Source organism: Mytilus edulis, chromosome 11 (assembly GCF_963676685.1).
Source record: "Mytilus edulis chromosome 11, xbMytEdul2.2, whole genome shotgun sequence".
Taxonomy (NCBI): domain Eukaryota; kingdom Metazoa; phylum Mollusca; class Bivalvia; order Mytilida; family Mytilidae; genus Mytilus; species Mytilus edulis.
Genome location: NC_092354.1, coordinates 22,776,898 through 22,921,076, shown reverse-complemented (window position 1 = coordinate 22,921,076; position 144,179 = coordinate 22,776,898). Strand labels below are relative to the sequence as shown.

The following is a 144,179-nucleotide window of genomic DNA, read 5'->3' as shown; positions in this document are numbered from 1 at the left end:
TCTTGAAGATCACCTTACAAGGAGCAGGTGAAATGTACATGGTTGGCATCAAGCTTATCCATAATTTCATCTTTTTTTCAAGTTTCGTAATGGATTTAAGTTGCCATTTTTCAATTTTTCTAGGGTTAAGGAAGATGAAGCCAATCTGCATCTGTCATCCAAGTCGAGTACTTTTGCATTAAAACAGTGCACCAAGTTTGTTAAATCGTCAGCTTTCACACCACACATGCAGGGATAATGTCCTCCATGTTGTTGGCCGCTTTCAAATTGCCTAGCCTGCCCATCTCCACTAAATAGTCTTAGACAGTCGTAAACTTCAATGTTTTCATGATGTATTGGGGAAGTTATATTTCTCAGATCATCAACTCTACTTTTCATGTATGCTGCTTGTTCTTCAACACTACTTGCTAAAAGTTAACCATATTTTTTTTTAAATTGTTGCTACCCTTAAAGAAAGTACATGCATGTTAAGTGAGTAATCGTTTATGTTCTAAGGGTTAACAACACATTTAGTTGCATATTTTAAACACAAATAAACAAAGCTAGACAAGAATAAGATTTAAAAAGAATTGTAGCCAATTTATGTATCGCTCATAAAACTCTATTCTCTGAAAGTTGCAAGGTTACAAAACTTCAGTAAAATTTGATAGATAATTATGATCCATATTTTATTAGCCATTAGTTTTTATTTCCAGAACTTTATGATTTTTTGCATCGTTGAATTTGTACTCTTGATATCGCATTGGCTATTGCTTTTCAGATTTAAAGGATTGAAAAAAATTATCCCATAGGATAGGCCGACAGATTAATTATGGTGGACCTGATTTGTTTTTTAATTGTACATGCCAGTTAAAGAATCCAGAACTTTAGGTGAGTATGGTTGTTAACTTTATTTTGCATCTTAGAATTTCAAAAAGTATTATCATTTTGTTTTGTTGAATTTTGCAAGAATCGTGATTTTTGTCATTGTTGAAGATGTATTTTTTTTTGTACCAGTTGATTTATGTAGGATACCATTCCTTATTTGTGTCTTTTATTTCAGGTGTGTTTCTTGGAGAGTGAAGATGACTTTATAGAGTTTCAGAAATAACATGTGTGATGAAGTTGATAAAGCATATTGATATTGAAGTATAAGTTAACATTAGTAAGAAATTCATTATAATTTTAATTTTTAACTGTTTTTTTGACGATTTATGCAATTATAACTTATTCCTTCTCAGAATGACGGATTTTGCTCTTTATTTTTAAAAATTTTCCTTTTACAACGATTCCTTCTTGTATACTAAGTTCGTCTCACCATTAAAAAAAACGGTAAAAATTGATGACGCCATAAGAATTGTTTGACGTAGGAAGGAGCAGCACCCTGTGTAAATACGACGCGTTCAAAATGCGTCCCTATATGCTATTCTAGTTGCCTGTGGATACTGTGTGATCGACTCTTAATAAAAATGTACTTCCTTATTTATAAGGAGAAAGTGATTCAACCCCTTTGTTTGATATTCTTTGTTGAGATGCATAGAATGAACGTTCTGGCAAAATTTTGACGAATTCATCATTACATGCAATTATAAAAGATGTGTTTGAGTGAATTCAAACTTAATAAAGATTTTAAATAACATGGTTTTTTTCAAAGGCAATGAAGAACAACTGACAGGTTTAGGTAATGCTGCTGTAAAAGAAATTGTTCAAAAAAATCCCGAGAAAAGCTATGGGGAAATTATTCAATGTTTGTTGGACCATAGCAGTACCTCAAATTCAAATAAAACATCTACAAAAAGGGAAAGAAAAGTTACTGCCAAAATAAAGGAATATGTCGCAGAAACAGAAAATCTGAAGTCCAAGAAAAAAGAAAAGGAGGGAAAAAAATGGTAAATCGTATGCAATTGATAAAAATAAAGTGAGCGAGAACAGTTTGATATTGCAGTATCATAAATCAGACCTGGGATTCCGATTTGAAGACCGTGATACAACAGAAGAATACAAAATTGATTTATCAATAACAGGCCGAAAAGTTCGGGAGCTTCTAACATTATTGAAAACAAAAGATGTAGAAGTGGACTTTTCTATGTCAAGACCAAATAGAATTCCAGGTAAAATTATTGTGTTAGCTATTGTGTTGTGTACACAACATATTTACTATTATATAACTAATGTCTTTAAAAGACCTAACAAGTTATATTATCAAGCTTTATTTACCTCCTTGTTTGCTTTAGTTGTTCTATGGTCAACGATTTGTAACAGGTACATGATTGACAGGATGGTGAAGGCATAGAAAGGCTGTGGTCTTATCTAAGGGGATGCAGACCCTCAAGATTTATTTACCTCCTTGTTTGCCTCTCTTTACGTAGTCACAACAACACATTTTCATATGACCAATTGGTCAAGCAAAATAGAATGAAATGGACCAATTTTATCACCTTTTTGTTTCACATGCAAGTATGAAGTATTTTGAGTACTTTGTTTTCGGAAATGAATCCTGGGCTTGCGCCTTTACTATTTTTTATTATAGAAAACAGGAACAGCGGTTCCAGATAACGATAGTTTTATAAGTGCAATCTCATTTACAAAATAAAACAGCATGCGTGTTTCATAATCGATTGTAATGAATAGATACTATTGATAAGAATATTTTTGTGAGATTTGTGTAATTTCAATAAAAAAAAATTCGAAGTTAATTTTCCTCAAGTATTATCTTTGTGTTGCTAGATATGAATATTTCTACGGCCATCATCATGACGTTGTTGAAAGACATAGTGAGTATTCTTAATATTATAAGATGCTCGCATAAGGCAGCTTAACTGCCTCAAAAGTAAAATTCAAAACAAAGTCATCGGAACTGCATAATGTTTACCTTGGAGATGATTATAAAATGGCTATCAAGCCTGTTTGCAATGTCGACGATCACACTTGCCTTGCAAACATTTTGCTGCAGTATTTGATATTTTTTATGAGATCGAAGATTTTCACATCAAATCCCATGCTCACAGTTGATCTCCTCTCTTCACACGAAAGAGGAAGATCTGATCACAGCGCCAACAACAACTTACAAGGATAATATTATAACCGAGGAAGAGGCAAATGATACAGAAAATAGCAAAACTGAGGGCCTGAAACCTAAAACACAAGAGTTACAAAAATCATCAAAAAGAGTAAGAAGTTTTATAAAAAATAAAGACTTTGACTTATCTGGTCGAGTCGGAAGATTTATTAGAAAATACATTTATATAGAGTCAAACATTGCACTAGAACAATGTGATATCGGTTTGTCTGCAGAATATAGGAACGACTTTTTTAAAATGTAGCAGAACAACTGTTTGCAATAGGTCTTCAACTGAAACCTTAGGTTTGTGCTTGACATAATCAATAACATATTACATGTAAATACAAACAAATAATATCTTTGTAACAGGGGTAGTTATTTTCGGGTACTGTAACGTAGCGTCAAATTTGTGTCTTTTGAAATTTTATCTTTGTTTAAATATAAATGTTTTTTTACTTGTTTTACAAACATTGCCGTATTTAAATACTTTATGCTTGATTGTTGGTTACTTAACGTCCAGTGGCAAATATTTCGTGCATGTTCAGGACGAAAACAAGTTAACGATAAATACAATAGGTAGGTCTTGCCATCAAAGAGGACATCCGGGGTGATGGTCAGGGAAACTAGGACTGTCACTGGAAAATGAGGGTATATTGGATAGGACAGAAATTATACCTTGCAACCGGCCACATACGGACCTCTCGAAGAATTGTTGCAAGGGTTCTTGACGTTCAGAGAGTGTAGCATTCTCATTAAACGAGGCATCGGATTTTACGTCCCAATTCTGACGTGACTGTGAACTCTATACATCCCGCACAGATAAACGAACGCCCCACTTCGGCAAGCGGTTACTGTCGGTCGGGAGAAGATTGATTGATTGTTGGTTGCTTAACGTCCAGTGGCAAATATTTCATGCATATTCAGGACGAGAACAAGTTCACAATAAATACAATAGGTAGGTTGTTGTAATAGAGGCCATCTAGGATGATGGTCGGGGAAATTTGGACTGCTACTGGAAAATGAGGGTATATTGGATAGGGACAGAAATTTTGCCTTGCAACAGGCCACCTACGGACCCCTGAAAGAGTTGTTGCAAGGGTTCTTAACGTGCAAAAAGCGTGGCACTCTCTTTACACGAGGCATCGGATTTAACGTCCCCTTCTGACGGACGTGACTGCGAACTTGATACATCCCGCACAGCCAAACGGACGCCCCACTTCGGCAAGCGTTTTACTGCCGGTCGGAAGAAGACCAAGTGACCATATTTCTATACCCCAGTCACCCTTGAGGTCAATACTTTATTGTATGTATGTATACATACTGTTGAAATACTATTTGCCTACATGCATTACCATATTTTGATATATATTACATCTGCAACTTGTGCTTATAAACTGATAAACTCTAACATACTTAAATTATTGCAAATAGAACATATTTTTGTCAAAATCCGTCCCGTTCTGATCTTTAAAATAGAAAACCAGTGTTACAAGTCGTGTAATTGTTATCTTCATACTGTGAACAGGTTTAATCAACATTGTACAGTGTGCGTCAACTTTTACTTTTTTTAATGTTCAATTTTATTAGAATGAACAATGACAGGATTCATTGAACTACTTTGTAATCATGGAATGTGCATATTTGAGTAAACCGACTGTGTGACTTAGGCGAATGTTTCTCCAATATAGGAGTACCTAAATGGGTAATAGTTCACAAAAGAAAAAATAGCTATAAAGTAAAATGTATTTTGATGGTTAAATAAAGACCTGTTGAAATGTGAACAATATATTTAAGTGTTTTAAGTTAAGTTATTCTATAATGGTGGCATACATACTTTATATGATAATGTCAGGGGCAGTTTCAGCCATTTAAAAAAAGGGGGGAGGGTCCAATTATATGTCCCCAGCCATATGCTTTGATTGGCCAAAAAAAGGACATTCCAACCCTTGGAATCCTCCTCCTAGATCTGCCACTGTATATAGTGTTTGGTTGGCAGTAAAATTTTGACAATGAGTATAAAATAATGAATGAATCAAAAGTGATTAATAATTATTGCTAATATTTAAGTTAGTGTCTTCTAATCTAGTGAGGATATATGCCTTCTAATCTACATAAATCATCTTAATGTGACCACAAGGGACCAATGACCAGGTGTGTGATACGGGACAAAAACATAATATAGTGATGATATGCCTTCTATCTTCATCACACTTTCCACCCCCTCCTTCTTTAAATGTTTCTAAGAAAAATGTATCCTTAAAATATACCTTAGACGACAACTGGGATGTACACATGTTCTGGAAGGTGGCATTGATAATCTAAAAAAATATCTAAATTATCTTTCGATGAAACTTGCTTTGTTAAAATAAAGAAATGAAATCTGAAGATATATCATGGTCCATGATAATGAGGCTCCGGAGGAATATGATAAATATCTAACATTCTTGGACTTTCGTGGATTGTCCAAATGCAAAAAACTTTTCAGCATACAGTACATATACAGAGTTAATAGTTCAGGTGTTTGAGGTTGCGATGACCTTCAAATGCGCATGATCACTAAACCTTTGGTCAAACTCTATATGGCGTGAAGTAGCATTATCTTTCAAATGAAGACTTTGGCCGATTCTTAAAGTAATTTTTTGCCACAAAAATATCACATCAAAGGATTTGAATATCCTGTTTCATATTCCGTCGAAGCCCATCTATTGGCGAAAATTATCCGACCCCGGACATTTTTTTTAAAATAATTTTTCTTTTTAGCATTTATTAACTATAAAACCTTTATTATATGCATTTCTTCAATATTGATTGAAATAAATACAATAAGTATATAAATGCACTGTATATACATACTCTCAACACACAACACTGCAAACTGGAATGAAACATTTAATTTTCATTAATATTTGCTCTAAAAAACCAATCCCTTCCCAAACTATTAAAAACTTCACCCAACCCAATTTGTTTCTTGATTACTCTACCTTAAATACGAATGTTTACATAATAACTAGTTTCTAAAAGCCAATAATTGTCCGAATATAAACAATGGTAAAAATTGAAGTCTATGGCATATACTCTTCTTCTAAGACAAAATTGATTGTTTCTTCTGTTTCTTTGTCCACTACTAGTCTGCTATCTTCTGTAGTTTGAACTTCTTTCTCTATCTTCACAACTCTCCTTGTCTGGATGTCAGCAATTCAGACACAGAAGAGGCAATGGACGGCATGGTCAAACAGGAGGAAGAGCAGATATTAAATGCTGCCATGTTGTACAGATCAATATTTTGAAACTTCTTGTGTTGCACATTCTTGAAGAATGTGTAACACGAGAATATTTAGAAGTAAGACTTCATGCATAAATCTTGACCAGTATAAATTGATTAAAAACATCATGTACATGTATTTAAAAGTCTTGACACTAATTGAAAATAAATTATTTGCCCATATATGAAAGTATAAAAGTAACAAGTTAAATAAAATAACTTTTTAAATGTTTATAAAAAATATATATGTATAACAAAATTAAATAGAACATCATGATTATTAATATTGCCTTTAACATTTGGCAAATACATTCATGTGGTCACAAAAAGTCTAACTGGGTGAAGCATGATGACACGATTAACACAACTATGTAAATGATTAAGATGTTATGGGTGTCTTTCTCCATCTTGGATTGTAAAAAACATATCTATAAAAAGTAAAATCTAATCGAAAAGTCCGTAATCACATGGCAAAATCAAATGCCAAAACACATAAAAAACGAATGAACAAGAACTGTCATATTCCTGACTTGGTACAGACATTTTCAAATGTAGAAAATGGCTGATTAAACCTGGTTTTATAGCGCTAAACCTCTCCTCCCTTTGATGAGTCTTATCCGAAACATCCCAGCAAACCATGGTTTGATGACGCTTGTGATCAAGCCATAGGTGACCGTATAAAATCTGAAAGACGGTTCAATCAACAACCAACGACGGAAAACTTGAGTAATTTCCGTATTTTTCGCGCTAAGGCACGGCGGACTTGTAGGCAAGCCCGACGAACATCCTGGAAAAAATTTGTCTCGGGGATTACATCTCGCACTCCGATGACAAAAGTTTGGAATATGGTATATAAAATAAAAGATAAAAATTCTAAAGCAACGGTAAAACATTTGAAAGACGGCAATGATTTATTAACATCTGAAAAGGATATTGCCAACAAACTTGGTGAAACTTTTGTGAAATCTTCTTCTTGTAACAACTACAGGGAAGACTTAAAAAAAGTTAAAAAAAGAAAAAATTAAATTAAACTTTAAATCAAAAAAATGGTGAAAATTAAAACTAAAAACATCTCTGTCAAAAGCCCATGATACAGCTTGTGGGCCTGATAATATTCACTACCAACTCTTAAAACACTTGCCAGATTCCCAGCTAGAAGCTCTCTTGCAGCTCATGAATACCATCTGGGATTCTGGTGATTAACCATCAATCTGGAAGCTTGCAACCGTCGTGGCTATTCCAAAACCAAGTAAAGATCACACGGATTCTATTAACTATCGACCAATTGCTCTTACCAGTTGTGTCTGTAAAACACTCGAACGTATGGTCGATGATCACCTTGTTTGGTTCTTGGAATCCAATGCGCTATTAGCCAATATCCACTGTGGATTCCGACAGGGCCGCAGTACTCTTGATCATCTTGTTAGATTCGAATCATTTGTCCGTAATGGTTTTGCGAAAAATGAACATGTGGTGTCGGTCTTTTTCGACCTTGAGAAGGCCTATGATACTGCATGGAAATATGGTATTTTAAAAGATCTTTTTGATATGGGGTTGAAAGTCAATATGCCTAATTTTATTTTTAATTTTCTCTCTAACAGACAATTTAATGTTAGATTGAATTCGACCATGTCTGATCTGTATGACCAAATGATGGGTGTCCCTCAGGGCAGTATTTGATCTGTTACATTATTTAGTCTTAAAATCAACAGCCTTGTTGAAGTTTTAAAAAGTAATATTGAAGGTTCATTGTACGTTGGTGATTTTTTAATATGTTACAGAGGCAAACATATGAATAACATACAAAGACAATTACAATTATGTCTTGGAAGAATTGAAAAATGGGCCCAGGAAAATGGTTTTAAATTTTCCAAGTCAAAAACGGTCGGGATGCATTTTTGTAATAAAAGGAAATTGAATCTTGATCCAGAACTTACTGTGTACGGCAACACAATTAAAATGGTAGATGAAATTTCTTGGGTTAATTTTCGATAAAAAGTTAACCTTTCTACCCCATATCAAAATGTTAAAATCCAGATGTTTAAAAGCTTTAGATATTTTAAAAGTTGTCGGCAGCACTGACTGGGGTGCTGATCGCAACATTTTACTTAATTTATATAGATCTCTAGTTAGATCTAAACTAGATTATGGCTGTATAGTGTATGGCTCTGCAAGGAAATCCTACATACAGATTATCGATGCTGTGCATCACCAGGGTTTGCGTCTCTGTCTTGGCGCATTTAAAACCTCACCGGCCAGGGGTTAAGAAATCCACTAGCCCGACGCCCGGGACATCAACATTTAGACCTCGGGCAACCAAGACTTGTTACCAAAAAAGCCCGACGGACTAGTAACAAAAAATTCTTGGCGTTTCTAAAATTGAAAGGGGAAAATCCCCTTATCACTTTTCTATCTTATCCAATAAGATTCAACTACGTCATCCGGGATTCCCAGAATTTGAACTGATTTTGTACAAGTTTTAAAATAGAACAAATAACTCTGGGTGGATCTTGTACTTTCAATATCGATGTGTCAGTACAAGGGGTGGTATTGTACATTGCTAATGCAACCTGATTTTACCTCCTTCTGATTAATTTATTTTAATATAAATGTGAATCCCTTTTGACAGCATAAACCTGACTTTTATCAGATAAAAATTTGAAACATGTGCTGATAATTCTTTTACACAAACGTGATGATGCTATTGTATCTGATAAAACCCCCTCCGATCCTTTACATACCCACGTTTAGCAGTGATCAAGACTTGTATCATCCCCGGATTTGGTCAACTCATTATATCAGAATTATCAGTGAATATTCAATTATCGATTAATTGAATATATATATGCTAATGGAATATTTTTTGCTAATATAAGTTTTGAATATTCAATTTGCAAAAATCTACTATACAATGCCGTGAATGGATAAAAATTGTTAAGTTTATAGAGTTCATTGTTATTGCAGCAAACTCTGAATTTGTAAGGCATACTAGGGCTAGCAGGTCAGTTTTGTTGGGCTAGTAGTTCTTCCAACAGGGCTAGTAAAATCTTGCAACCAATTAGCCCTGAGCTAGTGAGCTATAACAAAATTTCTTAACCCCTGCCGACACCAGTTAAGAGTCTGTATGTAGAAGATATTCGGAATGAAAATGAAATACAGATCATGGGCAAACTGAATTTAGTTCAAATTACTTCCACAAAAAATGTCTCCAATGCCACAAAGTGTTTGATACTGAGTATTTGCAAAGTCAACAATTCACCATGACAATAAGATGCCAGAACTGTAAGAGCAAACAGAGAGTTGCAGATTTAGCAACAAAGAGACTTGCAAAAATTAAATTAACTGATCTTAATGACCAGATCCATAACATCCTAATTTTCCATGATGTGCTAACAAATTACTGTCAGACAGATGCCATTGAAAACAAGACAGATGATGAACTAGAAGACTTCATGTAAGAATTGAATTCAATCCCTCTAAGAATGTCAAGTGACGCATCAGAAGTCAGACGCATCCTCTAAAGAAATATCAACTTGCAAAGTACAGTTATAAAAGTTTACATTTTCCATAATTGCATGTCTTCAGTCAAGACAAAACAAACGTTTTTTTTTTCCATCTAAACTTTGTATTTCTATTTTTTTGTGATGCATATTTTATTGTCATTACAGTTAAAGAAGAGACTGTACTGTAGTAATTTTAGTTGTAGTAGAGAAAAACTTAATACAAAATTAAAGAATATACTCACCAAATATTCCACAAATTGATCATACTGTTCGATCAACATATACATTTTTTACCCTTGTTTAAAAGAACCTCACATATATGTTTTAGAATGTACTTCCATTATATAAAACAAGACCAATCTTTTTTTATGTCAAATTGTTTGTAAAAATGTTGACTGATCAATTTCTTTATTAACACAGTAATTGCTTTTATAGCAGTAAAACCTTAGGTAAGATGAATAACTTGATTTCCAATTGTAAACTCATGAACTACATGTCATGTATATTTAAAAAGAAAGCTTATCAACCATAACAACTGTGCTTATTAGTTACAATTTTAAAGTAAACATGTATGCAATGTAGCATTTTATATTTTTGTTTTCCTTTTCAATTAAAACAAACCAAATGTGGTTTTTTTAACCATTTAAACCTTGCGTTTTTATTTTTGTGATACATATTCAATCCTACACATGGCCATATATTCATCGCTCAGTCTGCGCTCTTTTTAACTTGAAAGTTATTGGGGATATCAGGTTCCAATAATGAGGCTGTGTGTATGACTTCATTGTCATTTCAGTTACAGAAGAGACTGTACTGTAATAATTTTAGTTGTAGTAGTGAAACACTTTAAACAATATTAAAGAATATGCTCACCAAATATTCCACAAATTGATCATACTGTTCGATCAACAGATAAATGTTTTACCCTTGTTTAAAAAAACCTCAAGATATATTTTAGAATGTACTTCCATTTTATAAAACATGACCAATTGTTTCTTTATTTCCAAATTATAAAAAAAAAATGTCAACTGATCAATTGTTTTAAACAGTAATTGCTTTTGTAGCAGTAAAATCTTAGCAAAATTAATAACTTGATTTCCAAATGTAAATAAAGGCAACAGTAGTATACCGCTGTTCAAACTCATAAATCCATGGACAAAAAACAAAATCGGGGTAACAAACTAAAACTGAGTTAACAGCTAATAAAAAAATATTTTCAACACAGAGCAAAACATTTTATTTATCTTAAAGTGACAGTGAGGCCTTCAACAAAGAGCTAAAAATCTTATTTATCTTTAAGTGCCAGTGAGGCCTTCAACAAAGAGCTAAAAATCTTATTTATCTTAAAGTGACAGTGAGGCCTTCAACAAAGGGAAATTTTGTTTCTTTGACATAAACATAGCTAGAAAGGAAAACTGTTGCATCATTAGAAGGTTTTAATTTTTTGCATAAAGACAGATTTTGTTCATATCAATCAAAGAAAGAAGTCTCCAACAAAATACTCAAGCGTAAAAAACATGGTGGCGTTGGAATGAATATAGGAAACAATCAACAGTGCTGTCCGCTAACATTTGACTCGTTGAACATGGAATTCTTCACAAACGTGAAACAGATTCATGGGGCTCCATATTGCCGACTGGGACAAGTGTTATCAGTGAATTGTATTATAATAGTAAAACATTATCACCACTTTATTATAACATTGTATCAAAAAAGGCAATTTTTGACGTAAACACATGAACAACATGTCATGTATGGTTATCTTTTTGCCAAACTTAAAAAAGCCTATCAACCATAACAACTGTGCTTATTAGTTACACACCATTCTGTGAAAAATGACAATACTAATTACAAATTGACTTTTAACATTTATTTTTGAAGTGCATTCTGTATCCCATTGAAAACTAAAAACACATTTTACACACTAACTTTTGAATTTTTCTTAACCAAACCATTGAAAGTGTTGGACATGGATGTATTCCATCTTTATACAAGTCTTTAAACATAAAGACATATTTTGAACGTCGTCCTTTATTTACTTTTGTATTTTTTATCAAATCCAATGAAAAATTAGGTCCCGGAAAGTTTGTGTCCAAATCAACTATTTTGTCGTTAAAATCTTGAATTTTGTCTTGTAAAATGGAGTCATCGTGGTGAAACGACTCACTGTCGGGATGGTGATGATATTTATTGTAATGTTCAATCGAATAAACTGAATATAACAAATTAAATAACTGGCACAAATTAAATGATCATCTACTACAATTTGGAATGTTTTTTTATCAACAAAAGTTTTCCATACCACTTTGCTCATTTTTAATCCATGCTTATTGTTGAGGATTATCTGAAGGGCTCGACATGACCAGTCGATTGATCGAACCGGGTCCGACCATCCGACCTCCCGTTTAGATGATATCGGAGCTAAAGTAGCTTATTGAACTATAGTCTCGTCCATCTGGGTATTTTCTGACCCTACGGAGTCTGGCTATAGCACCCATCCACAATGATCTTGTCAACCATCGACACGGGCAAAGTTGTAAGTGAAGTTTGAAAAGGTTTACCATATGGCAATGCCCTATATTTCAGACCAGACTCCTCAAAAAACCTACACCAACTGATATTGGATTCACTCCAAAGGGATGCTTTGACAGTGCATATAAATTTTGTTGAATTTCTTCTGGTTTGCCTTTGCATTTAGCTATCAAGTAGTTGAAGCATTTAATCAGGTAGTTGATAACTTTTTGAGAGAGATAGGAATGTTTTTTTTTAAATCATATAAACTGGAACTGAAAGTTTTTTTAATGTGGTTGCTGTCTGAGAGTTTCTTTACTCTTGGGTCAACTTTAGCCCTAAGTCTTGGAATGGTGGTGGTATCTTCGTCTCCAATAATGGCTGTGATTTTTGTCCCATTTTTCTATACGGTGACCATTTCTTCCACCATGTCCGGTTCCATGGCCTTTGCACTCCAAGTAAAGTTCTTTTTGCATGTATGTTTTTTATTACTATCTTACCTTCATATTCAGCTTTCTGGCATATTCTACAGGACTTTGATCTCCACTTGTAACCCAAAATCTTCCCTGTTTTGGAACCTATCATAGAGCCTGTTAAATAAATATGAATGTCTCTATGAACACAGATGCCTCAGCTGATGAAAAAGAAAAGGGACATAACTTAAGAAGGTGAAAGTGATACCACTGAACTCCAAGCTTGTCTTAAATGCCTGATTATTTTTATAAGTTGATGTTGGCTCTGAATTAGCTGTGAGTTCTTTCAGATCAGTATTTAAGGTTCTTTTGTTTACACGAAGCATCGGAGTTAACGTCCCCTTTCTGACCGGACGTGACTGCGAACTTGATACATCCCGCACAGCCAAACGGACGCCCCACTTCGGCAAGCGTTTTACTGCCGGTCGGGAGAAGACCAAGTGACCATATTTCTATACCCCAGTCACCCTTGGGGTCAGAATAGAAATGGACAATATTAATAAATAAATAATTTGTTTATTAAAGTGTCACATATTGATTGCAATAAAAATAATTCATACACAATATACATACATAATAAAACAACCAATATCCAGCCAAAAACTGTCTTACGAGACAACAATTATCGAATGTTCGGTATACACAAATAATGGCTGAATAATTTTTCAAAATATTTTGCATATAAAGAATCTAAAATACAAAATATCAGTCTGATTGGAATATTTTGGATTTGGACCATTTTGCATGGTTTTATCACAGACTGGCTCTTAAGATAATTGTATAGAATGAAACCCCAAACCTGCCATCGGTTTATTTATAATATTTTACACATTTCACTGTAAATTTACCACTTTTTAGCTCACCTCGCCCTTCGGGCCAAGTGAGCTTTTCCCATCACTTTGCGTCCGGCGTCCGTCGTCGTTTACTTTTACAAATATAGTCTCTGAAACCACTGGGCAAATTGAACGAAACTTGGCCACAATCATCATTGGGGTATCTAGTTTAAAAAATGTGTCCGGTGACCCGGCCAACCAACCAAGTAGGCCGCCATGGCTAAAAATAGAACATAGGGTTAAATTGCAGTTTTTGGCTTATAACTCAAAAACCAAAGCATTTAGTGCAAGGAGAGTGCCACGCTCTTTGGTTTGGTTGGTTTCCTTGCTTTGTTAGTATAAATGTTTATTCAAGCTTTGTAATTAAGATTGACATCCTCATTTATAGGTATGTAAACCTGTATATACGATATTTAAATTCAATTGAACGGTATCAAAATTTCAAAGAGCTGAATAGCTCTGAGGGGAAAGACGGCCCTTGTTTCTATTTCATTTTTTTGGAGGGGGGAAAGGGAGGGGGGTTGTATCGTTTGATAGTTTTCATATAAAGAATGAAAAAAAAGAACAGCTAGAAACATGTAGAAAGGTTGACAATATTGAAATCAATTGTTGTTTAATGTAATTTCGTTTTTTTAGTTTAGGATTCAATTTAGACCAATGGAAGAGATCTGCATCTTCTAAATCTAAACATTCAATTAAAGTTGATAGTTAATTATTTAATTTGGTCATTTAACAACAACTACAATATTTTTTGAAATCTTAATAGTGTACGACTGAACTGCAGGCTATGGCCATTTTCCATTTTTTTGTGACAGTACTCTTAAGATTTTTATTTTTTTTCTTAAGAAAGTTAGGACTGAAAAATCTATTCAGTTTTAAATTTCCAGTGATAAAGTTCCCAGTTAAAACTCTCATCACACGGGTACAGGTACTAATAAAAACAAAATATGATTAATGTAAACTGTGTGAAGCTTGTTTCCAAATACTACATTTTAAAATATTTGTAAAATTTCATGAATAAATAGGTTTAAACAACAAAATGCAACATTTGGAATTTAATTTTTTCTTGTTACCATTACAATGATTATGTTGGTACACACAATAAAGTTTTAATCATTAATGGAAGACTATATATAGCTACTTATCATATACTAAATGTTACATTTTAAGTGTTTATTTTAGTGGATAATTACTCATGAATTGAGGTGCTCCTGATTTGGAGGAAGATTCTCAAACAAAGTTTTGCAGAAAAAAATGAAAAAAATCGTTTCTCTCCCCAATCTCATGTAGCCCTCAGACTTTGTTTACTTTGTAAGTTGATTACCTACAAATTAAAGTATTGCATATTGATGTTTGAATTATCTATAGCAAACATAATTATGTTTAAATTAAACAAATACGATTTTTTAATTAGTGCACAATATTTGAGAATGTTTGTCATGTCTGAGACATGTGACAGAGTTGTCAAGTCACAACTCAACTGGAGATTTTTTATCAACATTTTTATCGACGTACACAATGGTTTTTTGGTGTTTAAACTGCATATTTTCCTTTTTTGTTAATGATTCTATAACTTTATAGCCATTTTTACTTGATAGAAAAAGAAGATCAGGGTTTTTTAAATATTTATTTATTATATATAAAGTTCAAGATAGAGTGATTAGCCATCATGTATAGTTGGTAAAAAGTATCTCTGCTTAAGCTACATCGTCAATTTTGGTACCACTAACTGAACAGTGGTGTTGACTTGATAGAGTTGTGAGCTTTCTGGTGGGTTTGCTGTATCCATATGTTTCGTCAAGTCATTAGGGTCATCATAGTCAGCTTTGCAACAAGTGTAGTAGGCATACATATCATATTTGAGATCATTTATAAGACATTTGTCTTGAGGTTAAGAAATATAACTGTTCAATGTTTTTAACAGTACACTAAAAAGTCGTTGTTTATACAACATTAATTAATCCATTGTCAGTATTTCACTTTTAATCATCCAGACATGTGTCCTAAACTTGCTAGTTGATCACCAAGTAATTGCCAATACTCTTTTATTGCTGTTTATACAGTCTAATCCTCAACACCTTGATAGATAACTCGAGGCTATTTACCTTTTGACATCAAAAGATTTAAAGGAAACTTCCGTTTTTCTCGGACTTTTCCGATATGAATTTTGAGTTTCTCGGACTTTTTCCCTGTCAGTATGAATTTTGTAAACAAAAATTTCTACTGAAGATTTTTCCAGGTTGACATTCTCAAAAAGCGGAAGATTTCAAATTTTGACGGGAGGGACGGAAGAGGGTCTTAAAAGCGGGAGATTTGGACTCCCGCCGGAAGAATCACATGTAATCATTCAATGATTTAAATAACCAGTGAAGGATATCCCTGCTTCAACGTAGTGTGGCATTCCAACAATGACGTCACTATAAAATATAATGTAGGTTAGATATATTTAGAATATCTCATCATACTGATTTTTCCGGATTGTAAAAGAAACGTAAATAGTGTAAAGGAGAGCTCAATATACGATAATTTCAAGAGAAACAGAAGGGAAATGTGTAAAAAAGTGTTTACAGTCAATCTATTCATTTGTGTCTCCCCTTCTCATCAATCTCAGTAAGATTTGTTGGGGGGTTTTCCACACTATAAAAACAAAATGAATGATGTGAGGGAATGTCACTCTGGTCAATCCCATTGGGGATTGACGGCTTGAAGCCGTCTTCCCCAATAATATACAAAATATACAAACAAAGCAAGCAACCTAACCAAAGTGCTGATCTACATACAATTAGCTGTAAGCTTCAGTGAGATAATGTGAAATGATTATCATTTCTACTTAAGACAATTTAAAATGAAACAAATGACAATGATACTTTGTCATAATTTTATAAGATTTTGTCAAATAGTCAAATAAGCAGTGTAAATACATTTTAACTTCATTGCAAAATCGTACATTATTTCTCAAGAATCATTCAGACATCAGTTACATGCATACGTTTTTGAAAAATTGATATTAAAATTGGAAGGATCATACCATAAGGAAATGTGTACTAAGTTTTAAGTTGAAAGGACTTGGATTTCAACTTCATCAAAAACATACCTGGACCAAAAACTTAACCAAAAGTTTTAACCTGAAGCGGGACAGACGGGCGAACGGACGCACAGACCAGAAAACATAATGCCCATAAATAGGACGCAAACCTTTGCATTATAACGCAAATATCTTTATTTCAATTATTCATTAAGTTTTGTATATATGTCCGTCTGTCATTCATTTCGGATGTGATTTACTAGTAGATAAAAAAAAGAAACATACATACAAGGCCAAATCATTATAATAAATATGCATAGGAATAATTGAATAACTGAAGTGCAATTATACATAAATTAAGACTGATTTGTGCATCAGAAAAGTATATAATTTAACAAGAAAATAGATATAGTTTAGTATATAGTCATATTAAAATTGAAAGATCAAAAATAATGTCATACAATTGTGAAACCTCCAAGTCAAACATTTGTCAAATAGACAAAATGATCCTTCTGCTTTAAAATGAATTATTAATAAGGAAACATTTTTTTTAAATCTCAGAATATGATCAAGATTCTTTGATAGAAAGTCATTGAATTTTCATTTCAACATAATGAAGTATTTTTAAGATGCTTGGGTAGCAATTTGAATAGAGAGAACATAATTTTATTAATAAAACATCTTCATTCTATACATTTATTGCCAAAGGGTAGCTTGTTTGAATGTAACCTACTTTACACAGTTCTCAAACGGAGCTTACTTTGGAAGTTTATTTATATTCGGTTATAGTTATATTAGCAGGGTTGATTTTTTTCTTAGGTATAACCTCAATTAACTCAATTTTCTTTGTAATATATATATATACTAGTAGTAACTTGGATATCGTTTTTGGGGACCTTTATAGTTTGTTGTTTAGTGTGAGCCAATGCTCCGTGTTGAAGACCGTAATTCGGCCTAGTATGATGGTTTACTTTTACGAATAGTGACTTAGATGGAGAGTTTTCTCATTGGCACTCATACCACATCTTCTTATATTATTCTGCTCATTATTAGTCATTGATATGATCTAATTATTCCAGCAGTTTACTTTGCAATTACTACAAAGGTGATACATTTTATTATATACAGCCTCCTCCATTAATAACTACTGTTCCCTTTGAATCTTAAGTAAGAAATAAGATAAAAGAAATGTTTGCGTTATAACGCAAAGGTTTACGTTTTAACGCAAAGGTTTGCGTTATAATAACGCAAAAGGTTTGCATAACCTTTGCGTTATAACGCAAACATAGGAAGAAAAATAAAAAGAAAATGTGTGGCGCTAATACGCTTCCGTAAAAGCAGTTCACTTTAACATTTCTTTTTACATTTGAACACACTATATTTTGGTAGCATTCCTTACAATGACTTTTAATTTATGATAGATTCTGCCAGATTTGCAATTGCATAATTAACTAATTATAAATTATAGTAATTAAATTCTAAAGGTCACGTTTGGTACCCAAAGAACTAAAACTTCAATAGATAAACCACTAAATTGAAGTTCAACCTGCATAGGTATTACAACATCGTGAACGGAGAATTTGTATGTAAAAAAAGATGTTGTATGATAGCCAATGGGACGAATACTTTTATCTGCCAGGTACCAAAGCATGCATGATACAAGTTAAAGATTGTAAAATCTGAAATGTGCCTTGATATATTCATAGACACAGAGGCTTGTCACTTTTTTTGTTTTATCTTTTTATTGGAAAATATTCTTTAATATATCAACTTATTTAGAGTTTTAAACATTTATCAATGCGATTTCACTATAACGATAGTTTATGTATTTTGCCCCTCTTTTCTTTTTTCCCGCCTGTATGGAAAGCAAGTACAATGATATATGTTTCCGACTCCACTGTTAAGGACAAATGATACATGTAGTTATTTTAAGACTTTGCGTAAAATATGTCCAAGAAAGAAGTGCAAGATATTGCTTTGTTCAAACACGAATCATATACATTTCCGCTAAAACTATAAGTCTAGACTTCGTCTTGTTGTACAGGGTACAATTGCCTTATATCTTTTAAAGATATGTTTTCCATGGTGTTCTTTTAAGATAGGTTTTTGTACCTTCTGTTTGAGTAAGTTACATGTACTTGTATTGTGACTGTCATTTGTTTTTGTGTTGTGTGTATAGTTTATGTTGTGTAAACCTGTAGGTTTTTGAGATGCTGATCCAAGCCTAAAAGATGTTTTACATACTTTTCTTTTGTTTGAAATTTGCCAGAGAGAGATTCAAAAGATTGAAGAGTAATTGTAATATGTATTTGTCGTTTACAAATCTTCTTGAATTATGTTAAAACAAAATGACTTTGTGACATCGATTCTTGTTTCAATGTTATTTCAATTAAAAAGTGTGCAAAGTATAATAAATGTAATTATTGCAGAAAAAATTAAAAAAATTAAAACTTATTTGATCATGACAGAAAAAATACGATTCCTGTCAAAGTACATATGGAAGCTGTAAAATTTTAGGATGGAATAGGCGATAAATGAGATATCGAATGACTGATAGTTCGATAACTTATTTTAGTTTTGCGTATTTAAAAACAACACAATCAAATGACAACGGGAGCATTGTTTTAAGACAATGTATGATGTTATTAATCATAAAGAAATGATAATTGTTTGTGCCTTATATTGATGGATATTGATACAAGCGGTGGTCTTCTATTGATCTTTTCGGACCAGATCTTTCTGTGAAAGGTGATAATTGTCACATTTAACTGTTGATAAACCCCGTTGATCGGAGGAAGGGCGACATCTCGTCGATGGAATGATATTATCTATCAATTTTGTTTGATTTCGTTGGTAAATTGTGTGTCAATTATGACACGTGACTCACTGGTTCTTTGTTTGTAGTGTTTAACTTTCATTCTCACACACAAGAAAGTTTTTGCAGAGAGAGCTTCATAAAGCACACGGAGTTCAACATCTCGTGACTGGACTTAACGGATAAGGAAAACAAATATTACAAAACTGAAATATTCGTCAATAGATTTAACGTTTAAGTATGTGTGCAAACTAGCCGATTCTTAAAAAAAACATTCTCTCAAGATGTGTTTTGTGTCAAATATTATGTGACAACTATTCTACCGATGAAGGAATATTTCTATTTCAGAAACTTGGACATAATATATATATATATATATATATATATATAGTACAACTCGTCTTAAACATCAACCCAACAATGTTAGATCTGTAAATTTGCCTTTGCAATTTCAGATGTACTTATATATATATAGTATATATGTCTCTGCAGTAACATAAATAATACATATTGTAGTATATGTCTCTTTAAAAAAAATTATATGTTTTATAAACAGAGTGAATTATGACTCGTGCAATTCCAGAAGTTTCAAAGCGATACTCGAAGGAAACGATCGTTTTATGCGAATGAACCATCATAACTTACCGAGAAACAAGATTTTGATGGATAAAGTAATTTACGCAGTACACCAAACAGAGCTCGAGAAATTATTAAAATACATGTATTATAAATGATATTACTAATATGCCAAAACCAATCCCAAAGCAGCTATATTTGTCATATCATAGCTTGACCACTAATGCTATGGAAATATTTGTAAATATAATCTGCACCTTTCAAATATAGTAGCAAATTAAAAGCAAATATATCTATTTACCATACATTTCTAGCTGTCTGAAATATCTTTCTTTATCATTTCTTTGCATATGTATTCAAAGTTACATATGCCCAATATATTTACACATACATTTCTAGCTGTCTCAAATATCTTTCTTTATCATTTCTTTGCATATGTATTCAAAGTTACATATGCCCAATATATTTACACATACACTTCTAGCTGTCTGAAATATCTTTCTTTATCATTTCTTTGCATATGTATTTAAAGTTACATATGCCCAATATATTTACACATGTCATTGATATTATCATTTGACCACATTTCTCAGTTTAACAAATTGTCTGCAAATCTATGTATTTACCATACATTTCGGAATAGGTTCAAAGGCTTTTGATATGTTCTGATTTGACATACATTTCAGCCGACAATAAAGACTAACACAATTATTCCTTTACAATACATTTGACAGGTCTCTGTAGATTAAAGGAAATGATACTTTACACCCCTCTATAAAGTTCTCGTTTTGAATTGGTTTACATACCAGGAAAATGTAGATGCACCTTACACTTTATAACCCATATACAATCATTTGAATGATGATGCTTTACTACCTAGACAAAGAAACACATTTGTGGATAAATTTACATCATAGAAAAATACATGACAAAGATTTCCATTTGCAGAGGTATACAAATACATAAGTTTGCAAAAGTTTTGCGACGGTCATAAATATATATAAATTCTTAACTGCAAAATGGTTTGATTAGGTGTTAAGATATTTTATAAACCGCGGTCTCTCATAACCGCCCATAGGAGGGTATAGCACAATAAATATTAATATTTACAACATGTAAAGTCAAGATAAACTAAATGCAGTGGTTTGTAAATATATGTAAATGTCGGTCTCTGAATACATTTACATAACTCTATAAATCCGGGATTTCGTGTAGTGTAACCCACTCTTATAGAAGTGTGAGTATATCTGCCGCTGTTGTTTCATCGTTACTAACCATTGCATTTTCTATAATAGCATTTACGTTAGGATTTAAAGAACGATATTATAATTTTAAATTTAAATTATAAGTTTACCTTTCCTTCTTGTCGCCGGTGTTCATGATTATGTATAAAAGAATCACAAAAGGGCATAGAGGCCAAGCATTGACAAAAAGAAGTATGTATGCTTAATTCTTTTTATTAGTTTTGAGATTCTTTACCTTATAATGTTGAAAAATTCAATAAATTGTCAACTTATGAGTTACGAAATCTAGATTGCAGCTTAATAATAGATATGAAAACACCTTTAAATTTGTCTGTTATACTCTTAAAGACGGCTAAAACATCAAAAATATGTTGACTTAAAGCGGTAAAGTTATAATTTCGTATACATTTTTCTGCCCTTTTTGCAGAGTTATCTCCCTCTATCAATGTAAATTTTAAATTGTATTTTTTAGTCTTCCTCAGGTTGGATTTTAAGGGTCTTTTGCTGTGTACATGTCGGTTTAAATGTTAGGATTAAAACTAAAAAATCTTCTTACTTCTAGGTTAAGGTCAAATTGATGCTAGATTAAATGTACATTATGTTACAGGATTTCTGACCTGTGATATTTTGTCAAGGACAGAATCAATTCTAGCATAACATATTCTGCCTTCTAATTATGATGCCGACATTCATCAAAAACTAATGTATAAATGCTATTTTCCAGATATCTTAATATGAGGCAGGAATTACCTGTGAATGGGGACGAAGTCTATGATTATTTTTAAATCAACAATGTTTAAAAGAGAAACGGAAATACCGTAATGTTTCCGATTTTGGTTCTGTTGTTAGGGATTTTAGTTGTGACGTTATTTAAAATATGACGTCATATTCAATGTAAACAAAGAAACGCTGTCATCAGGAAACGTTTTTAATAACAAACATTTTTTTTAAATGAATTAGTATAAGTTTCTTTCTAAGACTGATTAATATACATGTTATTCAAAGTCTCATGTAAACAAGACCGGAAACGGAAGTAGATTTATGCGCCGATCCAGAAATTCAAAAACGCGACAAAAAAAAATTGAACGATTTTGAGTTCATTAGTACAATGAAAAATTCGGGGAATTTTCCCGATTTTTTAATTTTTTTTATTGAATTTTCTACTGTAATAGGAGACTTCGTCCCCATGTTATAGGTCTTATTAACCCCAAGATGGCATCTACTTTCATTAACACCTATTTCGGTTTGTTCTTTTTGAATAATGAGTTTTAATGTTTTCTCATGGTTTTTTTTTGTCAACCTATAAATAAAACATTGTTTTTAATTTCAAATTTCCACTCGGCATTGTAGGAACCTCTTACACGGTATCTGCTACTTGACTGCTTTCTCAAACAACTCATCCGAGGCTTCTATGCTGTTCCGTTTTCTCCACTCTCAGACACAGCATCAATGAGATCAACAGATTTCCGATCCATTAATACGGCTAAAAATGGTCCTTGGCCAACTTCCAAGCCCCTTCTAATCTATTGGTACATCAATGCACAATCTCATCAGTCTCTTCGTTCACATACTTCTGCTTGAATGTGGTTTTGTGAACCACAGTAAAATGATCACAACCTATTTGATTGAGAGTTAAGGTATGATGCCCACGAGTCGGAATAGATACGGGATCCTGGCTTCACATGTATCAGAGGAATGAGAGTATTGGCAGATCTGTTATCGACAAGGTACATTACCAGTTCATTGATAGCTCTTAATAAGATACAAATTATAGTCCCTTATGGCTTCCCCCGGTTGTACTTTACCTTTCGTCCAAAACTTTCCACCTCACCTTCCAGGACAGTACTGCTGTACTCACAGTACACATGCTTACAAAACATTTCACGAATGTAACTGGCCCAATTCACGGCAGTGTTTTCATAGTCCATGTTAGTTGTTTTGCACTCATTGACAAACTATGGCCTTCTAAATAGTATTTCACGAATAATATGAGGACATTAAATGATGATCTTTAAAAAAATACTTTTTAATGCCAAACTCGTGACCATTTTTACATCGAAATGTCAATCCATCTGGTTTGTTGCTTCGGCATATTGGGAACAAACTTAATATTCAAGATCGTCAACCAATAGCCCCCTCTTACGTAACCATTCGAATACAACAGGATTGGATGAGCGAATTAAATTGGTAAAACTCCAAATATTGCCAATGATATAGGTCGTCAATTTTTTAAGAAATGTCTAGGCGTATTTCCTTTCGGCAGACATGTAATGATTCCTTGATTTTGCGTAACAGATAGTTCAACAATCCCAGTACTGTAGTTCAAGGAGTCTACGACAAAAAATTTCAAATCTTTCCAAAAAAAATTAAAGAACTCTGTAGATCATAGAATTATAGTAATGAGAAATAATGGCATAACAATTACATCAGAAATATTGGCCCAAATACCATACATGAGAAATAAAATGTCCCTGGTGTCGGATATGATTGATTTTTCCCCTTGTGAATTGAATGACATGGACAATGTTGATGTCAGGTATCAAGGTCAGCCACATGAGTCGCAAGACTATGAGACAGATACACATGTAAAATCACACGTCGGAGGGGCATCAAATTTTGAGTATACACCGTTTACCCCTGGTACTATTAGACGGGAAATTGCTCATTTCCAGGAATTTAAGACCGATACACAGAGGTGGATAGACCAACACGGTTCCACAGATGCACCTGTTCAGGGGGGTGAAAAAACCTACTTTGAACCAACCGGTATTTTCTGACTCAGAGATTGCCATGGATACAGTGTGGAACTCGCAGGTTTACCGCACGTCGATAATATCCATGCCCTCATGCATTGAAGAAAATGAATATCCAACCCAGGAAATGGACCGTTGTAGAATTTTAGACGATAATCTGTCTTGTAGTGAGGAATCACTACTTCCAAGCCGAACATTACAACCAGAAATAATTGGCACTGGATACGGATCACATCATGTCGAATATGAACCATCAGATAAGCCATATCCGCCAAGTCTAGATCAGGCTGTTAGGTGTCAAGAAAACAATCAGTCTTGGTATTCAGCATGATAATAGCGACACTATGATATAAGTTCGATTGAACCAGCAACCAAGGTTAGTGGGTGAAAATTGTGCAGCGTACGAGTCGTCAACTGCTATGAAAGAGCAAGATTTGGCAGTCTAAATTTCTTCGACCATCTACCCAGATGGCCTCTATTGTGAACTTGTTCTCGTCCTGAATATGCATGAAATTTGCCACTGAACATTAGGCAACCAACAATCAATCAATCTTCTGCTTCAAAAAAACATCATGTCTCCTGGCAATAAAGGTAAAAACCATAAGACTCTATCGACTTTTTAGACAATAACTTACAATTACCAGAAGTACTTTACTAGTCGTTCAATGGACATCTGCTATGACTTATTTTTGGCCCGTAAATGAATAAAATAAGATTAGTGTCTGGCTACTGTCTTATTTAAAGACATACTGATTCATATTTGAGACGAAACATTAGACATGTATGCAAGTACCCTTTTTTACGATAACAATTTTTTCAACATAATCATCAAAATAACTTTTTCTCCAAATAAGAAAAAAACTCGGTTGTTGCTAAAATGCGAAATAAGAAAATGGAACGGAAATATCAAACGGGAAAAGAAATGTTTCTTTTTTATGGACAGCCTTTCAAATAATTGATTACATATACATGTATCTAGTTACCTATCTACGAACATACAACAAAAAACGTGTTGATACGGAATCAGTCAGTATGAACATTTATTCCCATTCCAGTTTTTAAAATCCATTCCGTTTTCCGATTCAATCTTTTAGTAACCCCCAACAATTTCATGTCGTAAAAATATCAAAATCAGTATATTGCAGAATATTTCCAGCTAAGTATGTTTTTATTGTTGCAGGTTATGTTCAACTATTTGTAAAAGTACAGACAGTAGAATTACATTTAAAGCCCTAAAAGAGAAATTTGAAAAACCTTCATCTGATACATCTATCATATCTGATGTCCCAAATCGTTTTTAGATGACTTCCAAAAAAAAATAACTGGAGGTAGGTCAGGCGCAGACAGATTTCTTATGTCTTATGATTATATATGTATGACTTTCTTGGAAAGAAAACAGAGATACGAGCTTGGTAAGTCCTTTGAGCATTCAGTGTCATCTGAAGTACCAAAGCATGTTGTTTGAAAAGAGGGACGAAAGATACCAAAGGGACAGTCAAACTCATAAATCGAAAATAAACTGACAACGCTACTGCTTGAAATGAAAAAGACAAACAATAGTCAACACAACATAAAAAAAACTAAAGAATAAACAACACGAACCCAATTAAAAAAATTAGGTTTATCTTGTGTGCTCCGGAACGGTAAGCAGATCCTGTACTACATGTGGCACCCGTCGTGTGGCTTATGTTATAACAAACATAAGCCAGAAGTTGAACAAACTCTTACATCTGTAATTGTTTCATGATGTCAGATACTATTTGCATAACGAATTATAAGCAAGTTCAGCAAATGTTTTATTAAGATTTTGATCGTTTTTATCAGAGTACCAAAAAATTATATTCAGTAACGTTGGAAATTGTAACCGTATTGTTAATGTATTATTGATTGTTGACGCCAAGCGAATGAAGACTAGGGAATCGTTTCTAAATTCTTTTAAACTGTTCCGAACCATATATTTATTAAATGCATATTAGGTACAATGCATCTCCGCTTCACCATCGGTACATTTAAATTGAATTTTCTTTAATCCCAGGCCTGCTTTTTGCAGCGCCACTTTTTATGCAGTTTTTGGTGGTTTTTGTTGCTTTTCTATCGGTCAAACAAAAAAATTGGACAATCCAAGTTCTTGTATTTTTATTCCGTGTGCGTGGTCCTCCCCTTGATGGTCTAAAGATTTGCATTACTGATATAAGAAAGGTTACATTTTTAAATGTTATACTTAATAATTATTACTACAGTATAACGTATAGTGATAGATAAACAGTATAGTGATAGATAAACAGTATAGTGATAGATAAACAATATAGTGATAGACAAGCAGTATAGTAATAGACAACCAGTATAGTGATAGATAAGCAGTATAGTAATAGACAACCAGTATAGTGATAGATAAGCAGTATAGTGATAGATAAACATTATAGTGATAGATAAACAGTATAGTGATAGATAAACAACTATTAATGCAGCTAGATTTGGACATGCTAGTTGCAACAAGAACAGCTCTAAATCATAGCTGGGTGAATCCTGCAGAACGTTACATGTCCTCATTAAATCTTACCCTTCAACATGTAGCTTTAGAAAGAAACATTATGGATGAGAAATTTGAAAAAGCTGTCAAAAAAAAAATCTTCACTAACAGCTGTTCGTAATCTAGCCGAAAAATGTTTAAGGCCAAATAAAAAACGAAGTTGAAGAGCATTGAAGGTAAATTCCTAAAAGTTATGCCAAATACAGCTAAGGTAATTACCAACAGATTAATAAACAACGTCATTGAATAATTAGAAGAAGATAAAAGACATCAGCATTACTAGTTCCGTTCATCCTCTTTTAATGTGCAGAAGAGGCAGAAAGAGTGGCAAAACATTTGGAAACTACCAAATTCGTCAACTCAACAAATTAGTTTGTAAAAGTCATGGAGAATCTTTTACTCAAAATTTTCTACTTTGTGTTTCAAAAATTTTATCTGACGATAAATCCGGAGATCCTGGCTTTTCACATCATTTTTTAGAAATGGTTTGAATTTCTCATACATCGATAAGGAAACAGATTCAACACCTATTTCTACAATGCAGCTGGAAATACAAATATTTAACTTCATCTAAAATTCGGCCGAATATGCTTCAAAATTCCATCATCCATTATATTAGAAATACTGTGATACTTTCTATATGCCAAGCAATTGCTTGTGTATGTCAATATATAACAACATCTTATTTTCATCAAGCTGCTTCAACACCAACAGCCTTGCAGACGTCTTCCGTCTACAGACAACTTATAACAGGTCTTGAACGATTTTCTGGAAAAACCTCAACTTATTTTTGATAAAAAATTACAAACACTTTCATTACAACATATCGAGACCCAGAAAAAAACAGTAAAACTACTAATCAGGACATGTTTTAGAAGCCGTAAAACTGATTTATTGTAATTTATTAACATAAAACAAAACACTCTTCAACGAATTTTTAGATGGTGTCATATATTCAAATTTGTCAGTGTTATTGATTCTATGTTCAAAATCATGTTCGACCAATTACATAACCTTGGAAAGACAAATGGCTCAAATAGATTGGCAAAATACCATTGAATCAAAAACAAGCACTTCCGCAATTATGTGACGATTGAATTACAAACATTGACCTTGTACATGGCATTGAGCACTCACCAAGGCAAAATAATGAACACAAGATATGTCAATATTGTGTGTAGTGTAAAGGATAACAACATCTATGCCAATGGGACAACTGAAAAATTGTAATGCAAAATTTAAGGATGCTATGCATGTGCTTGAAAAACATGTTTGAATAAACTCTGGATAATAAAACTGTTTGCTTGAGTATGAAAAAGATGTGGTATGATTGCCAATGTACTGTAAACCTACAGATACACATCAGTACCTTTCTCCCCAAAGATGTCATTCCAAACACTGTACAAAAAGTATCCCGTACAGTCAAGCTCTCAGCGTAAAGTGGATTTGCTCCTCTGAGGAGGCTGTCACTCAGCCGTTACAGGAACTTCGCGGATTTTTTTAATCAAACGAGGTTTAAGCTGCATTCCAAGCCCGAGCTTTTAAGGTGTAAGAAGAATGCGAGGAAACTGGAAACATTTAGAAAATAAAATTGGAATGCTGATTTTTTTAAATTAAAGAAGGTTTAGTCTGGTCTGCCGAAACAAATAAATTGCATGGTTCCATAGATTTTGAAACTGCAGAGGGGGATGAAATAGCAACCAATATCATACATTATTTTCAGACTTTGCTTACCCCTGTGCATACTTAGCTGTAAAAAGCTTGACTGGAGCTCAAGTATATAATGCCTTCTGGGAAGGGATTTACTTGTTGCATCGCTTTGGATTCACAATTTTATTGTCAATCTGTGATGAATAGAAATTTCTTAAAATATTGTACCGAATCATTTCCAGGTTACCCACAAGTTCAACATTTGTGCATAAATCCTGTGAATGGCGGACCTATTTTTTCATGTCTGATCCACTACATCTTATTAAACAATTGCGTAATAATATTTATTCAAGTGGTCATACAGAATGCCACAAAAACAGTAAAACTAGAAGGCAAAGAAATCATTTGAGAACATTTTGTATCTGTATCTAAAAGAGAATGTAAAAAGAGTTTTACTAATTACAAAGTTAAATGCAGATGCCATTTACCTCAACAACTTTTCAAAAATGAGAGTTAACCTAACCTAGCTGTACACACATTAAGTAATGCTGTTGTCAAAGAAATGGAAGAAAATGAAAATGAGGTTACGAATTCGAAAGCCACTCAAAAATATATAAAAGTCTCTTCAAGAATATTTGAAATTCTAAATATCGAATAGCCAGTGAAAGAAAAAACTGATCCCCGAATAACTGAACTTGTACAAATAAATGAATAGTTTTTTCAATGGTCTACAGAATTGGAACATGAATTAATATTGCCTTCAGAAATACAAAAGCATAATATTTCTTGGCAATAATTATCAAAGGTACCAGAATTATAATTTAGTACGCCAGACGCGCGTTTCGTCTACATAACACTCATCAGTGACGCTCATTTCAAAATATTCATAAAGCCAAACAAGTACTAAGTTGAAGAGCATTAGGGATCCAAAATTCTTACATAAAGTATATTCAAGCAAAAAACACTTGTTAAAAGAGTAAAACATTCATGCATAGGATTCTCCCCTCCGTCATGCTTCAATGCAATAGGACGAAATACGGTTATGTCGAGTAAAGTCATTTTATTGGAAATCTTTAATATACGACATATTTTGACCTTAAAACAAAAATACTTTTCAAATCTTTCCCTCGAATGTGACCTACTCAACTAGACATAAAAGCGGGTTTGTACTTACATTTACAACACGACAATGTGGAGAAAAAATCTCCTTACCCTTAGAAGCACATGCTATCATTTTATATTTTTGATGGGGTGCGTGTTGCTCACGTGTCTTGTGTCTGTGATTTTAAGTACTGTTATTTTAAATGCAGAAATGTATAAAATATTATAAGACGACCCTAGACAAACCGAGGTTTAAGGAACATATTCTTTCTGCTTTTATGGTCAAGAATTATTTGAGTAAATTGTGTCTCGAACATGTTCATTTAGGGTACATACTGGCAAGTATAATTTTTCTTGTTTTGACAATTCGTGCAGCAGAGTAAGACGTAACATGAGCAATCCACACTATACTTAATAGTTTGGTATACTATCAGTGCATTGAAGAAATAATGAGCAAAGGCAAATAAAGCATGGTTTAGTAGAAGAAATGTTACATACACTAAGACAACGTTCAAACCTATATTAGATTTAAATGAGTACTCTACTGATGAGGATGATATCCGAAACTATTCTTCCCTCCAAATCATTTAAAAAGAAAAACCAACAGAAAGAAACCAATTGCAAAGAGTGGGAAAGGGAAAAGAAGGTTATAAAACCCGTATGGCAAATCTGCTTACAGAAACGAACATTTTTATACCCAAAATTTGCATCAGTTGGATCGTATTTTATAGCAACATTTTGTTATATTAGTTATAATTCCTTGCATGTAAAACCCATGGAGTGGAATCAGTGGAATAATTCTGCTTTTATGGTCAAGAATTATTTGAGTAAATTGTGTCTCGAACATGTTCATTCAGGGTACATACTGGCAAGTATAATTTTTCTTGTTTTGACAATTCTCTAATATGTATTCACAATTTGTATTAGAAGAACACTTGAACCAATAACTGCTTTTTCTAAAAATTGGATCATTTTTCAGTTAATTTTATCGCTCTTTTTGTATACATTTAGATGTCACCTATAATGATCATTTTTCACTGTCATGATGTAATGTATAGCTTACTACATGTTTTGCTCATAGTTGATAAGCATACGATGATCTATAGTTGCTAACATCTATTTCAATTTGGTCTTTGATGGATATACAGAGCTGTCTCATTGGCAATCATACAACATCTTCTTAATTTTGTATTGATGCATAGTGGTTTAACAGCTCTAGATCTTTTGAAATTACACTGCTACAAACGAAATTAAAGTTACTCAATTTTATTACAGCACAATATACACACAAGACAAACTAATAAATTTTACAGCACAGAATAAACACTCTACTATACCACTGACAGTCACATATAACATATAAAGTTTATGTTAATGAGCAAATATAGCGTCAAGACAAAAGAAATAATAAATATAATCATCCAAACAGATAGAATAAACATATGAGCTAGCCACAGTATAAACAAGCACATCTTATAAATAAGTACATAGAATACAATAAAATTCATAACTTGCACAGTTGTATGCGGTGGGTGGGAGAGTAAATAATTTCAACAATAAATTTCAAATGTACAGTGAATCCCGAAACAAAGAAATATATAAGAGCGTCCTAAATCTAGGTAAAAATTAACCAATCAAAATAAGGAATACTCGGAACAATTTCTTCCGAGTAAAAGTAAACAGTGATTCATGTGGTAATTATCCATTTTTCTAAAAATCAAAAATTATGCCACTTTTTTCTCTATCACATCTCTAAAGGAGTCTTCAATTAAACATCAATTACAGTCGACTTAAACTCAAATATTACATAATATAAATCATTTAACTAGGGCAGAATAATCTTGCTTTTCTTAGTGTTTATTATCAGTTGAATATATCATGGAAATTATCTCCTTTTCTTAAAATATAAATATTAAACTAAGATTTTTTAAACAAAAAGGGGGAGAAAATGTCCTACATACATCTCCTGTTGATATTTAATTCAAATCAGAATACTCTTTAAATTGTTTTTTTCTCTCTTTAACTGTGTATGAGGGTTCGATTCCCTCCCTAGGCAAATACATACATGTATGTAAATAATTCTTTGCTGGTGCAAAGTGGGCAGATAGCCTAGTGGCCCCACACAGTCTAAAAACTTTCATTCTTTCTAACATATATTTCAATAGTATAATTTAAAAATCAAACTGTACATAAAATTTGTAATAAAAAAAATACAAAAAGACTATGGATTTGTCCATTAATAACAAAGGGAGATAATAAAAGTAATTACCTCCCTTTCAATAGTATTGCTTAGTGTGCAAAAAAATTAAAAAGGAATAATTTAGTTAAATGAAATAAATTACAAAAATAATTTACATTTGTTCCTGCATATATCACATGTATATATATTGTCCAAATATTTTTTAATAAAATAAATATTGATCTGACTGTGTTAGCCTCTACACATATTTCAAAGTACAAAATAGAATCAAATAACAAAGTACATTTTACTTACTACTTTTTTTATTCAATTGAATTTACACATATTATTTTTTGCTACAACAAATACAAAAATTAAGTAATCTTTAAACATACAAAATAAACAAACAATGGAGGACATAACATAATTGCAAGGTCATCTGAGCAGTTGAACATTTTAGCTAATATGTGATAAAATTAAGAAAAATGAATTTTTCATTAATTGTGTAATTACGCAAAAGTGATCTTGGCAAGGTCAACTAAAGAACCAGAAACTTTAAAATGGTGGAATGATCAACCAAATAAAGAAAACAAAATCCTAGTCCATGTTCCAAATCACAGCCAAAACATCAATGTCAGAGCAAGATATGAAAATTACCATGCTTTTATGCATAGCTATCCAAAGATGCATATTCCACTCCAAGAATGTAAATCCCGTATCCCAAGATTGCAAAACTACTTAAGTAATGCCAAGTACTGGAAAAACAATAATAAAACAGGAGAAAAAAGTATATTTCTTGAAAAGCACAATTTGCTTAATTGGTGCAAGCTGTCTGAAGCAGAAAAAAAACGCCATAAAAAATAAAATTGTGAAAAATGCACGTCCGAAATCTTTTATGCTTCACTGCACAAATATACGACACCTTCTACAATAGAAGTAAGCAATCTGTGTGAAGAACTCACAAAAAAAGTCTGTGAAAACTCAAAAGCCAAAAAATGTAACAAAAGCAACAAAGATCTTGCATACTCTTGAACCATTCATAGAGCACAAACTTGACATGAACATAAAAGAAACAGCATGCAAATTATATGACTTGACAAAAAAGTTAACATCAGATGAAAAACAAAAGAGAATCCACACTATTGTCTCCAAAAGTACGGAGAGAATAGCAAAAATTTTGAACAAAGAAAATGAAAAAATAAACTTTTTAGCTTCAAATAAATCTTATAATGAATATGAGAGGGAAAGGCTCCACACCTTTTTTGAGTCAAAATCAAAGGCCAAAAAAAATCTAGCTAAGCGATTTAAAGATGAGTCGGAAAGGAAACTAAAAAAAAGATCTAGCGTTGGAAACTTGTCAAAGTATACATTCAACAAAGAGGAATTCCTTAATGAATTAAAAGATCATCCTAAAACTGTCCCAATTAACTGGAATGAATGGTCTAGGAAATATAAAGTAAAAAATGTACAGGGTATTCAACCTGCAAATGGTGGACAGGTCCTCATAGAATTTGCCATGTCACAAGGCATAGATGTTTTCAACAGAAATATAAAACAGAAAATTGAAAATTTTGAATTGGACATTGGTGTTGCCATTGCTCCCAAAGTATTCGACCAAAACAAAATCACTCAAGATGGCAAACTAGAAACAAATACAGTTAAAATATATGGACGTATGATTCCAATGAAACAAATTTCAGAGGAATTCACAAAAGAACAAGACAATATGGATGTTTTCAGGGTAAATACAAATAAAAACAAAGTGTACCGCCATTTGAAATTCTGGCATGACCAGTCAGACATTCTGAACAGAACCTACTTTTTTGTTATGGTTCAATGCTTATATGATAAAGATTTATATTTAATAAATGAGGAGTATGCAGAAAAAATTCCTGAGAGAAAATCTGTTGATGTCCAAGGTTTGGTAGAAAAACCAAAAATGTATATCTTTGGACAATCAAAAAGTAAAGACATTGGCCAGTTATCATACAACAAAACAAGAGCAGATGATCTACAGTCCTTGGAAACACCAACAATAAGTAATTGTAAAACAGAAATACATGATATTCTTAGAGTTTTTATTGGAGACAATCCCGTTAGACAATTTGAAGCTGGCCATAAAAGAGGGGGAAATTATACATGTCTGTGTGGTATTATGGCCAAAAACCACATGAGCATTGACGGCTGCTTAAGAAAGCAAACGCCATCAATACAAGAACGTATGACAATATTAAAAAATGGGGTAGTTTGGAAAGATTTTGATATGGAAACTAACATAAATCCATTTAACGAATTAAAAAAAGAAGAATTGAACCGAATTAGACACAAGGAGGATAGATATTGACCATATAAAAATGAACAAAAAAGATCTACAGGACTTACTTTCTGAAACTTTACAGGGAATACAGAGACCGCCTGCTTTAATATGCCCTTCCTTTCATTCAAACTCCTACAAACTTGTTGAAAATTATGAAGTATCAAACTGTGAACCATTACATGACATAACCAACGTTGTTCAAAATTTATTAACAGAACTTCCCTGCCATCTTCAACCAGCTGTACTCCAAAAAGAATACCAAATGATTTTTGAAGTAACAATAGGGGACAAAAATTAATTAAAAGGAAGTGATGCCCGATTGTATGCTGTTAAACTTACTCATTTCACACAGACCAAGCATGAAAATGGACTGGTTAATGCTGACCTTGTTGCAATATGTAATAGCCTAGTGGAAATCATCAGCATATGTTACAGTTCAGCAAGTCAAAGATCTCCAAGACAGGTACTTCGCTTATATAACCAGTGCTTTCTTTTTGGTGTACTGGTAATATATGTCATAGGAAATCCAAAAAAAAATGTCAAGCAGAAAATTTTATGGTTCACATTTCCATAGCCTTGTGGTTCATTTCCCAGAAATGTATCGAATATTTTGTCTGCGTTCCTTGATACCAGAAGCTGAAGAGAGAACATTCGGTGATTTGAGGAATACATCTTTAAGGACCACTAACAGACAGGCAAAATATATTGTAGACAACTGTATGCTGTTGATCAGTCATTTATATTAAATATGCATTTTTATGTCAGATATATAACTTGATTATTTATTCAAATCGTAAAAAATAATAGTTTGTAATTTCTGTTTTTTTTTAGCCATTTAATTATAAAAATAGAGTCATAATTTGTCTTTTATATTATATTTTAACTAGTGCATGTCCTCACTTCTATATTAAATGATAGTTGTTTTACAGCTCTTAATGTTGAAATGTATATTTACAGTATCCATATATGCTTTATATTTCTTGAAAATGTGCATCTACTTACTACTTAATTTTGTTTTATATGACCGGATTTCATGATTGGTTTTGGTCAGAGGGTTGCTGATGACTTCATCAAGACAGCAATTGGAGACAGCCTAACCCTTGCTGAACCTCAAGGTTTTTTACGATTTTGATTTTAAAGTCTTATTACTTGTTTTAAAAGTTGATATGTTGGATAGTCAAGTTTTATGGCTGTTTCATGATATAGATTTGTTTTAGGGAGTGGGATTGGGGGTAGATACACCACTTTTGAATTTACTTAGATATTTTTTTAATTCTTAAGACTTAATCGTGTGATATCAGTCATGACAGTAATATAACTATTTTTAACTATATATGCTTCAGAAATTGATTATGAAGAGTTTAGTCAACCAGTTTTTATTTTGTTGTTTTGGACTTTTAATAAGGTCTGAATTCATTATTTGGGAAAATAGGTCTCTTACAGTAATATTGTTTTACCTGTTTTTTTTAGCATTACAGACATTAGATACAACCAACATTAATGCTCACAATATAAGAAAAATCATGACAGATATTGTTGCTACTAATGGTATGTTTCTATTTTTTAGTTTAACATTTTCATGATTCATGAAGTAATCTTAATTTTGTTGTAATTTTCATTTTGCATTTTATTCTCCTGCGCCCTTACTGAAAAAATCAGCCTCCTGCAAACATTTGCTGCAAGTCTGCTGCGAACTTGCTGCAGACTTGCACCGAACACAGAGTCCATGTTTGCGGCGTGTTTGCTGCAAGTACGCTGCAAACAATTTACCATGCAAATGAGTGTTTGCTGCAGACCTGCTGCAAACATTTATATGCAAATGAGTGTTTGCTGCAAACATATTTATGCAAATTAATCTTTCTCCTTCGTGTTTGCTGCAGACCTGCGGCAAACATTTTTATTCAAATCAATCTGTTATGCAATTAACCAATGTCATATGTTGTGTACACATCATTTTATCTATATTACACAGCATATTCTAAAAAAGTTATGTTACATCCATTTATAAAATATTTTAATTACTCTATCATTTGAAAAACTATCATAGCATAGGTTTATACCGTTTAACATGTTTAATAAGTTAAATTAATTCCAAGTACGTTCTCAAATGAATTACATGCATGAATCTAAAGTTAAAAAGATTTATTTGAAATTTACTTTGCGCATATATATAATTATATCCAACTATAGTTAAACTAAAATTGTCACAAAATTCAACTAGACTTACATATATTTGGAAGTTATAATCTCTAAGCATATAATGGAGTACATGTATATTGCATGGTTACATATTTGAAAATGTATTTTTATAACCTTCATGCAGATATCTGTGGATGGAAGGAATTTTATAAGTTAACATTCTACGATGAATATGTACTTACAAATAATGCCTTTAAAAACTCATCTGTTAATTTCAAATCTTTAATATCTTCCAGGAAGTTACCAATAGGCATGCTCAGTCGTTTTATGTAGTTTCTTGCAATGCTCTTGCAAACATATAAAATTTTCAAAGATTCCTGCAATCTAGCTGCGAACATCCCTTATATTCTAGTTTTTCCTGCAATCTTACTGCAAACATATTTGTTTCTGCAAACTTGCCGCAAGCTTGAAGCAAAAAGCTGCAATGTTTGCAGGAGGTTTGCAGCTAGCTGCAAACATTATTCAGAGGGTTCCTACAAGCTTTTTGTTTGCAGCAGACCTGCAGCGAGTTTGCAGCAGATCTGCTGCAAACATTTCAGGTCTGTAAGGGGCATGCTTAAGGGGGAACGCACAGGTCCTAAATCTGCCTTTGACATGTACCATAATATGTCATACACACCACCTTTACGTGTACAAACATCCTACCAAACATGAATACTGCAGCTCCAAATCTGTAGGAGAGAACAGCCGGACAAGACATGCACCCCAATCTGGACAGATTTACAAGACGGATCACACTATTTCATCCGGGGGGGGGGGGGGGGGCATAAAAATCTATATCTTATCAAACATTGTTGGCAGGACATAAAAATACCAACCGCTAATTCCTGGTACTGAATGGTTGACTGTGGATAACGCCACAACTTCGTCATCTGTTAGCAGCATAACAACTGGTGTTTGCTGAGAGAAAACGAAAGCTATTTAAAACACTTGCCGAAGTGGGGCGTCCGTTGGGCTGTGCGGGAGGTTTGTAGTCACGTCAGGTCAGAATGGGGACGTTAAATCCAATGTCTCGTGTAAAGAGAGTGCCACGCTCTTTGCACGTTAAGAACCCTTGCAACAACTCTTTGAGTGCCCGTGGGTGGCCTGTTGCAAGACAAAATTTCTGTCCTTATCCAATATGCTCTCATTTTCCAGTGGCATTCCAAATTTCCCCGACCATCATCCCAAATGGCCTCTATTATGACAAGACCTACCTATTGTATTTATTGTGAACTTGTTCTCGTCCTGAATATGCATGAAATATTTGTCACTGGACGTTAAGCAACAAACAATCAATCTGAATGGTTGGCTGTGGATAACGCTGAACTTCGTCATCTGTTAGCAGCATAATACTGGTGTTTCCTGAGAGAAAATGAAAGCTATCTTGATCTATTTCTACTCAACTCTCAGCCAGTTCAAATCTCAGATTGGCCTTCTCTCTATGGGAAAATCTGAGAGAAAATGAAAAGTAATCTTGATCTATTTCCACTCCATCCTCAGCCAGTACAAATCTCAGAAAATCTTTCTCGACCTAAATAAAGTATCTCGTTATTGGTCAATTGGGTTCCAACTAGATTGTCAACTTAGTATATCTTTTGTGATTGGTATAGTAGTTGCTTTTTAAATAGTTGTTGATTTGAAAATTGTGAAATATTTTATTGTTGATTTGAAAATTGTGAAATATTTTATTATGTTGTATGTTTTTATTACATAGGTTTTACTTCGGGTTTTATTTTTACAGTGTTGAAAGGTGGATTGAATAATAATGTCTTGCGCAATAGAGCCTGAATCATTAATAGGACTAAACTTGTAAAACATTGTTGAAAAGAGCATCAGATTTCCAAAGCAGTCGGATATATATTTACAAGCCCCTGACATCTAGGACGGTGTACTGTTATTAAAAAAAAAATCCCATTTAATAAATATGAATTCTGATTGGCCTCTCAACCTAATCCCTGGAGAGAGAAAAAAAACACTGGGGGTATCTGTATACAATTGTGACTTTTTTGGTAAATTAAGGGGGTGGTAGGGTCACCCTCAACTTAAATAGTTCCGGTACTTGACCCACCTAGGCCTTGGGTTAAGGCAACCTTATGCAAGTGCCTATCATTTGTACCTAGTGGAGACAAAAGCTTTGTCGTAGGGATTTTTTTAAGAATTAAATAAGGGAGATGGTAGGGTCACCCTACCCCAACTTTGGACCTCAATTTAAAAGTCCCGTAACTTTACCCACCTAGGTCTTTGGGTCCAGGCAACCTTAGGCAAGTGCCTATCAAATTTCTGGGTAAACTTTGTGTTGGTCCTTCCTCAGAACCGCCCTTCATTTACATTAAAACCAACCATACCTTGTCAGAACTAAATTTTCTAAGAAAACTTTTGTGTCGGTACCATCTCGGAACCAACCTTTATTTACATTACAAACAACCATACCTTGTCAGAACTAAACTTTCTGAGTAAACTGAATGCTGTAGCTCCTCACACCCAACCTTAATTAACAGTTAAAGCAACCATACTTTGTCCAAACTAACTTTTCTAAGTAATCTGAGTGTCAGTACCTCCTCAGAACTAACCGTTACTTACAGTAAAAACGACCATACCGTGTTAGAACTAAATTTTGTAAGAAAACTTTGTGTTAGTACCTTCTCAAAACCAACCTTTATTTATGGTTAAGGTGGTATGGGAGTCTAAAATAAAAATGATAGAATTTGTTCATACTTTGCCAAAACGTTGTATCTATTGATACATGTTGAAAAATATAATAAAAATGATAGGTCACCGCGCATTTTCTCAAGCTACAGGACGTGACAAAATGACACATTTTATATGGATTATACAGGAAAAAACACCATTTTGTGATTAGAAACTAAACAAAATGATAGAATTGTTAAATACTTCAGGAAAAGATAGCTTTCAGCCACTGCTTTGAGAATATCAAAAGAAAAGATAGGGTCACCGTACATTTTTTCCAGCTAAAATACAAAATAGGAAAATTCCATACAGAATCCTTCAGAAAATGCACTTTTTTAGAGTTACCTCCCCTTAAAATGCCAATTTAAAAAAAAAATAAAAATAACCAAAAATAATTAACATTTGCATAAATATCAATATTTAGAAGTTATATTCTTATAAATTGGTACTTTTAAATGAAAATGTACATTAAACATCTGCATTCCTGCATCAAATTTTGCTAACTTGATGGAAAATCTGGACCTTTGATTCTCTGTTTTTTACTATCCAAGATGGAGGAAGACACCCATACCACCTTAAACAACCATACCTTGTCAGAACTAAATTGTCTTCAATTGAAGCAAAAGGTAATTTCTGTATTGAACACTGTCTCAGCTTCTTTTAAACTAAAAAAATACTCTTCATCATAACTGTCTATACTATATTGATATGGCTGTCTCTTGGTATTGAGAGTTTGAGTTATTTACGTGTCTATCTTCTTGTGATTTGTCTATTTGTACATCTATATTGATTATCATTTTTGCCATTTATAATATTGATCTTAGCCATTTTAAAAAGTAGTGTTTGAAAAAAAACCATATAAATTATAAAAAAAATCTAAAAAAGCAATAGCTCTAAATAGTTATCAAAGGTACCAGGCTTATAATTTAGTACGCCAGACGCGCGTTTCGTTTACATCAGACTCATCAGTGACGCTCATATCAAAATAAAATTCATAAAATTCAAAGTTTTGTAAACAACGAAAATGGCTGGTAGTTTGGTCTGATGGTATTCCATACTTGTTTGGGATGCGACTCCAGCAATATGTTTACGTCTGCTCTGCATGTGAAGAGTTAGTTGATACGAGAAAGGAATCTCTAGATGACCATACAGCTAAACATAACCATGATGATAGTATTAACTTTCATAGAGCTTTTTCTGATTTTATATTTAGACCTGGACCTTAATATGGCAAAGTGTCTTCTTAACTTTTGTTGGCCTATTCTTTTACCAATGGTGTCTGCTCTTGGTTTTAGGACGAAAAAAGCTCTTGATGTCGTGAAGCGCGGAACTGATCATCACCGCTGAAAACATATCACTTTATTTGATGCTTTAGCACGGGAACTTTTGGTAACTCATGTAAGAAATTCTTTAGAATCTGGCACGCCAGTTTCTCTTGAATCGTTCAACAACTGGGTAAGAGACAGTGTAGTTGAGCCTAATTACCTCTACTTGTTTGACATGTGCTTTACATTTCTTCTTGCGTTCAAAATGTACAACGAGGGCATTCGAAAGAACAATCACGAAGTTGTCATGGCAGCCAGAATATTCTTTGCGCCCCTTTTCTTTGCAGGAAATCATCCCAAGTACCAAGAACTTCATTTGCGAGATCTATGTGATCGAGTACAATACCCCCCAGAGCTGGCTTCAGAAATGAAAAATACGGAATCCTTTTCCGTAAGCGGAGAATTTAATAAGGGACAGGGGGCAGACTTTGTTCACGAAGAAACAAACAAGTTCATTAAGTCATTCCTGCCCCCTGGGGTTCCTAATGCTGAAATATGGCAAAGAGTTTGTCGTAAGTCTGAAATGCTTAAAAATTTGAAAGATAAGTGTTGTAGTGACCTTAGTCAGTCTTCCCGATATAGACTTCCACGCATGGACAACGAACAGTTAATGATGCAAAGACAGGTTAGGTCTTATCTAGCTGGACCCTGTACACCAAAGCCGCATGTATCACTGAGCGGAGAGGTACTTGACAAACATTTGTATTCTTTCAAGTCGACAGGGAAGAGAAATTATGAAGCATATAAATCAAATCTTGCTACTAGTGATACGTACAAAGGTGCTGAACTTGAGCAAGAGTTCACCCTGAAAGAAAGTAGGGTTGAATATGAAAAAATTGATAACAAAACAAAATCAGAAATATTGCAACAAATTAACAACCTAGTTGATGTGATGCCAGACAATGATTGCCAACAAACACTTCGCGCTAAATTAGGTACTCTTAAAATAATGTCAAGAAAGTCGAACTGATCGAACTCTACTACGAGATGTGTTCTGAGTTAGAGGATCAGTTAGCTGATGAAACTGTTCCAGAAATTGAAACTGACAATATTGACACTGTATGAAGATAAACAAGCAAAATTCTGAGTACAAACCATTGATTCGGGGCCATGTTTCTCATTTGTTTTTCGTTTTTCGTTTTCAATGTTTAGTGTAGTGTAGTTAATACTAACGTTTGTCAATTTCTTGCTTAAATTTGAAATGATTTTGTGTTCGATTTTGGGACTCGTGTTAAAATTAAAATATTTTGGTTGATGGTCCGAAATTTGTTAACAAATATAGGAAGATGTAGTATGAGTGCCAATGAGACAAATCTCCATCCAAAAAACAATTGTAGAAGAGGGACGAAAGATACCATAAGACAGTCAAACTCATAAATCGAAAATGAACTTACAACGCTATGGCTAAAAATGAAGAAAAAAAACCCAGACAAAACAATAGTACACATGACACAATATAGAAAACTAAAGAATAAGCAACACGAACCCCACCAAAACCTAGGGGTGATCTCAGGTGCTCCAGAGGTGTAAGCAGATCCTGATCCACATGTGTCAAGGTACGGCCTTCAACACGGAGCCATTGCTTTTAGAATATAAACACATGGTATCAACACAGACAACCTTAAGCTTCTCGAAATTATAAAATGTAACATTGCTACTTCTCACTATTCACCTAGAAATGTAACAATGACATATTCTGGTCTCCACCATGTTTTTCCTTAGATGGCGCTCCGGTTGTAAACACTTCTTTCTTGTCAGTGAATATATAAGCCAAAGAAGAGAAGACAACTTTTTACAAATTTAAACCTTTTTAATGCTTTAACAACTATTAAAATTTAAACAAAACAAATTAAAAATTAAAACAGTAATATATTAAAAACAAACAGTAATCTAACAATATATATGCATAAATGACTCAAACTTTAACAATATGTTTTGGGCAAAAAATTCTGTCTTTTGCCCACTTGTTCAATGCTTTCAGTCCAGCTGCAGTTGTTGGGTAATAAATACACAGACATCTACAATGTACCCACCAACTGCAGCTTTTATGAGAGCATTAAACCCAGTGCCTCAAGAAATCTGCATCTGAATTGTATACAATTGAACAGATGCCACATTTGTCCTTTTTAGCGGCCTGAGTGACTGTGTTTGTGTTCACCTCTGCTAATGGCAGAGGCTACTTAATGGGGATTGCAGTAATTGCATCTGCTTGCTGTCCTGGCCCAGCTTCAGTCTCCTGTGTATGGTCATCAACTGCCACCAGTTCAGGAAAGTTTGTTGATTCAAATGCCTGAAAGTTTAACATAGTAAATGAAGCCTGTGTGACTGTCAGTAAGACAGGGTTGAAAACCAAAGCGTTATATAAATAGAAAGGTACTCAATGACAAAAGACAACTCAGGAACTGATCAGACACACAAAAGCAAACAATAACATTTAATATTGAAATCTAATTTTCGCAAATTGGCAAGTTAAAAGTGAACATGCAAAGCAAAAATAACACGCTACACAGTATTCTGTATCCAACGCATTAGTCGCAGTATTCAGAACTTGACAACATCATGATATCTGTTAAAGTATTTTGTTTGAAAGTAATATCTTAATGGTGTGAAGTATTCAAGCTCCTCTGTATGTATATGTTCGGGTTGTTTGTATCATTACAGATTTAATATGGCTTAATTAAGTTGAAGATAATAATATATACACATTCAAAATAAGATGATTATTTCTTAATCAAATCACCTTGGATTTCCCATTGTGCCAGGTGGGGATAACTATCACCTTCACATGGGCCCCAGTTGAGGTGTGCAATTCTGATGCTTTCTTCAGCAATGTCTTGGTCCTAATGTAGTAAGCATCACCTCGGCTCCTACCCTCCCTTGTCACTGTTGTTTCAAACTTTCCTTTCTCTGTAAAGTTGCATTTTTGGTATTTTGTAGTTCTACTTGTTGCCATATCTACAAATTTACATATTCTGTTAGGGACTATATTCTTTTGATTGTTGATTGTTTCAACAAGAACCGATGGTTTTCAATATGTTCCTGGACCCCACCCCCCTTTTTTAAATTTCAACCTTTTTATCTAAAGATTATAGGATATACACATAAGAGACATTAATTTGCACTTGGACATAACTAATCATTACATATAAATATAATTTTTCTTTTTTGAACAACCAATACACCAACGTATCCCCAAAAGGCCCAACAAATTGTGGTGCTCCATAAAAGGAGGATGTGTTTTACAAGAGTGTATCTATTTTGAAATGATGAAGCATGGTGACATAATCTGAGACTTGTCTTTTGAATATTGTTATTAAGTCAGAATAATTTTACAGTAGTATTTGAATCTCAATTTTTTGTTTATGCTTCGATGGATTTTGAAAAGTTTCGGTAGAATTTTTCAGCAGTATATGAACTTTCGATAAATAACAACTCACTTTGTTTTTGATGCTGACACTTTGTTATTGAATGAAAAGAAAGAGCGCGTCCTTGAAATCGTTAGTTTTACCGATGCTTGGTCGTTAAAATTACCGATCTCGTTAAAATTACCGATCTCGTTAAAAGTACCGACCCGTCCTGACTGGTATGGTTGCCTATAATTGCTAACATTCATTTCATTTGACCTTTGATGAATAGTTGTTTCATGGCAATCATACCACATCTCCTCGTTTTATACTAAACAGGAAAGCCAAATTGCAGGAATTTTTTATTTGTTGAATGAATTAGAAATTTGTAAAGCTTACACTAAAATAGCTCAACCCAAATCTAAGGGGTATGATACAAAAAAACACAAGACTTACCTTCAAATACATAAACACGGATCGTCTGCCTTCTGGCACAACAACAGGTGGTTTAATTTTTCTTTGAACGTTAACGTTTCTTTGTTACCTCCACATGCTGGGTCCGCTTTATTTGGCAATGACTTCGTTTATATATATTTTTGAGTGGCTTTAGTAACCTCATTTTCATTTCTTCCATTTCTTTGGCAACAGCATTACTTAATGTGTGTTCAGCTAGGTTAGGTTTACTCTCATTTTTGTAAATGGCATCTGCATTTTACTTTGTAATTAGTAAAACTCTTTTTACATTCCTTTTTAGATACAGATACAAAATGTTCCCAAATGATTTCTTTGCCTTCTAGTTTTACTGTTTTTTGTGGCATTCTGTATGACCACTTGAATGAATATTATTACGCAATTTTTTAATAAGATGTAGTGGATCAGACATGAAAAAATAGGTCCGCCATTCACAGGATTTATGCACAAATGTTGAGCTTGTGGGTAACCTGGAAATGATTCGGTACAATATTTTAAGAAATTTCTATTCATCAGAGATTAACAATAAAATTGTGAATCCAAAGCGATGCAACAAGTAAATCCCTTCCCAGAAAGGCATTATATACTTGAGCTCCAGTCAAGTTTTTTACAGCTAAGTATGCACAGGGGTAAGCAAAGTCTGAAAATAAGCTCTTGAAGAAAAAACTGTATGATATTGGTTGCTATTTCATCCCCCTCTGCAGTTTCAAAATCTGTGAGACCATGCAATTTATTTGTTTCGGCAGACCAGACTAAACCTTCTTTAATTTTAAAAAATCAGCATTCCAATTTTATTTTCTAAATGTTTCCAGTTTCCTCGCATTCTTCTTACACCTTAAAAGCCCGGGCTTGGCATGCAGCTTATAACCTCGTTTGATTAAAAAATCCGCGAAGTTCCCGTAACGGCTGAGTGGCAGCCTCCTCAGAGGAGCAAATCCACTTTACGCTGAGAGCTTGACTGTACGGGATACTTTTTGTACAGTGTTTGGAATGACATCTTTGGGAAAGGAACTGATGTTTATCTGTAGGGTTACAGTAGAAGTCTGTTGATATGATACCGTCCTTCATAGATGTAGTTGTGTCTAAGAAATATCTTAGAGTCGGACATTTCATATGTAAATTTAATTGACTGGTGGGCGTCGTTTGCATGTCTGATAAAAGCATCCAATTTTTGTTGGGATTCAATCCATTTCATGTCAACCATATCCAGAAATCAACGCCACTTTGCTTATTTGAATATTATACTAAAGAAATCGGATACGGGTCACGGAAATTGCATTAAAATGATGGGGAATTTTGAAAAAATGTCTTCTAATTTTAATTTAAGTGATAGACAGGTTGCCGGGGCAGAAAATGAATATACACAACAATATACACCATTTAAACGAAACATAATGACTGTTGTTGCAAAAATACATGTTCCTGAGCTATTTTAAAAATCGAAGCGAGAGGCTTTTAACATTGCAGTGTAAAATACAGGCTAAAATGGCTGAAACGTCAAATTTGCAAACTTCGTGTTGAAAATTGGCTACTAAGGTCATTACAAAAACAGGTTCCCGAGGTGAAATTTGAAACTTGAACTTCCAAAGAATAAGCAAGTCCAAACCTTGTATGTGTAGTCGTTGAACTCTAGGTTCCCACGTAAAGTTAAAATGTCACTATTTCAAGAAGAATAAACTCACGAAAGCACGAACAATTCACTAAATTCGCGTTCATTGTTTTGATTTTGACCGCCTGACAACTTTACTGAAATATCAAAGTGATTGTAAATAAGGACTCTGTGACGGGCAACTTATAATATCCGTGTTTTAAAGATTTTAATGATATTAAGCCAGTCCAGTTCAAACTACTATCACGTGGTACAATTCTCATTTACATATTATGAATATTAATTAGCAAAACCACTATTAATTTCTGGCTATGCATCATCGATGAAACGGAACCAAGACAGGGGTTTGGATAAAGATGTTGAAATAGTTTGTTTCTCTAATTTGCCCATGAAAATATGTGCATAAGACGGTGCCATTTTCGTCCCCATCGCTGTCCCGTTTATTTGAAGGTAATTCTCACCATTAAAGGTAAAAGTAAGAGTAAGCAGCTGGACTCAACATTCGGTAGGAGGTTCTAAAGTGTTGCGCGAGTCCCATATTTACCTACACGATTGTATTCCGTCATCAGGCGGTATGTTGGTATACAATGAGGTGACATCTAAAGTGACAAGGAGGGTTTCCAGAGGAAGAGGATTCATGGATTTCATTTTGCGAAAATAATCTGTAGTGTCTTGAATGTGAGAAGGAAGATTTTCTACATTAGATCTTAAATGAAAGTCTACAAATTCCGAGATTTTCTCAGTCGGGTGGCCGTTATCGGATACAATGGGTCTACCAGGGTTGTTAACCTTGTGTATTTTAGGAAGAAGTCACAATCAATCAGGCTTGGCGTTCTCTGGTTTTCCAATTGTATCCTTATCTATGTGACCGTCAATGTGCATGGTTTGTAACGCAGTAATAATTTTTGAACTAAACTCGGAAGTAGGGTCATAGTCAAGTTTCTTATAAAATCTCTCATCAGAGAGCTGACGCTCTGCTTCCGCGATGTAGTTGGCTTTGTCCATTATCACAACGGCACTTCCCTTGTCTGCTGGTTTTATAACAATATCATCTCGGTTTCTCAGTGATTGTATTGCGTTTTTCTCGTCAGAAGAGGTGTTATAAAACGACGAGTACTTGTTGCTGGCTAGATGTACAACATCCGATTTGATTTTGTCAATAACATTTACCAGTGTAGCAGATTTGCTGAGCTTTGGAATCCATGAACTCTTATTTTTGAAATGCGGAATTATGATTTCGTCCTCCGAGTTCGACGTAATTGTGTCTTCCTCATTATCCTCCTCACCAAAGTATTCTTTAATTCTGAGGGTTCTGGCAAAGTTATTGATGGCATCCTCCAGTTTCATATTATCTATGTTACTTGGAGTAGGGCAAAAATTCAAACCCTTAGATAATACTTCGATTTATACTCAGTTAAATAGACTGTTGACAAATTGACAACTGTGTTGTTGGGATTGGCCGTTTTATGAATTTTTCTTCTTAATCTACGGTTGCGACGCTTTTTACTAGATTGTTTTGAAGGACTGTTTAAAGGGTAGGTAACTTTCAAACCATCACGTTTAAATTTGTTTATCTGCTTGACGTGAAGTTATTGAATTGGTTACGAGATCGGCAGTGCAAGTTATCACCAAGTTTGTATAAATTATTATCTGGATGAATTGCTTCTTGACGTAAAAGATCCATCAGGCTAAAGGAATTGTTGTATAGAATATTGTTCCATCTATGTAAAAATCTGTTTGACTTCTCGCATGTTGTAAGTGGCGAAGCTTTTAAAACTAACCCTTTTGGAATAATTCCTTGATCAATGAACGTTTCTAAATTTGAAATATGATGTTCTGTTTTGATAATTTTGATAGTAAAAGATCTTAATTTCTTAAAATCAAATTGCAAATGCATGATGGAATAAGCAGTAAGAATATAAGCAAATTTACAGATCTAACGAAAGCAAATTTTTTGTTCTTCCCTCGCCGGGATTCAAACCCATGCTACTGTGATATCGTGACACCAAATTGCCTGCACTGCAGCCGCCCCGATACCACACGACCTCAGACGTACTTATATATATATACACAACTCGTCGAAACATCAACATATTCACATATTCTAAAATAAGACCTACCAATAGAAAGCGCATATGGGCTCAAATAAATATTACCTACTGCCTGCTTAATGGAAATATTCTAAAAATTAATGTTATTTTCATTAACTTACCCAATAGTTTGTAGAATGTCTGAATCAATGTTTTTCAGTGGATCTACTAACGAAACACAAGTCCTCGCATCAAACACCTTAAATAAAAAATGTACATTTAGAATAGACAAATTAGAAGTCGTAACAAAATCGTAACAATTTAAGACTGCAAGTATAGCAAGGATACACTTTGCTATAAGACATGAGACGCAATAAGAAGCCAGGAAAAAATACATTTAAAGTTTATTAGTTTAATAAATGGAATATTTAGAAATTTATTTATACAATTAAGACAAACTATTTTGCTTTTATTTTTACCTAGGAAAAGAAATGCATGACTGTTTTTTTGTCCAGCCCTTACAGCTAGATAATTAACAAACCAACATATAACAAAGAACTCAATAATGTTTATACTAAACTTTACATTAAAAGGTGCCGTTATTTATAAATGAGAGTCGACTTCTGCCTAGTAAATATCTTTAATTATAAGGATGACTGATACCTGAAATGTATACATAAACAGTACATTAGTAGATGATATATACAAGGAATCACAATCTAAATGTTGTGTATAGACATCTTACAGCAGTTAGATTGGGATTTGTCAGAAGATGATATGTGCAGTTTAATGGTATAACTTAGCTTCTGAATTTTTCCTTACCTTGTACTGTGGAAAGAAATCTCCCTCATGTATATTGCTGCACTGCAACCCAGCTTTTTTGTACCAGTGTTTCTTTTATTCTGTGCAGCTTGTTTATAGACGTGGTCATTTTCATTTTCCTAAAAGAATCTTAAAAAGCTTAAAACATTCATTTTTCAAAAGACTGTTAATAAAATTATTGATATGTAATCATTACTGAATTGAACTTTACTATATAATTTTTTAATTAAATCATTTAAAAAAAATATTACCTTTCCAATTTTATTTTGCCTATAATTTGGCCCTTGGTGACATTCCATCAAACGGTGACCAGCTATAAAACATGGGGTGTCCTAGACAGGAATGTGGGAACCATGGGTGACAGCACCATCATCTTCCCAGCGAACAAAATGCTGGACTGAGCATGGTTCTTAAATCAAAGGCAAACCAAGCAATGAAAGCATTATTCTGATTCTAAAGAATTGTAAACATTAGGAAACAAAATGTAAATTGACAAAAACATCAATTAAATAAATGTCCATCAGTTTTGGGATGGGGTCCCGTTTTTGCATAATATAGGTGATTGGATTTCTTTTTTCTCCAGTGTCATTTTCTCAAATTTGTTATTTCTTTTGACTTGAACCCTCTTGATTGACCTTTCAATTTTCTCTTCCTTTCTCTTTAGTTACAAACGAAGGAACAATACATGTAAACATCACAAAACTATTGTTAGCTTACATAATAAATTACAGCAGTGGATCGTGTGACCAAAATTTATGGATAGAGGATGTCAACCTGGTCAAGACATATCAGATAAAAAGAATGTGTCCCTTGTATACAGATGCCCCATCAGCACTATCATTTTCTATTTTCAGTTGACCATTCAAATTGGGTAAAAACTATAATTTGATATTAAAATTAGAAATATCATATCAAAGGAAATATGTGTACTAAGTTTAAATGTCCTTGCCAAAAACTTTAACCTGAAGCCTGACTGACAGACAGACCAGAATACATAATGCCCATAAATGGGGAATTATATAAGAAAAGGCAGAAAACATAATAAAATTGAGAATGGAAATGGGGAATGTGCCAAAGAGACAACAACCCGACCATAGAAAAAAAACAACAGCAGAAGGTCACCAACAGGTTTCGTGAAATTCTGTTGTGTGGTTTGAGAGGAGTTGCGATGACAAACTGTTTCAGTAGTACATTAAAGTAAATAAGTTCAAAGGGGCGTAACTCCTAGAAAAAAAAATTGAATCGCAATTTCCCGTCGATATGCACAACTACATAGTATGTCCTTATTATCTGAAAAGGTTTCGTGAAATTCTGTTGTGTGGTTTGAGAGGAGTTGCGATGACAAACTGTTGCAGTAGTACATTAAAGTAAATAAGTTCAAAGGGGCGTAACTCCTAGAAAAAAAATTGAATCGCAATTTCCCGTCGATATGCACAACTACATAGTATGTCCTTATTATCTGAAAAGGTTTCGTGAAATTCTGTTGTGTGGTTTGAGAGGAGTTGCGATGACAAGAAACAGGACTGACGGACGGACGGACGGACGGGTCAAAACATTATACCCTCCGCAACCCGTTGCGTGGGGTATAATTACCTGTGTAACTAACCAGAACACTATGCAAAAACTTATTGAATGTCTATGGAATAGATTTAATACCAGAATAACCACATCCGTCAATGGCGTGGCTTAAAAGTGACATGTGTATACTGAACTAAAATTACTGTAGTGTATTCATACCCAGAATTTGTATAGTTAAGAGCAAGTCTGCCATAAAACCATACAAAATCTCAAATTTCGTCCAAATTGGTAGTTATAACTTGGCAACATTATATATCTTTTCAAAATCTTTAGATATTTAGGAGTTAGGATAAAAGTTTTTTTTTTGTAAATTCACACTATTTTTCATGTAAACCAATTAGAATAGAAAGTTTCACAATAACTTTGAAGCCCGTCTTTGATTGCTGATTAAATATATTTTAATAATTTCGAAAGATGTTTTTTTGCAAAACTGCATACCAATTCATCACTTGGGGAAATAGTTTTTTCTTCTGCACAAGTAGTTTTACAGGAATCAGATCAGATACCTCATCCATATACTATACATTTCTCCTTCTTTTTAAGTGTCTTGGGATCGCAGCTGTTCTTGATGACCAATTTGTCTTTAAAGGGCAATTACTCCTTAAGGGTCGATTGACAATTTTTGTCATATTGTTGTTAACTTTTTAGTAGATCTTACTTTGCTGAACATTATTGTTGTTTACAGCTTATATCTATTTATAATGATACTCGAAATAATAACAACAAACTGCAAAATTTTGTTTAAACTACCAATTCAGTGGCAGCAACCAGACAATAGGTTTTTGAATCGTATGAAAATTTCAGGACGGATAGATCTTGACCAATTGAACAATTTTACTTCATGTCAGATTTGTTTTTAAAGCTTAAGTTTGTGATGTAAGTGATTTTAGTCCTGTTATCCAGAAGCCTGCAGAACGAATTGAACCTTCGGTTATGTGACGGCCTTGATGATGACCAAGTTCATGATAATGTCTGACAATAAGTAGTGCAATGTGATTGCGACCAGAAAGGAGTATAGTGTTTTTTGATGTTTTCCTTATCAAGGAAAGGCGTAAGACTGACTACACAGGATTTTGCAAGAGGTTTTCGAATGGAAAGTCACTTAATTTCGTCGCTAAAAATATCTTCCTGAGTTTCTCGTAAAGCTAATTTTATTGCGTCATTAATGACATTTACAGATGCTGATTCTGATCGGATAAGCCATCATGTACATGATGATTTGCTAGAAAAAGACTGGGCTACATGTTTCAAATATGCAATTAGCCTTAGTAAGGTTTTTCCAAAGAGAGAATAGGCTTATGATGCACTGTATATTGTGTATCATTTTTGGAAATATCTGTGGAACAATTGTCAGAGAATCATTTTCATTTTAGCAGTGTGATCAGGGTTTAAAGTAATGACACTCTTTATGTCTAAAGGGATATACAAATAGTTAATTTTACAAACAATATATCTCAATGTGTGTTCACATAATATTATTATTAGATATTTATTATTCAGCGAAAAATAAGGTTGATCACATCTGGAATGCAGACTTCGCTAGGTACTGTTTCCTGGCCAAAGTGTACAAGACTGAAATAAAATCGGAGGAAATCTCTGAAGCATAATTATAACACTCAGCAAAAGAGCGTATTAAATCTTTTCAGATATGACACTGAACTTAGGAAAGGGGTACAACTATACTAGCCACAAAAAAAAAAACGATACCCAGATTTTATCAAAAATATCTACTTTATTTTTCAACAATATTATTTTAGTTTTGTATTTTATGAAACAAGAACATAAAAGCATGCAAACTTAATAAAGATAATAAATGACAATTAATTTTCCTTAACCTATAAAGATCATGTATTACAACTTTTATTTACTTAACAATATTAAACTAATAACAAAATTTAATAACCACAAAGGAGATAATTATTCTTTATCTTATAAAGAAATTGTTACATTCCTCCCCCCCCCCCCCCCCCTAAGAATCGATTCATATGAAAAATATACATTATTCTTGATTAACATATATATCTAATTTTCAACAATTTAGCTAATATTATATATATCTAATTTTCAACAATTTAGCTAATATTTAAACATATGAAATTTACTAATTGCATGTAATTAACAGCTTTCCTTATATATATATATTTTTTTTAATTTTATTTGTTTTTTTTTTTAGTCTAAACAAATTGCAAATTGTCCAAAATAATAACAGTCCAAAATGTCTTTAATCATCCGGGTTTCTTTTTTAACTGCAATACCTGCCCTCCCTTCATATTCGGCATCTTGAAAATATGTGCTTCATGGTCTATTGGAACGATTACAGCTCCATGTAAATTCGGAAATAATTCCATTCTATTTATTTTCTCACTAAGAATGCGTCTTTCTTTCTTAGTTGCCTGTACATTTACCTTTGGTTTTAAAACACATTTTATTGTCTTGCCGGGGTCAATAAAATGCATATAATCTATCAGATGAGGAATGGTATTCAGCACTTCTTCTGTTCGGGCTTTAATATTAAGCTTATGGAAGTCCCTCAAATGCTGGAGAAGGTAACATCTTCTTCCTAATTTCCGTTGACAGAGACGGCATATAATGATTGATGTTTTCTTGGTATGGAAGCGGAGCCAGTGTTTACAGTACATGCCATTGCTTTTTATAACGGGGGTTTCACACCCCTTTACTTCACAAGACATTCCTTCATCCGGCGAATACTCTGGAATTTCTTCCTCTGAGGACCAGGCTCATTATGAATTTTGCTGACAACATCCTCCACTTTGCACCAAGCGTTCAACCTGGCCATTTTTGCCTCATGTTCAGGAGCTGGTCTACAGTCATATCATTGATGTCATTCTCAGATAGTCCGTGATACTTTATTATAATAGTTATATTTAAGGGCAGTGCCATCAGCCAATGCATCACCTGAAATAATGAAAAAAGTTTGATATTCAATGTACATGTATGTCTGAATTTAAACTTTTACGCTTGCATTGCTCATTGTTATCCCGCCTGTATTTAAAGGAGGAACTTTATAACCAAGCAGCTCAAAGTTGGGACCAATGTTTTTTACATTTGTTATAAAGCTTTCAGCTTATCAAATTTGGAAAATTTACCGGTAATAGTGAAACCTAGTCTATTACCTAAGACATATCTGTCTACTGACCAAGTATCATTAACCTAAAGTGTCTATGCGGTATGGGCTTTGCTCATTTTTGAAGGCCGTACGGTGACCTTAAGTTGTTAATGTTTGTGTCATTTTGGTCTTTTGTGGATAGTTGTTTCATTGGCAATCCTACCACATCTTCTTTTTTTTTATATTAGTAGCTCAAAATTAAACTAAACAAAAAACAACCAAGATGTGGATTTATGGTGTAGAGACAGCCGGCTTTGTATTTTGTGATTGGGGTTTACAATTTCAAATTTTTTTCATAACATTACTTTGTACACTTTAAGCTTTTAAATATCAATGTATAGTTTTGTTCCGCTTTCTTAAAGTACTAACCAATGTATGCGTTCTCACGGTCTTAGAAAATATCGCAATAAAAGAAAATTTTGGACCAATCCTACCAATATTTCGGACATAATTTCTATTTCAGAAATCCCCCAGGATGACTGGGGTATAGAAATATGGTCACTTGGTCTTCTCCCGACCGGCAGTAAAACGTTGCCGAAGTGAAGCGTCCGTTTGGTTGTGCGGGATGTATCAAGTTTACAGTCACGTCCGGTCAGAAGGGGGACGTTAAATCCGATGCCTCGTGTAAAGAAGAGTGCCACGCTCTTTGCACGTTAAGAACCCTTGCAACAACTCTTTGAGGGGTCCGTACGTGGCCTGTTGCAAGGCAACATTTTTGTCCCTATCCAATATACCCTCCTTTTCCTGTGGCAGTCCAAATTTCTCCGACCATCATCCCAGATGGCCTCTATTGTATCAACCTACCTATTTATTGTGAACTTGTTCTCGTCCTGAATACCTGGAGGCTATGTGAGTCTCCTTACACCCAATAAGCCAGGCAGCACACATAGCAATAAGGGTTTTCCCCATCATCGGCTCTCCATACAGTATAGGGATGTTGAAGTGTCTGGTATTAGCACTAAGCCATTGGTACTGGTGCAGGCCATAAAAGGAAGCCCAGGCCAACAGTGCCGGACCAATGTTGGACCCCAAAATGTCATCAGCAACATCGAACAAATTCCTCAGGGGTTGCAAGTTTGGTGCTATAGTGCAGATGGACCTGCAGAGCTCTTCTTTTGGTAGTCCAGAGATGTTAATGTTGGTTAACCATACATAAGAGCATGTATCTGGATCAACCTGAAATAGTAATTTAATGAGTAAAACTATCGATTACCTGGAAATGCATAACTGAAACTTATTTTACAAATGTTTTTAAAAAAAAATGGACCTTATAATACCTTATTCCTATGGTGATATCAGTAATTGTCAATCTTGTAATTGGTTGTTTGTTAAAAAGAAATTGGATATAAAGCATTTAATTCCTGGCATATCCTATTACAAGGTTTCGTCGGCCCTATCAGATACCCAATAGTCCTTTATCACACACGGTTTCTAGTATATTATACAAATTTAGTCTTTGTATGAGGTCTATACAAGGATATATTGACTTATTAGCTGTATATTGACTGAGGACAAAGTCTGGGGTCAGTATACTTCTTAGGTCGCTATATCATATTTTGACCTCATACAAAGGCTATGACTGTTTCAATATTAATATCTGACCATATCTGTATCAAATTTATTTGATCATTGATTTTGTTGGAATTCTATAGAAATCGTATTTGTCTCCTATCCTAGATGGCCTCTATTACAACAACCTACCTATTGTATTTATTGTGAACTTGTTCTCGTCCTGAATATGCATGAAATATTTCCCACTGGACGTTAAGCAACCAACAATCAATCAATCAATCAATCTCCTAACCAATACCAACATATTTGTTGATTTTTCATATTTGTTGTTATTTCATTGTAATTTTCTATTTTTTTTTTTATTTCTTGTACATTTTATGTATTGGAAGTTTTTAGTAGAATAGGCATAAAAACAGATTGGTAACTGCAATCAAAATTATTCAAACCAGTGATATTGTTTGCCTTAAATTAGTGGAGAATAAAGGCTTTTTTCCGCTGGAGATGAATCCCAATTTGAAAGATAATTGACCAAAAATTATTCCTAGAAATACAACTTTTTCCCAGAACAGGGCAGTCTGACTCAGTAGTAATTGTGCATGAATATAAACTGAAAAACTCATTTCAACAATTTGCTTGCCTAAAATTACTATATGTGCACATTTGAGGGTCTATTTATGTATCATCACTGACAAAATAGGGTCTCATTTTAAAGCAGGGTTTTGACTCTTGAAAATGGGTTGGTAAATTTGAGTTTCAGTCAAATTCATGGTTTATTTTCAATTTCCCAACTTGATGAAAATGATGCATATTTTCGAAAATAAAAAGGGCAGAGGCAGTTTTGATAAAAGCAAACAATATCACTGCAAGCTATTGTACTAGAAAAGTAATTGTTACATACCATCTTCCCTGTTGACACATCAATGATGCACTTTGGGCTTAAGAAGCACAATGTTGTGCCTGGTTGCAATCCAGCATTGGTAATGTGGTTTCTGGAAAACACGTAGCCACTGTGGTCAGCCTGCTCTGTCTGGCGTTTCACCTTAGCCAGCTCACTAACGAGGTCACATGACTCCCTTTTGGCTAAAAGGCACATCAAACCACCCCAATGGAAGGATGCATTTAATGCATGCTCAAATTTTTTTAGTGCTATGGCAGTCTCTTGCAGTGAAGTGGGCAGTACTAAATTTTTTTTATCAAATTAGATATGTTTCATAGACCCTGGTTCAAAGAAAAAGTTTGATATACTAAATTATAAACCTATGATTAAGACTAACTGCCTGTTACTACATATGTTCATCAAGAAAACAGACCTTATTGTTGAGCATGGGACTTTAGTTGCTGATATGTATTGATTCTTGAATTTTGAGCGTACTTGAGAGTATAACAAACAACTCTTTAAAGGAGTTTTCATACCTTTTATCAAGCTATAATCTAGATCACATTATTTTTTCAAAATGGTCACACTTCTTTATATTTGCAATTTCTTCAATAAAAAAAAATGCACGGAAAAAAAACTACCCACCCATAACACTTTGGAATTGTACATTTCATGAGCAGATTATATAATTTGTCATATACAAACAAATAACCCCATCAAAGTATCATACTGTCCATACATTTCACGAAAATCGACCAAAAAAAGACCCCCAAAAAAGACTAATTTCTGTGGAGTTATCTCCCCTTCCTATGTTAATTTCCATACAGAATAAAAAATGCTGATTTTGAGTTTTCCTCAACTTAGATTTTATGAGATATTTTTCTGTGCTTATAAAGGGCATGATGCTACAGATATGAACTAAAACATTTTCTGTTGCAATTAGTTTCAGGTTAAATCTTAGTTTGACTAGATAAATGCTTCATACTTTGTATATAGATGCCTCATCTTAGGGACGACATCAAAAGTTCAATAAGGATAAAAAAAACTTCATTCACATTGTTTTTTTTCACTGACCCCCACCCCCCCCCCCTTTTCTTAACTTAATTTGGGAAAATTTGATTGACCAATAGGAATAAATGTAAAATCGATTTTGGATTAACAAAACTTGCAGCAATGCTGACCCCCCACCCCCAAACTTCTTAAACGTTTCTTAAACGTATACTATACTTCGGCTCTTGCACATACAAGGAGAACACATACCACTAATATTGAATTATGGGAAATTACTTAATAAAATAAAAAACCTATATGGCCGAACTTATTAGACGGGCATAAATTTGCGCATGGCCAAACAAATTAAAATATAACACAGATTTGAGATCTTATCTTTTTTATAACGGACACAGATTTGCGAATGACGTCGCGATTGAAAAACGGACACAGATTTGAGACCGAATCTTTTTTAACGGACATAGATTAGCGATTGACGTCACGATGGAGCATAGATTTGAAAAAACGGACACAGATTTGAGGTCGTACACAGATCTGAGTTTTACATGTCCGGGTAACGTGCCAATTTTCTTGTTGACCTTTAACAAAAATCATAACATTATCTTGGCCTGAAACAGTGGAAAAGCAATAAATTGGAATAAATGTACTTGTACCATAGGTATCCTTGACGTATTATGCTCGTTCAGCAACAATAGTCGTCTTTTATCTATATTTTGGATGATAAATAATTTTTGGCATTTATCTTTCATTACAAATTTTACTTTTTACCTTTAGAAGTTGTTACTTTATCATACAGTACAAAAATCATTAAAAAAATCAATTCGTGTTGGCCCAAGATGACTTGAAAAATTCAGATATCACTGAAAAAGCTCCAAATTATCTACCTTAGGTGCAAATATGTCATTTTTTTGGCATTAAAATTGAAAATCTCTTTCAACTCATATTAACTCGATATTACCTCTATTTTTCATATAAGTTCAACAGAAAAAAGGTATCTTTAAAAAAATGCATCTTTCTTTCGAAGACAGATTGTGAGCGCAGGGACTTTCTATTCTAAATATAAGTAAAAAAAGTCCGAAATGAATGGTGATGTAAAAAAGATGTGGTATGATGGCCAATGAGACAACTGTCCACAAGAGACCAAAATGACACAGACATTAACAACTATAGGTATCGTACTACCTTCAACAATGAGCAAAGCCCATACCGCATAGTCAGCTATAAAAGGCCCCATAAAGACAATGTAAAGCAATTCAAACGAAAAACTAACGGCCTTTTTTTTTTTAAATAAACAAAAAATGAACGAAAAAACAAATCTGTAAAACATAAACAAACGACAACCACAGACTTACAGGCTCCTGACTTGGGACAGGCACATACATAGATAATGTGCGGGGTTAAACATATAAGCGGAATCCCAACCCTCCCCTAACCTTGGACAGTGGTGTAACAGTACAACATAAGAACGAACTATAAAAATCAGTTGAAAAGGGCTCAACTCATCAGATGGACTAAAATACAAGTGGACGTGGCCGGGTACTTATACATCCAGACACAAAAAGATCCCTTTTTGTATTTTATTTTTCTATTAAATATCAGATAAAAGTTCATTTATAGAAATATATAGCGAAATCCTATCTTATAATAAAAAAAAAAAATGATTTCGACCCGCAATCCTCCTTACATTGTAAAAATAAAATACATTTAAAACTAATATAAATGTCTGAATAAAAAAATCAATATTCAATTCTTAATACCATGAAAGACTTGGCATTAAATACTAAGTTTTTATATTGCAGCCATACAACATTTCAAGGTTTTATATGCCTTTCTTGTACACTGTAAGTGAAATTCTAACTTGATTTTACAATTATTTTTAAATATGTTTGTCTTGGTAAAAATCAGATAAGTGCATGCCCTCTATGATTTTTTTTAATTAATTTTTTCTGGTACTATAATCAAGACCTTATTTGTATAGAAGATAAATGGTAACATATTTCTTGTAGCAAAGCTGTGTTTTTATCACAACAATCACAATGGAAAGTAGTAATACTATTGCATGCTGCTGCTGGTGTTCCCTTGGCAATGGTATATCTGCCATATTTTGGCCAAACAAATCATTTAGCGAATTTTCTTCTTCGCTATCTTCAAACATTTTTAATATATATATCAAAATCAAAATTTTACAATGCATTTTTTTATAATTGATATTTACAAAATATTAGTTTTAATTAAGTACAAACAATCATGAATATCTTATTCCCCTTCCCCCATTTCCTAAATTAAAACTAAAAAAGTGTATTTTTTGCTGAATAACAAACTGTTACAAATACAACTATAATGATAATTTGCAAAATTTCTAATTCCAAACAATTTCCGAAAAGAGCTTATTTACACTCTTACCTGATAGTTTGACATTTTAGTTATTTTGATTTTAATTTGTATATTAAAAGGGGGACTCTAACTAAGAATGCAATATAATCTTATTTTTTGTGAAATTCAGAACAAAAATCAAGGCAAAGACGTCACCCAGGACACGGAGTACGAGCAATATTTGAAGAGTCTTATGAAAGCAATGATTATTTTAAAAAAACACAGTAACACTCACCAATGTTAAAGAAAAGCACAGTAGGCACATATATGCATCGATGAAAATAATAGGTAACACTGAAAAAAGCACATTAACGAGATTCCAATTAGACAGTGGAGCAACTAAAGGCAACAGTATTATACCGCTGTTCAAAACTCATAAATCCATGGACAAAAAACAAAATCGAGGTAACAAACTAAAACCGAGGGAAACGCATTAAATATAAGAGGAGAACAACGACATAACACTAAAATGTAACACACATAGACAAAATCCCACGAGAATAACAAATATAACATATATATATAACATCAAAACCAAATACATGAATTTGGGATAGACAAGTACTGTGACACGTCTTATCGCAATATGAATTTACACTAAACAAGAATGTGTCCCCAGTACACGGATGCCCCATCCGCACTATCATTTTCTATGTTCAGTGGACCATGAAAATGGGGTTAAATCTCTAATTTGGAATTAAAATTAGAAATATCATATCATACAGAACATATATACTAAGTTTCAAGTTGATTAGACTTCAACTTCATCAAAAACTACCTCGACCAAAAACTTTAACCTGAAGCGGGACAGACGGACGAACAAACGAACGAACAGACGGACGGACGCACAGACCAGAAAACATAATGCCCATAAATGGGGCATAAAAATCATATCCAGAAATCAACGCCACTTTGCTTATTTGAATATTATACTAAAAAAATCGGATACGGGTCACGGAAATTACATTAAAATGATAGGGAATTTTAAAAAAATGTCTGTTTTAATTTTAATTTAAGTGATAGACAGGTTGCCGGGGCAGAAAATGAATATACACAACAACATACACCATTTAAACGAAACACAATGACTGTTGATGCAAAAATACAGGTTCCTGAGCTATTTTAAAAATCGAAGCGAGAGGCTTTTAACATTGCAGTATAAAATACAGGCTAAAATGGCTGAAACGTCAAATTTGCAAACTTCGTGTTGAAAATTGGCTTACAAGGTCATTACAAAAACAGGTTGCCGGGGTGAAATATGAAACTTGAATTTCCGAAGAATAAGCAAGTCCAAACCTTGTATGTGTAGTCGTTGAACTCTAGGTTCCCACGTAAAATTAAAATGTCACTATTTCAAGAAGAATAAACTCACGAAAGCACGAAAAATTCACTAAATTCGCGTTTATTGTTTTGATTTGACCGCCTGACAACTTTACGGAAATATCAAAGTGATTGTAAATAAGGACTCTGTGACGGGCAACTTATAATATCCGTGTTTTAAAGATTTTAATGATATCAAGCCTATCAAGCCAGTCCAGTTCAAAGTACTATCACGTGGTACAATTCTCATTTACATATCATGAATATTAATTAGCAAAACCACTACTAATTTCTGGCTATGTAAGAGAAAACAAACGACACAACGTTATAATGTAATACACACAGAAACGAACTATAATATAACAATGGCCATATTCCTGACTTGGTACAGGGCATTTTTAAAGGAAAAAATGGTGGGTTGAACCTGGTTTTGTGGCATGCCAAACCTCGCACTTTTATGGCCATGTGAAATATAACATCAAAATGACAACACAGGACTACAATATAAATAAATTGGAGAACACAATTGACAAAGAATCACACGAACAACAGCCAACAAAAGGCAACAAGTTCAAAATTTTAATACTCCAGAAGTGTATTTTGTCCACACAAGACCTACGTGTGACGCCCAGATACAAAAGTTTGAAAGCCGAAACGAGTACAAAGTTGAACATGCAATATAATCACTGCAAGAACATTGAAATAGCTTGATATTAATCATTTACAAACAAAACAAGTCAAATACTAACAATATACAACAATACCACAATAAAACCGATAGGAACATGCATTCTAAAATTGAATCTGAAGTTGATCTTAATCATGTAAGTCTTTTATTTAATTTTGATCTTAACCAATTAGTCCTTTTGATATGTTAATAAGTTACATAATATATTTCTGTATTTTATTTAGATATCTATAATTTTATTTGTTGTAAAGTGGAAAGCATTGAATAGAATTGCAAACAAAATATCACAATTTTAACAATAAATATATTTATTATATGTTTAGTAGTAAATACAGTAGTTTTGCATATGTGATAAATAGCCTGCTGTTTAATCCATATCGCGCAACTTTGATGCGCACCCTTTATCGTATACCGTTTATCACACCCCTACCCTTTATCACACCCCTACCTTTATCACACCCCTACTTGGTATGTGACGTCACGAACGTCGAGTTTTCATATTGTATGTGACGTCACGAACGTCAAGTTTTCATATTTTTTGGCATACTAAATGCAACTATGAAAAATACAAAACACACAAATTAATACAATAATAAACAAAATATTTTAATACAACAGCCCGCAAATTGTAAGGTAACCCAGGTGCTTCGGATAAGTAATTGAGCAGTTCTTTTAAGGCCTTTAAAACAAGACATAAGTAGAACTGAAGGTAACCCAGTGCCATGGATCAGAAGACAGTTCATACAATATAATACTCTTCTGTAGAAATATATGATAATTGTATAATACATGGCAAAATCCGTATCACATGTCGTATCACCCTCGACCAATATCATCCCTCGGGCCTAACGGCCCTTGGGCTGATATTGATGTCTCGGGATGATACGACATATGATACGGATTTTGCCATGTATTATTCTCTATGTATATATACACACGTAAACACAAATATGAGGTAGAAGTTGAAATCTCTTCAAATAGCACCAATCTCTTGACACTAAAAAAAATGACATAAAAAAACCATATATGTTTAAATTCAAAGGAAAAAGGTTGACATGTCATGTATCATACATTGTATGTGAAGATGAGTGTTTAAAATGTTGCAACATTGTCAAAATGAATGTCACTTTGAAATTGTTACTTCAAACTATGAGACATCATTCTTTATGGTAATACAATGTTTAATAAAAATGAACACTATTCAACTACAATGTAGCACCAAAACAGTAGCACTATTCAAACTGAATGACATGAAAATTAAACAGTATATATTCACTGCAGACATTTTGTAAACACCCATTTTGGTAATATAATAATAAACATGATTAGGTGTTATAAAAGATTTAGAAAACTCATTTACATATTCGTGATACAAACTAACTCAAATACATGTCTGAGACAGAAAACCCACATACACTGAAGTGATCAAATATTTGATCGCAACTAGCACATATACTTGTATGTTTGACAATATAAAATGTAAAAAAGAGGTAGAAAAACACATACACACACTCATGATCATGGTGATATGGAAACAAATCATTCAAAACCATATCTTACAGTTTGCTTCCTTACTCTGTTAGACCTTCTGAGTTGTTGTAGATTATTAGGATTTTGAATTACGAGTCCTCTTTCATTTGCATTAACATCATGATTTGGAATGTTCCTATTTTGTTCAGGATTTTGGTGAACTTGTTCATTTGGATTCTGAATTATACCCACTTGTTGGTTTTGATTACGCATTTGTTGTCCTATTGGAGGCTGTTGGTTGATTGCTGGCATGGGATTCTGAACTATTTGCACTTGTTGATTTTGATTCATGATTGGTTCTTGGTTTATAGCTGGGATAGGTAAATTATGTTGTAAATTATGAGGCACTTGTTGATTTTGATTCATGATTGGTCCTTGGTTTATAGCTGGTAAATTCTGAGGCACTGGAAGATTTATATGAACTTGTTGGTGTGCTGGACGATTTTGATTGGCTGCTGGTGGAATTGGTAGAAGGTGTCTTTGATTTAATAATTGGTGTTGGTTGTGGAGTTGAAGGTTTGGTAGGATTGGAATTCTTAGTTGTATTCCTAATTGTCTCATGATCCAATACAGGAATTGATCTTTAAACAAAAATAGAACAAAAATTAAAAAAACATCAAAATCTTAAATTTCTCCCATTTCAAGTTCATCATTCATATCATTTCCTATACTAAATTGGAATGGTGGTATTATAGGAGATGGTGTGGTCTGTCTACACAACAAAGGCAACATTTAAAGCATCTAACATGCAATTTAAAACACAATTTCTTCCTCTGGTTGATCCACGGCATAGAATTAAAATGCCTCAGAATTTACCAGCTATAAACCAAGGACCAATCATGAATCAAAATCAACAAGTGCCTCATAATTTACAACATAATTCACCTATCCCAGCTATAAACCAAGAACCAATCATGAATCAAAATCAACAAGTGCAAATAGTTCAGAATCCCATGCCAGCAATCAACCAACAGCCTCCAATAGGACAACAAATGCGTAATCAAAACCAACAAGTGGGTATAATTCAGAATCCAAATGAACAAGTTCACCAAAATCCTGAACAAAATAGGAACATTCCAAATCATGATGTTAATGCAAATGAAAGAGGACTCGTAATTCAAAATCCTAATAATCTACAACAACTCAGAAGGTCTAACAGAGTAAGGAAGCAAACTGTAAGATATGGTTTTGAATGATTTGTTTCCATATCACCATGATCATGAGTGTGTGTATGTGTTTTTCTACCTCTTTTTTACATTTTATATTGTCAAACATACAAGTATATGTGCTAGTTGCGATCAAATATTTGATCACTTCAGTGTATGTGGGTTTTCTGTCTCAGACATGTATTTGAGTTAGTTTGTATCACGAATATGTAAATGAGTTTTCTAAATCTTTTATAACACCTAATCATGTTTATTATTATATTACCAAAATGGGTGTTTACAAAATGTCTGCAGTGAATATATACTGTTTAATTTTCATGTCATTCAGTTTGAATAGTGCTGCTGTTTTGGTGCTACATTGTAGTTGAATAGTGTTCATTTTTATTAAACATTGTATTACCATAAAGAATGATGTCTCATAGTTTGAAGTAACAATTTCAAAGTGACATTCATTTTGACAATGTTGCAACATTTTAAACACTCATTTCACATACAATGTATGATACATGACATGTCAACCTTTTTCCTTTGAATTTAAACATATATGGTTTTTTTATGTCATTTTTTTTAGTGTCAAGAGATTGGTGCTATTTGAAGAGATTTCAACTTCTACCTCATATTTGTGTTTACTTGTGTATATATACATAGAGAATAATACATGGCAAAATCCGTATCATATGTCGTATCATGAAACCTTCTCCTCTGAAACTACTGGGCCATATCAAACCAAACTTGGCCACAATCATCATTGGGGTATCTAGTTTAAAAAATGTGTGGCGTGACCCGGTCAACCAACCAAGATGGCCGCCACGGCTAAAAATAGAACATAGGGGTAAAATGCAGTTTTTGGCTTATAACTATGAAACCAAAGCATTTAGAGCAAATCTGACAAGAAGTTAAATTGTTAATCAAGTCAATATCTATCTGCCCTGAAATTTTCAGTTGAATCAGTCAACCCGTTGTTGGGTTGCTGCCCCTGAATTGGTAATTTTGAGGAAATTTTGCTGTTTTTGGTTATTATCTTGAATATTATTATAGATAGAGATAAACTGTAAACAGCAATAATGTTCATCAAAGTAAGATCTACAAAAAGGTCAACATGACGAAAATGGTCAGTTGACCCGTTTAGGAGTTATTGCCCTTTATAGTAAATTTTTAACCATTTTTCGTAAATTGAAGTAATCTTTTACAAAAATCTTCTCCTCTGAAACTACTGGGCCAAACTAATCCAAACTTGGCCACAATCATCTTTGGGGTATCTAGTTTAAAAAATGTGTGGCATGACTTGGTCAACCAACTAAGATCGCCGCCACAGCTAAAAATAAAACATAGGGGTAAAATGCAGTTTTTGGCTTATAACTATGAAACCAAAGCATTTAGAGCAAATCTGACAAGAAGTTAATTTGTTAATCAAGTCAATATCTATTTTTCAGATGAATTGGACAACTGGTTGTTGGGTTGCTGCCCTCCAAATGGTAATTTTTAAAGAAATTTTGCCGTTTTTGGTTATCTTGAATACTATTATAGATAGCGATAAACTGTAAACAGCAATAATGTTCAGCAAAGTAAGATCTACAAATAAGTCAACATGACCTTAATGGTCAATTGACCCCTAAAGGAGTTATTGCCCTTTATAGTCAATTTTTAACAATTTTCATTAATTTGGTAAATTTATGTAAATTTTTTAGTTTGTTATCCCGATTTTGTTTTTTGTCCATGGATTTATGAGTTTTGAACAGCGGTATACTACTGTTGCCTTTATTTACCAAATATAGTTCTCTGTTACTAATGGGCAAAGTTCATTATAGATAATATTGTTAGAAGCAAAATCGTTCAGAAAGTAAGAACTTCAAACACATCACCATCACCAAAATACAATTTTGTCATGAATCCATTTGTGTCCTTTGTTTAATATGCACATAGACCAAGGTGAGCGACACAGGCTCTTTAGAGCCTCTAGTTTTATATAGGAATTAAATAATCGACTTTCAGTTCATTCCCAGTAAAAGTAATAAAAATAACGTAAGAAAAAAATGACTTACCATGTATTTGCCATGACTTCTATAAAGTTTACTGGTCACAGCATCACAGAAGTATGTGATAATCCATATTTTAGGAATAGATTGAATGTATATTGCTTTGTTATTCTAAGTCCACTGATCACATAGACACATTTCCGAATTGACAAATGATGCACACACATTGATCATCGAAATCAGTGTAACAAATAGTTAACACTCGGCTTATACTGGGTTTTTTTTTGATGATGTCAGTATTTTCACAGTTTAGATCAGAAACAAATACCATACTAGACTGTCCGAAGAATGTAGGCTGTAGCTCAGTTTGACATTCCACAATTGTGTAACGCACTGTGTAGTCTCCATGTACCCTGTGTTTTGTATGATTTTCACAAATTCGAAATACAAACGTGTTTCCTACTGTATACTATAGGCTAGCTAGTACTACCAACTACGCCGACACTTTTCTAAACAAACCATTTTCATTCAATATTACAGTTTTGTCCTTCTGTGTACAACCGTTTTACACCAAGAAATCATAAGTGTGTGACGTCATAATAATTTTAGGAATTTCCCTGTTAATATCATGACATTCATGTGTCTAAATTGTTACAATGGCTTGCACCTACGTTTTTTTCGCTAATAGGTGGCGTATTGTTCCATCAGTTATACTTTCGGAACTCCTCGTGATCTATCAAAAAAGCGCCATATTGTTGTCAACGTAAACACCGCGAATTTTAAAGATTAAAGAAGATGCCACAGTATTGTAGTGTTCCTGGATGTACGAATTCTGGTGGTCACAAGTTTCCTGAAGAAAGAGAATTGCAACTTAGATGGAGAGTGGCTATTAAAAGAAGAGACTCTACCACAAAAGGTCTCTGGAAGCCAGGGAAACATGACGTTGTTTGTGCCGCCCATTTCAAGGAGGCTGACTACAGAGTTTCGGGACTATTAGGTTAGATAACTTTCAAAATGAATAACATTAATATTTATTGAATTTTTTAAAGTGTAGTGATACTTCCAAGAACAAGTCATATACCTTTCACAAGTGGATGTCAATTTTAAGCGCAGATAATGGCAAATATAATATGATTATGAATATAAATCAGTTTTTAAGTGCACTTTGGCAGCACATTTTCCTTGTTTATTTTTTAAAATATGTATCAATTATATTTTATCATGTTTATTGTACTGTAGCAACAGGTTTTTGTATTTTTTTTAGCAGCTTGGGCTTGTTTACTTGTTTGAAGAATCACTACATATATATATATTCATTGTTCATCATGTTTATAAACCAATTTCTACAAATGCAATTTTGTGTCAAATGAGTTTTTTCATTCAACTTGTCTTTTTTTGTTTGTTAAAAGGACAGTATTAAATTACCTTTCTATAAATTGGGCCTTTAAGGACATAGTCACATACATTTTTACATGTACCTATATAGTACTAGGTGTCAGCTTTTCAAACCTCCCAAATATAGTTTTGTTTAGCTGATTAGACATTTGTCTACATGTATCTATTTCAGATGGGTCTTCATAAATTTCATCCTACACTTTGCAGTCAAATTTAATAAAACATACAATATATTGAATGACAATTGTTTTTCTAGCAACAAACTATTCATAGCTGCATTTGGCTTCCACTATATAAAAAAGGAGATGTGGTATGATTGCCAATGAGACAACTATCCAGAAAAGACAAAAATGACACAAACATTAACAACTATATGGTCACTGTACTATACACTGTATAACCTGGATATTTTACTTTTAAAAGTTTTAAGAATGTAAGAATGAACATTTAAAAATGTAGATGAGATAAATGACACAATCTTGTATTTTAACTACATGTATTTGTTTAAGTTATGCAAATATGTTGCCAAATTTTTACCTTTGGTTACAATATCATTGATTCATATATATTACAAATGTATTATATGACTTGTATCTGACATGGACATCATCACATTCTTGAGTATCATTGACACATCTTACAAGAAGACATCCCATACCATATAGTTGGTTATTAAATATCACACATGAATAAATGTGAAGCAATTCAAACAAGAAATTAACATAAAATTAGAAGTTGTATGCTTGTCAGTGAGAAAGCTGTCCAGCGGTGGATTTAGAGGCCTTCCAGGGGGCCTGCCCTCCTATTCTAGCAAAATTTCGTTGATTATATAGAAAATCATTGAAGCATGGCCATAGCAGCCCCCTCTTAGACAGTCAGTGGGCCTTCACTTATGAAAAATTCTGGATTCACAACTGCTGTCTACTAGCAACTTCAAATGAAGTGGATGTAGGCAATTAGAGGCAACTTTTTGCCTTTAACAATGAGAAAAACTCCATTATATAGCTGACTATAAAAAGCCTTGACATGAAAATAAGAAACAGTAATTTGTTTTACCTCTTAGACCTGCCTTATTGAGCAACTTGTGCTAATATGGATAACACTAACAGTATTCTGTTTTACTCTCAAACGAATTTTGAAGGAGCACATCATTAATCCTATACATCCTTTTTGTAATTTGGCATCTTTTTTCCATGGTCAAATTCTTTCAGACTCAGACTCAAATTCATTTCATTTTATCATTACTAGTGAATTTCTGTTATTTTTGCATGATATTTGCTTTGTTTGCTTTGTGTTTTTTGTTTGTTTTTACAGAAAACCTAGATGCACATTCATTTTGAAAGGGACCATTGATCTGACCAACACACAGTCTCTAATGTCTGGAATCAGGAATTCAGTATTGTTGAAATGTATCACTTTATGGAATAAGCTTTGATTTTCAATGCTGTTGTAATTAAAAAAATTCTATTAACAGGTTATAAGGCAGAATAAAAAACAAATTCATCTCAGATTCATTATGCAACATCTGCATTTGACATGTACAAAAGTATTTATATTAATAACTATATATTTACCGCATACAGGAACATTAAAAATAACCACATGAATAAATAATGAACAACAAATAAATATTTTGTGTACAAAGGGCAATAACTCATTCATTAGACAGATGGTACAATCTAAAATAATAAGTTCAAGTTGAATAATTATATTGTTTCAGAAAAAAATGTATTAAGGTGGTACACAACACTTTCACTTAATTTAATTTGGCTTGCTTAATTTTCATAAAATTTGAACACAGTATTTACTTTGACCCTTGAACAAAAATATAAAAAATTTGAAAATTTTGAACCATCCGTTTTGTCAGAAAAATTACAGTGGTTATATAGCAATTTGACAAACACCAATTTTTATGAATGAAAAGCTTAATATTCCCTTTACAACACAATGTAATTATAACGTTAATTTGACTTTACAGAGTTATCTCCCTGTAGTGTTAGGTACCACCTTAATATAGTGAAATCAAGTTATAATTATATTACATTTTATTAAGGAACTTTATTGCAATCACTCATTAATATTTGAATGAAATGCTGCATCTTTGTTTACTAACTTTTCGTCAAAAATAATTTGTTCATGCAGTTTAGGTGGTCAAGCATTTGATAGTTTGATACCAATTAAATTGAAAACTTAAAAATTGGTATTTGCTGCTACACAGCTACTCACACAACTTTTAGGGATAAAAGTGAAGACTCTTGAATCATATCAATTTGTCTGGGAGTGGGAGAGTTGACATGACTTTTTGAAATAGTTTATTAAAAAATATCTGCCAAGCAAAAAGCTTGATTTAAACACATTATTAGTATCAAATTAACAGGTTTAACTCCTGATATAAGCATGTAATATTTGCCACTAAACATAAACCATTCATTTAATTTTTAAATTTGTTCTAAAAAAAGATATGACTTGAAAAGGACAATCAAAAAACATCTTTGGTTTCAGTATTCTTTTTCTTAACCTATTTTATAGGAAAACCTTATGTTTCAAGGGCTAGGGGGAGTTGCTATATTTTCTCAAATTTCTAGAAAATGATTCAAACACATTATTTCTACATGTATCACAATAACAGGTTCAAGGCCAGATATAAGCTATAATGTTCACCACTAAATATAAACACTTTAAAAAAGAAGATGTGGTATGATTGCCAATGAGACCACTATCCACAGAAGACCAAAATGACACAAACATTAACAACTATAGGTCACTTTACGGCCTTTAACAATGAGCAAAGCCTATACTGCAAAGTCAGCTATAAAAGTCTATCTCTATTTTTAAATTTTTTTATATAAAAAGAGAGTTGATGTCAATATATTGCCATTAATTGTTATGGCCTGTTTAATGTTTTTTCTTTCATATTGATTGAAGTAACAAAAATGCCCTTTTTTTTAGGGTCACGTAAGCGGCTTCTTCCAGATGCTGTCCCTTCATTGTTCTTGTTTAGGGAAAACTCTACACCCAGATCATCCAAATACAGTAGACGAGATGATGTGGACTTAAGCGTGGTCAATAATGTACAGATGGAAGTTGAGGTTGGTAACGAGGCAGAGGTCAAAGAAGAATCTGACGACTTAGATGGTATTGAGCCTTTGCAACAGGAAATGGGAGTACACTGTACCTTACTTGGAAGATTTGGTATTGATAATTTGGAGAATGATCCAAAACGTGTGCAATATTATACTTCATTCAGGGACTACGAGCATTTTATGTTGTTTTTCAATTGTTTAGGCCCAGCTGTAAATGAGTTAAATTACCAATGTCTGTCTTTGACACCAAAAGATCAACTGTTTATGTGTTTACTGAAGTTACGTCAGAACAAAGAAGATATAGAATTAAGTTTTTTATTTGAAGTGTCTGAGTCAACTGTGTCAAAGATTGTCATAACTTGGATTAATTTCTTATACTTTCAATTAAAAGAGATAAACATTTGGCCATCTAGAGATATTGTTACTGATTATATGCCGGATGATTTTAAGAACAAATTTGCAACTACCCGGGTGATTTTAGATGCTACTGAAACCCCTATACAGAAGCCATCACATGTTGATGCACAAAGTGTGACATGGTCTAGCTACAAACATAAAAACACAATTAAAACCATGATAGGTTGCACACCAAGAGGCACAGTATCATATGTAAGTGATGCTTATGGGGGTTCAGCAAGTGACCGTCAGATCATTGAAAAGTCTGAATTGCTTCAGCTAAATTTGAATTTGTTTGAACCTAAAGATAGCATAATGGCAGACAGAGGAATAATGGTTCAGGATTTATTTGCAGCACAAGATGTGAAAGTGAACACTCCCACTATGCTTAAAGGAAAAAGTCAGTTGGAACCTGAGGAAGTTGTAAGGGACAGGAGAGTAGCATCCAAAAGAATTCACATAGAGCGAGTTATTGGATTAGCCAAAACATTTAAGATCTTGAAAAATGAACTGCCATCAGGCAAACTTATACTTGGGTCTAGAATTGTTTTTGTGTGTTTTTCTATTGCAAATTTCAGAAAGTGTATTGTGAATGAAAATGCATAAGAATATATATATTTGACAAAATTACTCAAAACCAGATGAACTGTAAACATGGTAAATGCTTGTTTATGTAAATGTTGTTTGCTTATTTATAAATTACACTTTATCAGTTTCATGTGTCTAAAGTGATTCTTTGGCTTTTAATGGCAGAATTGATACAAAATATTTAAAAGGCTTTGAAAAAAAGTAAGGCCATTACTTTTAATATCAGATTTACTGAAGCATTTTCAATCATAACATGCTTTTTAAAATTTGCCAAAATAATAACATTATTTGATTGTCTTTCAAAATTTTGAAGATAGTTTGAAACACACATAATTTTTTGGTTACTTTTAAGCATGTTAATTATTTAAAAAATGAGATTTATAACTTTATTTTACATGTACCTACCTACATAAATTATTTATTGACTTGCAAAATTTGAAAGAATAAGATTGATTTTCAAATTGATATTCTTCTCTTGTTATTAATTATGTTACTTGACAAACATTGAATTAATCATGGTTCCCAAATTTTGGCACATTTATTCCATGTAATTTCATTTTAGATATACATGTACATGTACAAAATTTTTAAAGAAAAAAAAAAGTTTTTGGTTTATTCATTTTTGTCTTGGTTAAATTGGTTCAAATTTTTATGTTCAAAATTGTTTAATTTCATTTAGAATATTAAATTTATGATACATGTTTGAAAGCCATATGGCAGGCATGGACACGATGGAATGTATAAAAATATTAAATTATTTGGAACTATCGACATTTGAAAAATTCTTAATGAATCCTTTTTTTTTTATTTAATACCAAAGATGCAGCAGTTATCTAATCTAAAAGTACAATTAATGTTTTTAGAATACCAAAAAACATGTGAATGTTTGAACTTTGAGAGTTATAACAAAGATGCCAAATATGGTCTGAAGTATTTCTCATAAAACATGGATAATTTTGGAACTAATGAGTTAAGGCAGAAATTTTCGTCATAATCGACTACTTGCACAAACAAATCTACAAAAGTATACACAATGAAATAGCAGTATTTTCTTTTTGCAATAAACAATTGACCTTGAATTTGTGCATAATAGGTGCTTATCTCCTTTAAAGCTATTTCTCCAGATTTATTTCTGTATAGGAATGGAAAACATTTTCCTGGCAATATTTTATCATTTCTTCCATTGTATGGACATTTAACTTCTATTAAAAAATCACCATCAACAATGCCATCAGGTGAAGCCCCTAAAAATGGGAAATCTGGTCTAACAAACAGACCTGAGGGCCTACATTTTACACCTTTTTGTACCTCAAATTTGCAAATAGCTTTAGATTCAAATTGTTTTCCATGTAACAAACACTTTCTAACTATTTTATGGCTATTAATTAAAGTTTTGCATAGTTTGTTTTTGTTTCTTCTACAAGTCATTCTGGTAATTTCCCCAAATCTTGACGCAGTCAATCTCCATTTTCTATGCCTGAACCACTCATTGCATTTACTTTGCTTTCTCGTACATTTCTCTATTGCCTTGCAGTCATTCTCAGTAACCTGCAACAAAATGAATTATTATTTATTTTTAACCTTTATTCAGAGTAGAAACAATTAGATATCGATTGCTAGTTATAGAATTTTACAAATACATGTCTTTGGTTCATGATCAAGTCTAAATTTGAGGATGAAGAGGTTACAATTGTATACCCAAGTTCTGTTATTCAATGCAAGTCAATAAAAAAAGTAGCACATAGAATTCATAGTCTGTGAATACCAAATACAATCGTTAATTGTGTTAATAAAAACAAAAGATCTCATGAATATCAAAACAAGTTGATTGAAAAACAAAGGATATGGGAAATATCAGTAAATTCACAGCCAAGCAAAGGAACAGTGATTTTCATTACTGTTCTTCATCTCAAAGTGACAAGAAAAATGTTTCTCATGATGTGATCAGAAGTTCTTACTACATGTATGCATGAATCCTGTGTCATGTGACTTTAGTTATAAAATATGTGTGTAAAAATATATACATTTTTCTTTAAAGATCATAATACATAATACCAGGAGAAATATTTACAAGTTATCCAAGCTTAATATTTCTTGAATAAATATCTTGATGGCAAGCCTAGTCTCTTGTAATCCATTCTTAGTCTAGTAGTTTTAGGGCCATTTATAGCTTGTTGTTTGGTGTGAGCCAAGGCTCTGTGTTGAAGGCCTTACATTTACCTATAATGGTTTACTTTTATTAATTGTTATTTGGATGGAGAATTGTCTCATTGGCTCTCATACAACATCTATTAGACTCACCTTAAGGGCATTATCTATCCAATACTCAGCAAATGGCCTTTCAAGATAGTCATGGTCATGAACTGCATTTTGAAGATCTGCTTTTGGATATATATAGCGTAAGGATATATCCATGGAAGATGTTGAGCAAAAATTAATTAAGGAATTTCTGACATGATCATTGTACCCCTTTAAATTCTGGAACTTTGCTGGTCGTGGATCATCCAGAATACTATCTAAATGTTTCCTTTTAGATGGAATATTTTGTGTCTTTACTGGTGATCCTGGAAAATACATTTGTTGCTTTTGAATAAAAAAAATATGTTCCTGTATGACATAATTTTGCAGGATATGTCGATGTATTGCAATTATACTGACAGTGTCATGTCACCTTGATCTAATAAAAATATTTTGTATCAAGTTTTTTTCCAATTTGGCAAAATGGGGCAATGCAAATTTTTCATTCTTAATCATTTTCTGCCTATTACTCAAGTATGTAATCATGTCGGTTTCAATTTACTTAGCAGATACACAGAAAATGTTTTGACTTCGACCTCATTTCATGGATCAGTGAACAAATTTAGGTTTTAATGGTCAAGTCCATATCTCGGATAATATAAGCAATAGGTCTAGTATATTAGGTGTATGGAAGGACTGCAAGGTGTACATGTCCAACTGGCAGATATCATCTGACCTTGACCTCATTTTCATGGTTCAGTTGTCAAAGTTAAGGTTTTGAGTTTTGGTCTTTTTATCTAATACTATATGCCATAGGTCCACTATATTTGGTGTATGGAAATATTTTATGATCTATGTCAGTCCGCAGTTTTATTTTTTTACCTTGATCTCAATTTCATGGTTCATTGTTCAGGGTTAAATTTTTGTGTTTTGGTGTATTTTTCTTAAACTCTAAGCAAAAGGTCAACTGTATTTGTGTATGGAAGCATTTTAGCTGTACATGTCTGCCTGGCATGGTTTATCTGACCTTGACCTTATTTTCATGGTTCATATGTGACAGTTGTAGTAAAGTTTATATTTAGGTGTATCAACATAATGTCAATGATAAGTAAAGAAAGCGAGATTTTTCAGTGTGTGTAATCTTGATCTAGAGTTTTGAACTACTTTACAATACCATTGTAGAAAGCTTTAGGTTTGTGAAAAGTCTGGAGGTTTTCCGTGCAACACTTTTCCACCTGTACGTCTCCTGTTTGAATAAAATGCATCAACATCATCATGACAGCAGCAATATGTTTGCATGTACCATGTGGTCCTTTTCCTGCTGGGCATTCACAGTGAGAATTTAATGGTTCCCCAGTACGTCTATCAATTTTAATTTTATAGTTGTATGTCACCTACAGGTAGAAGGAATTGTATTACTTTCACAATAGTATCAACCTTTAAAAGCATGCATTCATAAAATTTAAGAAAGCCTTGTCATATGTGTTTTTCATAACTGATTTGTTATGAATGAGGCCCCTATTTTTATGATTTGAATTATTAATATTTCACATATTTAATGTGGAATTTTATCATTGTTGAAGGTCCTTTATAAAAGTTATATATCCACTACATACATGTATGAAATTGAACTCTGTTGGATATGTCTCATTGTGGAAATCATACCACACTAATTATTTTATGTCAAAAGAAGCCACTAGTACTTTGGAATGTTAGAAATGATCAACATAGTTTATCTGGTTTGATCATGTAAACATTCATTCAATTTTGACCACTATGACAAGGTAAATATTTAAATAATGTGCCCTCAAAAACCGTGACAACTGGTCCAATGTATGTGTTGACATATAAATATTGAATTCACAAAACTTTTACAGAGTTAAATGACAAATATATGGACTATAAATTATTTGTTTGTATGCACTAACATGTAACCGAGACTTTCAGAATATAGTACAAATGAATATTGTTTGAAAAAACTAAAAGACTTAAAAAAAATTATAAATTATGCAGCAAATGTGTGAGGCCCTCATGATTATATGCAGTCAAATCCCCCTAGTAGTAAAATAAATGATATAATGTGTTAATTTTCTGAATTTCTTATTTAATGGAACCTTATGTCTCATTGCTGCACCAACAATTCCACTCAAGAAAGTGTTTTGACCACTCTGATAGAAGCTGCAGGCTAAAATTCTATGTGATTCAAACATTTTTTTCCCTTTTTCCAATGCCTTGATATCCCCACTGGCCTGTCGATCTTCTGCCATCCGATATAGGAAGTATCCCTCTATTTGTTCTGTAGTAAGTTTTGGTAGCATAATTTTATGTTCAGGTCGTAACTGTTGGAATCCTGTCAAAGGCCACTGTGGCTCTAATGGTTCTGGCAAGTTAACAGGAACACCTCGGAAGTTTGCATTTCTGTCATAAGCTCTCAATCTGTAATAAAAATAAAATATCGCACTGCATTTAAAAATTTAAAATATAGTTTTCTCATGTTTAATATCATTCATATCGGTAGGAAAACAACTGGCTTCTCTGTTGCAATCAATAAGTCTCATTTCATACATATCATAAAATATAAGAATACACTTACTTTTGTTTGAACATTGACCAGAGATCACCATTTTCATACTTATCTTTTTTCCAACTTGGACAGTAAATATGATGAAAATGAAATTGAAACAAGAGAGGAAGTCCAAGATGTTATATTGAAATCAACATACTAGCACTTCCCCTAACTGTGACAAATCAAATTAATTCCAACAACAACAGGAAGCATGCCAACTGGAAACTGAAAATAAAAAAAAAATGAAATGAACTATAAATTGTAAAAAAAATAGGTACTAAATCCATTGCAATAAATACGACTCATTATTATGCTTCAGACACTTTAGGTTCTCGAAACTAGACTAGAGTTAATGTTACATTTGTCCTTACATATTGTGTGACATTATTATGCTTCAGACACTTTAGGTTCTCCAAACTTTACTAGACTAGAGTTAATGTTACATTTGTCCTTACATATTGTGTGATAGAGCATAGTGATTAAAATTCTCTCGTGCCGCAGAAAATTACAGATCATATTTATGTTAACATTTTTTACCTTTTCAATTTATATGACATTTATAAAGGATATTAAAATGAAGCTGACCACACCTATTTGATCTTTTCAATTTATATGAATTTTTATGATTTAAAAAGGATATTAAAATGAAGCTTGTGCTTAATTGTTGTTTTACGGCTGACCACATTCAATTTTATCAAGGAAGGTCTGAGGGTCGTTTAAAGTATTTTTTTATTTTATACTGTTGTAAAAACATGACAACACAAACAATCAGGTTCAGGTTTCAATCTTTGCCATTTATTTAGATTATTTAGATTACACATCATCACTAGTATCAGTATCCCTACATAAAATGAAGAATGGATACAGGGAATGCATAGTAGAGTAGTCAGTCTAATTATATTATTTATTCTGGCTAGTGAAATGAGCTATTACTCATTAGTGTTCTAATGAGTTATATACAATAGCGACATAAAATTACCAAAGTGATTGAAATTACAGAGAGATTATAGTGTCAAGTTGACACTTCTAAAGACTAGAATTAAGTAAAATTTGGTAAATTTAATACATTATACAGTGGTTCCCAAAGGTTCAAAATAGAATAAATAACAGTGTGATGGACCCCTAAGGCCCTTTGATGGATGACAACAGCCACATCAGGATCAAAACTGAAAGTGACAAGATAAGATACAGGTCTATTAATTTAAATTATATCCACCCCTTTTTAATCTTATAAACACGGTATTTCATGATAAAACCCTACGTAAGGCCATTAAGTACAGATGAAATGCAGTTATTGGGATTATTACAGTATCGTGTATGGGTATTAAATTATTTAGATAACAAGATTCGGGAGATATTGCCATAATGGGCGAGTGATTCAATGATCAGATCATGATTATGACCTTGGTGCCAATCCAGTTTTATCCATAGCTTAAAACAGAACAAAACTGAAACAAATAACCTGTAAATCAATAAAAAGATATAAAATGGATTATCAACCTCTCAATTAAGTCTGTTTTTCTGCCGGTAGTAGTGGCACCACGACGTGAAAGCTCATTTTTTAGCTTCGGTATGGGCCACAGAACGTAAACATCCGCCATATTGGATTTTCTGTAACTGATAGTACAGTTGCGCCACCTGTCGTTAAGGTCGGCGGGTGAAAGCCATTGAGAACAATGTTGTTAACATTTTTCATCGCGCTTCCATAGTATGAGGGGGTATGACGGGTCCTGATACCGAAATCCCGGGCGTAAAAACAGGAAATCCCGACGTCCCAAAATTTGAAAAAGATATGCCCGGATCCCGAAATCCCGATTTTAAAAATAGCCGATCCCGGAGGTCCAATAAGGGACTTATCATTATTTACCTGGGAAAGGGGGGGGGGTCATTTTGAAATCAACAGTATAAAATTTTCTTGACCCCCCCCCCCCCCCCCATAAAATTTATCTGTTTTTATTTGATCACCCCTGTAAAAAAAATAAACAAATGTGACCCCCCCTAATCAAACATGCCAAAATTTTAACATGCAAAACACTTATAAATCATGTTATTTCACAGAAATATTGCAAACATGAAATATTTTCAGTGAATTGAGTCCAAAACCATATTTGAAGGAAAATTGCCTTGACATAGGACTCTTTCATGAATATTAATGGGTAGAGCAAGCCAGTGCTTTGTGGAGCTATCATTTTTTCTAATTTCCTTTATTGGGCTATTGAATAAACTTGTTGAGACAGTAACTGCACATTATTTACTAAGAAGGATCTATTAAAAAAGAGGGACGAAAGATACCAAAGGGACAATCAAACTCATAAATCGAAAATAAACTGACAACGCCATGGCTAAAAATGAAATAGACAAACAGACAGACAGACAGACAATAGTACACATGACACAACATAGAAAACTGAAGAATAAGTAACACGAACCCCACCAAAACTACGGGTGTTATCAGGTGCTATTAAATTGTCCCTCTCTTATATGCTGCCTAAACTTAAGTTTTACGTGAATTTTGATACCTGTATGGATAGTTTATGCTTTCAGCTTTTAGAACAATTCAATTACTCATTTGTTGTCATATTTCATTTATAAATGTGTGATAGTAACCCCAAAATTTTGATTCATTAGCCTTAAAAGTACAAACTTTGCAATGAGAGGTATAAATGGACCCAAAGGGATCTGTACTGATAATGAAAGCAAAAAGTTGCATTAGTGGTGTTGTCATCTCAGAATCGTCTTTTGTATCAATATTCAACTGGTTTTATGCAGAATATTTGGCCATTTATTGGAGAACTTATTGTTCTACACTATATTCTTTCATGATGCAGCGTGATTTTATTTGTTTGACAAAGTTTTGCAGAAATCGCTGTAGATTTCATTTTATGTTATACTTAATTTCTCTCAAACTTTTAGCTTATTATAACATAAGTTGGCACTAATGCTTGTTAATGTAGTGATCGAAGGTGGTGTAATATAACGACTGGATTAATCGGGTTATGAACATGATGAAGCACCTATGCATTCTAAATGGGACAACATGACACAAAATGATAGCTTACTACATCACCACAAAGTCTTGTGATGTCTTACTTTATTGTATGAATGGTGGTAAAAATATGTTTCCATTTAACTGTTGTAATGTTCTTTTTGGCATTTTGTCTGTTGAAGTATTTTAACTACTCAGTTTCATGTGCAAAAAAATATTGATCCCCCCACTTTGAATTTATATAAAGTTTGAACCCCCCTTTTCCACATACATAAAAAAAACTTGATCCCCCCTGTATTTTGACCAGCCCCTTCCAAGATAAATAATGATAAGTCCCTAAAGGCCCTTATTCTGGTCCACACTAAACCCACATTTTTATTAAAATTTCGGAATATTTTTAATGTACGCAAATTTATTTGGAATGACACAGTTTTATAATTTGAAAAACTCCTAAAATATCGCATATATAATTTTGTTATGCATTTATCATAATGTGATGTATGTACATGAAACTATGTATTCCCATCGAACAGGTACTTATTGCCCTGAGATATTATGCAACGGGGAGTTTTATGCAAGTGGTTGGAGACACGGTCGGGGTAGATAAATCAACTGTCAGCCGATGCATCACTAGAGTTTCCACAGTTCTTGCCTCTAAAGCAGGGGATTTCATTAAATGGCCATCAGAAGACAGAAAGCGAGAAATTAAAAATGGTTATTATGAAAATGGTGGATTTCCTGGAGTTATAGGATGCATTGATGGCACCCATGCGAGGATACAGGCCCCTGCACAAGATGAACCGTCCTTTGTAAACCGCAAAGGATACCACAGTATAAACGTTCAGGCTATATGTGACCATGAGGGTAAATGTAACACTGAACGGAACCGTACCCAAATTGCACCTATTTTGGACAATTTTCATCTACATTTATTTATGATCCAGACAAAAGTTTCCGTTATTTTTTTTTGATTTCTAGGCAGTATCTATATCGATCTTTATTAAATACATTAGGTACATCAATTTATATATCTATATCAATACTGAATCACTGAATTTTGGTACTCGGTGCAAGTTGGGTACTGTGACATTAGATATGTATATTTAGTAATGACATGCTTTATGAGTGATTATACGACATATTGGACCTTTATATAATTAGTCTAGTATTTAAATCGACGAGATTCTAAATCTTTGGACCTATGTATTCATGAAGAGACGTGGGAATCAAACAGGCGAGTAGCTACGTTTACGTCAAAACGCCCGGGGAATTTTGATAAAAAATATATTTTAATCTAAATAAAATACAAATTACTTATAAATAGTACATCAGCTCTGTAAAGCTTTTTTTTTAAATTGCGAATAAAAGTGACGAATTTTACTTTTCGAACAAAAGGTATCATATTATATAGATTTACTAAATGTCTCTCAAAGTCTGAATCTACCAGTTGTGCTTTTTCAGAGATTTCTACCAACTTTCCGTTTATTTAAATGAATTAATTATATTCTGTGATTTGATATGTGGTTTGAATTTTGGCGAGCCTGCGACATTTTTATATGTCGCAGAAGCAATACATATGCAATTCTAAATTTCGTCGTTGGTGTCACTCTTGCCCCTCCCTCCTTTAGGATAAGTGTGTGGTTAAAGGGTGTTTATTTTAAATATCAATACCTTAACCAAACCTTTGTATGGACGTTGGACAGAAACTGTGCATGACAAAAAGAGAAACAGGAGCATAATGATGAAAGTATCTGTTTAATTTTGCCATATTTAGAATAAAAAAAATCTTGTTGAACAAGTTGATACAGTCTGGAATAAAAGATTGTTATATATCAATCACTTTGGGGTGCTCTTCACGTACCGTGTTTCAACTATGAGAATCAGAAACACTGATTTAGATTTAATAGCTAAATGTTTAATAGTAATTTCAGGATAAACGCAATATATGTACATTGTTGGTAAATTTAAAATTATAAAATTATTTTTACTCGTCACGAAAGAGGAGAAAAACTCGACAAAGCCTCACTTTTCCGACAACATAAATAAATATTGTATTTAAACGTGTTTACGATCAACCACGAACACGTATTAAAATTACTGAAATGCAACACATTTTTTTCATTCAGGCAATGCGTGATTAACAAATTTGCTAAGTTTTCATTTTTTTGTCTCGCCTTGACGAAAAGCGAGACATAGGTATGCTGTTTCCGGCGTCGGCAACGGCGGCGACGGCGTCAACAATGTATTAGTTTGTGATTAGGTCTTGTTCATGATGAACCACTAGTGGTAGGTCAATGATATTTGGTATGCAGTTGTATTAGCATTGGTAACATCTCATTACCATGGAGATTGTTTTGCCCCACCCCCTTAGTCAAGGTCTATTGACTTTGAATCTTTTCATAGATTACATGTATTAGTTTGTGATTAGGTCAACTTATGGGGAACTAATAGTGGTAGGTCAATGATATTTGGTATGCAGTTGTATCAGCATTGGCACATCTCATTCCATGGAGATTGTTTAGCCATGTACCTTCAGTCATTGTTCATCGACTTTTAATATTTCCAAAACTTACATGTTAAAGTATTGCTATTTTAATTTCAACATTTGCATTATCAAAATTACAAAAAGGCGAGACATATCTCTGTGATAACAGTTTATTTTTGTATCCACGTTTATTGTCCGTGATATAAAGTATTCGTTCTATGCTCATATTAAAGAAGAATTTTTTCCATGGATAGCGTGTAAAATAATGTGTAATACCTTATAATGTATAAAAAGAAGATGTGGTATGATTTCGAACGAGACAACTCTAAACAAGAGACAAAATGACACGGAAATAAACAACGGTACATGTAGATCACTGTACAGCATTCAACAATGAGCAAAGCCCAAACCGTAAAAAATGAACGAAAAACAAATATGTAACATGGCACAGTTAACCCATTTATCTCTTTATAAATGTCCACTTAACCAAATGACGCGAGCTAAGGTTATCGTACAATATTGCAAAAATGCACATTCATTTCTTTTTGGTAATTGTTGCCTGCTTGATCTAGTAAGTGTATATAAAAAAAAGATCATGCAGCAGTACCGTTTCGGATTATTTTGTTGGTCATTTTACACAGATACAATAGTTTCTTTTATTTGACGGAAGATGAAGAACAATAATACAACCCTTGTTCTATTCTATGTAAGCCCTGTATACATGTATAGCCTGAGGCATTTTTCTCTGCTTATTTACTTTAATCCCTTTTAACTTCTTCTGTGTAAATACGGTTTATGAGCTTAATGTATTTTGTATAAGTTCAAGGATCAAAGATAAGAAAATATACCTTGCAGAAAAGAAATCTCGAGCTTATTTTTTATAAGTTTAAAATAATGATCGGGGACGGGTGCACTTATTTTAAGAATTAACCAACAAAAATCCATAGCAAACAAAAACTCTTTCAGGTCGTTTCACAAATCTGGTAGCCAGATGGCCAGGCAGTGTGCATGACAGCCACATCTTAAGATGCTCGAAAATTCTGGAACATCTGGAGTTAACGCATAAGCGTGTTGAGAATGGAATTGTCTTAGGTGATAGCGGTTATGGATGCAAAAGCTTTTTGATGACACCGTTCATGAGACCGACAGAGGATTGCCATGAAAGGTTTAATAGAGCACATACTAAGACCAGATGTTGTATTGAAAGGACTTTCGGCTGGTGGAAAAAAAGATTCAACTGTTTACATTCTGGAGTACGTGTTCACCCAGAAAAGGCTTGCACTATGATTATGGCATGTGCGGTGCTCCACAACATCGCTATAAACTTGAAGGAACCAATGGATGATGCTGATGAGGTTGATGATTCGTGCATAGATATACCCTTTAGAGGTCCAGAGGAAGGTCGTACTGTACGTGACCATATTTGCAGAGCATTCTTTGGTTAAACACGCACATAGCGAGTAAAATACAAATAAAATATCATAAAAAATCATCATTTTTTAGTAAAATTTTGTTGTACAATTGAAACATGTAAATTAACCAATAAACACACACTCACACACACACGTAAACACACACAAGCTCATACGTACACGAGCAAAAATCTTTTAAAGTTCAAGTCCAAACAAATCGCATACTGAGGAAGCCAATTCATGTTTGTCCATCTGTGACCTAAGAATGGCTATTTCAATTTTTAGCTTTTGGTTTTTTAAGTCATAATATTCTGACTGTTTACATAACACTTCATGCTGCTTTACAACTACATCTTCTGGTTTTATCTTTTTCTCTATAATGGGACAAGAAAAACTCTTCAGTGGTCGTTTATGTGGATTTACCGGCAATAAGGGATCCTTATCCTTGTCTAACATGCTGATGCTAAAATATACAACATATAGAATGAAACGTTACTATATATACACAATGTATACAAGACAGGGTTTCATACAAAATGAGCTTCCGATCGGTTAACCCCATTTTATTGACAATAAAATTTCTGAATACAATCTCTGCATGCACCAAGTTATGGCCCTAAGTGGGCATATCATATACAATTTTAACCATGTTAACCTTTATCATAGAAGTGTAAATTGTTCAGGATAAGACAAAATTAACATTGGTTATACTCAAACATATACTAGTACATATGACCACATTTATAAACATGTATTTAGATTCACTCCATTATCAGAAGAAGATATTGTTACTTTAATAATTCGATAAAATGTATATAACCTCTGAGAGGAGGTGGTACCACAAAGATATTCCGTTCCCTATACATCATTTCTAGAATTGTACCTGTCGCTTATGAATTTTACAATACATTTAATCTAATCAATCTCACCACACATATATATATACCAAAATTTTATAAGTGCTTGAAGCCTTCATTAGTCATATTTACAAATGATTTAGAAAAGAGGGAACTATTTCACTAATTTTGGAAAACAATTCTTCTCACAATATATCTATATTAGTTTTGTACATTTTATTGTGAAATTAAATTCATCTTCTACTTTCAAAAGACACAAAGGACAAATTCTTTCTTCTACGGCAGTTTTTGTGTGACGACATTGTTCATTTATAAGAACAATACTATACTTATATGAAAGTAGTTAGGTCAACGTCATCCAAGTCGTCCATAGAAAAATAAATAACATCAAAATTCTGTACCGGAAGCCATCTCGATTAAATCAGATAAACATATTCCCTAATATGTTAATCATATAAGAATTATATAAACTTATTTAATTCAAATTAAGCATACCTAATTATTGGTTGAACTGGAGTTGGTGGCAGGCTTGATTGGTCTTCGTCGATCTCTTCTCCATCTGTGTTTATTGGTATTTTTTCTGCTGTATCATACACAACTGTAAATAAATTGCAAGTACTAAATCAATTTTAAATTTCTACTGTTTGCAAATGTACATCGACACAATGTGCTTAATTTCAAATAGTTGACGCAGAATAAGAGAAAAAAAAACGCAAAATTATTATATTTTGAATATGGTATGTTCCCCATCTTCATTTACAGGTAGATGAAAATGCCTTGTCCTATTTCTTTTTATTAGTATCAAATCCTAGGATTGGAGGGGAGGGGTAGGAGCCTACTACAGTACTGAATTAACAAGGGATTCGGTGGGGCTCTGTTATCCACCTTTTTCACACAATATATAGAGAATAATACATGGAAAAATCCGTATCATATGTCGTATCATCCCGAGACACCAATATCAGCCCAAGGGCCTTTAGGCTCGAGGGATGAAATTGGTCGAGGGTGATACGGCATGTGATACGGATTTTGCCATGTTTTATAAGCTTTATCATATATTTCAACAGAAGAGTATTATATTATATGAACTGTTTTCTGATCCATAGCACTGAGGGGGAGGACAGGGGTAAGGGAGACAGGGAGAAAGGGGGTAGGAGAAAGGAGAGGAAGGCTGGGAGAAAGGAGAAAAAATAAAATATCTCTCCTTTTAAAAAAATTTCTAATATTTCAAGAAAAAATATCTCAAAAGGAGATGTTTTATTCTAATGGGAGAAAGGAGAACGGGGTAGGAGAAAGGAGAAGAGGGGTGGGAGAAGGGTACCCCCCCTGTCCTCCCCCTCAGCACTGGGTTATCTTCAGTTCTACTTTTTTTCTTGTTTGAAAGGCCTTAAAAGAACTGCTCAATTACTTATCCGAAGCACCGAGGTTACCTTACAATTTGCGTGCTGGTGTTAAAAAATATTTTGTTTATTATTGTATTTTTTATAGTTCCATTTAGTGTGAAAATATGAAAACTTGACGTTCGTGACGTCACATACCAAACAATGACGTCATTCAATAAATTGCGTCACGCCAGAATGACCGTTCTATAGGACCTATTTTGAGGAAAATTTTTCTTCAGCAAAAAAAAAAAATTACTTTATGTAAAAAAAAAACCACAAAAGAGATATGATAGAAGGAGACATTGTGGGACCTTTATAAGTTTATTGAACTAATCATTTATTTCTGATAGTTTTCTCGACCTATTCATATATTTTCAAGCTTGGGAAAATTCAAAAGTTGTAAAATCTTTCCTGCCTTTTTTTCAAATTTCATCCTACCCCCCCCCCCCCCCCCAAATGAAATGGTAGCTCCCTTATTGGCAAGAAATTAACAAATTACCTTCTTGCCTGTAATTGATGATAAACTGCACAGTATTGTGCAAAAGAGAAGAGACGTCTTGTGAGGAAATATCCTGCAATCTGGGGTAATTGGCACAAAGGAAATTTGCAAGCTCATCGATTTGGTACTCGGAAAATTTATCATCATCATTGGTAGAGGGTTCCAAAAACGGAATCAAATGGACATCATTTGCTCTTGGGAGTTGTTTCGAACAACTAGAATTATAATTTGCTAGGAAGTTCTTGATCTCTTTATGCATATATTTGGCTTTCTTTGTCAGATCAACTGTAAGAAAGAGATTAAAAAATATTGGGTTTTTTCCATAGCTAAGATATAAAAATGATAAAGGAGATGAGGGGTAAAATGTCGATAATTCAACTATTCTAGAATTAACAGTATGAACAGAGCATACGAATACAATCTTAACACAATATCGGCAAGCTATGTATTGCCCAAAATATAAGACAATACATGTATAAGAAAATCAACACAATTTGACCACAAACATAGGAAATGGATGAAACAAGATGTATTCACTTTTTGATCATAAACAGCTGAGAATTTCTTAACAGTTTTCTTTGAGACTAAACAATTTGTATACATTGTACTTGATTGTTTAACATTATACACGTCTTATAAAATAGATGGATATATTCAAATATACACTTAATGTTCATATTTTGTAGCAACAGATGAAGCTTTCGCTGGAAAAGAAAAATGTACGAAAACGCCACCATGCGACATTCACAAAAAGTCGAGGTGCAATTTGGGTACCGTCACATTATAATATATAATTTCTAACTCTTGATTAAGTTCAAAGTATTTTTAAAAAGATCTTGTGATTAAAAAGCCGTTTTACTGCTAATATTTTTGACAAATTTACTACGTGAAATGTTAAATGTCTACGGCTATACATATTTTAAGATGAAGTTGACCGTATTCAAAAGGATAATGTGGAATAAACTATAAGCTTGAGAGTTGAAATATCAATCTTTTAAATATTATTCGCAGATAAAATATCAAAGTACCTTCGTCCACGGGACTTTCTTCTCCTGTCAAACCGACAAAACTTGAAGTGTCTTTCATCATTTCGATGATTTTTTTACTTTCCTGGTTGATAGGTGTTGCTGGTGGTCCTCCGCCGGTTTGATGGGTGTGTTTCTTAACATCTTGATACGTCTTTTTGGCATTTGACTGCATGTTTTGCCATTTGACTTTCACTTCTGCCACCGTCCTACCATGTAACCCCAGTGCATTTATCTGTACCGTTATTCCTCTCCAAACCTCAACTTTTGATTTATTTGTTAAACTGTTGGAAAATTTGCTCCTTATAGTAAATAGATTTTTCTCAAATAACTGTCTAAGCTATGAAATTTCTGATGAATCCCAGTTTGAGCGTCTTTTCTTCTTTTCAGCGTCCATATTTTAAATGACGTCGTGAAAAAATCCGGGAAATTGTGACGACGTCGTGAAAATGCAGAAATTCACGAAAATTCGCGTGCTTCATGACGTTACAATGAATACTGGGAATGATGAAGGACTTAATTGACTATTAAACCTTAATAGTCACTTAAAAGTCTATTAGTTAATAGAAGCCTTAATAGTGATTCGTGCAATGCTATTAACTCACTCTATTAACTAATAGTCAATTAGATATTTAATAGTCTATTAGGAGTTAATAGTCTATTAACTTAATAGACGATTGTGCAACCCAGTCCAGAGACATATATGTAACACTCCCAAACGTGTCCTTCCCCCCAAACGTGTCCGATTCCCCCAAACGTGTCTTTTCTCCCTAAACATGTCCGAAATGTACAATATTCCCCAAACGTGTCCGATTTCAAAACCCCCAAACGTGTCCGATAATTGTTATTCGCCAAAACGTGTCCAATATTTAACGCCAGAACGTCTCGTGTCTTTTAACGTTAATACATGTATCTCCTAAATAAAATCGCTGATCACGTTTACGGCAATTTTATGATGGGGACATATAGGTGACAAAGTTTTCATTTATGAGCTTTAGTTAACTAAATGTAGGTTTTTAATGAATATCATAATTCAAAATCTAATTAATTTTTGACTGAAATTGCTTATTGTTCAGTTGCAAGTATTTCAAACTCATTGAGAGCGAACCTGGACACAATTATAGAGCTGAATTAATCAGTGACTTTGTAAATTATTTTGTACTTATAAACTCCGATGATTCTTTTTATATTTATCCGAATATTGCCTGGCGGACGTTAAGCAGGATTTTTTTTTTACTTACTTTTGTTAATAGTTCTCTATCTGAATTTGTGTGTATTTCAGAAACTCATCAAATCATAAACTGGTTATCCGTTTTTTTTTTATATAACTTTTAGGTTTCCAGCATCAATAAAGACACGCGATCAAGAGACATAACGTCCAGTGCCAAATATTTCATGCATTGGTTTTATAGATTCTTTTTATTGGTCAATATGAATGTTATGTGATCAACGCCGGTTATTAGTGGTTACCGTAATTGTAAATTTAATTTGTACTGTATAAATTCACTTTCTAGACTGTTGCTAGCGTATTATCCAGTTGCAAGTACTCCATGCATATTTAGAGCAAAATAGTTTTACATTTGCTGTATAAATTAACTTTATACTGTTGATAGCGTATTTCCAGTTGCAAGTATTTCATGCATATTTAGAGAACATGCATGTTTTAATGATTTTACTGTTCTATACTGTTTAAATTGTCTTTAAACTGATGATTGCGTATTGTCCAGTTGCAAGTATTTATCTGTTTACATTTGTATTGTATAGATTTACTTTAGACTGTTGATCGTCCAGTTGCCGGTGTTTCACAATATTTAGAGAGAACATACATTTTTTAATGTGCAGAGAAAGGGACACTTTCATCCGTTCACTGTAGAGTTTAACGTTACTAATCATGTTTGCTTACACTTTACATACGACATAGCCCCACTTTTACCTGTTTTTTTCGGCCGGTTTAAAAAAGTACCTGATCTATTATATTTTTAATGAAATGGTAAAATTAGTATACGTTAATGAAATAGCAATAACCAAATAACACTTGATATGGATACGTTTTTGGGATTGGACACGTTTGGGGGTTAGTTGAGAAATGGACACTTTGGGCGTTTATACAATCACACGCGTTGGCGATGTTTTTAACTAGACATGTTTTGCAGTTCAGTGACGTCAATGTGGACACGTTTGGGGGATTCGGACACGTTTGGGGGCAAGGACACGTTTCTGAGTGTTACATATATACACATATGTGTCTCTGGAAAAATCTAACAAGTTGCAGGGCTTAATTTCTGCGAGTAATATTCTGAATAACACATTTATATTGTTTTCCTATTTACCCACTCATTGTATATCCTCGTACACCGGGAATTGCCGGTTGTGTACTACATATTGATTTAGGTGTAATATATATAATATATACTTTTTTTCTTTTTCGTAGGTCATGACAACATTGAGAATATTAGCAAAGGGCGACTTTTTGTCCGAAGTTGCCGATTTGCATGGTATCTCCATTGCCTCTGCATCAAGAATAGTCCAGTCTGTTTGCAATGCTATGTGTGATAGAATCCAGAACATCCAGTTCCCAAGAGGGGAAGAAGAACAGAGGAAGATAAAGCAGAGATTTTTTGAAATAAGCAGTTTCCCAAATGTGTTGGGTGCCATTGATGGAACGCTGATTCCTATCAAAGGGATGTCAGGAGTTGATGAGCCAAATTGTGTTTGCAGGAAACAATACCACGCCATAAATGTACAGGCCATCTGTGATGCAGAATTGAAGTAAGTTATTTTTATAAGTTCCTTATTCAGTAATTAAACAAAATAACAACAACATTGATATTAGAAATTTTAAAGCTAAATAAAATCCGTGAATTTTCGAAAATAAGAGCGTGTACTTATTTACATGTACATAGAATTTCTTTGACATATTCTCCTTTTCCACTGATTCTTATTCAAAATAAAAAAGAAGATATGGTGTGATTACCAATGAGACAACTCTTTACAAGAGACCAATGACACAGAAATTAACAACTATAGTCTATACCTCACCTTCAACATTGATCAAAGCCCAAATAGCAATGTCTAAAAACTTAAAAAATGCTCCTTTTTTGCCTTATTCCTAAAAAAAGGTGTTTTTTTTTGTTGTTTTTTTTATATAGATTAGACCTTTGATTTTCCCGTTTGAATGGTTTTACACTAGTAATTTTGGGGCCCTTTATAGCTTGTTGTTCGGTGTGAGCCACGGTTCTGTGTTGAAGGCCGTACTTTGACCTATAATGGTTTACTTTTTTTTTAAATTGTTATTTGGATGGAGAGTTGTCTCTTTGGCACTTACACCGCATCTTCCTATATCTATAAGGAAATGACCCCCAAAATAAGCTCAACCTTCTATTTGTGGTATTGGAAGCTTTTAAAAAACGGGTGGGACCATCAAACCAAAAAAAAACTAGGTTTCTGCTAGCATAGATATTTGAAAATAAATAGCCAATTAACATAACCTGAACAGGAACCAATGAAAATGTTCAAGTTGCAATAATATAAGTATCTATGATCATGATTTTTTTTTAGTAATAAAGTGTTTCTTCTATATTTTATTTAAAAGGTTTACAAACACAGTTGTTAGGTGGCCTGGAGCCACCCATGATGCCTTCATTCTGGCCAATTCCAATATTCCTACAATAATGGAGGGTCAGAATGGATGGCTTCTTGGGGATTCCGGATATGGATTAAAGAAATGGCTAATGACACCCTTATTAAATCCCAATTCACAGAAAGAAATAGCCTACAACAAATCTCATTGCAAGACCAGGAATACGGTAGAGAGGGCATTTGGTGTTCTTAAAGCTCGCTTCAGGTAATCTTTAATACTTGATAAAAGCTGTTTTGCTTTTATCTTACTTTCTGTTTCAAAAATGACTTATTAAATTGTCAGAATTTCATTATTAATAAATGGGTGTGTAATAACAGAATCAAATTGGTAATTGGCAAATTGACTATTGCTTACAACACCAGGAGATGGAATAATTATTGAAAAAAACCTTTTAATAGTAGTAGTGGAATATTAATTCAAAATATAAACATTTCCATTCTCAATTTTAGTATCCAATTTAAACATATTAAACCTTTTTTATTTACAGATGTCTACAAAAAACCGGTGGGTCACTCCAATTCAACCCTCCTAAGTGTTGTAAGCTGATTGGGGCTTGTTTTAGACTACACAACAAGGCATGTAGTGATGGTCTGCCAGTGCCTGAGGATGAGGATATCCAAGAGTTAGGACATCATAACATTATAAATGATGACCAACCAAATAATGAGGCAAATGCTATATTAACACAGAGATTTTGAGTCCAAAAAAATTTTGGATGACACTGATTATACAGTGATTAATTTTTCAAAATACCAAAAAAAAAATCAAAATAACTTTCAGAAAATTTAATGACTGGAGACAAACACTGCAGATCTATCCCGCACTGCTGTTCTCTGTGCTGTGACGCTCTAATGGCTTCCAGGGCCACAGTAGACCTTCTCTGCATTTCTAGCATCTCCTCTACTTTTTGGAGTTTACTTGCTTTAAGTATGAAATACCTCTCAGAGGAAGCATTTTCATTACTGATGGCAGCTATAAAATATATAAATATATAGTTAAAACATTAATAGTGAAAAGAAAAATACTTAAAGTTAAAACATTTTTGTTACATTTTATAATTTTTTTGTTTTGTAAACGACAAACTTTCATTTCTGCCAACAAAGTTGTATTGATTAACACTAAAATTTTACAGATTTTTAAATGCTTTATTCAAAGTTTTGTTTTGGGTGCCATGTATGTTATATAATTACCAGCAACAGATCAAATTTGAGTTGCATGTTGATAAAGTTAAATTTGTGATATTAATGGCTCTTAATATATTAAGATTGCAAAACATGTTTACTTTTGACAGCCAATAGGGGATACTGTATTGCACAAGAAATACTCTCAGAATTATTGATGATTTTATCTATTTTTATGGCAAAAGCACAATATGATTACCTCTTTTCTTCCCATTTGATGCAAAAGATGAATTAGCACTACTGCTACTGGTTTGTGCCTGTGAACCAACATCTGTTAATATAAAAAATTAAGACAAATTAACCATCATATAAGTATAAGTATTGAATTATTATTTTAAAATATGAAGCAGTTTGCTGATTTCCCTCCTTTTTTGGTGGAATTCTGTTGCATTTATTTTATAAATTAAATTAACTATTTTTTTATAACATGGTTCTGGTAGTTGTTGTCTCTTAAATACATATATCAAATTTGATAAGTGAGCAACTAAAAATATTCAATGATTGCATCTTCATTTGTGACATACTTACATAATATATAAAAAAAGAAGTTGTGGTATGATTGCCAATGAGACAACTTTCCACAAAAGACCAAAATGACACAAACATTAACAATTATAGGTCACCTTACAGCCTTCAACAATGAGCAAAGCCCATACCGCATAGTAACCTTTAAAAAGCTCTGATAAAACAATGTAAAACTATTCAAACGAGAAAACTAACGGCCTTATTTATGTAAAAAAATGAATGAAAAACAAATATGTAACACATGAAGAAACGACAACCACTGAATTACAGGCTCCTGACTTGGGACAGGCTCATACATAAATTATGTGGCGGGGTTAAAGTTATTCGAAAACTGGTCATTATCATGATATATGGACTGCCCACAGGACAGTCGTATAGACTAAGACACTGATATAGTCTAATAACTATAATAGACTGTGCAATGTTTCAGAATAGCTTAAAGATTTGAAACAAAAAAAGGCCAATACAGAAAAAAGTGTGAAAAAATGCTGTATTGTCTAAAGAAATCACCAAACGCCATGAAAAAATGAGAATTGTGGTGGTCTTTATATCAAAATGACCCTTAACAAAAATACCTTCATTTAAATCATCTGTTGGATTTCTATCTACTGGCATTTCATCCACTGATTGTATCAGGTTGTCTTGTTGAACTACACATAGAAAAAAAGCATTCTCTGAAATTGAGTCTGAATATGAATAAAGAACATTTTTGAAAAAATTAAAATTTTGTATAATAGATTCATTTACTCCAAAAATATTTTCGCCAATTTTTGGTAGCTTAGTCTTATAACCTAAATGAAATAGAAGGGGTTAAACTATTTAGATTTGTAGACCTATAAAGAAGAAGATGTGGTATGATTGGCACAATGAGACTGTCTATTAACAGTTGACAGGATGGAAAGTTGAAGCTATTACTACTTCTAAATCAAGTAACCGTGATTTAAAAAGTGGCTGTCATGAATAAAATGGAAATAAATCTAGTCCTTGATCTTTAACTGGTCAGGTTATATGGTGTTGTCAGTTTATTTTCGATTGATGAGTTTGACTGTCCCTTTGTTTTTTTCCTCCATCTTTTCTAATTATGTAACAAATATGATATCAAATTAATGTCTTTGGCAAGCATGACAGGTGAAAATGTGGAAAACTGAAAATTAGCGGTACAAATGTGTAAAAATATGTGTTATTTTTTCACGCTTGACATCTTCAATCTTAGGACATAATACATTAGTCATGTTGATATAATATAAGTCTAATTATCAATGCAAATTTCATATATATATTCATATAGTGGGCTATATGTGGAGAGTTGTCTGATTGGCAATCATACCACAGCTTTTTGTCTATCTGTATGAAGTTTAAATCTATTCACTGGTTAAAAAGAAGTTGCACTTTCGAAAAAATGAACAGACAAGTTGATTTCCTTACACTGCAGTATTATACCTAGATACCTATCATTCTTGCCTATAAAAAACCTTCAAAATATATAACTATATCAAACATACTGAAATATCTTACACTGGGTGCATTTCTTTAACCTAAATCTGTAACATGTTTCAGTATAATGTTTTGAAATCAGAAACATGATTTAAGGTAATATCAAAACAAAATGTTTTATAAAACCAAAACATGTTTTACCTCTAATCTTTAACTGTAGCCCCCTACCCTAGTCCTAACACAACCTCTTACTCTTACCCTTAACCAACCTTTAACCCTAACCTTCCCTGTTATCCTATCCATATCTCTAACCTGAACCTTGCATAGAAAAAACAACATTTATTACATTTTATGTAATTTACCTGGAACAGGTTTTGAACAAACAAAGCTCTCAAAATTGGGACACCAATCTATCAACAAATTAAACAAATTTGGATTGATATCATTGATAGCATCTTTTCCTGAATCTGTAAGGTTATCAGTTATTTGTGAATAAACTTTGTTGCTGGGTTTTTTGGTTATTACTGGTATATCAGCAGGTCCAACTTTCTGTTTAAATATTTGGGCATCTCTTTCGTTGGAGGCCACATAGGATTTTAGTGTTTGACCATCAATAAACTGGTGGTATCTTGCTGGTATTAATGTTGCTATTGGACCATGAACGCTCTCTAATTAGCCATGATCATCTGAAATGACCCAATAAAACTCATAAATAATTTTCATTTTGTTGCTGTCCTTGCCATGGAAATTTTGAAATATTATCATGATTATATTATTGCACATCTACAAATCAAAGTGTGACAGAAAGAAAGACAGAAGGACAGACAAGAGTAATGTAGATAAAACTAAACAAAGATTTTCTTAACGTGTCAGGTAAAAATTGATCACCCCCACTTGGTTAGTACCTATATCCGCTGCACCGATAATACACGGTGAAATAATATAAGATACATTGTAAACTAGAAAGTTTTTTTGAGATATGACAATGTATGAGATGTCCTGTTCGTTGTTCATAGTGATGATGTTAATAATAATGACTTATGTTTCGCATGTTTCGGTATCATGTTTTTGTTTCACTTAAAAGAAACGGTGAAACATAAAAATGGTCTTGGAAACATGTTTCGGATTCACGTAAAAGAAATGCGCCCCAGGATTACATGCAGACATAAAGAGTTGTGTAAAGGCTGGTTTACATGTACATGTATTAGTGTTTTCCCATTGATGACATTCACCTATCACAAATTAACCTACATATGTATTAATGATTGTTTTTGATTTAATCGCCTCAATAACCTCTAAAATGTGTTAATTCTATAGTAATAACAAACCATTTGATTTTGGTTGTCCTCCAACTGCACCACTACCACAACTTATTTCAACAGAAGTGTCTGAGGTGTCGAAACCACCCTCAATTCCTTCAACCATTGTTTTTGTGAAGGTTCCTATAATCTAATTCAATAATTAAATTGTAAAAGTTATAGTTAGATGATTCTTATACAATTTGCATACATGTACATGTATTTATTATGGAGTAAGCTCATATGATTGGTCAATAAGGTACAAAAATCACTGTCATGTAACATTCATCATCAAGACATACAAAATAAACAGTTGCACTGATACACCAGTATTGGACAATCATATACATGATATAGAAATTGTTTCTTATAAGTAAAATTTGCATAAAATATTGCCTTCAATTTGAATTGTTAAATTCCTATAACTCTGAAACAACAAATAAATCAAAAGTGAGCTTCCTACATCATACCCACAATAATGTAAAGTTTCAAGGAAATAAATTTAGGCATACTATAAGTAACTTGCAAATTGTGAAAGTGTTTTTGAGGTATTGTCCGAAAAATTGATGACGGACTGACAGAAAGACAATGGTAAACAATAATTAGATTAGTCTCATGGGCAATCATACCTAATCTTCTTATATATATGTGTTTACTCACATTTTTTCCATGATTTTAACGTATCCTCTGGTAGTGGTCCGCCTCCTGTTTTGTTGACTACCTGGAGTCTTAGCATCCTCCTTCTTCTTTGCCAGGCTTTGAATGTCCTGCCATTTTTTTTAATGTCAGCCACATCTCGTTTTATTGCCGAAGGGTTTACAGAGTTAACACTGGAAATCAATTAGAAGATGTTGTTTAAAATGATGAAAAAGCATGTTTCGTGTACTATCTGATATTTTAAACATGATCATTTCTGACTGTTAATTAAAAAAAAAATTAAATCCAGATTCTTCTCCAAGGTAAACAATATCACTGGGGTGATAAGTAAGAAAGTAAATTTTATTTCGAGTCGGCATATATATACATAATAACAGACAAAACGAGAGCTCTGGTTAGCTGTTTAAACGACTATAATAATTACATACATGTACAGTTGTAGATACGATAAAAAAAAAAAAGACACAGAAAGTAAGCTTTGGCAGGTTTAATTTATATGCGAGTATTCTTGAAATCACTGTTTCTTTTATTTGTGTGTAATGAATATGACAAATGATTTATATGGGATCTGAAATCATTGCAGTAAATAGTTGAATTGTAAATGTACATGTACCTATCAGTTATCTCTGCATAGCATTTGTTTTTCGCATCATTAGAAACAGTCATGCTTAACTTCCCTTTAATCAATCTTACATTGGTAGCAATACAATCAGTTAGAGCATTCAGCTCACTTTGCGTCCAATTTGGCTTTCTCTTCTTTTCATTTGCCATTTGTGAAAGTGTAAACAGCAGATGACATCCTGGCAGTTCTCTTTGTACAACATGTCTAATAATTTGATCTAACCTTATATATCAAATGGTACCCATAAGTTAATGTTCACAAAGATACACAGACGATATAAAAAGCCGATCTCAAAAATCTCGAGCAGACGCTGTCAGTGCAGTTTCACATTTATAAATTATTTTATACTAAAAAATATTTCAATTTTATGATGAAGGTTTCGTTGGTTCAAGTTGACTTCAAATACAATTTTCAATACATCTTAGAAATCATCTAGATCATATGACCGATTTAAGGTAACATCAAATACAATTATCCCCAAAAATGTCAAATTTACAGTAAAATGCATGAAAATGATCAATATTCCAGAAAAAAGGTTTACTGTTACATTATGTACAATAATTATACAATTACTGAAAAATATTACATTTTTATAATAAAGGTTTCGTTGGTTCTAGTTGACTTCAAATTCAATTGTCAATACATCATAGACAACATTTTGATCATTTGACCGATTAAAGGTAACATCAAATACAGTTATCAATACATATAATAAATTTGTTTTGATCAAATGACCCATTTAAGATAACATCAAATACAATTATCAATACATATAAATTTGTCTTGATAAAATGACCAATTTTAGGTAACATCAAATGTCATTACATATTATACAATTATCTTGATTAATTGACCGATGAAGGTTTCATCAAATACAATTATAAAAAAATGTCAAATTTACAGTTAAATGCATGAAAATAATCATTATACCAAATTAAAGGTTTACTGTTGCATTATGTACAATTATTATACAATTACTGAAAAATATTACAATTTTATAATTAAAGGTTTCGATGGTTCAAGTTGACTTCAAATATAATTGACAATAATTCTTACAAAATATCTAGACCATATGACCGATTTAAGATAACATCAAATACAATTATCCAAAAAATGTCAAATTTTCAGTAAAATGCATGAAAATGATCAATGTATCAAAACAGGTTTGCTGTTTTATTATGTATAATTATTATACAATTACTAAAAAATATTTCAATTTTATGATGGTTTCGTTGGTTCAAGTTGACTTCAAATACACTTTTCAAAACATCTTAGAAATCATCTAGATCATATGACCGATTTAAGGTAACATCAAATACAATTATCCCCAAAAATGTCAAATTTACAGTAAAATGCATGAAAATGATCAAAATACCAAAAACAGGTTTGCTGTTACATTATGTACAATGATTATAAGGTAACATCAAATACAATTATCAATACATTTTAGAAAACTGTCTTGGTCAAATGACCGATTTAAGGTAACATCAATTACAATTATCAAAAAAAATGTCAAATTTACAGAGAAAACAGAGAAAAATCAGTTACTTTTAGACTGGCTTAACAGTCATACAATGTACTATTTTATAAGATCACTTTATAAGAAATATTATTGTCCTTTTTTTGCTAATTCTGCAAATAACATGAAACTTGATCAGACTACTTGTCACTGAATCACTCATACATTAACTTAAGAGATAATGATAAAATAAGAAGATGTGGTCTGATCGCCGTTGACACAACTGTCTGCATAAGCTTACGGTAACGTTTAAAAAAGTGCACATAGATATGCACTAGACCGGTCGGACTATCGGCAATGTATGTTAACTAGTCCGAGCTTATTTGAACTAGGCAGGGCTACCACTTCACGTCGCAGACTACGAAGGACAGAAGGAAAATTCCTAAACAGATGATAAAATCCTTTTATGAACCAGTCAACAATATTGGAGCTCCTTCAAAAGTTAAAAAAGACATCAAACATCTCAAATGAATCAATTTAGAAATTGAGAATCTGAAAATTCAAAATGGAATTTCTTTTCTAAAAACATGTTAAACTATATTCGTAGTCAGCAGTTTACAGATTTGACTGATGCAAATTTAAATATTAAAGGCATTAAATACTTCTTTTCTCTACCAGATACAAATGAGAAATCAAAAACTAATTTTGTTGCAGTATTAGATGAACATTCAGAAGACAGGGACGCCGTATTGAAGGTGATCAATATATTATACAACAGATTTCAAGTTAAGACATTAACAAAACATATAGTTTTAGTCGGAGATGGAAAAAGCTTTGATACACTCATGAAACTAACATTCTAGTATGGTGAAGCATTGGATTGCTCATTTTCCTGGAGACTGATCTTTTGAAAAATGTCCCATCAAAATACTGAAGTCAATCACCCTGTATAACAACGTTGGAGAGCCATCAGGAGAACTTCCAGTACACGTATTATTTGATAATGTCAAAGATCTAGGCACTGAAGTTGATAAAACTCTGCAATCAAATAATTCTGTAGATACAGTTATCTCCTCAACAACAAATTTGTTAATTTATAGTATTCCACTGTGGATAAGACTTTCTTATGGTCATTTTTATAAATTTTCTGTTTACAAAACTTTGAATTTTTCGAAAAACTAAGGATTTTCTTACCCGAGGAGTAGATTACCGTAGCCGTATTTGGCACAACTTTTTGGAATTTTTTCGACGTATAATGGTATGACGTTTGCGTCGTCGTCTGTGGCGTCCGAAAACTTTTAGTTTTCGCACGCTAACTTTATTAAAAAAAGACTAAAAAGACTAGATATTTTTCACTAAAATGTCCTATTAATGCGCTAAAAAATGTCCTTTGTCAAATTATATGACATCTCTTATTTTTTAATTTATTATAGAACATATATTGTTTGTATAATAATAACCGAAGCAAATTGCATCTTCTTGGCATGCTCAATCATAGCATTATTTTTTAACTCGTTAGTCTTTGCTAGTTTCTTTTCAACAGCCGCATTTTCCTGTATTTTGATTGCTTTTTTTCTTTGGAGAACCACTTGGTTTTGGTTTTTTAGTTGTTTTTATTTTCCTTTCATAGCCTTTTGTCACATATGCAGATGGTGCTGAACATATAAATTGTCATAAAGTATTAACATCAACATGATTGCATAAATCAACAATTGGAAGGAGATGTGTCATAACAACATGAATGCACCCCACCCAAAAAAAATAAAAAATAAAAAAGAGTGCACACGCTGAAATGTGTCGTATTCTTTAATTATCATTAATATTATGTTGATAGTCCTACATTGTAAATTTAAAGCTTTATTTCAACTGGTTCATAAACTAATCATTAACCAAGAAAACTAAACATTGACCAATGAACAATGAAAATGAAGTCAAGGTCAGATAAACCACGCCAGGCAGACATGTACAGCTAACAATCCTTCCATACAACAAATATAGGTGATTTTTTGCTTATATAAAGATAAACAGACCAAACATAAATTCGAAACACTGAGTAATGAACCGTAAAATGAGGTCAAGGTCAACTAAAACCTGCGCAACCGGCATATAAATCATAATATATTTCCAATCACTAAATATAGTTAGCCTATTGCTCCTTCTAATTTACCAAGATATAAACATTTTATGAAGTACGCTAATGCCTATGTCGAGCTTTAACACATTTACTGCACTTTAGAACAACTTAATGAAATGTATCTTTCGTCCCTCTTTAAAAGTTTGATCTTATATAAATGTACCTTTTTATAAAGGTTGTGTTGTAAGTTCAACTGGCTGGTTCACTTCCTGGGGTCTTTAAGTGCAATTTCTATCAAAATACGATTAATGTCGTCTTCTGAAACTGTAGATCTTCAACTTTGGATCTCTTAGGCTTCCAATAGATCACTGTTATCAACCGATTCATAATCTTTGAAAGCAGTTAAAACAGAGGTTGTTCGTCTTCCTCGTGCACTCGACTTGAGTGACTCATCACGAGGTATATTGCAATTTACAGGTTGGTTTGAATTTTTTGTAAAAAATAACACTAGCAAATCATAAAATATTAAGTGATTAATCTGTATTTCAAATTTTTAAACAAACATCGCTGTATTAAAGCTGTGGATTTTCTATAAAAAAGGCCCCGAAATTACAATGTAAAACCATCATAACTGGAAAACTAATGGCCTAATTTCTGTACAAAAATAAACCTTTTTTTGTACTTTAAGTTCTGGTACTACAAAAGCACATGCATTTGTGTTGTTTTCTGGATTCTTAAATCAATCTGTATATATTTTTTTTTTAAATACTACACTTGTTATAAATGAGGATATTAATGCCAAGTTTTAGGACTGTTAAGTCATTCAACCGACAAATATCGCTTTGAACGAGCGTCATATAGTCAGTTGTGGGATTTGGCAATATTTTTTACCTTCTTAGGTTTCTTAGAGATACAAAAAAAAATGGCTTTGTTGATTTCAGTTTAAATAAAGATTATGATAAACGTTAGTTGCTAAATGCACATGAAAGAGCCTCTATAAATATTTGTCTAGAATGTTCACCAAACCTGCCATCAGTGCATTGATAATTTTCCACATTTTAATGTGATTTTGACGATTTTTTGGATATTTTTTTTTTATGTTACCTCGAATCGGTCATTTAATAAATATAATTTTCGGATATGTACTTACAGTTGGATCAGATAAAACAATAACAAACCACAACTTTATATGTGTTATTATACATTTGACTGTAATTTGGACAACTATTTTGATATTTGAGAAATCAACCATATTTTATTGATATTTGTATAAAATGTTCACCAAACCTGTTATCATTGCATTGATAATTTTCCACATTTTAATGTGATTTTGACAATTTTCTGGATAATTTTATTTGCTGTTACAATAAATGGGTCATTTGATAAAGATAATGTTCTTATATGTACTTACAGTTGTATGAAATGTCAACATGAACCAATCACAGTTTGTTAAAAAAATTTACATTTTTCAGTTGATTTAACCACTTTAAGGATAATTGTGTTAGATGAAACCTTAAATCATCCATATTTTATAGATAATTGTATAGAATATACATCAAACATGCCATCAGTGTATTGATAATTTGTCACATTTTACTGTAATTTTGACAACGTTTTTGATAATTTTATTTGATGTTACCTTCAATCGGTCATTTGATCAAGATGATTTTCTGATGTGTACATATAGTTGGAAAAGATATAAACAATAACAATTTTTTTGAAACAGAACGCTAATATGTTTGTTTTGACACTGTTTAATTGGCATATCTTGGCTGTCACCATGAAAATGAAAATGCAGTGAATATTTTGTTTATTTTCTAAAACCAGATACATTGAATTAAGGGTGCCACTGCTCTGATTGTACTGCAATATATGGATTTACCTAGAACATTTGTTATTGACTGGTTGCATGCAGTCTTGCTTGGAGTTGTCAAGACAATATTAACTCTGTGGTGTGATCCAGTCTATAAAGGGACCACTTACTATATTGGTGATATGGTAATTAAGGCCAGACATAAAAATATGTTGGTTTCCTGCACTTGACTCACCCTAAAATCGTGTGCCTACTTAAACTTTCTTGGGTTGTTTTAGAATTTTTTATTTTAAAGTCATGTTCAGGTGTATGGATATCTGCAATTATGCAAACGTTATTTTGACAAGGGCCACAACGGACATATCTTCATTGCAATGGTGGAAGAAATAACATTCTGAGAACAATCGCCCTATTCTTACTGACAATTCTCTGAATTACAACACTAATGCCAACTCTGATGACAACTTTAATTCCATTAAGAAATCTTATACATCTAACTTCAGTTTAATGGAAAGGCACCAGAACTATATGATGTTTATGGACGGATATCCAAAAATGCATGTGGAATACACTTACTTCAAAAAAAGGATAAGTCGACTGCAATCTTACCTGACTCACGGTGTAGTACGTTGACGGTTGCTATTCGAAAAAAAACGCGTCCGCTGTTGCTATCCGAAACTTTTACGGTTGCTATTCGAAATAAAATGGCAATTTAGGATGGAGCAGCCCAAAGAAACGTCAACAGGCGCAGGTAATTTGTGTATATATATAATAAAACTGGTCTTACGGAATACTATAGATATTATCAACGAATACTGTCTACCCCTAACAAGGAAAATAGGTCTCGTCTTTGAAAGCGAGATGAATAAATTAGATCACACATGCCAAATACCCGTTATCGTTTGCACTGATTTATTCATTTTTAACGAAAAACTAATTGTTTTGAATGAAATAAAGATTTCAAAAGGGGCATTTATTGGTTTGCTAAGAGCTTTCAAAAGTATTAAGCGAAAGAGTGTTTTTTTATTTGTCACGGGACAATAATACGGGACTCTTCATGATTTGCTAGGGTTACGGTTACTATACAAACACATTATATATGGCACCGGTTATAAACTGAAAAAAAGGCACCGGTTACTAGTAGTTTTTATATTGTTATTTTCAGCAAAAAAGAGAAAGTCAAAGGCATGTCTGTGGCTCAATCGTCCAAAAAAGAAATCAAAAATTGAAAATGCTATTGTTACACCTTTACAAAGCAAAGATGCCAATGAAAGACCTAAAAGTATCGAACTGAGAAAAGCCCCATTAAAAACGAGAGGAAATAGGCGGAAAATTAGGAGGAAGCTCTATAATGCTCACGCGGACGACAAAATAAATAAGGAAATTACAGAAATATTACCTACAGTCATAAGCAAGCTGAGAGCGGCAAATGTTTTAGGGGATTTCTGCAACTTCTTAAAAGTTATTCACAATGGTAAATTTCCTTTAACAAATATAGCGTTCCTCCTTTTTCTTGATGTTGTTAGATGGTATTCTCTAGATAATACATCCAGCATGGAATATTCAGAAGACTGTTTAAAATTCTGGAAGGTAATGTACAGACTTTTCCATGGAAAGGCTCTGAGGTTTATGACAGGAATGAAGTCTGAATATGGCGGCAATAATAGACGAGGGGAATATAGTCCAGAAAACAGTTCCATTAACTTTGCTGTTCCATCTCATAAGCGCGTTGCTACTTACGAGTCTGTAGGAGTCAGCTTACCGAGTGAAATGAAACCGGGTATTATAAATGAAGCTCTTGAGTTAAAATCTGAAACAAAATCGTATGTATTGAGCTTTGATGGCAAAAAACTAGCTCCTGGACTTACTAATGAATGGGGGGGATCAGGATCTGTTTGGTCATGAAGAGAAGGAAACACTATCCCAACTAAGAGAGCGCCTTCAAAATGATCTAAATATTATAGAGCTAGCAAAAGTAGAATGCCAGCGTGTTCCCGGCAAAACAGAAGATAAGATAGAGCAGTTAGAAAGAGCTGTTAAGGTTGTTTCTGTGCGAATAAAGGATTTGAGAATGTTATTTTTGAAACAGCAAATGGCGTTAAATAAGTTCATGAAAGAAGGTGGAAAAGATTGGAAGAAATCTAAATATGTTTATGCAATAAGCAGTGTACAGGCCCAAATGTTTCTAATAAGAAACGTTGTAAAGAAACTATTAGATTCCAATAGTTCTCTCCTTCTCCTAGGATCATTGATAAATGGCACATCGCAGCTTTTCAGTGAGAATCAATCCATTGATATATTTTCACAACGAAACATGTTTTCACTGAAGGAAGTTGAAGATATACCAGAAGGTCTTCTGAATGAATTGAGATTCATAAAACAAAGGTCCCCACAATGGTTCGATGCTCGAAAACAGCTTAAACTAACAGGAAGTACCATATTTGGAGGCTTAGGTCTTGATTCATTAAAACTACAGCGAAGACATTTTGATAAAGTTGTCAAAAACATTGAAATAGCCGAAGTAATTTCAGAAGACACTGCCAAACGAATGGAACACGGCACAGTATCAGAAATACATGCAATAGCAACATTGACTACGAAAGTATTGCCTCTCTACTATCCAAATCTAGCATACATTGAAGAAGGTGCACATGTTATTAATTCTAATGGAACTCCCCTCATTCTAGTCTCACCAGATGGGAGCTTGGGAAAAATGAACATGGATGGAATAGATATTCCAACACCTGTTGTAGCATGTGAATTCAAATGCCCATCACCGTCAGATTTTAGGACACCCGTGCACTACGACATGCCCATAAGGTAAAATGTTATTAAATTAAGTTTACACTTGCTTGAGTTTTTTTTTCGAAACGATCACCTTGATATTTTTTTTATCAGTTTGAGCTATTGGGGTCTTTTTCTTCAATGAAAGTCCTGTACGATTTTTTACAAATCATTGCAGATTATTTATTTGGAAGGATTAATTTTCGATCTTTATTTAAAATGGATGGAAAACATTGCAGACAGAGTCATTTATGCAAGCTGGTTTGTCAAATTTTCTGAAAACTTATTCTTGGTAATGCAAAAGGCGAATGTTTTTGAAACTTTACAAAAATTATATGTTTCACGGTCCTCAACAATGCTTGTTTAACCAATAGTTGCTGTTTTACTTAGACAAATATGACATCTATGGAATGCTTTAAACAGTTTTTGTCAGTTTTTAATATCATGACAATTACAGTGGCTCAGTGATTTAAGCCCTTGTAAGTCTTTATCTATATATTAGTATTTTTGATTTAGATACATACCTCAGGTTCTGAGTGAAATGGCCAGCATGAATGTTGAGGAACTAATATACCTTTGTTGGACAGATGAGAGCTCTACTGTGTTTAGGTGAGTGATTAAAAGCAGATTTTGGATAAAAATTGTCTTAGTGAACGGTCAACGCGATTGACACTTTATACACTTAACTGTTATCCATATTTTTTTAATTCAAATAAACCTAAGGAATAAAAAATAAACACAAGAAAAAAAAGGCGATTCATTTAACAGAAAAACCATAGAAAACAAACGGACAACACGTATTCTATAAAAACAGAGTGAACTAATGTTTTCGGAATGGTTTTTAGTTCCTGCTCAGTATACGACCACCGTTGCAAAGTCGTGAAATGTTCGAATTGTTTACCTTGTTCAAAATGTCATCATTTTAGAATTGTATATGATATTTTATTCAAAATTCATTATTTATATCCAACTACGATACTTTAGGGCACTATATTTTCTGGTCTATACGTCCGTATCTCCTGTCGGTCGGTTGTCGGTCCATCCATTCAATTGTTCGTCCTTTCGGATTAGTACAAATACAAGGTTCCTTATATTAAAATTGAATTCCAAATTAGGGTTTTGACAATAAAAAGGTTTATTGAACATTGAACATGGAAAATAATAACGGCGGGGAATTATTGGACTGTGATATAATATTTCTTATTTTCATCTGTTTTGACACTTCAGAGTGCATTTTGATACTGATACATGGAAATTGATCACAGAAGAAGCACAAAATGTATATTTGAAAGAAACCCCGAAATGCCCAACAAGATTATCTGCCGAATCAAAAGTCATCAAAGAGCGTTTGCACATATTCAGAGAGAATAATTGTGAATTCATTTGCGAAGTTGCATCATGTAAAGGTGAACGAATTGGTTGCTCGTATCTTGTTGATGGATCGCCTTATGTTTATCCAATCTGCAATACAGAGGAAAGAAACAATTTAACCGTCGACGAAATGGATTCAATATTCAGTAGCATTAATACATGTATCAATGAAGCTTATCAAATATGTAGGAAAAAGGCCACAGAAGTTATAGTTTGGATCTTAGCAGACACAGTTCGAATATTCAACCCAGATGTTCCCTACGCCATACCAATTGCGTATGCAATGAAGGGCTATAGTCTAGGAACAAAACCAATGAGAGAAATGCATGAAGACGTACTCCGAATGTGTCATGAGAAAAAAATTAATGTAGTTGCAAGCTGTTTTGATGGTCAATGGGCTAAATTATCTACACGAGACAAAAATGATAAACCTCTGACAATAATGCAATTGCAACGCGATGTTTATTCAGAAGCATCAAAACTTACACGAGATGCGATAGTGAAGAAATTACTTTCTGAGTCTATTTTACCAGCTGAACAAATTTTTTCTATTACCGAGAAAACAGAAGAAGGACTAAAAGTTTCATCACCAATGCTCAAAAGAATTACGTTGTCGTTAAGGCACAAACTGAAACAAAAAAAGAGAAGTTCAGTTGTTCAGAATTTAGATAGTGACACTGTTTCATGTCTCCCAGACGAAGCTTTAGAAACATTGATTGTTGAAGATAACCACACTATGTTTCCGGACAGGATTGATGTTGAGGAAGAAACCACAAGCGAAAACACAGTTGGAGATAATGATGATGAAGACAATGATATGAATGAAGTAGCCGATCAGACGAAAAATGATAAACCAGTACCACCCGAGACAGTTGCAGCCATCTTCCATTCATTAACGATCCATACTAAAGTATCCGTGAGTAGAAAATGGAGCAAAAGGACAGTCAGCGACCTGATAAAAATACTAGATGACACATCTCTAGTAAGGAAAATGCAACATGACGAATTGAATGTTGTTATCCAGTTGACAAAAACCCAACAATTAAAGTTAGGCATCAAAATAAAACAAACCTGCTGTCGGGATGAAAAGGCCATATTTATCAGAAGAGTGTTTGGGTCAAAGCAGGACGAAATATTTGAAAAAATGGTCAAGGAACTCATGCCTCTAAAATTGATTGCCTCAAAAGTTGTGCGTACCTGTTTGTAAAAGATACCAAAAGAGCGTTTAAACAACACTGTAGCAGCGATGATGATTGATAAGAGATACTGTGAATGGAAGGAAGCATCTGCATTTAAACTGGATACAGAAATATATAATATTGGCAAAACAATTTGGTTTTCGTTTCCAGAATTTGATGAAGAGAAACAAAAAATGGAGCCAAAATGTCTAGATGCACACCATTTGCTTGTTAACCTTCGCTGTAAAGTTTGTAAAGATGGTGTATGGGGCATACGCAAAGATGCATGGCATGCTGTTGCTGATAGTGATAATAACATTATCAGCAAAGGTATTGTTGTTGACCTTCTCGATAAGCAAAACAATGCATTTGCCAAACGTACATTTAGTAATGAAGTAGAGGAACAAATGAGAAAACTTGATTTCGTTTCAGAAGCAAATTTCTGTTATATGATACGCCGTTGGTATGAAGCTGAAGATTCTGCCGGGTTTTCTGCTGAAGATCGTATTCAACGGAAGCTTCAACTCCAGGCATTTTTGTTGAAAGACGTTGATTTTGGAATTTTTCCACCACCAGGAATGTATGTAAAAGGATTCCCAAAAATCATGTACGAAGGATTTTTGCAGCGCATAGATACATCAATTCAGTTGTACGATATAGTCAAATCTGGATCGTATAACCAAAGAGCATTATCATCACTTGTGAATGAGACGTTTTTCGGAGAACTTAGTGAGTTAGAACCAACGAAATTAGGATGCCCAAAGGCCATTAGTATTCCACGACTTATGGCAAATGTTACAGAGATGCAGCATTTTCGATGTGATCCATCTGAAAGGTATACAATGTGACTTGTTTTCTATATTTGTTTACATAAATAACTATACCGTAATACCTTCGTCCTGTCTTTATATATCAGATATCCTTATTTAAACAGACACCTTGTTAATGTGGAAAACTAAATGTCAGATTAAACACTAGCTAGAAAAACACTATTTGTCATTAATGTTCTTCAATTTTCTACTTTATTTGGCCTTTCAATTATTTTGATTCGAGCGTCACTGATGAGTCTTTTATAGAAGAAACGCGCATCTGACGTAATATAAATTATAAGCCTGGTACCTTATTTGCTCATTGTTGAAGACGTGTCAGCGAATTGCAAGATGAAAACAGGAATTTCGAGGTGTTCAATAGATATAATATGTACATATATGGCTGCCTTGAATTCATGATGTACATCTGTAAAAAATAACTATCAGATGCTAAATTTTTAAATACTACATACAGTACATAGATGAAACACCTAACATTTCAAAATCTTTAATATCCATATATACATGTTCTGAACAATCGATTTTTATATGTCCATCTCTTGTTTAGTTAACTTATAAAAGTAGCTTTTATATATTTTGAAATTTATTTTATTTTCCCGCACTTTTCAGGGCATTTAATATAAACACATAAAGAAGGCCGGTGTATCCACAACACAGTCTTCTTCCAGTGACCGATAAAACAGAAATATGCGTAGCTACATATACAGAATGTAATCACCAGATTCCTCAAATATATCCAAGGTATGTTTAAAAAGTACGAAGAATAACACCACTTTTATACATTCTTAACCCTAATGAATATTTAGAAGTGACTGTGTCTGTCACTCCGCATGTCAGTGCAGATCCATGACCTATTGCAAAAAGAACAACCTCATCTCGATTTTAACACTCAGCGGTTGTGGTCCTTCGTATGCCTGTGAACATTTCCCAAAAATCTCGGAAACCTGGCATTTATGGATTGAAATAGTATTCGTGTATCATGTTTAAATACGGGCGTGTGTAACACAATAATATAACCAACCGGTATCAATTTTGATTAATATGTTAAATAAAATAGCCCAATTACTAGTGTCACAAAGCTCTATCGACTTTGTTGTCGTCGAATCAAACATGACTACTTTAAAGTTGCTTTAAAATGGTTCTTATAAAGTTTGGGTTCATATTCCAAAATATGAAATAGTTGATGATGAGACACATTCAACATGTGTTCAATGTTCTAAATTACTTGGTAATATTTACATATATTTTGCAGAAACCACACATTTGATTCGCCCTCCCGGCTTAACAAAAAACAGAGAAAGTCAAAGCGGTCTGATGTTTCGAAACCAAATGCTGTTTCAAGAGGTTGTCTTCCAATACGACAGCATCACAAGTGTGATGAATCAAAGGTGTTACCAACAACTCGGCTTGGAATTGAACTGCAGGACTGAAGATTCATCTTTGAACATTACCTAGTACGTTTTGGACTCAATATCAAGAGAGAAGACAAGGGACGGATGCGGGAAAGAACATCACTGTATGAGAATGTGAAAATGCGGGGGAAAGGGGGGGGGGGGTATTTTTTTCATTTGAGATTGAACTAAACTAAAATATAAACTAGTATACATAGTCCTAAGTTACTAAATAAATACATTGATAACAATATTGACAAATTTTATTTACCCAAAACTTCATACTATTAAGCCATCAATTTTGAATTTGATGACAATAACCTGCAGTCTAATTAAAAGCATTGAAACACATATCTGCACCAATCCGTCTATGAATCGAATGGTTGATACATAATTTTTGGCGAATATGAATTGTCCTTGTAAGATGAAATAAAACAAAACAATAAACACATAAAAAAACAAAGCACATATTCTCTTGTACCTAAACAAAAAACATAGTAAATCGTAATACTGAATCTCTTTTGATTAATGTTATTATAAGAAAATACTTCAAATTCAACACAAATGTGTTAGACATTACAATTAGGCGTGCCCTGTAACTTTTTTGTGTTTGTATAAAGATGGCCGGTATTTGTATGTCTTGCCACAACCGGCACATTGGTACCTTTCAGGGTTTGCGTGAGCAGCTGTATGGTCAGCTAAATATCGTTTTGATTTGAATTTCTTGCCACATTCGTCGCAAGACAATTTATCAACTCTTTTAGCCGAACACACATGCCGTGCTAGACTAGATTTATATCTGTATGTATTGCCACACACAGGACACCCAAAGGGTTTTGTTTTTTCGTGTGAGGCCTTATGCCCTTCAAAATTGTTCTTGTAGGTAAACCCTTTGCCGCACTGGTCACAAAAATATTTAAAGTTTCCTTGGTGTTCTTTTTTGTGAGAGTTCAGGCCTCCTCTAGTCTTGTAAGTCTTGTTACATTCAGTGCAGACAAATTTTTTCTCACTGCCATGTGACATGACATGGTTTGTAAGATCATACCTAGAGTAAAACTACTTTGAACAAATGTGACACTCGTGACCATTACCGGTGTGACCCACAACATGTCGCCTCAAACTGGTACACCTATCAAATGTTTATCACAAATATCACATACATATGATTTTGAGGCAGGGTTATTGTTGTTGTTGTCTATTGTTACTTCAACTGTACCAAGCAGGTCTTGGGCCAGTTGGGTCTTGATTGATGGGCTCGGTTGTGGAGTTTCAGGTATGATTTCTTCATCACTTGTGATGGATTCAACCAGAGTGAGCTGAGTTTCAGGTATTATGGTTTCTTCATCGAGAGGAACTGGATCTGAGAAAGAGTCATCAAGTACCTGACCTGAGATAGTCTGAGACTCATTATGATGACTTTCAGGGCTGTGTGTAATTAACTTGAAGCCAAAGTAGGACATGTCTTTACTTAACTCCTGTAAATTATTTATATATGAATATTGAGTACATGCAGAAAATAAAACTATAAGCATTTCACAATATGATAAAAAGGTGAAATTTGAGAATATAAGAAAGAAAAAAAACAATGATTTCGTGTAGAAATTGTGGAAAAATCATTTTATGTTACCTTTATGACTGAATTTTACTGTTTAACCTTTATTTTATAGACCTTTTCTATAAAACGAAAACAAGTTTAACGAATAAAAAAAGTATCAGAAATTGTATCTTCACATATTCCACGTTTGTCACTCGAATATATGTTAGCACTGCAAAATATAGCTTTAATATTTCATGTTCACATTACCGACTTTTGAATCCGGTACAAGTGTTTTCTTTCGACAGGATACCTTCTTGGCTGATATATGACGGTATTATTCTACCCATTCAATTAACAACAACTTAAAGAAGTAAAAATCTAAATTTCACTCGGTGCTCTCGGGACAAGAATTTCATATCAGCAAAGTAAATAAACGTTGTCGAAAAAAAATATTGTCCGGATTCAAAAGTCGGTAATATCAATACAAAATGAACTAAGCTACATTTGATAACTTAACTATAATTAAAAAATACTGTTACATTGAACACTAATTGGCGGAATAAAAGATCGATTTGTGACCTGGTTTATTACGAACGTAACAATAATATCTGAGTCTACGCTTACTCAAATATTAGTGTAACGTTCATAATTAATCAAGTCCCAATCCGATCTTGCATTCCGGCAATTATTGTTCAACGTAACTGTAGCCACTTCGAATGAACTATTGGTTATTTTCCGTTGTAATACATAACCGGTTGACTCATTTCACTAGATACCAGGAAACACACGAAGGAAATTAAGCAATGTATGTTTTGCAGAAATATTTAAAAAAAATTACACCTATAATAAAAGTATGTTAAAAGGAGTACTGGAATATAGATACATAGTAACGCTCAGGCGCCCCATACATACTATTTATAGAAAAGAAAATGCGTTAAGATATTGCATTTGATCTCAGGTTATTTAGCATTTGTTTTACTAAATGCTCGTTGTAATAGTTGTCAAATAGAAATCAGCAACCGGTGCACCCTTTGTCCAATAGTAACCGTAGTCTAGCATTTTGTCGAAAAACTTGTGTAAACGTAAATTGAATAGGAAAAATGTATATTTCATGTGTTGAAAATGTGTTTTTTGCACTAAACTAAGTATAAATCATGAGTATGTTACCGTTTTTTGACAATAATGGCAATAATTAGACGATAAATTCGTTCACTCCTACGTTCCCAATTGAATATCTAGATTGTTTTATTTATTATTTGGAAAAGTAATTCATATAAAATATCAAACTGAACTGAAATCGTTAGACAAATATGTCTTATATTCCGTGAAGACGATATCATACAAGATCAAAGTTTTTTTAATACATAATATTGATGAAATTCAAACACTTACCATGTTTACTCGTGGTTTTTTTCGGATAGCAACCGTAAAAGTTTCGGATAGCAACAGTGGACGCGTTTTTTTTCCGAATAGCAACCGTCAACGTACTACACCGTGTGACTGAAAAGAAATATTGGAAAATCGGAAGAAAGCTATTTATTTCTGGATTATTTTGGACTACAAAATTGGTACAATCTTAAAATAAAGGGCTGCGCTTTAGCGCATGATACGCCCGTTGCTCTTTTAACTTGTCTTTTATGCTTTAAATGAATTTATATGATCAACTAGAAATATATATACAAATCAAAAGGGATGTTACATTAATATATTCACCAAAGTTTCATAAAATCCCCCTTTTTTAAGTATAAAAATTCTTTTATGTAAGAAAACCTAAAATCTAAAATTTATAAAAATGGAAAGGGAGCTTATGTCAATAGATATAAACAATTTATCAAAGTTGCATAAAATTTTGTGAAAGTGTTAGTTATTGTCCCAAAAATTGGAAAATCCCCCATTTTTTAAGCATAAAAATTCATAACACGGAAATGTAAAATCTGAAATTTATAAAAATTGAAAGGGAGCTTACATCAATAGATATAAACAATTCACCAAAGTTTTATGGACATTGGTGAAAGCCTTTTTAAGTTATTGTCCGAAGTGTTGAAAATCCCCCTTTTTTTTATGAATAAAGCCCCATAAATCCAAAACTTAAAATCTGAAATTTATAAAAATTGAAAGGGAGCTTACATCAATAGATATAAACAATTCAACAAAGTTTCATGGACATTGGTGAAAGCCTTTTTGAGTTATTGTCCGAAGTGTTGAAAATCCCCCTTTTTTTAATGAATAAAGCCCCATAAATCCAAAACTTAAAATCTGAAATTTATAAAAATTGAAAGGGACCTTACATCAGTAGATATAAACAATTCACCAAAGTTTCATGGACATTGGTGAAAGCCTTTTTGAGTTATTGTCCGAAGTGTTGAAAATCCCCCTTTTTTTATGAATAAAGCCCCATAAATCCAAAACTTAAAAACTGAAATTAAAAAAAAACGAAAGGGAGCTTACGTCAATAGATATAAACAATTCACTTAAGTTTCATGGAAATTGGTGAAAGTGTTTTTGAGTTATTGTCCGAAGTGTGGACGACGGACAACGGTATACCATAATACGTCCCGTCTAAAAGACGACGGGCGTATAAAAAATGGAAAAACAAAAAACATACGCTTGAAAAATGCAATCCATGTAGAACAATCCACATTGATATGTCTTCTTTACATAAATCTCTAGACAAAGACTCCCGTCAAATTTTGGAAACATGCCAGAGAGCTACAGATCATTTTATTCGTACTGTGTCTCCAACATCAAATACCCAAGAGAAAGGAGTCAAAATTGTGAAGTCTTTCATAAACATCGTCCAACCAATAATAGAAGAGAAAGGCAATATCAAATTCAACTGTTAATTAGCTGACTCACTATCTCATACAGCAATTACCGCAGCAGAACATCGCCAGGAAATTAAGAAAGCCGTAACCGTTAGTGAAAAGAAATTTGAGGAAGTAATGAAGGATGAGCGAAATGATGTCACCAACTTTCTTTCATCTGGAAAATCATTCAACCAATACCATCGGGACAGAATGACTAGATGTTTTGAATCAAAAGTAAGAGCAGAAGAGAGGACATAAGTTAATTCGTCAAGAGTCAGCAGGTAAGAAGAAATCGAAACAGCACCATGGAAATTTTGAAAACTACTCCTTCGAGTTCACTACTCTCTGTTTTGACGAATTTGTCTAAAGGAAGCGGTATACCTTTTGTACCTATAGATGTCAACAAGGCATCGTACCCCCATGTAAATCAATGTTGTTTTAAGACAGATATGGACAGTGATGGAATATATCAAAGAACGTTTTATCTCTTATCCTCTCTCTCGTACTGATTGACACTTCACGTAAGCCAGTCTGACTTTAAAGGAACACATTCAACGTAAGCCAGTCTGACTTAACTTGTTCCCGTCCTGAACATGCATGAAATATAAGCCACTGGACGTTAAGGAACCATCAATCTAGACAGAAAGTACATTTAGATGACCTGGAAAAAAGGATGACAAAAATCAGGTTTATAAAGGATTCTCAAAAAAGTTGTATGAACTGTAAAAGATGTTTAAATAGTTGAAACACCTGATTTCATTCCCTAAATATTGAGATGCTTCATGCATGCTTTCAAAGAAAAGTATGGATCTGTGGAACATTCAGCTAGCTTTGAAGAGAACGGTTTAACACATCTTTGGATACCACACCTTGTGTGAAAATGCAGAATGGTGCACACATGTAAAAGATCCATTATATTTTATGCAATATATTTTAAAATGCATGACAAGGATTGATTGAATGTTGGTTGCTTAACGTTCAGTGGCAAATATTTCATGCATATTCAGGACGAGAACAAGTTCACAATAAATACAATAGGTAGGTTGTTGTAATAGAGCCATCTAGGATGATGGTCGGGGAAATTTGGACTGCCACTGGAAAATGAGGGTATATTGGATAGGGACAGAAATTTTGCCTTGCAATAGGCCACCTACGGACCCCTCAAAGAGTTGTTACAAGGGTTCTTAACGTGCCAAGAGCATGGCACTCTCTTTACACGAGGCAACGGATTTAACGTCCCCTTCTGACGGACGTGACTGCGAACTTTATACATCCCGCACAGCCGAACGGACGCCCCACTTCAGCAAGCGTTTTACTGCCGGTCGGGAGAAGACCAAGTGACCATATTTCTATACCCCAGTCACCCTTCGGGTTGCATGACAAGGACTAATATGGATAAATGGTAATAATTAAAATGCAAATATACCTAATAAAACACTAGTAGATCGGGTATGATTGCCAACAAGATAAATCTCCACCCAGGACCTTAAGTAGTTAATAAAAACAGTTAAAGGTCAAAAGCCTTCAGTTGGGAACATTGACCCAAACCACAAAGTAAGCTACAAATGGTCCCAAAATAAACAAACATCCAGATTTATATAAAACATTATCAATGAAAAACAAATCAGAAACACAGCAACAAGCAACGACCACTAAAATTACTGGCTAGTGACAGGAGCATATTTTCCAAAGCAAATTTACAGATCTAACATTGTTGGGTTGATGTTTAGACGAGTTGTATATATATGTCACTTGTTTAGACTTGTTTGTATGATATACTTATTTCTAGTGACTGTATAATGAAATGCATCATGATCCCATATGATATATAAAAATTGTTGAGTTAGATTACTGACAAATGAAAATACATTGTGTATAAAAATAATAATATAACATCCACACACGCTTTAAAAACACGTGTCTCATGTCTATCTCTAGATTAACCTTCCGTGACAAGGTAACACTACGACTATTGAAGTTATATTTTTATATAGCGGATGTGGTCGAGTGGTCTAGAGCGCTGGACATGAGGCTAAGCGATTGGTGCTGTAGTGTATCAAAGGTGTGAGTTCGAATCCCGCTGAGGGACGAACAAAAAATTGTTAGTAGAAAATCTAACTCTAACACTGTTTGGAGTAATTTTCAGACTTATATATATATATATATGTGCCTGAAAAGTTAAAAAGACAGTTGTGTTTTGAATATAAATACAGAAGATAAGGTTGTCTAGTTATGGACAGCTTATTACCAACTGCATTTTTTTATAACAAGTGCAGAAAGTGCTAATTGCACAGTTGACCATACATTTACTGAGGGTCAAAGAGTGAATCTAAGTGTTTTAAAGGACAAGGTGTGGGCAAAAATTGATGTAATTTAAAATGAGACACCAACGTAAATCTTAAAAATTGAACGGTCCTTCTGATGCACCAAAGTGAGGAAAGACTTGACTATGCTAATTCTGAAAACATTCAAAGCGACCGTAAAAGAGAGGTCAACAAATAGGTGGGAAAAGTTCTAAATAGAAATGGGAAATATGAAAACAAATTCAAGGAGAAACTTCATACTGCCACATGATCATAGACAATAAGTGTCAACTATTTTTGTACGTCACACAGGTAAAGGAAAATAACTTTGTCGATTACAGTATAATGAAAATTGTAGTATATTTTAATGTCAATAGTATAAACTGATACCGTTGTCACAGCAAAGGATTTGGTTGTTGGGTTCAAATGACCACACAGGTAGAATTTGAAATCAGATGATGGTGTAAATCTGCAGTGGCTAAACAACACAACATAAAGATAGATGATGATTTCAACCTGCATTTAAATTTTGAACTATTAGTAGTTAATATTATTTATTAGAAATTTTATTGTGATGTTGGAGGACGTCAAAGTTAAAATTATACCTGAGTGATTGGTCTATGTACTCTTTTCGAGTGACAACACTTAAACTCACTGAGGAGTCGTATGAAGACGAAACGCGCGTCGGCGTATTAAATTATAGTTTAAACATATTGTTTAAATTATAATTCTGGTACCTTTATACTAAAGACCTCTCTGACCAGAGCAGGACTAACCTCATCTGAAATTCTTTTAGATTTTATGTGAAACTTGGTTATCAAACTAGCCTTACTTTGTTTCGTACTACCAGAATTTCCGGGACAATTAGAATGGTGCCTCTAATATTAGAAATCAAAATCCACCAAGACATGATGGACAGGCTCTATACTTTTCTATGTCAATAGGTTCGGACTTTTAAAATTCGACGGGCCTATATGATTTCTCCGGTTTTACTCTCTTTCATAATTTTCTTTTTTCCATCAGAAGTACTGTTTGAAATATCTAGTTTTATAATTTCTATAACTTCTAGTTCCTCCTTATGTTTAAAAGACAATATATGGTGGGGAAAATAGTCTTCATTATGCCACGAAATTGGCAGAGGTGGTTGGAATTATATACAATGTACCCTGTGTTTTCTTCATTTTACCCAATTTAGGGAAATCTTTTTTTTTCTCACACCAGTAATAAATAGTTCCTTGTGTATAACATCTCTTATAATGACATCTTCATCTATTTAGTCGTCAATATCGTCAGAATCCTCAAAACTCAATTCAATTTTCCGACCGAGTACTGCAGCTTTGGGAGTACAGGATATTGTTCACTTGTCTCACTGTTGTTATAACTATTGTTATCAATATCTTATCGCATTACTGTATTCCGTTCTTTTGATACTGCCTTCAGCTGGAGGATCATCAACTTTCATATCATATTATATGTACTTTCAAAACAAGTTACGTGATATAACAACTAGAGGCTCTTAAGAGCCCGTGTCGCTCACCTTGGTCTATGTGCATATAAAACAAAGGACACAGATTGATTCATGACAAAATTGTGTTTTGGTGATGGTGATGTGTTTGTAGATCTTACTTTACTGAACATTCTTGCTTCTAACAATTATCTCAATTTATAATGAACTTGGCCCATTAATAACAGAGGAAAATATTTTGTAAAATTAACAAAATTATTAAAAATTGACTATAAAGGGCAATATTAAACTCCATAAGGGGTCCATGTTGACTTATTTGTGAATCATACTTTGCTGAACATTATTGCTGTTCAGAGTTATAAGCCAAAATCTACATTTTACCCCTATGTTCTATTTTTAGCCATGTCGGCCATCTTGATTGGTTGGCAGGGTCACCGCACACATTTTAAAACTAGAAACCTCAATGATGATTATGGCCAAGTGTGGTTTAATTTGGCCCAGTAGTGTTAGAAGATTTTTGTAAAAGATAACAAAAATTACGAAAAATTGGTAAAAAATGACCATAAAGGGCAATAACTCCTTAAGGGGTCAACTGACTATTTTAGTCGTATTATCTTATTTTTAGATCTTTGCTGAACATTATTGCTGTTTACAGTTTATCTCTATCTATAATAATATTTAAGATAATAGCCAAAAAAACGGTATAATTTCCTTAAAATTGCCAATTCAGGGGCAGCAACCCAACAACCAGTTGTCCGATTCGTCTGAAAATTTCAGGGCAGATAGATCTTGACCTGAAAAACAATTTTACCCTTTGTCAGATTTGCTCTAAATGCTTTGGTTTCAGAGTTATAAGCCAAAATCTACATTTTACCCCTATGTTATATTTTAGCCATGGCGGCCATCTTGGTTGGTTGGCCGGGTCACGCCACACATTTTTTGAACTAAATACCCTTATGATGATTGTGGCCAAGTTTAGTTTTATTTGGCCCAGTAGTTTGAGAGGAGAAGATTTTTGTAAAAGTTAACGACGACGGACGCCGGACCAGGTGAGCTAAAAATGTGAATAATGTATAGAAACCCTACGACTTTGAAAATTTTGTCGGTCAAAATACAGACTAGAATAAATATTTCGAAAGAATTTCTTATATGACTGGTTGAATGGCCTTTAAATTTTACTGAAATCAAACATGTTAAAATCCCTAGTCTATCCTGTGTGCCATCAGAGATATAGGAAGATGTGGTATGAGTGCCAATGAGACAACTCTCCATCCAAATAAAAGAGAGACGAAAGATATCAAAGGGACAGTCAAACTCATAAATCAAAAACAAATGGACAAATAACAATTTATAAAAGTAAACTATTATAGGTCAATGTACGGCCTTCAACACGGAGTCTTGGCTCACACCGAACAAAAAGCTATAAAGGACCCCAAAATGACTAGTGTAAAACCTTTTTTTTTATTTCTGATAGTGGCTTACTTATTGACACGTTTGAGATTGAGCTTTTGCCTGATGTCTTGAAGGAGCAAAGATTTTACCCTACACGTGTAATTTCTAGTGAGATTATGTATGGAACAGAAAACAAGCATATGGAACTACGTGCCAGAATTGCATTTGAACTAGCTTGCTAGTTACCTTTATATGTAGACTTGCACATATTTACGAATAGGTGTTAAACTCTGTGATAAAGAGGCGTTTGCCCTCCAAGTCTTTATGTCGTGTATTTTGATCTTTATACACCTAGTAATGTAATTACCGAGACTGTGTTTTAATGTAGTAAACATTGTGTTAAAGTTTCATTACATTTGGTTGAGGCATTAAAATGCTTTATTTAAACATTTCCTTTTGTTTTATATACCATTATGTTTGGATAAGATCCGTATTTAAATGAGTTAAATGTTGAACAGGAAGCCACGACTATTTTCAAGCAGTTATTTATGATAACAGTTTATACAATACAGGTAGAATAGAGAGGAAAGCATAGTGTAGGTATCACCAACTTGTCCGCATAAAAGATTACAGGAAAGTTTACGGTTGAACAGGAAGGATTTTAACTGGTAATCTGCGTCTTTGATGTCGCATACCAGTGATAATCTTCTTTTTCGAAATGAAATAACAAGAAAAAAACGTTAAAAGTAGTCCAGTATACAAGAGGAACAGGAAGAAAAGCCTTGCGGTGCAGTAAATGTTTCAAGTTGTAAAAGACAACTGCAACAATTGCTGAGCTTACTTCCTATCTGCCTGTAGAAAATAAATGATTGTCCTGATTTTGAGGTGTTTTCTCCGAAAATGGCTTAAAATTTCTAAAAGGAAGGTATATGAAAGTCAGGCAGTGGCAACTTCAAATCTTTATCTTTTATCTTTATCAATATGCAAATTGGAAAACTTAAAGAATAGAAAAAATGACGAGGAGAAGGTATAGATTGACACAACTATTTTTGGAAATTCGGGTCATCAATGCTCTTCAATCTGAATTTTGTTCGGGTTTTCTATCTATTTTGATCTGAGCGTTACATGCAACTATAAACAATGCATATATGGTGTTATATTGTATCTGGAAAACCTTTTCTAAACTCTCCTAACTATAAAATTAGACATCTGTGGTCCTCAAAAATATCTGGTAAACTGTGCAATAAGTACAAGTACAAGTGCATTCATTATATATGACAAGGTATACTAGTTGCTTTTATCATTTTCATTACAATTAAGGGAGTCAAAATACTTTTGCACGGTCTATCTTCTTATTGGTGTGTTTTCCCTGTTTACACATAGTCTCTCTTATTCAGTGGAGAGCCTAGGCACCACCGGCACGGATTCGTATGCTATCATATATCTATCTTCATACATTGTCAGATTATTTTTAGATTATTTTTAGTTCCTAATTTATGTCTTTAATGTCCAAAGTTTTGTTCCAGAGTATCCTTATTAAAATTACGAGTACATATAAAGTCCACACCAGCCACAAACGTGAATTTAACACATTCATTAATTGAGTTTACACTGTTGTTCATTCAATCTCAGGTATGCCCACTCGGTACCATAGCTACCTTTTGCGTAATCGTTGCAGCACTGTGTCTTTTTTTAAGTCCTAAACAGTTATCATTATGACTAAACAAGTACATATATTTGTTAAGGGGCCAGCTGAAGGACGCCTCCCTGCTGACAACGCTCCTTTTATATATAACCTTTTGCTTTGTAAAGACATAAAGATGTGGGTTGTCTTTTTCGTAATGCTGAAGTTGGTCAAAGTGCTCAACCTCTCACTTGAAGTTTTCTAGGTATATGTCCATGTTATTCAATTTCCCTTTGTAGTTCTTCCCATTCGGGAAGAATATTTGTTTAATTTCTGCCAATACTTGCACTGGATTGTAATTCATTTATTCATGTGTACAGTCCTTGGACAAGTACTTTCGTGTTTTGTTGTGCTTTTTAGCAGCACATACTTCTTTATGGAGAACATATAGTGCTGCAGCCCAACCATTATTGTTTTGAATATTGTTTTAGATCCTGAAGCTTTCCTCTGACTCTAAGAAATCAATAACTAGAGGCTCTAAAGAGCCTGTGTCGCTTATATTGATATATGTGCATATCAAACAAAAGACACAAGGATTCATGACAAAATTGTGTTTTGGTGATGGTGATATGTTTGTAGATCTTACTTTACTGAACATTCTTGCTACTTACAATTATACTGCATACCATACAGTTACAAGAAAGGTTGTGAAGTTCAACCATTCTTGTAACATGAAATGTTTTATTTCGCCACATCAAACTGTGGCATAATGTGTAAAGAGTAAGATCCTTTTTTTAAATGATTTAGGCAATCATACCACATCTTATTCTTATAATTACAAGCAACCACAAATATAAAAATTGGCTATTCTTGACATTTAATGGTTCATAATACTCACCAAAGGTCTTGCTTTGTCTTTTGAAAAGAAACTGACACACTCATAACGCTGTACCATCCTTGTACCAAGATTGTGATAATACTCTTTCGTATATGAGAATCCAAATCTAAGAGGCTATCCACCATGCAATTTTTTCATACTTTCCACAAAGTCTGATAACAAAACCTCAAATCCATAAATGCAAATTTGAAAGGATAATGATCACCCGGGGCGTTTGCTGGTACTGTTACATTGATAAGACTTGATTGTTGGTTGCTTAACGTCCAGTGGCAAATATTTCATGCATATTCAGGACGAGAACAAGTTCACAATAAATACAATAGGTAGGTTGATACAATAGAGGCCATCTGGGATGATGGTCGGGAAAATTTGGACTGCCACTGGAAAATGAGGGTATATTGGAGATAAGACTTGAAAGATTAGTACTGAGAATATGATAAATTAAAGTTTATTTTGCTTTATAAAGTAGTATCATCTGTTCAGGTAGATGATACCCATGTCATTATATATAAATTAACTTTATTTTGCTTTATAAAGTAGTATCATCTGTTCAGGTAGATGATACCCATGTCATTATATATAAATTAACTTTATTTTGTTTTATAAAGTAGTATCATCTGTTCAGGTAGATGATACCCATGTCATTATATATAAATTAACTTTATTTTGTTTTATATGAAGTATCATCTGTTCAGGTAGATGATACCCATGTCATTATATATAAATTAACTTTATTTTGCTTTATAAAGTAGTATCATCTGTTCAGGTAGATAATACCCATGTCATTATATATAAATTAACTTTATTTTGTTTTATAAAGTAGTATCATCTGTTCAGGTAGATGATACCTATGTCATTATATATAAATTAACTTTATTTTGCTTTATAAAGTAGTATCATCTGTTCAGGTAGATGATACCCATGTCATTATATATAAATTAACTTTATTTTGCTTTATAAAGTAGTATCATCTGTTCAGGTAGATGATACCTATGTCATAATATATATTACCTTTATTGTCCGCTAGAAATCTTTGAAGGATTCATGATTGCTTATGCAGGTGAAACTAATTATACCCCTAGTTTTTTATGGGGTTCGTGTTGTTTATTCTTTGGTTTTCTATGTTGTGTCATGTGTTCTATTGTTTGTCTGTCTTTTTTCATATTTGGTCAGGCGTTGTCATTTTGTTTTTGATTTGTGAGTTTAACTGTCCCTCTGGTATCTTTTGTCTCTCCTTTGAGAACTTTTGCATTGGTAAAACGAACAAAACTAATGAGAGATATTGTTACAACAAAAACCAAGGTGAAAACATTGAAACATATGTTGCTGGTTTACGTACATTAGTCAACACTTGTAATTAATACACTATAGAGGAAAGCTTAATACGAAACATTGGTCTACGCGAAAATTCAACGAGAAAGAAGTTATTACAGGATGCGAAACTAACTTTAAATCGTTGTGTAGACAGACATATGCCGCGCAAATGAAAAGACAAGTATACAAATGACAGATATTTCACAAGAGGTCCAGTAGGTAGGGAGACTGGATCAGAAATTCAGAAAAAAAGAAGAGGTAGGTCTTGTCATAATAATGTATTTATTGTTAACTTGTTCCCGTCCTGAACATGCATGAAATATAAGCCACTGGACGTTAAGAAACCATCAATCTAGACTGAAAGTACATTTAAATGACCTGGAAAAAAGGACGACAATATTCAGGTTTATAAAGGATTCTCAAAAAAGTTGTATGAACTGTAATAGATGTTTAAATAGTTGAAACACCTGATTTCATTCCCTAAATATTGAGATGCTTCATGTATGCTTTCAAAGAAAGGTATGGATCTGTGGAACATTCAGCTAGATTTGAAGAGAACGGGTTTACACATCTTTGGATACCACACCTTGTGTGAAAATGCAGAATGGTGCACACATGCAAAAGATCCATTATATTTTAAGCAATATATTTTAAAATGCATGACAAGGATTGATTGATTGTTGGTTGCTTAACGTCCAGTGGCAAATATTTCATGCATATTCAGGACGAGAACAAGTCCAGTACTTTATGTCATAAAATCTATTAACTTTATTGTGCTTTATAAAGTAGTATCATCTGTTCAGGTAGATGATACTAATGTCATAATATATATTACCTTTATTGTGCTTTAACAAGTGGAATCATCTGTCAAGGTAGATGATACCTATACATTTGAAAACTTATATTTGATACATTTCAAGAATGAAACATAAGATAAAGTTGAGATAAAACAAACATCTAAACTCACAATTTACAACACATAAATCAACAATTTCTGCACACCTTTTGATGATCCTTTAAGATGAAAGAATTCGTCCTTGATTACATTGTTGCTTTCAACCATTCTGCTAATGTTGTTGATTCCTTTACATTAATGTAGCTACATGAGTCAACATGAATAAAGCTTTACTGGAAAAATACACTTTCTCACATTCAATAAATATATACAGTGAAACCTGTCCAAACCGAACACCCATGGGACTTTGTGTTTTGTTCGGTTTTCACAGGTGTTCGGATTGTGGAGGTAAACGAAAGTGGACAGCAAAATAATTTAGACACTGACGACGGACACCAAATAATACACCAGACGACGGACACCAAGTAATACAACAGATGACAAGTATTGTCGTGTTGGTTTCAATATAAAATAAAATAAAAATAAAATATATCAAAAAGTTATTTTATAGATGCAGAAAAAACAATTACAATTTTTAATGAACAATAAAGTGCAAGTTCAAACTGTTAATCGATCTCATTGTACAGAGAAATAATTATCCAATGTTGTCTGACGTGTAGCTAGTTTGCTTTTTACAATCAAGTCCTCGGTCATTGAAATCATTTGTTCCGTTTGATCTAGGTAACGGCTATCCTTAGAAATAGAAAAATTGCGTAATTTTGTCAGTAAATCCAAAATGTCAGTATGGTTCATATCGGAACCGGGTTGAACCTCTGTTGGAATGTCTGTGTCAATATCTTCGTCGGATTCGATTCAAGTATCTCCAGTAAATTCCCTGATTAAGTCCGTTTCCCACTCACTGTCAAATGCTGATTCGGTGGCCAAATTGTCATCAACATCGTCAGCTTCTTTAATTTGTACACTCGGATCCCTTGACCTTAATTGTTCCACTAAATCGGCTAACGGTATGGCGTCATCCGGGTCTTCAGGCTCATCTACATTTGTTGGGGCCTCTAAGGGGAATCCCGCATCACGAAAACATGATTTAATTGTTGTGGATTTAGTTTCGTTCCACGACTTCTTAATCCAGTGAATGGCTTTTAAAACGTTTATTTCTTTGCAAAGTTCAGTAACTGTATTGCAGTTGTCAATTTGTGGCAGTAAATGTTTAATCATGTGCTTTCTATATCTCGCTTTAAAGGCACGAATAATACCCAAATCAAGTGGCTGTAGTTTAGAAGTCGTATTTGCTGGGAAAAACTTCAATTCAACATTACTAAGCTTTAGATTGTGCGAGTGAGAAGTTGCATTGTCAAGGAAAATTACGATTTTCCTAGATTTTTTCCGCATGTCCCGATTAATGTCCTTTACCCATTCAGTGAAAAATGTGCTATTCATCCAGGACTTTTTGTTAGCCTTCCAAGTCACAGGAAGCGATTTAACATCCAAATTGCGAAAACATCTAGGTTTATTAGCGTTACCAATGACTAAAGGTTTTAGTTTCTCACCTCTGACACTACAACACAGCACAACAGTAAGCCTTTGTTTTGACATTTTACCCCCTTTACATTCTTTCCCACGCTCCGCTAATGTCTTGTCAGGAAGGGCACGAAAGAAAAGGCCTGTTTCATCGGCATTGAACGTATCCCTTGGGTCATAATCTTTAACAATTTCGGGTAATTTACTTTTAAATTCTGCAACAACGTTTAGATTCACATCAGCACTTTCCCCGCAAACTTTGAAAAATCCAATACCGTATCTTAAACGCCAGCTTTCTAGCCATCCATTTGAGGCTTTAAACTCGGGCAAATTTAGCTCCTTTGCGAACTCCAAAGCTTTTTCCTGTAAGATAGGTCCACTCAAAGGAATGTTCTTTTCACGAGCACCTTTAAACCAACGAAATAGAAGTTCATTCAAATCGAAAAATTTACTTGAACTGGCATGACGTTTCCGCTTATTTCCTATGTTTTCTTCGTATTGAGTACGATATGTATCTTTACGTTTAAGAATGTCACAAACAGTAGCTTTCCCGATCCCATACTTTAAACTTAGATCCTTTTGTGAAATTTTTGGAACTGCCTCCGAATCTTTAATTAAATCCATTTTGTTTTCAATAGAAAGTTCCTTTCTTGCCCTTTTAGGCGATGGAGAAGGTTTATCATTTTGGTCGAATTTACGTTTCTTCTTAGGAGTTTCCATTTTAACACTGCATTCGTGAACATGTACAAGCTAATTAGTTTATAAAAACAACTCACCATTAAATTAAAATTTAAGTACCCTCAAGGGATCCTCTGCTAGCCTATGATTGTTAAATCACGCATGCATATCGTTGTAAATACTTACATTGTTTTGATTGCTATCGATCGATTTTGACAGGTAAATTTTTGATACACATTGACTAACGGGGCTTTAAATGTCGTTCGAAATTCGGTGTTAGCAGGATTCGGTTTTATCAGGTTAAATTAACGGTAATTAATAGAGAAATGTTACGGGACTTTAGAAATTGTTCGGTTTGATATGTACTAAAATTTTAATGTATACATGTACAAGAACACAAGTTGGCATAAAAGAGAAGTGTTTTTTTTTCTTAACTATGTTTATTATTTGTTTAAAGTTTACCTTGTTATTGAATAACAACCACTCCAAGGGTGACTGGGGTATAGAAATATGGTCACTTGGTCTTCTCCCGACTGGCATTAAAACGCTTGCCGAAGTGGGGCGTCCGTTTGGCTGTGCGGAATGTATCAAGTTCGCAGTCACGTCCGGTCAGAAGGGGGACGTTAAATCCGATGCCTCGTGTAAAGAGAGTGCCACGCCCTTTGCACGTTAAGAACCCTTGCAACAACTCTTTGAGGGGTCCGTAGGTGGCCTGTTGCAAGGCAAAATTTCTGTCCCTATCCAAGATACCCTCATTTTCTAGTGGCAATCCAAATTTCCCCGACCATCATCCCAGATGGCCTCTATTGTATCAACCTACCTATTGTATTTATTGTGAACTTGTTCTCGTCCTGAATATGCATGAAATACTTGCCACTGGACGTTAAGCAACCAACAATCAATCAATGAATAACAACCATTTAAATCTCACTTCTGACATCAAAATGCCATGGCGGCCGAGAAACAAAGAGATTCATCGGTACATCACTTTCACTGACATGTATTGTCGGAATGCGCATCTGGTGCAGGAAAATTGGTACCGTTAATGTTATTACTACTACTGGGTCGATGCCTCTGCTGGTGGACTGTTAGTCCCAGAAGGTATCACCAGCCCAGTAGCCAGTACTTCGGTACTGGCATGAAAATACGGATGTTTTTGTGTCATTACAATTTGCTGCTACTAAATGTTTGAAATTATTATAAATTAAGGAATGTATCTCCCTAATCAAAGATCTGGTTCCTTTCACGGATTTAGCTATACTTTTTGGACCTTTTGTATTATAGCTCTTCATCTTTTATATAAGCAAATAACCTTAATTTCCCCAGCATTACAAATCCTTGCGTATACAATTTCCACTTCAGTGACACTCTACAATCGGTGCTGCCATCTCACAATATTGAAACAAATTTAGAAGACTGGATTATTTGAGTAATCTTGTTTAGTTCAGTTAATGCAATGTATATTTGGAAAATTCTTTTGCACTATTTGAATTAAGATATGTTTGTCAAATATCAAGACCTTTTGCCTTGTCCAATTTCGACATCCAAACATAATCCGAAAAAGGTCTCCCTGCTAAGCACAAGGCATGCACAGTTTTGAACAAGATTGATAATTTATTGATGACAGCTTTGTTCAAACTCTCAATACTTTTCCTTTAGCAACAAGTGTTCTCCCTTCAATGACACCAACACTTTTCATGTGAGCTTTACTTGATTCATGGGACTTCAGAGTCTCAACTTTTGCTGTCGTCCAGCAAAACTCATTTGGAGCCTCGTGTACATCTGTACAGGTCATTGAGTCAGCAGATACCTGCAGCCAAGGTCTGCCTGTCTTCCATGACTCTTGAAACCGCCCTTTCCCTCTATTTTGTTCATATCTTTAAAGAAAAAATGTGAAGAAATTGTAAGACCTCTTACCCTGTTTCAGACATTTTGTGACCGATTTCAGAAAAGTTAACATAATTGAAAAGTATTCCTCTGTTAAAAAATGCAGCCTGTTTTCTCATAACATAAATAGCCCCCACCACCACCACCTTTTTCCCATAAAAAACCTATTGAAAAAAAAGTTCACTCCGAAATTTTGATTGATTGACACTGTAAAATTGCAGACAATAAAGGATTGAAGAATAGATATTACTTACTTGGCATACTTTGAAGGCTGCTTCTCTTCTCCACTTCTTTTCAAAAACCACCAGCCGTTTTTCAACTCGGCCATATTTATTTTAGTTGTGCCGTATTACGACCCCTGCTATATTTACCAACTTCGTTATCATTGGTCGCGTATATTCAGTTTAACCAATCACTACGTCTGTTACCAATACGTTTCGTTTCGGTAAAGTATTAGACAACTCTACTCGGAACAACACGGACCTGATTATAGGACGATAACAAGCCAAGTAGTCATTATTTACTGTCCGGGACCAAGTTGTCAGAAATGTCTAGTTAATCAAGAGTTGTCTTCCATTGTTTTTTTTACGGGACAGCAGCCCAGGAAAACCTCAAATTCTTTACATGATTAAATATTATTTTATTAAATTACGATAATTTGAATTTTAGCAGAAGTGTAGGGCACTCGCCCAGACGTATTATTTCGGGCCAGTAATTACTTGTGTTTTGAGAACTTCTGATCACCCTGACATAAAAGTGGTCGCCTCAGGCGTGTGTGCGACCGGCCATTTCAGGCACTGATTAGTGGTGGAAGACTAGAGCCAGAGGGTACACCACTTTTATCACTGTGAGGAGAATCATTGCACGAGAAAAGGAGCTCGAAGACAAGCAACAACCTGATAAGTTCGTGATTGACCAAACAAACACAACTTCAACCACACATTCAGCAGAAGAGTGGAATATGGTTACAACTAGCAACTCCGATTTGAAAACAACATATTTATTATCCTCATCGTCGTTGAGTGCGTGTTCACATAAGGTTTTGCAAGAGAAACTAACAGTTTACAAATACCGTTACAACAAAAATGGAAACAATGCAGAACGAAATAGTAAGATTGACAAGTCCGGTAACTGGACTACGGTCTGTTGATCGAGGTCAAAACCAAAATATCAGACGCATAAATACTTTCCCAAACCCGCCATAACAACAGAAACCGATATTTGCCATACCGTCCAGGCCAAAGAAGAAGCATTACATCCATGCTGCGTTATTCTCTAAGAAACTGAAATGTAAGATATTTTGTAATTTATGTTATTTATTTCTTTTCTTTGGGTCTTATACATGTTTAATGTATATTAATATAATTAAGTATTTAATTGAATACATTTAGAATAAAGTAAATTTAGAAACATTGTCTTTTCAAAAAGTCGGGAATTAAATGATTTTTGTTGGATTGATTGATTTTTGGTTGCTTACTAACCAGTGGCAAATATTTCATGCACATTCAGGACGAGAACAAGTTCACAATAAATACAATAGGTAGGTCTTGTCATAAGAGAAGCCATTTGGAATGATGGTCTGGGATATTTGGACTGCCACTGGAAAATGAGGATATATTGGAAAGGGACAGAAATTTTGCCTTGCAACAGGCCACCTACGGACCCCTCAAAAAGTTGTTGCACTCTCTTAACACGAGACATCGGATTTAATTTCTCCATTCTGACCGGATGTGACTGCGAACTTGATACATCCCGCACAGCCAAACGGACGCCCCACTTCGGCATGCGTTTTACTGCCGGTCGGGAGAAGACCAAAGTGACCGTATTTCTATTCCCCAGTCACCTTTGGTGTGATTTTTGTTAGAACTTTATAATATACACATTGGAAAAAAATATTATTCGTATACTAATTTAACATTACATTATATATTTTGTTGATGAAAACTTTTAATCTATTGATAACATTACCAATTTGTAGGTACACACATTCTGAAAAAAGGAGGGGGGTAATGTGACGGGTATCAATTGTACTTAAAAAAAACTAGGAAAATTATGATTTATTTAGATAACTCAAGCGTTTCGATTTTCCATCAAAAACAGTTTTTGCAACAAGATACACAGAAAGCAAATATGAGAGGAAAAGAACTGAAACTTGTTATCACTAAAAACATCTGATGTTATTATACGTTTTTTATATAGTAGTTTACACACTAATGTAACGTCTCTATGTGTAACTCCTTTACTATGAAGAAAATGCAACTCTGCTATTGTATCTATTGTCAAATGTTGTGGCGTATGCTCGGAACCCAAAAAGTCTGCATGTTCGTCATTGGTAATTAAATATTATTTAATGTTTATCACGATATCTTGTTCCATTTCTCTCTTTTCAAACTTAAGGAAATATAATCCAGAAAAATGGCTTTGTCTTTGTAAGAAAAACCATGAATTTGTAGCACTTTATTGTGTTCCAGTACAGTTTTCATCATTTTTGCTTCTTTTATAAATAAAGGAAAATCATCTGCTACTGACATCAAATTGTTTTTCTTCCTCTTTACGGCTTTGTTCACTTTTCCACCTGGACCTCTTCCAATAATGTTTATACATCTGAAATGTACTTTTTACTGAATGGAGGTAAAGCCATTTCTTCCAAAGATTCTGTCACAAGCGATGTAATTGGTCTATTCCCAATTTTTGTATAGAATGTACAGCAAACCTGCCATCGGTGTATTGATAATTTTTCCACATTTTACTGTAATTTTTACAATTTTTTTTATATTTGTATTTAAAGTTACCTTAAATCGGTCACTTATCAAGATAATATTCCAATAGGTATAGACAATTGTATCAGTTATTAACATGAACCAACCACAGCTTGTGGAAATTTTACATTTTTAACCATTTTGTTGATAATTGTATTAGATGAAACCTTCAATCGACTATATTTTAAAGATATTTGTATAGAATGAACAGCAAACCTGCCATCGGTGCATTGATAATTTTTCCACACTTTTTTGATAATTGTATTTGATGTTACCTTATTATTTTTTTTAATGTACTGACAGTAGTATTCGATTTAAACTTGAATCAACCACAGCTCTATTGAACATTTTACAGCATTTTACAGTAAATTTAAACAGTTTTTGGATAATAGATGTAACCTATTGCTGAACAGTTCAGCCCCCTAAGTGTGACTTGGGAAAAGAAATCTGGTCAATTGGCGGGATTTATTAAGATAATATGGGGACGTTAAATCCGATGTCTCGTGTAAAGAGAGTGCCACGTTATTTACACGTTAAGCACCCTTGCAACAATTCTTTGAGAGCCCGTACGTAGGTTGCCTGTTGCAAGGCAAAATTTCTGTCCCTATCCAATATACCCTCATTATCCTGTGGCAGTACAAATTTATTGTCCTGACCATCATCCCAAATGGCCTCTATTATGACAGGACCTACCTATTGTATTAATTGTGAACTTGTTCTCGTCCTTACATTTTTAAAAATTATTCAAATGACCGATTTAAGGAAACATCCAATACAATTATTAAAAAAGTGTTTAAATAAACTGAAACATGTAAAATTTCCTACAAAACTGTGATTGGTTCATATTAACATCTGAGACAATTTTCATTACATCTAAGAAAAGGATCTAGAACAAATGATCGATTTAAGGTTACATCAATTAGAATTATCAAAAAAGTGGTCAAATTTACAGTGAAATGTCTAAAATATTAAAAATAAACCGAAGGCAGGTTTGGTGTGACATTCTATACAATTACTTTGAGAAAATGGTCGATTTACGGTAACATCTGAATGATTTCTCAAAAAAGTGTTAAAACTTACTGAACATTGTTTAAATATTTCAAATGCAGCTGTGGTTGGTTCAAGTTTACTTCTTGTACAATTGTCGATATTTAATAGAAAATTATCTTTATTTAAGACCGATTTAAGGTAACATCTAATAACAATTATTTAAAAAAGGTGTCAAATAAACTAAAAATGGAAACATTTTAATAAAGCTGTGGTTAATAAAAGTTTACATCTAATATATCTCAGGACATTTTCAAAAATTATCTTATTGAAATGACCGATTTAAGGAAACATCCAATACAATTATCAAAAAAGTGTTTAAATTAACAAAAACACGTAAAATTTCCTTAAAAAAACTGTGATTGGTTCATATTAACATCTGAGACAATTTTCATTATATCTAAGAAAAGGATCTAGAACAAATGACCGAGTAAAGTTTATATCAAATAAAATTATCAAAAAGGGGGTCAAATTTACAGTGAAATATCTAAAATTTTAAAAATAAACCGAAGGCCGGTTTGGTGTGACATTCTATACAATTATCTTGAGAATATGGTCGATTTGAACAAAGGGTTAAACTGCATTTTTATTTGCTTAAGAAGAAAATTTGACGGATAGAAAGAGCATTTAAATTGATTTTTTTACCTTAAAACCCAGATTATGTTCAAAGTTTGGTAGTGTCACTTTTGTTTTTGTTGAGTTATGTTTCATCATAATCTATTATGAAGCATAAGGGCATCATCTAATTTTTTTTTTATAAAATAAAATTAGTTTACAATATAGTCTCTATTTAACTCGGGATATACATGATAGAGGAAGACGAAAAATGCAATGATTAATAACCAATTAAGACTTTCCAGATATTCATACAAAGTATCGCTGATTTAGAAGAAGAGTAGTAAAATGTTTGTTTCAGATACTCCACTTTTGATGCATTTCACCGTACTTTTGTACGTAACTCAAATCAGGTATATTTTTCATGAATGCAAGTCTTACGAGGTCGTAGAACCGGTTTGATCATTCGGAATCTTGAATAACATACAATTTATAGTGAACTGTGAGTTTCTCATACTTAAATCATGCTAGTAAGGTTATTTGTAAAAGTTACTTTTGCTTTCGAGTGTCTACTTGTATTAGGATTGTTTAAGTGGAATCAAATGATTCAAGAGATATATATAAAGTTAAAAGTGGCAAAAAAATGGTGACTGGGTAGAATCAAATGATTCAAGAGTAATACATGTAATAGTGGCCAAAAATTGGTGGTCGGAATTTTGTTTATATGGGGGCCAAAAATTGGTGGCAAGGTTGAATCAAATGATTCAAGAGATATGAAGTGTAACAGGTTAGTAGAGGCAGGATATATATCTAAAATAGTCGGCAAGTAGATGCGTTTTGGACCACTTACTTTGTTTTTAAGTTGTAAAATCCTGCATTCTAGGGGTCTACTGGACCCTTACTCAAACCACTGAAAACATCATTTATTATAAAAGTTAATTTAAATGATTTATTAAATTTAGTAGCATGATAACTTATTTAATTCATGAGGATAGACGAATAATCAGTTACTAATTTCCTGTTAAACACATATTGTATAAGACGCCTACTTGTTTCCCCCTTCATAGATCTACAGTCATTTTTCTCAACTAGCGTCTTAAGAGTGTGGAATCTTGCCCCTGTAGTTTTAGGAGATCAGTTGCTTCAAATGGCCTTATTTAAGTAATCCACTCGGCTGGTAATTTAACTCGGGCATTAAAGCGTTCAAACAAAATGTGCTTAGCTATATCCCAACATCCTCATTTGTCTTTGCTAAAGATAAAATGATTTTGTACATGTTATGCAGGTCTTGCGGAGGTGTATTTTTAACCAAATTTATAAATTTTGGCGGGACAATTGTCTACCAATTATTGATTTTATTCTTTTCTGCATATCTTTTGAAGGTTCTCTGCAGAAGTGTTTCAAACTCATTTGACAAGTTTGTTGGATCATCATTTGTTTATAAATCAACACTCATGTGTACTGCTGTCAAATAAAACATACTCAGAAACTACATTTCCATTGTCACTTTTCTTCAGAGTTACAAAAGGAAGGTGGAATATGTACAGTAGGCTCAGATGAAACCGATTCCATTCCAAATTAATGCAGTATGCATTCAATAATATGCATATCAACTACAGAAATGAAAAGTCTTTTATCTGCATCATATTTGTTCTTCACGTCCTCTCCCACGTTAGATCTTGAAAACCTATCCAGGAAAGACTTTAAAGTTCCCGATCCTGCCCCACTTTCCATTGAATACAGCATTTTAAATTGTCATAGTTAAAAAATTCATCAATAAGTGAAATATTTCAAAGGGTATCGGTGAAAGTTCATTTATCACTGAATGAATTACAACACAATCAGCTGTTTTTAATATAAATTTATGAATGAAATTCTGCACATATATTTATCTATAGAATTTGAAACTGAATGAACTTTTACAATTTATAGTGTATTTCCCAAATCCTACTATAAATTGAAAATAAACATATGTAAATCAATTTTGCATGCAAAACAAAGACAAAGAATAAACAATCGATCCATTATTAGGGTGGATATTTTCTTCCGTGGCTTCTTCAAGATATTATTATTGATTCCAGTGTATGGCGTCTTACCTCGTTCTCACAATTTTCTCCAATTCTTTCAGATTTACGTTCAGGTGGCGCAATAACTTGCACAACGAAGATGTTCATTTTATCAATTTGCTGTTGTTTGTTTATTGATAATTTTCTTACATGATATGGTGCGGAAATGAAATAACGGGAAAAAGATTTGACTAAAAATTTAAAAAATACTTTCCATATTATGAAGGATATTTAAAATGTTTTCTATAATTTTTGGTATCAGTTATCTTTCTATGGTGTATATGAATCATATATTAATAATACACAAACGTATCATCAATTCTCTTTATATTATTTTTATGAGTGTGTTAATTAACAATATACTGAATGGCTTTAAAGTTTTATGCTTCCTACCTTTATTCCGGTAATAGTTCTGCGATGCCCCAGTTGTTACACCCGGTACACGCGTGTTCAGCTATGGCGCTGCTTAGTCCAAAACATAACTGTGCTCATGTCTACTTCGTATTTGTTTTCAGTAACTGTTATTTACATACTTTGTTATTTTTCGTTTATTCCTCAAAACAGCGGGTGGAGTACATCCTGGATATTCCATAGTTTTCGCTGCACTTATGACTACTTGAAGATTCACGACTACAATATTTTCATTAGAATTGCTAGATGTATAATAAACAACTTTCTTCTGTTTAATTTTACCTTTCTTGTTTGTCACGGAATCATCTTGTTTCCGTGATTAAGTATCTATGACAGACCAGCTTTGTTCTAAAAAATTGAAAACAACACGTTTAATGATTTCTTGCGTCCGAAGCGCTTTTCTGGATTTACCTTCATTAGAAACGCTCAATGCCAAACATTTGAAATCCGAACGAGAAGAGACATTTCTTGACGCTTTATGACACTAGTAGCACGATTTCAGTCTGAAACGGTCATTTTGGTCTGATCGTATCTTAATTGACTGGATTTACCGCTAGAGGAAAACGTCAAGATTTGTCAGACGGTTAAGTCTCCATTCGGATCGATAGTCTCATTAGGTAAATTAGTCCCGTTAAGGCATGTCAAGATATTTAAGACTGTATCTTCTAGCGAGCTGTTTAGATCCGTTAAGACCGTGTCAGACCAAAACAGACCATGGATACAAACTGACGTCAAGATGTTGTCAGACCGTGTCCAGTCGTGTTCAGATTTTAATAATTTGGACACAAAACGAGTGAAACTTTCCCATTATTTATCAGGGGTTGCTCCCCTTTCAAGAATAAAATAAAACTGTGAAAGAAGACGATTTTTTTAACTGAAAGTCTACCACGTCCCCTTAATCATGTTATTTAAATAAAACAAATATTCAATTTGAATTCTAACTTCTTCCTATTTAATTATTTAACATTGTTATATAATTATATAAATAAAAAAAAGTAGCTCAAAGTCATACTGCTGCACAAATCGCCGCGAATTGACTAAAAAAAATCAACAGATTGCCGAAATAATATTTGATTATTGAATATAAGCACCTGAACCTTTATATTTGATGGTTAACAAGTGATTGCAATACGTTTTATATGCAATTACAGACTGCCGTACGTGGTGAAGAATTTGTCATTCATTTTTACACCCTTATTTAATAATAACGGATGTCGGCCGTGAACACTTGAAAACGTGATCTTAATATGTTAAATTAAATTTAAGATGCAACTATTTTAAATATTGTAAATGAATGCATTATCATTTATCTTTTTATGTTACCTATATAAATTGTATTTGAGTAAATTTGAGGCAGGGAAAAAAATATATATAGATATAACTGTCTTTTATCGTTTTCCGTTTATTGTCATGACATTGTCCGTTAACTTTATTTTTGCCAGACTCATGCGTTTGACTCTCCATCTTTATTTTTTAATGTGTCTATAATTCGAGAGCCTTTTGTAAAAAAAACTACATACCAGAAGCCTTCGTTAAAAAATAAAGTTTGAATATTATAGCAGAAAAAGGCTTATAAATTCATTCAAATTTATATTTGAAATAGGATAAATAATCAAGAAAATGTTTATAAATACGTCAGACACTGTACTTAAAGTACATTTAAAGACCAGGTTACATATATATTACATGCATACAGCATAATAAAGCTGGTTTAATTTGAATGACTATCCATTAGGGACATTTTTCGACGATAATTAATCAAATCTGACAAGTTTAATTAAAAACGGAAAATAATTCTTCGCCCGTAAACGATTTAACGTTACCGTACCCTTTTTGTTGCATTCATGTCGCATGTGTGTCGGCAGTGTCAGCGCTTCTAATAGCTAACTTATTTTACACAAAATCGTTGACATGGTAGAAGGAAACTATAGTACAATATAAGCTGAGCTGGAAATTGCAATTGGTGAGTAGAAATGAACATTTTAATACATGTCTATCAGAATAATCATTGATCATGGATCATCACCCAAGAGTTTGAAGGAAAAATGCTCACATTTGTTAAATTTGTGCATACAGGTATGAATCGACGTTCCAATACTCCACACTCTTGGATAGTAGCTTGTTCAAAGGCAAAGTAAGAATTTGGGCTTGTTAAAAAAGTGTTCCTGTGATTGGACCCCCCCCCCTTTTTCATGTTTTTTGGAAGATCAATGCATGATTTAAAAAATTACATATAAACTAGTATGGTTTAAACCCCCTTTTAAAAATGGCTGGATCCACCCCTGTTTATTGCCTAACATGCATTGACATGTGGGGTATTCACAATGGTATGGTTGTGCGGGATGGCCTATACAACAGTTACAAGACCTAAACCCCTGATCGAGTAATCCTACATATTGTATGTTAATGTATTGATGACTGTCACGTCCTAAATTTGCATGAAATATTTGTCACTTTTTTTTATTAACCAATAACCAACCAATCTTCACATGTTACGATGTAGTCCGAGACAAGCTTGTCTGGCAAAACAGCCGTTTGGACGTCAGAGTAATCTTGGACTAGTTACGACGATGATATACCTATTTATATAGCCACTGGTGGGTGATGTACAATAATTATAATTTGTCACATATGACGTGTTATGAATACCTTCAACATGTTCAAGGCTTGGGTTTGTATATATGCAATAACCTCAAAATTGCCCGGGGCAAAAAAAAGAGTATATTGATATTGTGCCCTGACATGCCTGATTCCAAATGATGAGACGGCATTGCGTCCTTAACAACAATTTTTAACACTTTTCATCTTTTGTGATAAGAAATTTAAGATTTTACCGGGTAGGATTCATTATTTTGTTATAAATGATTTGTTATGCTCTAAATTTTGTAGAACTTAAATATATGTTATAACAAGAAAAAGAAATTATGTTGAAATTTTTATTTTTATCTTTTGTATATTTAATATTCACTGTCATGACTGTCATGACTAAATACAAATTAGATCCCAAGCATGCGCGGCATAGTTAAATAAGTGCCCGACACGTTATCATCAGTATGTTGATGGATTATAAAGAAGAAGAAGAAGAATCTTATAAATACTATTTGCTTTGTCACCATGTCACGTTGGTAGTAATATTCAACAAATTCTATTTTAAAATAAAAAAGTATTATAAATTGATCACAACAAGTATAGTGCTATAGCCTCTATTAGACAGTAACCCTTCACTGAAGTATACACCTAAGAAAACATTGATGTAGAAAGAGAGAACATTTTGTTTTAGAAATAGAACCTCAAAAAAGGGTTTTATTCTTCTCATAAGGGACTTATCAATTAAATTGTATAAGTCATAAATTCATTTCTTTACATCATTAAACTTTGTTGTCAAGCAAATTATGATTGCTAGTTTTTCTTGTAGATAAATACAAGTTAATATATAATAAATACTTTATTCTTAATGTATATTTTTTTTGTAGATAAGATATCACATTGGTTTGAGCATGATTCCCAGCCAGATTATGAAGCGGCATATATCATGTATATCAATGTATATATCATGTATATAGGAAATATATAGTGTCACTAAGTTACTCTCATATGGTACCTCATTTGTACCTGTAGCTATAAATTGTGAAATGGTGGATTCATTCATAATTTTGTGTTACTTATTGGTTTGGAAATAACGTTGATAGAGCTAACAGCATTATGTCATGATGTACAGTTGATGGGATGATCTGATTGGACAAAAAGAGAATTGTGAATTGAACAAATAGCAAACTTACAATTCATAGAAAAAATGTAGGAAATACAATGTACTACATTACTTGGTGACAGAGCATACCTTTGATATATATATATATATATATATATATATATATATATATTTGAAATAAGTAATATTAACAATTTGAAATAAAGAGAATTTAAAGTTTTCTAGGAATATTAGTAGTGCATCATATCTTAATTCCATGATTATCTTGGATAGTTATATCATTAAGAATAGAAAATTGGAATAATGGAAATTTCTAGTTTCAGTGAATATCAATCATTGTCAATACTAAAAGTGCAGCATCATGATCATACATCATCTGATTCACCTTGGATAATTATTCATTTGAAATAAGAATTTGGATATAATAAGAGTTTCTATGCTGCCATTGCTATTGTTGGCTACATGTACCACCAGGGAGTGTTAAATCTCCTTTACTTTCCATGTCAGAGGGTCTGTCACGGTCCATCACTATTGGTTAGTGTCATATATATGCATGATGATGGAAGTTTTTACCAACCTAGACAAGCTTTACAGCCCTGGCATGGTTGTTGGTTAGAGTCGAATGACAGCTTGCTGTATAGTTATAATAGTCTGAATGTATCTACATGTATTTTAATAATCTTCTAAATTACTGTTCATTCTGAAACTGGCATTTTATAATAGTAGTCAAACATATTAAACAATACATGTACTTCAAAGTATCATTTTATTTTGTCTCGCCTTACACAAAAGTCATGAAAGTTGGTTGTATACAAGAAATTTGTATTACAGTCTTGGGGTGATGATGTAAGCTATTTTATAGAGCTTTACATTTTAAAAGCTAAAAGAGCTGGATGTTTCTTGTCTTGTATTCAGATGCTAGTAGCTAATTAATATGTTATGATGTTTCAGTTTGCCATTATATGTACATTGCACCTGACCCCATTTTCATGGTTCAATGACTGCATGTAAAATATACTGTTACTAATCAATGAAATGCTCTTTTATACTGTATATTTTATATATGTAATTGGATACATTTTATTGTATATGAGTATCTTGAAAGATCTACTTGTCTATCAGGTTGGGTTGACCTGACCTTGACCTTCATGGATAATTTAAGTGATTAAGGTTATTTCAGTTTGATACAATGTTAACATGGTTAGGTTTGTTTCTCAGTTTATACTTCCTAATAAAATTGACACTAGAAATGGGGAATGTGCCAAAAAAGACAACAACCCAACTTCAGAGCAGACAATAGCCGAAGGTCATCAATGTTTCTCATAAGCTATAAGCTACATTGTACATGTATAGGATCACTACTTTTGGCATAATTATGGAATAAATGTAAGTTGTACATGTTTGACATTTTTGAATGGCTTATTTCATCTGACAATGACACCATTTTCATGGTTTTTATGTTTAGTCTTTTTCTCTGTTTCTATGGTTACTATAAACGTTTAACCATAAATTTGGGGTATGGAAGAACTGTGAAATTCAAAAATTCATGAAATTCATGAAATTATCTGTCATATATCTGTCTGGCATGGTTATTTTGACTGGACTTCATTTTAATGGATTATTGATAATGTAAAGTTTATGTGATACTTATAGACTAGTAAAATCTTCTTATTACAGAATTTCAATAAAAAGATCATGAATAAGGCCACATTTAAAAGAATGTCTGTTTCCCATCCCAGGGGGCTTATTTTTTACCTGGGTGTGGGGAGGGGAAACAAACAATTTTTATTTTGGCCTAAGGAGATATGGTGAGACGACTATCAACCATTTAAACCTTGTAGACCAAGTGATTTACTTGTTAGTCACTATATAATAGGTCACTGCACACCCTTCAACAATGACCAAAAACTAAAACTTTATAATGAGCACCCTATAAAAGGTTCAGCCTGTAATGAGGCATCTGACACAGTTAATGTAAAATATTCAGACGAGAAACCCAACAGTGATGACAATTTGATTTATTATACCATACCCTCCCCCCCTCCCTTGAAGTTAAATGTCTAATCCCTTGGTGTACTGATATGAATAGTATTTTACTGGAAATGTTTCGGAAAATAGATATTGATGCTAACGTAAATATTTTATCCAATAAAAAGACAGGAAATAAGTCGGTGAACCAAAAAGTTCAAATCTGATTGAAAATTAAAGTGCCCATGAACTCACTGATCATGCACGAGTGATTCTATTCATAAAAAGTGTCCGTGTAACAATTAAGAAGAGTCTGTGTATCATCGAAAAAGAGTCTGTGTAACACCCCTTAATGTACTGTTTTTCTATAGCTCTGCAAGGGGGGGGGGGGGGGGGGGGGTCAAAGTCGTTCAAAGGTCACTGTACGGCCTTTAACAATGAGCAAAATCCATACAGCATTCTAGTACGGCATACGTTTTACCTCAGCGAACTCACTGTCTTGGTGATGTATCAATCAATTGCTTCAGGTCGATCCATTTCGCATCTCGTCATGAATATGTGTGATATATTTGCCACTGGACATTAAGGGAGCAATCAATTTATCAGTTTCTTTTAGTGATGCATGCTAATTATATATAGTTCTCAAATGATAATTGTCTAAAACTGTTTCCATTTTTGGTTATTTTATTTTTTAGCGTAAATTTTAGAATTTCTTTCCGAATCTTTCTCTTTGCATTTATTTGTTTGTAAACATTTAATAAAGTAGTCCATGTCAGGGGTTAGATTGTATACAGCCAATCTAGGACCAGGGCAGTAGAACAGAAAACAGTCTCCATTGTATACATACATATGCATTTATGTTGAAGCGTAAAACAACGACATGTAGTTGAGCTCGTTTTGGTGAAACAATTACTGTCAAATCTTTATATATATATATCTGGTAAAGTTGTCATAAAAGCAAAAATGGACGAAAAAGTTGGCAACAATTTATAATAAGACTAAACTTATTTTGGCCGTTTCGTTTCTTCTAAAGTGTTAAATTCAACCATGCGACTGGCTTACTTGGAGATTCAGGTGACCTTTTTCGTTTTTTAGAAATTTCAATCAAAGTTCGTATATCCCTTCAACGATTTATTCATTTTTTTTTAACGTATAGATAGCGCGAAACTCTCGCTACACCATGCATAGACTATTTTTTTTCGACCAAATGCGGCTGCTTATTTATACAACCGAACAACCAAATGTCCGCACCCAATTTTAGCAAAGATATACTGTCGAACGGGAGATGTGAATATTTCTATACCCAATCAATCATTTGGTTTTGAAAACAATTTTAAAGGTATACATTAATACGACATCAACCCAACGACACATATCAATCAAAACATTAAGAGTCAACACACAGATTTTTGTTATAGAAAGAAACCTATACAGAATAAAAAGCCTAAACCGCAACAAGACTAAATAATGCGGGAGCAGTGATTTTTTTTAGACAAAAATGCAAGTGTTCCGTAGAAATATTTCACGTACCATTTTTTAGCTCACCTGGCCCGAAGGGCCAAGTGAGCTTTTCCCATCACTTTGCGTCCGGCGTCCGTCGTCGTCCGTCGTCTGTCGTACGTCGTCTGTCGTCCGTCGTCCGTCGTCGTTAACTTTTACAAAAATCTTCTCCTCTGAAACTACTGGGCCAAATTGAACCAAACTTGGCCACAATCATCATTGGGGTATCTAGTTTAAAAAATGTGTGGCGTGACCCGGTCAACCAACCAAGATGGCCGCCACGGCTAAAAATAGAACATAGGGGTAAAATGCAGTTTTTGGCTTATAACTCAAAAACCAAAGCATTTAGAGGAAATCTGACATGGGGTAAATATGTTTATCAGGTCAAGATCTATCTGTCCTGAAATTTTCAGATGAATCGGTCAACCCGTTGTTGGGTTGCTGCCCCTGAATTGGTCATTTTGAGGAAATTTTGCTGTTTTTGGTTATTATCTTGAATATTATTATAGATAGAGATAAACTGTAAACAGCAATAATGTTCGGGAAAGTTAGATTTACAAATAAGTCAACATGACCGAAATGGTCAGGTGACCCCTTTAGGAGTTATTGCCCTTTATAGTCAATTTTTAACCATTTTTCATAAATATAAGTAATCTTTTACAAAAATCTTCTCCTCTGAAACTACTGGGCCAAATTAATCCAAACTTGGCCACAATTATCTTTGGGGTATCTAGTTTAAAAAATGTGTGGCGTGACCCGGTCAACCAACCAAGATGGCCGCCACGGCTAAAAATAGAACATAGGGGTAAAATGCAGTTTTTGGCTTATAACTCAAAAACCAAAGCGATGAGAGGAAATCTGATGTGAGGTAAAAATGTTTATCAGGTCAAGATCTATCTGCCCTGAAATTTTCAGATGAATCGGTCAACCTGTTGTTGGGTTGCTGCCCCTGAATTGGTAATTTTGAGGAAATTTTTGCCGTTTTTGGTTATTATCTTGAATATTATTATAGATAGAGATAATCTGTAAACAGCAATAATGTTTAGCAAAGTTAGATTTACAAATAAGTCAACATGACCGAAATGGTCAGTTGACCCCTTAAGGAGTTATTGCCCTTTATAGTCAATTTTTAACCATTTTTCATAAATCTAAGTAATCTTTTACAAAAATCTTCTCCTCTGAAACTCATGGGCCAAATTAATCCAAAGTTGGCCACAATCATCTTTGGGGTATCTAGTTTAAAAAATGTGTGGCGTGACCTGGTCAACCAACCAAGATGGCCGCCACGGCTAAAAATAGAACATAGGGGTAAAATGCAGTTTTTGGCTTATAACTCAAAAACCAAAACATTTAGAGGAAATCTGACAAGGAGTAAAAATGTTTGTCAGGTCAAGATCTATCTGCCCTGAAATTTTCAGATGAATCGGTCAACCTGTTGTTGGGTTGCTGCCCCTGAATTGGTAATTTTGAGGAAATTTTGCTGTTTTTGGTTATTATCTTGAATATTATTATAGATAGAGATAAACTGTAAACAGCAATAATGTTCATCAAAGTAAGATTTACAAATAAGACAACATGACCGAAATGGTCAGTTGACCCCTTTAGGAGTTATTGCCCTTTATAGTCAATTTTTAACCATTTTTCGTAAATCTTTTACAAAAATCTTCTCCTCTGAAACTACTGGGCCAAATTAATTCAAACCTGGCCACAGTCATCTTTGAGGTACCTTGTTTGAAAAATGTGTCCGATGACCTGGCCATCCAACCAAGATGGCCAACACGGCTAAAAATAGAACGGGTAAAATGTAGTTTTTTGCTTATAACTCTGAAACCCAAATCATTTAGAGGAAATCTGACAAGGAGTTAAATTGTTAATCAAGTCAATATATATCTGCCCTGAAATATTCAAATGAATAGGACAACCGGTTATTGGGTTGCTGCCCTCCAATTGGTAATTTTTAAAGAAATTTTGCTGTTTTTGGTTATTATCTTGAATACTATTATAGATAGCGATAAACTGTAAACAGCGATAATGTTCATCAAAGTAAGATCTACAAATAAGTCCACATGACCTAAATGGTCAATTGACCCCTTAAGGAGTTATTGCCCTTTATAGTCAATTTTTAACAATTTTCATTAATTTGGTAAATTTATGTAAATTTTTACCAAATATTTTTCTCTGTTACTAATGGGCAAAGTTCATTATAGATATAATTGTAAGAAGCAAGAATGTTCAGTAAAGTAAGAACTTCAAACACATCACCATCACCAAAATACAATTTTGTCATGAATCCATTTGTGTTCTTTGTTTAATATGCACATAGACCAAGGTGAGCGACACAGGCTCTTTAGAGCCTCTAGTTTTTATTTCGATCGTTGAAAATTATAGCAGGTGTGATATAAATCAGTAGATTTAGGACAAAATTATAATATGGAAATATAATATGAAAATTAAGCCTGCTTTGTACTAGACCGACACACTGAGATGGATTTTTAACGTGTAAGTTCACAAGCTAACAGTTCGAAAGAAAGAAAAAAACTCTTTGTTAGACCCGTTTGGGATTCGGACTAAAGTCCTCTCGCTGTCGAGGTGAACTTATTCTCACGAGACCAACCAGGAGAGAGGTCGCATAGTCATACCAAAAACTCGAGCATAATAAACAATACAGTTTAACAGAATTATCACCGTTACTAATGCGATTTTAAAGTCATGATCTTATCTAAATTAGATACCGTTATGTGATGTTGGTATCTACACGTATGAATAGAGATGGCCGACATCAGAGTAGATTGAGAGGACCATCGCTCTCTGCAAATTGAAAACTCGTCCTCAATGATGTTAGTGGTCCCACTGTAGCTAGCTGTTGCAAGGCTAAATTTCTATCCTTATTAAATCTTCTCTCATTATTCAGTGGTATTTCAAGTTTACTTTTAATCTTATTGTCGAACGACTATTTGAAGTGCTTTCTATTATATTTAAAACTTGTGTTCTCGTTATGAACACGAATGAAATAGTTGCCACTGGAGGTGACTGAGGCAAACAACAATGAATCACCATCACTAAAATATAAGTATTTGTTCTCACAAAATACTTTGTAATTAATTAGAAGAATGATGACAATTTCTCATCTATTCACGTTTTGATCGAGCCGCTTCAACCTCAAATCTTGCTGCAATTGTTTTACATTTAGGCTACTAGTATTTTAAAAATACTATTGTATTCATTGAAGTTTACATGCGTAGTTTTTTTTATTCAAAAAAATAAATTAATATTTAT

At 33.4% G+C, this 144,179-nt stretch overlaps 10 protein-coding genes and 1 long non-coding RNA gene across 14 annotated transcripts; 5 read left to right on the top strand and 6 right to left on the bottom strand.

The window, feature by feature from the left end:
- Positions 1-62,307: 62,307 nt before the first annotated feature.
- On the bottom strand, positions 62,308-62,859 carry LOC139494087 (protein elav-like). The gene has a single exon (XM_071282260.1). It carries the CDS (start codon positions 62,857-62,859, stop codon positions 62,308-62,310), a length of 552 nt encoding a protein of 183 aa, XP_071138361.1.
- A 3,242-nt stretch (positions 62,860-66,101) lies between these two features.
- On the top strand, positions 66,102-71,271 carry LOC139495362 (uncharacterized). 2 transcript variants are annotated; one of them, XM_071283668.1, is made up of 2 exons: positions 66,102-66,437; positions 69,785-71,271. In XM_071283668.1, exons 1-2 carry the CDS (start codon positions 66,236-66,238, stop codon positions 70,918-70,920), a joined length of 1,338 nt encoding a protein of 445 aa, XP_071139769.1. In that variant the 5' UTR covers positions 66,102-66,235; the 3' UTR covers positions 70,921-71,271. The 2 variants fall into 2 exon arrangements, with proteins under 2 accessions (XP_071139769.1, XP_071139767.1); XM_071283666.1 differs by lacking the exon at positions 66,102-66,437 and adding an exon at positions 67,616-68,244 and having other exon boundaries at positions 69,785-71,270.
- A 527-nt stretch (positions 71,272-71,798) lies between these two features.
- LOC139495360 (uncharacterized) lies at positions 71,799-74,554 on the bottom strand. The gene is made up of 3 exons (XM_071283664.1): positions 74,315-74,554; positions 73,204-73,466; positions 71,799-72,450 (listed from the first exon to the last, which is right to left on the bottom strand). The coding sequence occupies exons 1-3, from the start codon at positions 74,415-74,417 to the stop codon at positions 71,803-71,805; spliced, it is 1,014 nt and encodes a 337-aa protein (XP_071139765.1). The 5' UTR covers positions 74,418-74,554; the 3' UTR covers positions 71,799-71,802.
- Positions 74,555-75,089: 535 nt separating this feature from the next.
- Positions 75,090-77,355, bottom strand: LOC139495361 (uncharacterized). Its single transcript, XM_071283665.1, has 2 exons — positions 77,207-77,355; positions 75,090-75,576 (listed from the first exon to the last, which is right to left on the bottom strand). Exons 1-2 carry the CDS (start codon positions 77,305-77,307, stop codon positions 75,186-75,188), a joined length of 492 nt encoding a protein of 163 aa, XP_071139766.1. The 5' UTR covers positions 77,308-77,355; the 3' UTR covers positions 75,090-75,185.
- Positions 77,356-78,954: 1,599 nt separating this feature from the next.
- On the top strand, positions 78,955-82,622 carry LOC139495358 (putative nuclease HARBI1). The gene is made up of 2 exons (XM_071283661.1): positions 78,955-79,556; positions 82,144-82,622. The coding sequence occupies exons 1-2, from the start codon at positions 79,193-79,195 to the stop codon at positions 82,620-82,622; spliced, it is 843 nt and encodes a 280-aa protein (XP_071139762.1). The 5' UTR covers positions 78,955-79,192.
- A 27-nt stretch (positions 82,623-82,649) lies between these two features.
- On the bottom strand, positions 82,650-86,663 carry LOC139495359 (uncharacterized). Of its 2 annotated transcripts, XM_071283662.1 has the most exons (4): positions 86,356-86,663; positions 85,328-85,612; positions 83,942-84,044; positions 82,650-83,052 (listed from the first exon to the last, which is right to left on the bottom strand). In XM_071283662.1, the coding sequence occupies exons 1-4, from the start codon at positions 86,525-86,527 to the stop codon at positions 82,785-82,787; spliced, it is 828 nt and encodes a 275-aa protein (XP_071139763.1). In that variant the 5' UTR covers positions 86,528-86,663; the 3' UTR covers positions 82,650-82,784. The 2 variants fall into 2 exon arrangements, with proteins under 2 accessions (XP_071139763.1, XP_071139764.1); XM_071283663.1 differs by lacking the exon at positions 85,328-85,612.
- Positions 86,664-88,693: 2,030 nt separating this feature from the next.
- LOC139495356 (putative nuclease HARBI1) lies at positions 88,694-91,603 on the top strand. Its single transcript, XM_071283657.1, has 3 exons — positions 88,694-89,121; positions 89,945-90,196; positions 90,480-91,603. Exons 1-3 carry the CDS (start codon positions 88,787-88,789, stop codon positions 90,688-90,690), a joined length of 798 nt encoding a protein of 265 aa, XP_071139758.1. The 5' UTR covers positions 88,694-88,786; the 3' UTR covers positions 90,691-91,603.
- On the bottom strand, positions 89,918-95,019 carry LOC139495357 (uncharacterized). 2 transcript variants are annotated; one of them, XM_071283659.1, is made up of 5 exons: positions 94,461-95,019; positions 93,495-93,818; positions 92,274-92,348; positions 91,373-91,444; positions 89,918-90,964 (listed from the first exon to the last, which is right to left on the bottom strand). In XM_071283659.1, the coding sequence occupies exons 3-5, from the start codon at positions 92,311-92,313 to the stop codon at positions 90,729-90,731; spliced, it is 348 nt and encodes a 115-aa protein (XP_071139760.1). In that variant the 5' UTR covers positions 92,314-92,348; positions 93,495-93,818; positions 94,461-95,019; the 3' UTR covers positions 89,918-90,728. The 2 variants fall into 2 exon arrangements, with proteins under 2 accessions (XP_071139760.1, XP_071139761.1); XM_071283660.1 differs by lacking the exons at positions 93,495-93,818; positions 94,461-95,019 and having other exon boundaries at positions 92,274-92,370.
- Positions 95,020-103,972: 8,953 nt separating this feature from the next.
- LOC139494086 (uncharacterized) lies at positions 103,973-106,417 on the top strand. Its single transcript, XM_071282259.1, has 2 exons — positions 103,973-104,448; positions 105,067-106,417. Exons 1-2 carry the CDS (start codon positions 104,381-104,383, stop codon positions 106,415-106,417), a joined length of 1,419 nt encoding a protein of 472 aa, XP_071138360.1. The 5' UTR covers positions 103,973-104,380.
- Positions 106,418-123,332: 16,915 nt separating this feature from the next.
- Positions 123,333-125,043, bottom strand: LOC139494085 (tigger transposable element-derived protein 6-like). Its single transcript, XM_071282258.1, has one exon. The coding sequence runs from the start codon at positions 125,041-125,043 to the stop codon at positions 123,658-123,660; it is 1,386 nt and encodes a 461-aa protein (XP_071138359.1). The 3' UTR covers positions 123,333-123,657.
- Positions 125,044-135,209: 10,166 nt separating this feature from the next.
- On the top strand, positions 135,210-138,193 carry LOC139495355 (uncharacterized). The gene is made up of 2 exons (XR_011657319.1): positions 135,210-135,689; positions 137,200-138,193. It is a non-coding gene; the product is annotated as an uncharacterized lncRNA (long non-coding RNA).
- Positions 138,194-144,179: the final 5,986 nt, after the last annotated feature.

Coding starts and splice junctions, on each gene's coding strand:
- LOC139495362 (XM_071283668.1), top strand. CDS start 66,236: ATGCCACAGTATTGTAGTGTTCCTGGATGTACGAATTCTGGTGGTCAC. Junction 66,438..69,784: donor CAGAGTTTCGGGACTATTAG/GTTAGATAACTT, acceptor CCTTTTTTTTAG/GGTCACGTAAGCGGCTTCTT.
- LOC139494085 (XM_071282258.1), bottom strand. CDS start 125,043: ATGGAAACTCCTAAGAAGAAACGTAAATTCGACCAAAATGATAAACCT.
- LOC139495358 (XM_071283661.1), top strand. CDS start 79,193: ATGTACATGAAACTATGTATTCCCATCGAACAGGTACTTATTGCCCTG. Junction 79,557..82,143: donor GGCTATATGTGACCATGAGG/GTAAATGTAACA, acceptor AAACTCTTTCAG/GTCGTTTCACAAATCTGGTA.
- LOC139495357 (XM_071283659.1), bottom strand. CDS start 92,313: ATGCCAGTAGATAGAAATCCAACAGATGATTTAAATGAAG. Junction 91,445..92,273: donor AACAGATGATTTAAATGAAG/GTATTTTTGTTA, acceptor TTATATTAACAG/ATGTTGGTTCACAGGCACAA. Junction 90,965..91,372: donor ATCAAATGGGAAGAAAAGAG/GTAATCATATTG, acceptor TATATTTTATAG/CTGCCATCAGTAATGAAAAT.
- LOC139495360 (XM_071283664.1), bottom strand. CDS start 74,417: ATGATGATGTTGATGCATTTTATTCAAACAGGAGACGTACAGGTGGAA. Junction 73,467..74,314: donor ACCTAAAGCTTTCTACAATG/GTATTGTAAAGT, acceptor TGTATTTTCCAG/GATCACCAGTAAAGACACAA. Junction 72,451..73,203: donor GGATAGATAATGCCCTTAAG/GTGAGTCTAATA, acceptor ATTTTGTTGCAG/GTTACTGAGAATGACTGCAA.
- LOC139495361 (XM_071283665.1), bottom strand. CDS start 77,307: ATGGCGGATGTTTACGTTCTGTGGCCCATACCGAAGCTAAAAAATGAG. Junction 75,577..77,206: donor AAAACAGACTTAATTGAGAG/GTTGATAATCCA, acceptor TTTTTATTACAG/ATTGAGAGCTTATGACAGAA.
- LOC139495359 (XM_071283662.1), bottom strand. CDS start 86,527: ATGCAGTCAAATGCCAAAAAGACGTATCAAGATGTTAAGAAACACACC. Junction 84,045..85,327: donor CATCAATTACAGGCAAGAAG/GTAATTTGTTAA, acceptor ATTTATTTACAG/TTGTGTATGATACAGCAGAA. Junction 83,053..83,941: donor CCAGTTCAACCAATAATTAG/GTATGCTTAATT, acceptor TGTATATTTTAG/CATCAGCATGTTAGACAAGG.
- LOC139494087 (XM_071282260.1), bottom strand. CDS start 62,859: ATGAGACAATTAGGAATACAACTAAGAATTCCAATCCTACCAAACCTT.
- LOC139494086 (XM_071282259.1), top strand. CDS start 104,381: ATGGCCAGCATGAATGTTGAGGAACTAATATACCTTTGTTGGACAGAT. Junction 104,449..105,066: donor GAGAGCTCTACTGTGTTTAG/GTGAGTGATTAA, acceptor TTGACACTTCAG/AGTGCATTTTGATACTGATA.
- LOC139495356 (XM_071283657.1), top strand. CDS start 88,787: ATGACAACATTGAGAATATTAGCAAAGGGCGACTTTTTGTCCGAAGTT. Junction 89,122..89,944: donor ATCTGTGATGCAGAATTGAA/GTAAGTTATTTT, acceptor TTTATTTAAAAG/GTTTACAAACACAGTTGTTA. Junction 90,197..90,479: donor GTTCTTAAAGCTCGCTTCAG/GTAATCTTTAAT, acceptor TTTTATTTACAG/ATGTCTACAAAAAACCGGTG.